At 32.0% G+C, this 144,179-nt stretch overlaps 2 protein-coding genes across 2 annotated transcripts; one reads left to right on the top strand and one right to left on the bottom strand.

Annotated features, from left to right (window-relative positions):
* The first annotated feature begins 64,029 nt into the window (after positions 1–64,029).
* LOC124543128 (gamma-aminobutyric acid receptor subunit beta) lies at positions 64,030–105,964 on the top strand. The gene is made up of 10 exons (XM_047121194.1): positions 64,030–64,161; positions 95,770–95,870; positions 98,167–98,234; positions 100,222–100,448; positions 101,294–101,376; positions 102,970–103,107; positions 103,467–103,751; positions 103,949–104,127; positions 105,048–105,179; positions 105,523–105,964. The coding sequence occupies exons 1-10, from the start codon at positions 64,082–64,084 to the stop codon at positions 105,685–105,687; spliced, it is 1,458 nt and encodes a 485-aa protein (XP_046977150.1). The 5' UTR covers positions 64,030–64,081; the 3' UTR covers positions 105,688–105,964.
* Positions 105,965–113,689: 7,725 nt separating this feature from the next.
* LOC124543340 (UDP-N-acetylglucosamine--peptide N-acetylglucosaminyltransferase 110 kDa subunit-like) lies at positions 113,690–128,763 on the bottom strand. Its single transcript, XM_047121539.1, has 8 exons — positions 128,274–128,763; positions 122,425–122,819; positions 119,939–121,176; positions 119,562–119,853; positions 119,300–119,480; positions 119,115–119,219; positions 114,636–114,815; positions 113,690–113,956 (listed from the first exon to the last, which is right to left on the bottom strand). Exons 1-7 carry the CDS (start codon positions 128,384–128,386, stop codon positions 114,662–114,664), a joined length of 2,478 nt encoding a protein of 825 aa, XP_046977495.1. The 5' UTR covers positions 128,387–128,763; the 3' UTR covers positions 113,690–113,956; positions 114,636–114,661.
* Positions 128,764–144,179: the final 15,416 nt, after the last annotated feature.

Raw genomic sequence — 144,179 nt, 5'->3', positions numbered from 1 at the left:
TGGTTAGAACGCGTGCATCTAAGTAGACGAATGCGAGTTCAAACCCAGGCAAGCACCACTATACATATGTGCTTTGTGTTTATAATTCATCTTGTGCTCAGCGGTGAAGGAAAACATCGTGAGGAGCACGTGTCTAATTTCATCAAAATTCTGCCACATGTGCATTCCACCAAGCCGTATTAGAACAGTGTGATGGGATATGGTCCAAAACCTCTCCTTAATGGAAGAGGAGGCTTTATCCTCGCAGTGGGAAATTTACGGGCTGTTACTTTACTTACTTTACTTTACGTATAAAAGCAACATATATAGTTATGCAATACTGGAGTCGTACACTAATGCCAATTTGAAATTACAATTTTGAAATGAGTGCTTTATATAGTAACATATTTTCATAAGTATTCATTATTCCTAAAAACATATTGTGATAGAGTATTTATCTCAAAGATGCATGTAGAAATGCACTCTTTTTGTTAAATAACAATAATTTTATTATTTAATATATATAACGGAGTAGGCATGTCCGAGCGCGTTTTTTAAAAAACATGACGCCAGCATAGCTGACGTCACGAGTGTCGGAGTTTCGATCTTTAACCATCTTCGGTGGTATGAAATAAAACTCAGGAAATAATCCTCTCTGATTTATTCCAATATGAGACTGTCCGATCGCTCCGACGGCTCGACCAAGTCTGTCGATACCGGCGGGCGCTTGATCTTTTATAATAAAAATAGGTGGGTAGACTTATTCACTCAAGTTAACAGTTGTTTACAAACATTAAAATATTTCAGAGTAATTTAACATTTCAAAATTCACTAAAAATTATTCATTTAACAATGAAACAGTTTTAAATTATTAAAATAATCATAAAATAATAATTTCTGGACACGTGATTTCTTAAATTCGTGGTTTCGCGCCGACACGGCCATTCTGACAGGCGGTGCGCGCTCTGCACCTGCCTAAGTTGTGCGATTGGAAATCTGTGAATCAAAAATATTTTTGAAGCAGGTATCTGTAAGCAACACATCATGTTGACCTTTGATAATTGTTTTGTAAAACAGTACACAAAGAAATCTCTCATGCACCTTTATTATAATAAATGTGGGCAGATTTTACGCACACTATGCTCATAACTGTGTCATAATAATTGTGAAAGGTTCTCGTAGATCTGTGGTGTATACATGTCTATACCACGGTCCACAAGGTCTCCCTACGGTATCTCATGGTTCTCTGTGGATACATCAAGGATCCGTGGGTAGCTCGAGGGTAACACGTGGTTAGCTCAGAGGTATCACTCTCCAGACTATGGTATATACATGGCTACTAAAGGTTCTCGTAGATCTGTGGTGTATACATGTCTAACCACGGTCCACAAGGTCTCCCTACGGTATCTCATGGTTCTCTGTGGATACATCAAGGATCCGCGGGTAGCTCAAGGGTAACACGTGGTTAGCTCAGAGGTATCACTCTCCAGATTACGGTATATAAATGGCTACCACGGCTCCACAACGCCTCCCAACGGTATCTCATGGTTCACTTTTGGATACATCAAGGATCCGTGAGTAATACGAGGGTAACACGTGGTTAGCTCAGAGGTATCACTCTCAAACGAGAGTGTACGTGTGTAGTTATGGTTGCATGAGGAATCTCAATGGTAATTAATATTCAAAATTTTTTTTTTTTTTTCTTTTTTGTTATTGCTCTTTTTTATTTCTTTAGATTTTAAGAGGTAAGATAAGTAAATTTTGCCTCACAGTTTTATGCGATGATTAGTTCTCGTCGATGCTGACCACTCGCACTGACTGACCAGCTCGTGATATGGATGGTAACTCCCACTGTCACGGCCATTCTGCGGGACGGTGCGCGCTCTGCACCAGTCGCATTTCTTGGTCGCCCGGCTGCGGTGCACGACGAAGCTGATCACGAGCGCCCTCTGCCGACCACCTTCTCCACTGTCGTTATTCTTATGAAACCTGCAAATCTCGAAAGACACAATTAATTAATCACATCAAGTAATGGTGGTTACGTGGACTCTTTATTAATGTCGATCAGGTTTAAGAGGTTCAGGTGGTATGCAATGTTTTCTTTGTGTAAAAAGTGGGTGGTGCAACTCCATATACTAGATGCACTGTTCGGTCTCGCAGTTCTTCATTTTTATTAACTCGTTTTTGAGGGTAGTAATAATTCTTTCCACTTGGCCATTTGCTCGGCTGGTTCCTGACGTGTTGTTTATCTTAGTGTGTCTCATTTCCCCGTGTTATCCATGATCTCCGTGATCCACATGATCACTTGTTGATTTTTCAATTAAGATGTTCCACACATATGAACAGCATGGCAAATGAGGATGCCCTTGAAGCGTATTGTTCTTAATTGTAGGAAGTAGCCGCCTCAAGTGTTGATGAAGTGGGTACTCCCGCACTAGTCGGCCTAGGAGCTGATGAATGATTTATTGGATTCGTGGTTTGCGGTCCTCCCACATAGATAGGCCCCATTACACCAGGCAGTAAGTTTAAGCACTGCGCTTAGAGATCTTCTTATCACTTCGCAATATGGTTCTGTCTTGTAGCGATCCTTATATGACAGGTGGAACCGAAGCTGATGAGGACGTGGCAGAGATCGGAGCTTGTTCCGATCCCGCTTCTGATAACGGAGTAGGCATGTCCGAGCGCGTTTTTTAAAAAACATGACGCCAGCATAGCTGACGTCACGAGTGTCGGAGTTTCGATCTTTAACCATCTTCGGTGGTATGAAATAAAACTCAGGAAATAATCCTCTCTGATTTATTCCAATATGAGACTGTCCGATCGCTCCGACGGCTCGACCAAGTCTGTCGATACCGGCGGGCGCTTGATCTTTTATAATAAAAATAGGTGGGTAGACTTATTCACTCAAGTTAACAGTTGTTTACAAACATTAAAATATTTCAGAGTAATTTAACATTTCAAAATTCACTAAAAATTATTCATTTAACAATGAAACAGTTTTAAATTATTAAAATAATCATAAAATAATAATTTCTGGACACGTGATTTCTTAAATTCGTGGTTTCGCGCCGACATATACATAATATATAAAGTATAACACCTCGCCTCATTGCTTCCACTGGTAACAGGAGGGCTGGTTCGTCTTTTGCCCAGAGGATCGGAATTGCGATTGAACGGGGAAACGCTGCTAGCATTCTTGCCACCATTCCACGCGGTCAAGATTTATACCGTAACTAGTTTTAGTTCATATTTGTATATATTTAAGCATTTAATGTTTTTAATTCTTATGTTAAGAAATTAATATACACATAATATAAATACAAATATATATCTCAAACTTGAATCCAGAGTCCGCGTAATCACAAACAAGGTAGAGAAATTGATATTACTTTTCAAACAAACAATGTTTTTTTCAAGGTGAAGGCTCATTATTTTAATAGACGAATGCTATGAAATTATTTTATGAAAAAAGCATAGCGCATGCAAAACGTGAACTGTCGTTATTGTTGATAATATAATTTATTTAGGTCAGAACTGCATGATGGAAAACAATATTTTTCGCACGCAACTCTACAGTTTAATATCGATCGTTCTATGACATAGTTTGCTTTGCATGTATTGGTATAGCTTTTGTTAATCCGGATTTAACTCTCTCTGTCTCTCTCTCTTTGTAACAAGCACGAGAGAGACAGATATGATTTGTTATCATAATTAAAAGTCTTTACTTATATGTTTGACGAAATGATGTGGAAATATAAAAATGTTAACAAACAGATCTCTTAAAGGCATATGGAATGAGAGATGTTTGTCAATACCAATTAGGGAGTAGGGGAAAGGCAAGGAAAATATGTTGAAATATGAAAATTGACTTCAAAAGGAACTGATTGGTACAAATATTAATTTTAAACAATTACTTATTACCTTTTTTAGACTTCAAACAAAATGCAAAATTTAGAATTCAATTCTTTATTATAAATGTATTCAATAATGAAACTTATTTTGAATGAAAATTCTTTAAATTCATTCCTCTAGTTACAAAAACATTAAAGACTACTTAATAAAACCTCTTTGTGTACACTTCAAAGCTGCAGAATTTTGTTTGTAAAAAATATATATCTAGGAATATTTGATCGCTTGGAAATATTTCCTGTTAAATGTTCTTGATAATTATAACGTTATATCCAACAAAACGAGCATATATGTAAGTTAAATATAAAAACAATAATTCCCAAGGTTGATTCAATAAATGTAAAAATGCATGTGTTTTACATGGTGGCAGTGCTTTGTGCAAGCCCGTCTGGTTAGGCACCACCCACTCATCAGATATTCTACGGCTAAACAACAATACGCAGTATTGTTGTGTTCTGGCTGCTGGTGAGTGAGCCAGTGTAACTACAGGCACAAGGGACATAGCTTCTTAGTTCCCGAGGTTAGTGGCGCATTGACGATGTTTTTTTTTTTTATGGTATATTTTGGCGCCAGCTAGCGGCCGCTAGTCACTGCGCCACTAACCTTGGGAACTAAGATGTTATGTCCCTTGTGCCTGTAGTTACACTGGCTCACTCACCCTTCAAACCGGAACACAACAATACTGTTGTTTAGCCGTAGAATATCTGATGAGTGGGTGGTACCTACCCAGACGGGCTCGCACAAAACCCTACCACCAAGTATTAGTATTGTAGGGAATAATTAATATTTCTTACAGCGTCATTGTCTATGGGTGATGACGACCACTTACCATCAGGTGGCGCATATGCTCGTCCGCCGACCTATTCCATAAAATAAAAAAATCAATAAATAATTGTATTTTTTATTCTAAATCATCAAATAATGATGCTGATGATAAGGAATATACAATATTCATACTTTTGATTAATTGTAGAACAACTCCTTTGCACTGAATTTTCAATAATGCGTTAAAACTAACTCAAGTTACGACTAAGTCTAAAAAACATTCGAATGGCGTGTGTTCAAGAAAAACTAACAAAATAAAGCCTTTTATCAAGCAATTAGTGTCGAATAAAAATATACAAAAAAATTCAAAAGCAAAAGTGTTCTATTAATTCCCGTAATCTAATAATCCGATGGAGTGGCAAATCCATGTTTGGAGTACTTTTCAAGTCACAGCAGTGTAAATTTTCATTAAATTTTCAGAATAAAGGCTATTACTCAGAAAATAAAATCCGACAAACTTTTTAATGGCCTGATCCGGATTTGATTCCTAAAGTGCAGCAGGAATGGGCAGCCTTATATGCTAACTGCTGTACCAACAAAGCAGACAAAGCAGAAATTCGTGATATTCGTAAATTATTTTTTTTTCTTTTATCAAATCAAATCTAAAATAAAAAAAAGAAAATACTATTATAAATGTAATCCTTCGTGAATTCGATTCTATACTAACTACCACTTAGAGCAAAGCCCTCTGACCTAATTCTTAGTTTTTATTGAGTAATTCTTTCTACTTTATACTTGCATGCTACGTGGCTAGCATGTTTGCCGCAAATAGCTAACATAAGAGATTTTTAATACCTAACCCTTTTCGTATGTTTTGTAAACGCAATTCACCGTAGGTCACCTTTATCGTGTCGGTGATCGTTAAACTATAAATGTAAATTTAAACACTTATTGCCTTACTTTCAATTCTATGAAACATAAAACCTTTTTTTTTATTACCTTTTTTTAGTTAAAAGTTGTGAAGCTCAATAATAAAATTACATTTTATTTATATGTACTTTTTAGTCAATTGTTTTTAGCAAATTTATATACTGGTTCTGTATAGCTGAAAAGGTGTAATCTTCTGTAGTTGGATTATGAGATAGTGTGTTCTATATAAGTATTTTACGTTATGAACAAATGTTGGCTGTCGGAGATCCAGATAAATAAATAAATAAAGCAAGCCGCCAGCACACAAAAGCGTGAACGTTGAGCAAGCGACCGCACGTAAAAGCTTGTAAAATTTACGTTTAGCTCATAGTGCTTTCGCCACTGCGAATCTCTAAATAAATTAATAATGGACTACGAAGGCAGATATTGTTTATTTTATTTTTTTTTACTATTTTTATAAAAGGATTTATCTTATAGGTGCATTCTGTACTAAAAGATAAATATAATTGAGTTAAGACAATCATAAAATCGATAGTCCAAATGGCCCAGTGATTAGAAATTGTGAATCTGAACCAACGATTGCGGGTTCAAACGGAGGCAAATATTTCTGATTTATATCTACTTATATTTGTATCTATAATTCATCATCGTATTCAATTACTATAATTATAAGATTAAAGTCGATAATATCGATACCATTATTTCATGTTTGGTCTAAAATCCTTGCAAATATATAAATGACATGTTTCAGAAAAGAAATTGTAAGTGTCGATACAATCTATTTTTATTTCTTTATCTTTCTTAATCTCGTTACATTGTGTGTACTTTCTACATAAGTATAAAACGCTCGTGACGAAGCAATACGCAGACGTCTGATAGCAATATTCCTGATTGAAATACACGGACGGCCGTTATTCATTATCATATAGGTATCAATACAACAGGCTCATATTGCCTCGTTATTGGATCTCCATGTAAATATTGTGATTACAGTTGAAATTAATTCTTATTTATGTACAGAACGAACAGGATTTCGTGAGGTAGAGTTTTAATGAATGGTTATATTATATCGAGAAATTTAAAACGAGCTGAGCCCGCGCGATATTTATGGAACTTTACCTATAGTACACCGTCCGATCCCCTCGAGGGGTGAATTGAGAGAAGGTCGCTTGTGCCTTTCCCCAGGTCTCAAAATAACAGAGATAATATTGCATTTATTATCGCATATATTTATTACCTACACAAGCAAAATATAATAAAATTAGAGTATTATTTGATCCGGCTAATCGCTGGAATGGTTAGACCGATTTTGGCGTGACTCCCACTGGCAGATAGCTGATGTAATTAAGACTATCTTAGGCTACTAGTTATACTGTATGTATAACTGAACAATATTTTTTTTGAAATTGTTTTTTTTTAACACAAGTAGCGTGGTATTCACGTACATTAAAGGAAGAATCACGAATAATGCGGAAATCATTTTATGGAAAAGTGAACATAACAAACATATTTCAGTGATATATAAATGAAAAATGTTTTGCAATATTCATAGTTTTCATAATTAGATTTCCAAAAGCATAAGAGGATTCTCTTTGGCCTAATGGCTAGCTTAGATAGACTCACATCCTGAGTTTAAGATCTCTGTGTCTTCCCCTTATTTCAAGGCTTAGCTGAGTTTGCCTTCGTATAGGATTATTAAGAGTGCACTTTGTATTTGCTCAAACAATAGTACTATATATAATACATAATACTCTTGAGAATGATATGTGACGCCATTGGTCAAGATGATCTCATATATTTATCATTAACGTGTTATGGATTACATTTTATTTTACTGGTATTGGTGAAGGTTTTCGTATTTTCATTCCATCCCCAACTAAACTTAGCCTAGGTATAATATTCGAACACACTTTAATTTAACCATTTACTAACTAAGAAAAGTATTCTGAAAATTCCTATACAAACCTCTAGATGACATTTACTTTTTAGACCAATATTACCTAAAAAGAAGTACCTCGAAAGTATTCTTCCTGCTATGATTGTATTGTATTTAATAATTGTGTATTGTTCATGTCATAAATTTAAATATAGGTTTTATGAAATTTTTATTTTAATTAATTTACGAAATTCAATACATAATTACTTTCGTTGCCATTTTAAACTTAATGTCCCTTTTTTTAATTTATTCCAATTTTGAAAACGAATAATTTGTCTTCATTAATGTATAATCCAAGGGAAAAATATCTTTTAGAAAAAACAATTAAAGTAACAATCAAAAGTTTTTAATACAACTGAGGTCGCGAAACCAACCATACAAGTTCTTTTCTTTGTGTTAAAAGCACGCCACGGAACTTGACAAATGAAACTTAATAGCGGTAGGCTTCTTGCCAACTACGCTATACCATTAGAAATAGTAGCATATGAGGTTAGGTTAGCTCTAGATTGTAAGCGGTACTATTCAGCAATAGTAATCTTGAATAATCTTTAAATTGCTAATTTTATTATTAAGAAATTTCCTAACATTATTGCAGAGACTCTTTTTCGAAGCCGATAATTGAATATCGAACCTATATTCTCAGGGATAGAGTTGACTTTACTATAAACACTATATCTCTGAATGTGAATAATTTTTCAAATGTTTTCTTTCTAATAACAGTTCAACTACGGTTTGACGATAATTGTAAAAAACGAAAAGAGGTTTGCAATTTTGTGCATTATTTTGTTATGAACATTCTTCGAATTCGAATTTCAAACGTTTGATTTTTGTTTTAAGGCGAGCCATTATGGTTACCTAACATAATTTCGAAGGGGACATATTGGCGATTGAAGGAATGATTAATATTTATTACCGTACCTATTTCGTCTGCCAGCGATATTTTGCCTGTCTTATGCAACTAAAAAGTTAAAAAACTAAATACTATTTATTTTTATTTTTAAATACTCCACAATGCTGTTGTTATCAAATAATAAATAATAAAACTAGATATTAGCGTGTTTTAGAATATAAACGAGGTATGAGTATTTAGTTAGTTGTTAATTAAACAGAAAACACTCTCAATGGTAAGTGGAAATACCACAAAACGATAAGCATACAACAGGCGGAATATACTCACTCAAACGATACACTGATACAAACAAACAATAATAATGCCATCACTTATTTATTTACGACGGTATCTTATAAATGAAGACGACGTCAAAATATAATGTGATCATGTTAATATACGTATGCATACGTCATATATCACGAAACCATATGAAACCAGCTTAATACGTCATATGTATCGTAAACAGGACACGTGCCAAGAATGGAATACCAGAAATTTGGCACTGAAACTGTAAACGTAATTTACGATACTTCACGAAAGTTGCTTTGCATTAATGCTTTATTATTGAATACATAACAACATTGACAGGAGTAAGACTTAACACAACGAATTGAGTAACATTATGATATATAAAAAAATTAGAAGTCAAAATTAATTTAAAAAAAAAAACTTATCTAATAACTATCTTGAAACAAATAAAATACAAACTCATGTTCTATAAATTCTGAAAATCTTTAAATTTCCCATTACTGGGCTAAGGCCTGTCCGTTTGAGCAGAAGGTATATGCTTCTTATATTCCACCACGCTGCTCCAATGGTTGTTGGTGGATTCACATGTAATTAATCCCTTTTAATTAGATAACCTTAACACAAAATCAAACACTAATCGCCTATACAAATAAAATTACTTTTATCAACCCAAGTTAAATTGAAATCATTCAGAAATCGCGTCGACAGCTACCGTTCCCTACCAAGCTAACAAGCAGAATGCACATTTGGCCGTACGCAGCTACATATACATTTTTTGTACTAATGTTTTCTTTGATACTATTATGTAATTTAAAATAGACTACACTGGCAAATGCGTAAGCTGATGCTACGTACTGACCGTATACGTTAGCACTTAAAATAACGTTAATCATCTTTTGCATTGTCAATGCACAAATTGGAAAAGAAATTGTTATGTCCCTGTAGCTGCACTGGATCACTCATAATACTTAATCAAGTATACCTCTTTGGTTCAGAATCTGATGAAGGAGTGATACATATTCATGCATTGCATCTTTTAAGTAGAAATTTATTTCAATTAATGAGAAAATATTTATATAATTTTTAAGTGACGTCGAAAAAAGAAAGTTATCAGTCCAGTTGCATTTGTTTTGTATGTTTGTTATCTCGTTTTTTATGAGAGGGTAATGTAAGGACTTTTTTTCTATATCTTAAACGAGCAAGGCTATGGTGCGGTTTAGATTAAAAAGGAGTAAATTTTACTTCCAATACAATTACCTAATGTTATTGAGACGAATTAATCTATAATTAGGTACATATTTTTCGAAAATATAAAATATTTATCAAAATCAAAAATGCCTTAAGTTCATTATCATGTGTAATAACTTTAAAAAAATTTATAATTAACAAATACGTAATTTGATAACAAAAAATTTGTTTCCAATTTTATTAATTTCAAAACTGCAACGAGGGACGAGACAAAAACCTCACATGCTTATGCGATCCAACAATTGCAAAATTTAGGTCGTAGTCTTACGGTTTTGCGCAAGTGTGTACTATGCTTAACTATATTAATGTATGAAATTGGTTCACGTGCCTACTAATTATATTAAACACAGATATTAATATATCGCAACCTATTAATCCACTAAGTACAAGACAATCAAGATGGCCCAGTGGTTAGAACATACATCTTAACTGATGAAAACAGGTTCAATTCCAGCCAAGCACTACTGAATTTTCATGTGCTTAATTTGTATTTATAATTCATTTTGAGTATTATATGTCTAATTTCAATGAAACCTGCCAAGTGGGAATCCACTAACCCTATGTATAGCATCGTGCTGGAATACCCTCCTAACCTTCTCCGCAAATGGAGAGGAGGCCTTTGCGGAGGAGTGGGCAATTTATAGGATGTTTTATTATTATTAAGTGAATGAGACTAATAACTGAGTAATTAATAATGAGGTACTTCACGTGTAGTATTTGTTTCAATATAAATATTAAGTATTCGTTTGTATAAAAAATATCCGCAGCTATTTTTAACTTTGGCGATCTACATTCCGAACCAATAACTTTCCTTTAATATTGTTCTGCAAAATGACGATTCAAATGTGCTTGTAAAAGTCCTCTTGAATAAAGAATATTTTGATTTCAATTTTGATTTATTCTGGTTGACTAATTTTTTGCCCTTCTTTACGTTGTATTCACAATTACAAATCATTCTTGTCGTAAAATTCTAATCAATGACATTTCTGTAACAGCCTACGATGTATTTTGTGATGGCAGATTATTAAAAGTGGCTATTCATTCAATCAACTAAGATAAAAATAATAAGAGTAAATAAAATGTTCAAGGTTTTTTTTAAGAATTCATTTTCCAATGAAATCCTTTCTTCGTACCCAACGAAGGTTTGTACATAAGTTGCCCTTTTTCAATGTATGAAATATGGAAATTGATACTTAGGTGTTTTTTTTTATGAGGAAGAGATAGTCGATACAGCGTTTTTAAAAAAATGTAATTATCTGATGAAATTAGGCATGAAATAGATTCGTGTTTGTCCTTCTGTTTATAAAATACCAAAAGAAAAGTAAAGTAAAATAACAGCCTGTAAATTTCCCACTGCTGGGCTAAGGCCTCCTCTCTCATTAAGGAGAGGATTTGGAACTTATTCCACCACACTGTTCTAATGCGGGTTGGTAGAATGATATGTGGCAGAATTTCGATGAAATTAGACACAAGCAGGCTTCCTCACGATGTTTTCCTTCACCGCCGAGCACGAGATACCATATAACTAAATAAATATAAAAAAACTAAATATATAAATATTCTCCAACTTTTGTAATAACTATTTTTTCAATAAATATCATAATTGAGAAGATATTTAGCAAAAACCATAAAAGTGCACCTTTTTTTCAAGATGGCGGCGATTCCGGCGCTTCAATTGTTCGGGACTTTTAACCCGTTCATTAATAAGCCAGAATGAACATTATAAACAAATTTCAAAACTTTCGTATTTATTATTTTTATTTTACCTTCGTTGCCTGGGCTAATCCTAACAGGTACAAGATTAGTACATAATGATATTCAATTGTTATACTCAATCTATCATTTAAAATCAAAGCAAATCAAAATAAACTTTATTAAAGTAGGCTTTTACGAGCACTTTTAAATAATCCTTTTATCAATTAAGTAAAGCTACCACCGGTTCGGAAAGTAGATTCTACCGACAAGAACCAGCAAGACTCCCAGTAGTTACTCTTTTTCAACATTAAAAAAATACAGTCATGCTAGTTATTACTACTACAATTATATATGTAACATATCCGGCGTGGAAGTAACCAGGTATTAAATCCACGTTTTTATCATATATAAAATTGTCGAATAATATGCCTTTTTTACCAATGTATTTTTACAAAGAATTTGAATTAACGAAAGGGCAAGGTAAAAATGTCTTTTATATCAAGCATAAATAATTCAATTCATTTTATAAAATATTATAGCAAAATTAATTAAATTCTCTAGTAGCAAATAATGTAAAAACTCTAGCAATTAAATAAGGCTTGTTCCTCCATTGTTAAATATTGTGCACTAAGTCAGATTATTGTCTGTTTACCTTATGTCGTAGCTCGGGATTTTCCGTCTGTCCTACTGTCAGCGGGCCACGAGAAACGAGATATTGGAAAATAGGCGCCGAGAGATTTGACGTTCTATCTTAGCTGATCGATATCTACGCTGTAATAATTATTTATTGTTATATACAAATTTTACTTAAAATAATAAATATGTCTTATACATAAATAAATATTAATGGTATGTTCGGTCATTAATATATTGTGAAAATATCCATAACACTATTTATAAAGCTGAATAAGTATCGAATTTATTGTCTATAATTGTTAATGCTGACGCACATCAACTTTCTTACTATTAAACTAATTCATATGATAATCAGTGAAAAGGCAGAAATGACCTCTTATAGTCTATTATATTTTATTTTTAAACTAAATTAAATTGAACAAAAAAATTATTGTTGTAATCAAAGTTCCTTCTTATTACATCAGCAATCTGCCAGTGAATCTCATCAAAATTGTATGAGTATGAGTCGTTTCAGAAATTAGCCAAAACAAACAGACAGACAGACAGACAAAAATTCTGAAAAAAAGTATATTTTGGTATGTGTACACAGATATGCATTTAGATAAAAGCGGTAACTTTAATGTTACGAACGGACACAGCCATTTTTATTTTATGTATTGGTATATTTTTTCATTATTTTTTTATAGAGCCTTTATTTCGCGTCGGGTAAAATAACGATCTGTTAGTTGAGAAACAACCAACTCGAATTAAACTTGATATTATATTTTTATCTGATTTCGTTCGAAATATAAATCAGAAATCGGATTCAGTAAATACAAATAATTTGAAGTCGTGTCTCATGACAAATAAGTCAAAGATAACTATTATATAGAAGGCACGTTCCGCCAACACGGAGTCGAGTCCGCTGATTCAATCAATTATTATAAGAGATTTGTAGTCGAACAGACCTTAAAGCCGTTGTAAAAATATCTTGATATTTCTTATTTAATTTTATTCTAGGAACTATCGGAGTTATTCTGGAAAGATACCTTCATCTTTAGACAATCGTTTTCGTCATATTCGGCATAAGAGCTGTGGGTTACCCTTAAACTGATCAAATAGTTTTCCAGCTGGATCTTTCTCTGGCTTTCTCCCGACAGTAATTTACCAACACATTGACTTTAAATAATTTGTCATAAAATTCCCAGCTAGCTCTCTAAGCTGGAACCAATGTACTTCTCCCATCGGTTTATAGAAAATAATATTACAAGAAAAATTGTACAACTAAAAAAACACAAATGCCAAACATTTGATCAAATGTCTTGTATCGCTTGCACCCTTGATTAAATTACTAGTAGCTCATCTCATCTCTCTCGTATGTTACCATGATACCCTGGCAGTTGGCCCACATTGCGGTCTCCAAGGTATTGAAGTTCCTGCTTCTTACACCAGGGGGAATAGATTTTGTTCAGTTTATCAGTGAAGGTGAAAAGTGGGGGTGAATCGCCTCTACTGTCGCCAGGTCTAATAATGGGAACTCTAGTTCCTCTTCCTGTTTACGCACCAGAATTCGATTGGTCCCCTGTCACACCACATCTCCCTAGATACTGGAAGGTCGCCGCTCGCTTTGGTTTCCACCTGGACCTGATTCATGTCCGCGGACACCTCCACTACGAGTTACCAGGGTGAAAAGTAACCGGGTGAGAAATATTCCTGTCGTTCATACCGTACGGTATTTTATAATTCGATAATATTATAAACTACAATACCATATGCTAAAATATCTTCTGGTATTACAAAAAAAGTATTTTTTCATTCAATATAAAATAAAAATAATACGTATAGTTCAAAAAGCAAGTAGATTCCAAGAAATGAATGACATTGTTTATACTTTCTCCTTTATTCCATTAATAGAATTCTATGAATTTTCCAATTCCATTCACTTTATACATTATTTTCAGGTCATAACCTCGATCATATTTTTTTCATACCTTTTGTTTTTATATTAAAACAGTAGAAAATGCATTAATAAACATGAAATCCAAGCTACGCTTTGCTTTACAGTAGAGTGCAGTGAGGACTAAGCTGCTTTAATCTCTGTACGTTTTACGACATTTCTAGCCATTTGTACATTTTTTTAAATAAATAACTTAACATATTACAAATTTACTTAGAATTTAGTTTTTTTTATTATAAATTGAATTATATCCATTGCGTTATAATATCAATATAAAAAGATACAAAGACTTTGATTATATCAGATTATTATTAAATGTACATTTATCACTACATAGTACAAAACAAAGTAGCTTTTTTGTCCCTATAGACCTATGTATGCTTAAATCTTTAAAACTACGCAATGGGTTTTGCTGCGGTATTTTTTAATAGATAGAGTGACTCGAGAGGAAGGTTTTACATATAATACATATAGAAGTTTGTAATGTGATGTCGTAAATAAACAAATTCTGTAGTATATTTAGTATCAGAATGGGAGCAGTGCGAAGCCGGGGAGGGTTGCTAGTTATAATACAATATAATTATAGCAGCCATTATCAAGCATGTCATGCGTGATTACACAATTAATGTGGACGCAAATATACAATATATAATCTTATAGTAAATTTCATAAAGCGACTCAAATAGAAATAATTTTGAAAATGGAAAATACTTAAAAATAATAACGTGTACAATATTGAAATTCCAAACTATTATAATGTTGCCTCGCTAGTGTTGATGGACGAAAACTGATCGCAGACGCTTCAATCTTTGTTTGAGGTATCGAACACCAAATAACGGTTGAAGCACGTTTGGTCAACAAATTGTTTATCAGCCATAATTTCTAGATAATCCGTATTATAATGATTATGTTACGTGCTTTAGCGAGTGACGCTATTTCTCTCTCTCTCTCTCTCTCTCTCTCTTTCTCTTTCACAGATTTTCTTTCCTTCAGTTTATTATTTTAATTCACGTCTTGAACTCTCTCTATAAGTAAGGGCTTCACATCAGAGCTTGAGTTCGTATCCTGGCTGAGCTTCTATGAAATTATCTTTAAAATTTTCTCAGATTTAACAGATTTCATTTAACGTTTTTATAAGTATCTAATTATTATTATCATTATTAACTATGTGGTAGAGATTTGCGCAAGCACGTTTTGGCAGGTACACACTCATCAGGTATTGTGCCACCAAAGAGCAATAGTTAGTATTGTTTTCCGGTAAAAATGGTGAGTGGGCCAGTGTACTTACAGGCATAAAGGAATAAAACTAGCTATAACAGATTTGAATCGTGTATATTAATTATTTTTAACATCCCGACGTTTCGAGCACTTTACAATCTACCCGTGACCACGAACGCTGTAAAGTGCTCGAAACGTCGGGATGTTAAAAATAATTAATATACACGATTCAAATCCGTTATAGCTAGTTTTATTTCAATGTGTAGTCGCGAAAATTTAAGACAACATTAGGCATAAGGGATATAATATATTAGTTGTCAAGGTTGGTGGTGCATTGGCGATGGTAAATATCGCACCAATATCTATTGGTGACCATGTAACATTAAGTGCGCATTTAGCAGTCCGCCAACTTAATACTAAAAAATAATATTTTGATGATTTCTGTGAAAAAAAACTTTTGAAAAAACTCTGAAGGCATTGTATCTGTATTAAATTTACCAACAAATAGGTTTTTAACAGTAAATAATATAATATCGTTAACAGTTTTTCATTCAAAATACTTAATACGAAACTCTACATTGCAATCGTGTCTGGTTTAAAAGCATAAACGTTCGTGGAACGTGCTTGTTGTGTCTGGATGTTGTTAATATTTTCTGAACGGTTTCTTGGAAACTCAAAGCTCGAGCTTCGTATTTTTGTCTTCGATTTCTCTTTACAGTCCAACCAGTTTCGCTGTTGCAGAAAATAAAAATGTTTTACTTCCACAATTCGCTTCGTTACAGTCGCGTTCCTTTTATTCAAATTTTACATTGCATATGTCGTGATATATATTTTGTGTTCTTTCGTATTTTATAGATATTAGCAGGGTTATTCTGTAAGTCACTCTATATTTCACTTTTCATCTAATCTTTACATTTACGTAATACTATATTTTTTTGATTTAAGACTTTTTAACTCTTTTGCTATCCGGTATACTACTGTTGTTTATTTGCACCCCATACTACTTCAAACTTAGATGCTCACTACAAAAGAACTACGAACCCGGCTAACTACTTTTCTTGGTATGTGTGACAGTTATGGTTGTAGTAAGTTGACTATAAAAACTAAAAATACAATGGTCGCTATAGAAAGAAAAAGCATACCTATATACGGCGTTAAATATGAGTATATATAGATTTGAATTAGAAAGGAAATGATGCAATGTCAATTAATAATAGGTATATTTTATGTTACATACTTCTACTATCATTAAGAGATCTTGAAACTAAATCTTAAATGTACTTACTAATAATATAATTTAGTTTTATATTTATAATTAGTATGGTTTTATTAACATCTAACTCTTGTTCTGTTCTGTAGAATGTGCATTAATTAGTGTTCAAATTTATAATAACAATTTTAATTTATACAATTGCCTGAATCATTTCCGTAAGATAAATAATCGGCTCAAGTTTTAAATATTATGTGATAATAATCATACAAAGATTTGTCTTTTTTCGTCAAATCAAATACTGTAATAAATCGTTTTGCTTAATACTTGTCATTAGTAAGGCGTTGTGTTATAATTTTAAGGAGTTATATGTGACACGTTTATGTGAAAAGCTAATTGATTATTATTTTTTATTAATTTCCAACTTTTTAAATTTTATTTTTTGGTATAAATAAGGTGGAAATTGACTACCATCGTACCAAGACATCTGCAACATTGAAGGGCTTGCAGATGCGTTACGAAAAAAATTGAGTATGCTCTGCTCTTTAAAGTTTACAAATCCTATCTGTTCGGTAAAAAATTTAATTTCACGTTAAAATTATGTATCAATCAAAATATATTGTTATGACAAGTTAAAAGATCTGCAGAACTAAATATAGTACGACACAAATTAGATGTAGTATCGGCAAAATTCGTAAAACTGATTACTGCCGATTTACACAACCAATAGAAATAGCTCCCTATCGCGCCATTCAACGCTGTTCGTCGCTATAGATTCTCGTGTCAGTTCAACCCGAGAAAGCATATCGACGACGTGTCAAATTGACGAATATATTAGGTCATATGATATTAAACGTTGGTACGTTTGTGTAAAGATCATATTCACATAAGAAATAGATATCGATAATTCGGAATGGCGTACTTAATTCGGATGTGATCGGTTTTACGAATTTTGCCGATGCTACATCTAAGTTGTGTCGTACTATACTATAGTTTTGCCAGCGTTCTCTTTCTGATATACTATCTCTTAGTTGCAATATATCTCAATAATATTGATAACATTAATATACTATTAAACCTAAATGGGTGACATTAAATTAATAAGATTAATAGTTTTTCGGTAAATCCAAAGTAACAGACGATCCACATATCTAGTTAATACTTTGAAACGGCGCGCTGTAAGTATCTCACTATTATATGAAATGCTTACGTAATTCCAAGTAAGTTGAGCTCCTCAAAACTCCTCATAACTTATAACTTCTACTAAAGCGAGAATTTTATAGCCAATCTAGCTAAATAACTTTTAACCTGAAGTGATGAAACGGTTTTCATTGCGGACACAAGAACTTAATCTTTATGAATAAAGCTAGTTCTTAAAGACAATTTTAAGATACGTAAATAGTACATGAGAGCTGTGATGGTCCAGTGGTTAGAACGCGTGCATCTTAACCGATGATTTCGGGTTCAAACCCAGGCAAGCACCACTATATATATGTGCTTAATTTGTCTTTATAATTCATCTCATGTTCGGCGGTGAAGGAAAACATCGTGAGGAAATTTTGCATGTGTCTGATTTCATCGAAATTCAGCCACATGTGCTTTCCACCAACCCCATTGGAACAGCGTGGTGGAATATGTTCCAAACCCTCTCCTTAATGGGAGAGGGTTTGGAACAGCTGGGCTCCTTAGCCCAGCAGTGGGAAATTTACCAGGCTGTTTCTAAATGGTATACGTATCAATCAAAGTCTTATCTATGTATATTATATGTCTGTATATCTATATATTCATATCTGTTGTATCACTTCTTATAAAATGTTTAAGTGTTTTTAGTGGGTTTCTTTATGATAGATTAAACAGAGGTGGGGAAGCACTAAGACCAGATTTTATTATGTTTAATACAATAGTTAACATTTTAATTCATTTCTTATTTCAGGGGCAAACAATTTCATATTAAGAGTATGGTGTGTTATTAAAAACTTTACATTTCTGCAATTGCTATCCGCCCCTTAATATTATATTCTCTTGAACACAAAGAAAACAGTGTAATTAAGATATTCTGTTTAATTTTCCACCTGTCATTTTATAAAAGAAGCAATAAAAATAATTGTAAGATACTTAATTACACACATGTGTCGATAAATAATTATCAACAAAAGTTTATGCACTAACTGTAGATTGTAATTATTATATTATACATACATATAAACACACACAGTCATATATGTTTGCATGTGTTGTTTTGAATTATATGTGTGAGTGCATCTCGAAATGTGCGTCCATAAAATGTAAACAAATTTTAATATTATACAAACGAGTATAAATTCAGAAAACACTGTTGGTAATGAAGGTTTAATTTAGTTACTTTTTTAAGTCGCATTGCGGTGTAAAATGTACCCGAGACGCATGCCAGGACTGAGCTCGTAAAAACCGCTTAACGTATAATCCAAGACTTTTAAATCCCGAGTAACTTTTTTAAACGAGACCTCGTGTACAAATACTTTATACCTATAAACTTACTCTACGAAATGCTTTCTAGAGGATTACAGCCTCTCTAGAGACAGATCGTATGGCTGTGTTTTGCACGATATCGCTTTCCTTACAGACATCACAGATGTTCAAACAAGATGTGGAGTTTATTATATTCAATTTATATGTGATAATGTAAAGTAACACCCTGTAAAGTACCCATTTATAAGATAATAGATTTCCTCTTTGAGGAGAAAATTGGGAACTCGTTCACCATGCGCTATTTATGCGGGTTGGTGCTCCTCTTGTTTGCATTTTTTCCGTACTTAAACCTGCAATCTTTGATTATGTATATATATACTTTGTAGTAACTGCTAGTACACACACACTAGCAAAGTAGTATGATGATACACGATATATAGCTTTCACACATACAAAAACAGTTATGCTGACTCGTTCAGTTCACTTGAGCGACAATTTATCAAGATCAAAATTCGAATCACAATATCTATAAATAGATCACAATACTTTATGTAACGTTATCGTTCTATATTTTAACAGTCATTTGTTATTCTTAATATTCCTTTCCTTTTTTCCTTAACATGAAACGCCTTTTTTCTGCCGTGGGATATGTACATGTTGGTAATGTGATTTTCTTGTATCTATATTGGTAGCACTGCAATACATTTGACGTGAAACGCCTTTCATTTCAAATGTAACGAATTGTATAGCAACATTGATACATTTAGAGCATACTCCGATATGTACAAGTCGCTTCTCTAAAGATGATAGGCTAATAGCAATGCCATAAGATAGCCTGGTTGATTGTCGAAGAGTATATCCGCCAGGAGCCAGCCTTATATTGTAGCTGTAGTTTAATTTTGTAGAAGCCCTTAGAACTGGTTATGAATACTAAACACCAGTCTTTACTGTAGATAACGTTTCACGGACTCAAATGTCCCTGTTGAAATCTATCCGATATATATAAGTTACAAAAGGTGAAATGATAACCCACAGTTTTAAGTGATGATTCACAAAGAGGTCAAATATTTAAAAAAAGACAAACTTTTTGACGTTGTTTGATTTGGTCCTCTAGTTATCTCGATCGATGATTCATCGCCGGAATTGACCATAGGAGCACCAACACACGCCAAAACTTCCAGAATATACCATGAATATTTAAAGAGCTGAGATGGCCCAGCGGTTAGAACACTCGCATCTTAACCGATGATTGCGGTTTTCAACCTAGGTTAGTACCAATATATATATATTCTTAAATTATTAATAATCTTTAATTTATAATAAAAATCAATCTACCACAAAAGAAAAACATTTAGTCTACAACACAAATAACCATCAATAATCACATTACACCGTAATAATTATAATTGCCATTCTCATTGTGTCAACTACAAATCTCCCGCTTTTTTTTTTTTAAATAGGGAAGTTGTGTGGCTTGACCCTGATGTTGCTTGTTTATTCCAACACGGCATCTCCTGACGGTGCGCCGTCCTCGGGCACCCACGCTGGCTCTAGATTGCTGATGAGTGCTGAGATTCGCAGAAGGTCCGACTATAAGCGTCATCTACGATGTTATCATCATGACACAAATTTGTCGAAAATAATTTATTAAAAATAAACGAAATAGAAAAATATTTGCCTAATCTTTATAATCTTTCTATTCATCACACTTATGCGGCCCTCATTCACTCAGCCATTTTCTATTTCGTCAATCACGCTCATTAAAGATGTGGTACAAACATAAAACTTATTGGATAGAGACGCATATCCTGGGCAGAGGCAGTATTACGCGATGCCCACTTTACTTTACCTTTGGGCAGAGGCAGTATTACGCAATGCCCATTTAACTTTACCTTTGGGCAGAGGCAGTATTACGCGATGCCCAATTAACTTTACCTGTGGGCAGAGGCAGTATTACGCGATGCCCAATTAACTTTACCTGTGGGCAGAGGCAGTATTACGCGATGCCCATTTAACTTAACCTGTGGGCAGAGGCAGTATTACGCGATACCCAATTAACTTTACCTTTGGACAGAGGCAGTATTACGCGATGCCCAATTAACTTTACCTATGGGCAGAGGCAGTATTACGCGATGCCCATTTAACTTTACCTGTGGGCAGAGGCAGTATTACGCGATGCCCATTTAACTTAACCTGTGGGCAGAGGCAGTATTACGCGATGCCCAATTAACTTTACCTATGGGCAGAGGCAATATTACGCGATGCCCATTTAACTTTATCTGTGGGCAGAGGCAGTATTACGCGATGCCCAATTAACTTTACCTGTGGGCAGAGGCAGTATTACGCGATGCCCATTTAACTTTATCTGTGGGCAGAGGCAGTATTACGCGATGCCCAATTATCTTTACCTGTGGGCAGAGGCAGTATTACGCAATACCCACGGTACAGATCCATCGAGCAGAGGCAGTTTACGCAGTACTCATAGTATGACATGATGAGATAACGTTTGGCATACTTTCAATCAGGTGGCTTACTAGAGACCTTCGCTTTATATTACTGCTTCACCTGTCAGACTTTCATGGAAAATAAAAACGATTGAACTCACCCTCGAATGATACGCAACTTTCAGGGCACCATTCACCCTTCCATGCATTGAGCTACCGCTTGAGTGGTCTTGCCACTTGCGCTATTTTAATTCATAGCGACCATCTGGAGAAACTTTCGTCGCCTGCTCGGCTCCTGCATATCTTACGCCAAGCTTCCCAAGAAGTGGAAGTGTTGTCTCGTCTCGAATCAAACTTATTATCACGTTGCTTATTGCGGGTAATCGAGAACAAGGCGTCAGCAAATGTATAAGCTGATGAACGTAATTCGCTATAATTCTGACATGTGTTGGCCACGATACGCGGAGGCGTTTGCATGATAATCGTTGTGCTTTCCTCAATCGCATTTAGCCTAGCTATGTTTTTACTTATCGCCTTTTTCACCAAACTATCACGATCACTACCGCGGGAGCGATGATAACAAGAACGAAAACGATATCGTATCAGACATAGCAAAATAGATTGTTGGTTATTTGTTACTATTGTAAGTGGACACAGGCGTATCCCACTTCTGATTTAAGAACCAGAAGTAGGAAGTAGGTTAACTTCTAAAACAATTATCTTTAATTTATAATAACAATCAATCTACCACAAAAGAAAAACATTTAGTCTACAACACAAATAACCATCAATAATCACATTACACCGTAATAATTATAATTGCCATTCTCAATGTGTCAACTACAAATCTCCCGCCTTTTTTTTTTTAAATAGGGAAGTTGTATGGCTTGACGATGATGTTGCTTGTTTATTCCAACAATATATATATATATATATATATTCGTGCTTAAAACAGTGGTTAGAACACTCGCATCTTAACCGATGATTGCGGTTTTTAACCCAGGTAAGCACCAATATATATATATATATATATATATATATATATATATATATATATATATATATATATATATATATATAAAATATATAAAATTAAACAGTAAATATAATATATATATATATATATATATATATATATATATATATATATATATATATATATATATATATATATATATATATATATATATATATATATATTATATTTACTGTTTAATTTTATATTTCAGTTTGTAATTCATCTTATGCTCGGCGGTGAAGGAAAACATCGTGAGGATACCTGCATGTGACAAATTTCATAGAAATTCTGCCACATGTGTATTCCACCAACCCGCACTGGAACAGCGTGGAAATGTATAGGCTGTTACTTTACTTTACTACTTTACTTTTTATTTAAAGAAGGTAATAGATACATATACATAATCAAAAACATTTAAAAATATGTATGAAATCACTGTGCAAATTCAGAACGCCAAAACAAAGAATTGAGAAACAATACTGACAGAAAGAGTGTAACAATAAAAGTATTAAAATTTCATAAATATTGGAAGCTCACCAAAGTTCAACGTAACCAAACCTCAGCGCAACCAACGAAACCAACGTGACCACGTGGCCAACGTGACAAACTTTATCAAATTTCAACGTGAAATGATAAAACTACCTTATTTTTTTCTAGATTCTGTGTGGCAATAATTAACCAACTGGATTTAAATTATGTGTTTGAATTTTTATTCATAAAATCAAATGGAGTTTTCTATTATTTTAAAAACCTCTTTACATGTAATTATTGCGCACTCAACTAACGGATCTTCTGCTTGTGTATATTATCTCTTAGTGAAGCTCATTGCATTTAAGAAAATAAGATACAATGTTTCTGCTCCTAATTCACTTTCCATTAGCTGAGCCTCTTGCTCGTTTGCCCCCTATAAAAAAAAAACTTCGTACGATGAACCAAACATGCTGTTATTTGAAATTTGTGAATTAAAATTTGAGTACCTAATAAAGTATTTTAGTTTTTATCGATAATGGTGCCATTTTTGATTTTATCAACATTATATCGAACGTAATAATTGGTCAAATTTATAAAATGTGAATACATTTTATTATGACGAATTGCTATAAAAAAAAAAACAAAAAAAAAACATTTTTTAATGTTTTCTTAAATTTAACATTAACATTTTTTAATTACATCGGATAAAAATCTAGAAACATTCTCGCTCCCTTAGGGATTATTTATATAAGTGGAATATTTTGTTGACGTTTTGCTAAAAGATTTTCAAAATAAATCGAATCTCTGGCATCTATGACAGCGGGTTGTATGAATCTTTAAGCCATTTTGGCTTCTGAAAAGGGTTCCATTAGTCCATTGGGGACATGCTAAAGCCTCCGCCTGAGAAATAACGATAGTGCTGTCATAATTAGAACAAAACATTCTATTATACAAATTAATAAATACTATAATAACATAATGATACTATAATGTCATTGGAGTAGCATTGATATCAGCGAGAACCCGAGAACGAATGTATGCGATATGTAAGCGAACCTGTTAGGTTCCTCGAAAAGATAGAGTGGATACCGCTGGATTATTAGTGGGCATTCCTTTGCCTTTGCGCTTCAGGCGCCTTATTCATCACGACCCCTAAGAACAAAAAGTGTAATAAGTAATTATTATAAATTTGCTAAGACTTGAGGCCAAAAATATCGATAAATAATATTGTTGAGCCCGAGTTTTTTGGCCTTTTTTTAGAAAATGATAAAAATAATTTTCAATATGACAATTTAGAATATTAAATATTCAAAAAATGTAATGAATTAGAAAAAAATAAACACGGCATGGGTTTACAGATCGTCAGTTGTTAAATTAATTCAATTATTTATTAAAGACACAAAACAAAACGGCAAAATAAAAAGGACACAAATATACATATATTGCGTTTAAAATAAGTATACTACTTGATAAATCGTGGAACTGACTCTTAACTATTCAGCGAATGGAGCATTATATCTGAAACGACATGAGTTTATTTCGTTCATTGTAAACCCACACAGAGTCATATTAAAAAGGCTTACGTATGTCTTTCAATAACTGCCATTTTATTTCAAGAAACGTTCATGTTCTTTTTAATACATTTCCAATGACAAAACACAATTGAAATTTATATAAAGATGTTTGTTACTATACAAAACTTGTCATCTGTCTTGTGTACTATTTTATAAATATGCATAAGTTTCATGTTTACAATTAAATTTTTATTTATTTAGGATAGGCTGGCAAAAGTTGGAGAGCTCCCAACCATAGTGGCTTATATGCATTGGCACTCTAAAAAATATTAACAAACCAATATCGCCAATGCTCGGCCAACCTTGGAAGCTAAAATTTTAACTCCTTATGCCTGTAATTACAAAAATATTTAAAAATCCAAAAAACGAACCAGCTTTCCTGTCACCAGTGGAGGCAATGAAGCGAGGTGTTATACTTGAGATAAAGCTTTTTGCACCACTACTCCAATGGCCAAGCGTTTCGACAGCAAATGGAACAAAACAGTAATTTGATATAAGATACAATTCTTGGTATCACTTATATGATTAAAACTGCCCGAGTTTCTTGCTTGCTCAAGTGTTTCATTAATATATAGGTATAACTTAACCCATAACTTTACTTGTAATTCGATAAACACTTTGAACTACAATAGGTAATGCGTATTAATTAATATCACCTCTGGCTCTAATTGCTGTTATTCATGGCAATACAATAGTCCTATTATTGAATAACGTGCAACTACTAATCATTGCTATTCATATCAATTAACTAATAAAGACCTTTGTCCGTTTGTGTTCGATTATTGATTCACTCTGCAATATCTGAAACGTTGCATTGAGATGCTAAGCTAAGGCCCGGCGGCGTTGTATTGGTTCTATACATTGTTTTGGAGTAATATCCTATATCCAGCTTACACGGACCTCACTGTACCCTGACGCTACTTTGCCAAAGCCATCATCAAATTGCCAGCTACTGTGCGAAAGTTCGTCGATTGCCCGTTCAATTCAGTTAATCGAATAGTGAATACATAAGCGTTGTAAACAAAGAGAGATTAACATTATTTTATATCATTTGTTTGGTTTATATACTTTAGCAAATGATCCAATTTATTAAAGGTGTTCACAGTAGAGTAAAAGAGCTGAGATGGTCCAGTGGTTAGAAAGCGAGCATCTTAACTAATAATTGCGGGTTCAAATCCAGGAAAGCACAATTGCTTGCTTAATTGTGATTATAATTCAGCTCGTGCTCGGCGGTAAAGAAAAATATCGTGAGGAAGGACCTGCATGTGGCTAATTTCATCGAAACTCTGCCACATGTACATTCCACAGCGTGGTGGAATATGTTCCAAACCCTCTCCTTAATGGAAGAGGAGACCTTATCCCAGCAGTGGAAAATTTACTTACTATAAACGTCGCTTCCGTAAGATATATTATATTCCTCATAACATCAATGCGCCACCGAACTTGACGCTAGATGCTATATCCGCTGTTTCTGTAGTTCAACCGCCTATCTCATTCTTCGAACTGGAAAACAAAAATGCTGTATAATAAATATATATTAACTCATTACATAAAACTCGCCATCTATCTTTTAATAATTCTTCTTTTATGTTATAGGTGACAAAAGGACAGGAGATTCACATGATAGAAAGTGACTACACTACAGACGTCTGCAATATCGGAAGCCTTGCAGGTGCTTTTCGGAAAAAACGTCGGCGAAAGCTGTTGGCACAGTGATTGGAATATATTGAATTGGAGCCGGGATCAATTCCTTAGACCATTGCAGAGTGATCCAACATCTCAACACATAGTCAAGGAGATCAAAACAATCAAGTAGATCAGAAAAGACTTGATTGTCTATAATTCGAGTCGCTCTGCATTAGATACAGTCAAAGGGAAGAGTCTGGTACTGGGGAGCACCCGAACAGACGTGAGAGCGTACCCTTTTAGGCAATGGACCGACGTGAACAATCGCTTTTTTCTAGCTGAACACACTGAGCATTTTGATGCGGATTTATGAATTGCCTTGATTCAATATTATCGACGAAAGGCATGATATCTCCGTAGTTCAATAAAGTACACTTGTAAAAATTACTAGAAATCTGTACCGCAACTGTTCATAAAGAATATATCCGCTGCAGAACTCGTTAAGGAAATGTCAGGAGTATAATTTAAATAATATTTTAAAAATATTCGCAACTGAAAATCATTTAATTGTAAGTGAGTTTTCAACATCATTTGAGACTCGAATGTCGATTGTGTTGTTAAAAAGTATCGCTTAAAGCGCTTTAAAATCAATACGTTATTAATAAAAATTGTCCGTTAATTTTTTTTCTGCTGAATTTTTTATACTATGTATTTAATACCTATGCGGTGAGTCCGTTTTTGGAATTAAGCCAATATAGCCCCGAACGGTTGAATGCAGGTGAGCTTTGAATAATTATTCTTACCTTTCATAGTTTTCGATAATATTTCGTCTACCGGCTTTAAATTTTTTATCGAAATACACCTTTTTGATATTGACTAAGTAAACAATGACCTGATTTTTATAAAGAACTCGATCGGTATATCTATCGTTTATGATATTGACCGCTATCTTTAGTCTATTTAAATCACTGATTCAAATAAAAACGTTCTAAAGTTATTTTCTTTCTATTTTTATTAGTTATACAGTTCATTTAAACTCAAATAGGTTTCTGATTGATTCTTATCTGTGAATACGGCTTTTACTTTTCATTTAAATATATGTTTATTATTGTGTCTTTTTCTTTTCTTTTATGGTATAATTTGGTGGACGAGCATATGGGCCACCTGATGGTAAGTGGTTACCATCAGCCATAGACAATGACGCTGTAAGAAATATTAACTATGTCCCTAGTGCATGTAGTTACACTGGCTCACTCATCCTTCAAACCGGAACACAACAATACTGAGTACTGTTATTTGGTGGTAGAATAACTGATGAGTGGGTGGTGCCTACCCAGACGGGTTGCACAAGGCCCTGCCACCAAGTTGCGTTCATACTTATTATTATTTTTACAAGAACGTGTCGATAGTTATAGATTTTTTTTTGGATTGGTGATTGAAGAAATATACATAAAAAATTACGAAAAAATAAGGCCAGTTTCAGAGAAAGACTTACATAATTAAATTGTTCAATATACACTTGCATTTTACATTTTACTCGATTCAAAGTTAAGAGTGACGAGTTTGAATTTTATAAATATTAAATCATAATTGGTTTAATGTCGAATGGGATGAAAGTAAATTAAATTTATTTAAATCGCGAATATATATTAATTTTAACAACAAATACTTTTCACTGTATTGTTATCTCTCGTCAGCTCCGATTACAAATTTTCATTTATTATTAAAGTTAATTACTAAAACCGTTAATTATTCCAATGAAATATCTAGTTTAAATTATATCACAATGTGATATCATTGTAAAATTTATACATTACAAAAGTGAATAATGTAATATATTAAAAAATGACAGCGATTTTTCACTATGTACGTTTTCCTCGACAAATCAGACCGTTCAAAGAATCATTTGAATATTAAAACAGTTCTAGATCGATTACTTCCAATTTTCCAATTACTATCACTTGTTTGAAATTTTTACGATTCATAGTTTCATAGGATGTGATTTTTTTATCGATAAAATTTATCGACACTAAAAGTAAGTAAACTAAAGTAACAGCCTGTACATTTCCCACTGCTGAGATAAGGCCTCCTCTTCCGTTAAGGAGAGGGTTTGGAACATATTCCACCACGTTGTTCCAATGCGGTTTGGTGGAATGCACATGTGGCAGAATTTCGATGTAATTAGACACATGCAGGTTTTCTCACAATGTTTTCCTTCACCGCCGAGAACGAGATGAATCATAAAAAATTAAGCACATAATTATATATAGTGGTGCTTGTCTAGGTTTGAACCCGCAATCATTGGTTAAGGTGCACGCGTTCTAACCACTGGGCCATCTCAGCTCACAATCGATAATATACTATTTCAATCGGTTATTACACTTTGAACATGCAAACACGAACTTTATGATAGAGATGCAAACCTCGACTTCGCACGGGTGCAATGCTGATACTCAATATACTACAGAATGTTTAAAACGTTTACAACTTTTTCGTCATAATCTGTAATATCTTTGAAAATATTCATTTAAATTCATATAGAGGGCTAAATTGATCGATATCTCTCAATATGTATCGTTATATTTTCATCAAATAACGTAAAATCATTATAACTTGCAGTCTATGTATTATTATAATTTATAATCTATATTACCGTTAAACTTCATGCATCAAGTAATTTTTTCCTGAAAAATTAACAAACATACATACATCCTCACAAACTTTAGCATTTATAATATTATTGTGATATTTATAAATCATACGCCGAGTTAAAGTGAAATTTATAACGATTCACGTATTTATCGTATGATGCGAGGTAAATTTAATCGAAAACTAAAACCAAACGATACCGGAGTACGCCCTGGGGTACGATATTCATTACAACAAAATACGCCGGTGAAAATTTATTAGTCTACCCAAATCGATAAGATAGAGCGTTCTATGTATTAAGGGCTTGGTTGACTGATTAAAATATAATATAATCCCATTTTTTGAATGAGAAACGATTATATCAACGCCGTTTTGTAATCGTTTATACACAACAAGTTTTTTATGTGATAGCTGCCAAACTAGCACGAGGCTCACCTGATGGAAAGTGACTTCCACCGCCCATGGATATCTGCAGCACCAGGCTAGCAGGTGCGTTGTCCTTGTGCGTTGCCTTTGAGGAAGCAGTACGCTCTTTTCTTGAAGGCTCCCATGTCGTCTCGGTTGGGAAAAAACTGCCGTTGAAAGCTAGTTCCATAAAGTGGTATTGTGCGAGGCAGAAATCATTCTGTAAAATCATCTCATATCTCACTTGTGAAATGTTTACAATAGCTAAGTAGCTCACAGTGATATGTCATTTTTGATTTCACTTTTGTTCTATAGTGAGGTTCGAGTTCACTCTCACGGAATAATCTCATTTGTATTTTAGTAAAAATGAAATGTTCAAGAATGCAGTAAGTCATTTTAGAATTAATAATTCAATATTTTTATGCTATTTGCTTTGCCCCATTTCTTTTTAATTTAAATTATGATATATAATTTATATTTATTATTTTAGATCATGTTATCATTTATCATGTGGTGAAGGTGGTAAATACACCCTCATGGTGGCATTCGAAAGCGATTTGGAGGCGCTCTCTGAAAATACGGAGAGGTAACGCTGGTTTCTTATTGAGTCCTGATTCCCATATATTCCCCTCCCTATCTTAACAGAAAAAATTACGGATGAACAAATGGACAGTAATGGTAAAATCTCTTGAGCCTGTTAATACCTTACCCTACAAATCGAAAAATAACAATATTAAGCAATATTGCTTGACGTTGAAATAGCGGAAGAGTCCCCAATTGGACTTGGAGCTATACTTACGAACTATTGTTATTATTATTTCTAAATACTGTGAATCTTTGTATTGAAAGATATCACCACGCTGTGATGTTATGTTAATTCTGCAACGTAACCCTTTACTGTAATAGTGATATGATTAATGTAATACTATAAATCAATTACTACTTACATCGTTGGTCAACCCGTGTAAAATTTAACATAAATGATATCCGGCTAAATGTAAAAACATTATTAATATTTACGACCTGAATACCTCTTGGATGCCGTCCAATACCGTGCAGAATAACCATATACCTTATACAGGTGGTACAATAAATAATAGCGCTTTGGAAATCCACGATATATGTTACCTGTAACCTATAATTCACTTCAGTGTAAAGGGCTAATTTGTGACTTAGAACCTTGTGCTAACCAACAAATGAATGGTTCGTTCAGGTTACGTAATTTTAGATGACGAACTCTTTGCTTAGACAATGTTATACTTTAATATATATTGTCAATTTCTGTCCCTGGATCGTCTGTTTTTAGGCCTTGGTCAAAGTCAGGTTTCCCTTGCATGGGTCAGCGTAATTACTGGCACAAAGGACAATCATATTTGTATTCAGTTGTGCTGAGTTAAAAATATCGTATCTTTACCATAATTGTCCTTATCACCACTACATAGTATATAGCAAAGTAGCTTACCGCTGAGTGTCCCTATGTATGCTTAGATCTTTTAAAGTGAACAACAGATTTGGATGCATTTTTTTATAAACAGATTGATTCAACACATGCTCGATATAGGAGAGAATAATGATAATTTGAGAGGTTTCTAATGTGATATAAATTTAAAAAAAATATGACAAAAAAAGTTGTAAACTTTGTAAGAGATTCTGTAGTATATTTAGCATTGCATCCGTTCGAAGCATGTCCATTAAGATGACACGGGAATTTATGAATTTCTATTAAAAAAAACTTGTGCTGAAATTTGCTCAGTATGTGCTATGTTGTGCCGCTTAAAAAAAATCCTCAAAAAAATCCTTCTTTTTGAGAAGGTCCTTTTTTCAAGTCCTGTTAGCACCGCTACTTTACTTTATCGAATTTATTAAAATTGTGCCGTAATGTGCTCGATATGTGCTGCCATGTGCAAATATTGAAAAGATAGGTATTTTTTACAATATCACAAAGAAAAAACAAAATTGAATTTTTTTGAGTAAATTTTTTTTCAAGCTGCACATTATAGCACATACTGGGCACATTTCAGCACACTTCTTTTTAATAGAAATTAAAAAAATAGGGTGTCATCGTAATGGACATGTGCGAAGCCGGGGCGGGCCGCTAGTCATATAATATATGTCCTAATTTTAAAAATATTGAAAAGATTTGTATAATATCCAGATTCAGAAAAATGAGCCGTTATTGAGCTGAATGGGATTACTGCGGTTCCGATTTTGCTCGTTAAGCTAAATCTAAAGTGACCGGCTAGAATTAAATTCTCAAATCAAGTTAATTCCTCGTGGTTTGAAAACTCATCTGATATTCTGGGTTTTTTGACTGAGCTATTTTATTATAGGACAATTAATTTGGTCACATTATGTGGTATTGTCAAGAATATTACTTAGGAGTCCAAGTCTGTATTGAGAGAATATTATTATCCTAATACTTATGATATATTAAGTAAAGTAACAGCCTGGTAAATTTCCTACTGCTGGGCTAAGGCCTCCTCTTCCATTAAGGAGAGGTTTTGGTACATATCCACCACGCTGTTCCAATGCATGTTGGTGGAATGAACATGTGGCTGAATTTCGATGAAATAAGACACATGCAGGTTTCTTTACGATGTTTTCCTTCACCGCCGAGCACGATATGAATTATAAACACAAATTAAGCACATATATACATAGTGGTGCTTGGGTTTGAACCCAAAATCATCGGTTAAGATGCCATCTCTCCTCAGTATTATGATGTGTTGCATGGGAAATTTTAAACGTTAATATGCGTTTAAAGTCTTTAACATTGTAAAAGTTTTAATTATCAATTCCAATAAAGTTATCAATATTTCGAAAGCACGTATGAGAGTATGTATTAAGTTTTGCTTCTGTTGCAAGTGCGCTATTCCTATTTCTTACTGATATTAAATATTGCTTATAGCATTAAGATCGTATTTGTTCATTCTTAGTTCTAATAAATAAGCGTGTAGATACACGTAAGTTAGATAACTTACAATCAAGACTTTTTCTTTTCACTAATGGAATAAAAAAAAATACGGAAGTCATTTGGAAGAATAAAACTTACATTCTATATAGGCACTTAGGCCAGGCGGTACAAAAACGAAACAAATGACTAATAGCCTAAACGAACAAGAGGCTCGAAAATATTTCAAGGGCACAAAGATACAAACGAAAGTAATTAAAATGAAATTCTAATCTAATTCATCTATGATATAAAATCACTTTTCTCAATTTAACTGCAGTATTCGCTTCAGTAGCCAGCCACCTAACTCTTCCCACCTCTGTCCCACGCCTCATCCAATCCGGTCCGCACCGTTAGATAAAAAGTCTCGCCTTGTCTTTTTGTCTCATTTTTAACTTTTCCTTATGTCCGTTGGACTTTTTACTCATTTCATTCCTATCTAAATTTGTATTCTATTCGATTTCAAAAAATCACAGTCACAGATAATTATGTCACTCAAATATTATATAAGCCGACACTGGCCGCCTAATGATTTAAAAAATCGCTAATTTAATCTTGACGACTTCGCTTTTATTTGTTCCTAAAACAACGTTTATGTTTTTTAGATTCTTATAAATACAATACATAACCATTTTTGTTTTTATTTTTGATGTGATTCGGAGTTCAGTGGTTCGTTTAGAAAGAGTTCATCAGTATATAGCAAAAAGAATAAAAAAGAAAAATGAAAGGTGGAGCAAATAATTTTCTATACAGCGCTTTAAAAGAAATTCTTGTTCAAAGTCGTACTGATGTTTATTGTCTTACTAAAAATGCATTGGGAATTTATTGTGAAGACAAAATTATAGGATTTGTGCATGACGTGTATGTGCCGATATAAATGTCAGTTTTAAAAGTCATTACTAATAATCGATATATCTGTGAAATAAAACAAGACTTTCCTGCCAAAAATCTGAAAATTAAGCCATCCTATCTTCATTCATTCACGCGTAAGCGTAAATTAAAAGTAACCAAGTAGTAGCCAATATCACTGAGACGATGAAAAGATTCGAATGATATATATTGTAGCATCAAATTCTGTTGAGGCATTTAAAAATCGAATAAATAAACTCATGTAGTACTTATAATGTGCTATACAATAATATGTAAATGATAAAAAGACGTGAAGATCGTATAAAGTTTAAAGTTTTACACGCGACATATTCCATGCGAGAAAAAGTTCTTACTAGTTTTTCTTGAATATATGACATATCTGCTTGAATAAAGAATATATTCGAAACTAAATTCTTAGTTTAATGCCTAGCTATCGTGAGCGTACAGTTTTCATTCCGCATTTGTGTTCTAACTATGGGTAACGACGATCTGTTAAAAAGTTTTAGATGAACAACCGAGAATTCTCGATTGAAAAACAGATTTTTTTGACGCGGCTCGATAACGAGAATTGTATTTGAATTCAGAACGACAACGGTTATCGAATTCCGAATTTTTTATCGATCTCAATACGCCTTTAACTAGAATCACGAATGCTTTTATTTAGTAGAACTGAACAGGCTAGCGTAAAATGTTTTCAGAGTTTCCGGCAATTTCGTGTACACTAAATTTTTTTTTTTTGTTATTGATGTGATGTTTTTTTTATTGTGGAATAACTATTGAATATAATTTAATATGCAATATAATGTAACATACTATGTATTTGGTACAAGGAAAAATCACGTAGAGCCCGGAAATCTTTAGCAGGGTTGTTTATATAGGCTACCTATTTTTTATGTTAAAAGTAAGGTAAGGTCAGCCATGATAACGTGACTTTTGAATGAAATATAGGAAATATTTCATGTCATCCCTCTGTTCTATTGAATATTGTACGTAATTACAAAAGTTGACATTTATGTCATAATTGGTTTTTAAACCAATAACATCCCTCTGATTCTTTAAATGTATTTTTTTTCTGAACTGGTGGCAGTTTTTCAATGCTTCATTGAATAAATTAATTCAAAAATATTATTTCCTATAGCAAAGTCTTTCTTCCTTCCTTTTTATTCGTCTTTTATATTTCTCAATAGTACATACAATAAAATATCGAAGAGGATGGAAAGGTCTTATCCCAAAATAGATTGATTTAATCCTGGTATACACTACCGAATTTTTACGTGTTTTATTTCTGTTCATGTTGGTCTGTTCAGGTAGTGACGTAAAAGTTTGACAGTATAACATAACGTAGTAAAACTTCGCTGAAAATATTCTTTTCGGAAAACAAAGCTTTTGTTCAGTCGAGGAATATTTATGGCTATGGCATGTACAGAAGAAAATTTGTTAAATTACTTTGTTGTATATGAGGATTCACTTGTATCAGAAAGATTCATTATATCTTATGCTCAACAACAACAATAACAACAGCCAGTAATTTTCCAGGAGAAGGTTTGGAACATATTCCACCGCGCTGTTCCAGTACGGTGAAAACACACGTTGCAGAATCTCAATGAAATTAGACACATGCAGGTTTCCTCGCGATGTTTCCACCACCGCCGAGCACGAAATGAATTATGAACACAAATTATTTTGATCAGTATAAAAAGCTTAAGGCGTGAATGCAATGTCATGTCATATCATCGTGTATCTAACCTAAATTAACCAAAAGTTTAAAAGAGGAGTTAGATTATTTACTTGCTTTTTTTCACGCTGCAGATTTTTATTGCGTCAGTTCTATTTTTAAAACGTCAACAAAGACTATTCTGGATAATTTAGGTCAGCTCGCAACATATACGCCACCTTTGTGTTTATCTAAGAATGGCAGTGCAGTGGCATTGTTGGACCATTGAAACATGGGAAAACATGAATTTTTATAATCAAAATGATACCATTCTCAAAATTCTCGCATTGGTGATAATAGGGAAATATATCTTAGTATGCTACTCGTACCGTATCAGCTATGCTATATGAATATAATAGTAAATCTTAACCTTATTAGCGTAAGCCCATTTTTGTCTCAGTGGTTGAAGGACGGTCGCTGCACATAGAATTTGGTTACATCTTAAAGAATTTTGGCATAGATGTGCAGAAGAAGAAAGAGGTCTCTTGATTGCTATTCACAAATTTATTGTGATTTAAAAAAGATTTAATATTAGATAGCAGAAAAAAGTTACTGGACGGTTAGAGATCGGTACTACGCCTGTATAAAAAAAAAGTAATAACAAAAAAAAAAAATTACATTGACTAACCCCAATTCCTTTGAATAAACGCGAAGTTTCGTTTGAAACCCACTTGTTAAAAATAAATACATATCTAAGCTTCTGGTGAATAATTTGCTTTCTTTGGAATTATTCGACTGAAAATTAAATTTATTTTATACCACACAGATAGAACAGCATAGATGGACGGAAGAAGGAACCATCGACCATAGACAATGCCCTACTTTTGACTAAGACGTTAACACACTCTTCAAACCGGAACACAACAATATTGCCATTTACTAGTATAACGTTATCGGTGATACTTTTCAACGCATATAATCACAAATATCACGAGTATTCAAAATATTCGAAAGGCGCAGTTAAATAAACACATTATAAAATCAACCAAATTTTCAATTCAGATGTACACGAATATTCATGCAACAATTCCTGTCGCTTGAAAACAATCAATGTTCGCGTAAAACGAAACCGTTTAAAATCGGAACGATCACAGTACTATTGAGGCTGATTCAACTTAATTAAAACTATTTAGATGTGCATAAAAAACAACAGTATATACCAATGTATAGTTATTTACTTGTTGTGGAACTATCTGGGTACCACCAAACCCCTTTTTCTCGCCAGAAAAACGCTTCCCCTCGTGATGGGGTCTGTATGTTACCCTCTCCGTCTTTTTGGTGGGCGCCAGGGGATCGCTTTCGTATGCTACCGTGACTACCACCCAAATCCCTAATGTAAACGCATTGACAACATAAAAGTTACTTAGAGTTGTTGCATTGACTATGCTTACGGCAAAACAATTGAAAACTATATAGTTGACTACGATAGCCTACCAGCGGATCTACCTTTCTAACGTGAATTATAAAAATTGATCCAGCTTTTCTTTCTGTTTAAACAATTATTTTATTATATTACACATATTATATTATTAATAATAAATTATATTAATCCAGAAACGCACATAAACTGAAATTGTAATACAGAAGTAATTAATAGTGTTATTATCAAATATATTAACACCATTATAATATCAGATTTATCAATAAAAGGACTCTGAAATACCTAATATGGACTCTAGTCACACAAATCTAGTTTAAACATCATTAGGACTAACAATTATTATGTATATTTCGTGTCACAATGTATTAGTCGAAACTTGTACCAATAGTTACGTTGAATTGATAAGGGTTCTGAATACAAATATCAAACGCTATAAAACAATTGAATCTCAATTATAATTATCTGATGTTCGCGCCTGCGATTTTTATTTGAATTATATCTATATTATATAAACATCTCAATTTATTTAATTTTAATTAACATTATTTTGCCACATATAAAACCTTTTGTTTACAATATTCAAAAGAAAAAAAGTAATGTGTAAAATCGAATGTTCTGTGATCTTCTTTTGTTTTTTTTTTATTCACTTACTAACTATAATTTCAAGGTTAAACTAGTTTTAAAGCAATTTTTTTGTTTAATTGAGTTTGGATAAGTTGAGTTTGAACACCAGTGTCTAAGTAATATACATCTGATATATTAATATCGTAAGCCGATTTTTTCTCCAGTGATTTTGGAACGACAATTAAAAAATTAGTTATGGTCTCATATTGAAAAGCTTCAGCCGTAGATGTGTAAAAAATTAAAAAAGTATTGTTGATTACAATTTACTAAATAGTTGTAATTTAGCAAATAATTAATTTTCGTCGTCGGTCGTCTAGACAGGAGTACTACAACTGTATTGAAAATAAAAATGATATCGACCAAATTCTATTCTACCTCACTTATGTATAATATTTATCTAAAATTTAAAATATTATCAAAAAGTTTTCATAATTTTGCCGCCAAATGTAGTAACTTCCAGTATACAATGAAATGAAATCAAACGAAAATATGTCATAGGTTCCGAAATCCCTAGAAAAAATATTTCGTATAAACCCGAAAATTCGCGAGCGGCCCACTAGTGTCTATAATAAGGGCAAAAGTTTGTTAAAAACACAAATAAAGTAATATACATGTCGAAGAATGAGCAACGCCATCGATACGATCGAGAACTATTCCTTGATGTTACTAGTTAATAAATTTTTGAAGTTGACACTGGTATGAAATCGATTTTGCAAAACGACAACACTGCATTCTGGGTAGCTGTCAAGCATTCGTTTGTTAATATCGATTTGTTCTGTAAAAATAAAATATTGTAAAATCCGTTAACGGTCTTATTTTTAAAAATTAAGTAATGGAAGAAGAGCGATCTGAGCCCGAACGTATGGAGGATGCGATATACAAATATATATCGGACGTAATTTTTAAATGTGAAAATGTTAATTATCATCAACTCGCTTCAACTGAGGAAAAATATTATAGCACCGGCGCTCACTTACCCTACAAACCAGAATCAGAAAGAATTATTGAGTGAATGGTCTCGCTCAACGTTATCTCTGTTTTGCGTTGATAGAATGAATAAAAGCTTTGCTATATCATATTCACGAAGATATAAAAGTCGCTACACACTGCAATTAGTTACATGCGCAACAGAAATGAGGTCAATGGTGTAACAATAAAATGCTGTTAAGTTAACGACTAACATAACAAAACTTAATTGAAAAAAATACCAAAATAATACCGTCGAAAGTCGGAACAAATTAATATCAGTGAATTTATTTATAATTAATTACCCGTATTCATAAAAAAGACAGAAAATTATAGATATATAAGGTAATTTCAGAATTTTTAATAAATACATGTGTTTTATGATACAGGTAGGTCAAAAGGCAAATAGACTACCTGATGGTAAATGATTACCACCGCCCATATACATCCGTTGCATACGAAATAAGGAAAAGAAAAGCTGTTTGGTGGCAGATAGCTTTTGAGCTGGCCACCAAGCCAGATAGATTTGCTAAGAGTAGTAATAGTAGTTCTTTCATAATATACGATTAGATATGAACAAGTATTAAAAATAATATCAGTCATATTTCTATATCCTCCTTACTGATTTCGGACACCATAAATTTTTCTAAGAGACGGAGACTTTGCACTATTAATTTGCACACTGAATATTATAGTATATAATTATGGTACTCATAATTAAACGTATTATGCGTGCCATTGTTACTTCCTTTTATACACACTGGACTGAGTCCAGTCCGATGCTATGGAAATTTGACAGATTTTTAATAACATTAGTTCTACCCGCGACTTTGTACCGTATTGAATTTAATAAAAAAAATATCTTTGTAGCCTAAGTTATTACATTAGCTAGCTGCCAGTGAAAGTGTCGTCCAAATCTCTCGAGCCATTCCAGAGATTAGATGGATCAAACAAAAAATGCATGCACCATGTACACATACACATTATAGTACAAGTAAAAAGTAGCTATAATATTATAGACTGTAGATTAAATATATAGTACCAAAATACGTGCCACTCACTCACAAAGGTATGTCGGCATAAAAGATCATTGCCATTTACTGACGCGTCATAAAAGTCAGGGTGCAACAACAAAAAAACACAATATGTTTTATATGCAACGAAATAATCGTATAAATTTACATTTACAAACAATAACTATAACTATGTTATATAATCGTAAATCGACTTTTAAGTAGTCTAATATTTTTCATTTAATTTTACCTGACTCTAAAAAATATGTTAAATATGCAATTATTTTTATTACTTTTTAGTGCATTTTTAGTTGTTTAAAAAAAATGATTTGTTTGAAGTCGGTTTTTCTTTTGGTTAAATTTTTTATTTGTTATTAATACTATTTTTATTTCATTCTCTTATTTAAGACGCTTATTTTCAGAAGCATCAAAAGATATCCTCAAAGATAACAAAAATCAGAATGGATCACCATTTCAATTCACGCGTATATTACACGCCCGTGAATAGATACTCCATTCGTGTACAAATTCATAGCATATTTAAATTAATTGTCATTGCGGTCTTGCGTGATAGTACACATGAATGTGCCATGACTAATTATTATTATCTTATTATAGTAAATTAGCTCAGGTATATGGAATATGAATTACGTTAAATATTTAATGCGGAATTTTATCAAACTATCCATTAATATTATCAGTTTTCAAAGTACTTCAAACTTCTCATATATCAATTTGCAATACCCAACTTTTTCCTTAATAGCTTTTTTTGTTTGGTTGTTTAATTTATAATTGTGATAAAAAATTAATATTCACTCATATTTTTATTAATTTGTAATTCTATCAGATAGGCAAAAAAAAAATATGATTCAGACTTTATTTAATATGTTTTAATTATGTATGTAGGTTGAAAAGAGTAACTACTGAGTTTCTTGCCGGTTCTTCTCGGTAGAATCTACTTTCCGAACCGGTGATAGCTTCACTTAATTGTTAATTGACGATTTAAAAGTGCTTGTTGCTTACTCGAATAAAGTTTATTTTTATTTTGATCATGGTGACGATAAAGATGCGAGTATTACCGGAATGAACAAATACGTAAGGTGTAATATAAAACCCAAGTGAATGCGAAAATATAGGTAAACTCTCTATTCACTTACTCTCATAATGGGACGGCAAATCAGACACGTCCGGAAAGAATTCAGACTCAAGATCAATTAATCGACGCTCTTCGAAGCACGCTACGGAATTATTTCCAATTTCATGTGAATTTTTTTCATCGAGAAAACCGACGGTATTCTATCAACCTGAACGTGGATTCGAAACTAGAATCTCAGGACCTTTGGCTTTATTATATATAATTAGAGTAACAAGAAAGTTTATTTTAGATTTACTGATTAAATAAAATATTGAGCTCAATTTCGATAGGTGACGGTTTTAGTAATAAATCGAAATTTGCCTTCAGAACTTTAGAATTTTGTTTCAAATTACATATACTAAACCGAACGGAATGAAATTTCGTAATCAAATATTAAAGAAAAGATAAAAGATTTATAATACATCTTCCATTAGAACTAATTGTCTGAGTAGCTCGATTTGAATAGCTGGAAGTTTTAAGTGTTATGTAAATAATATTCAAACAAGCTTAATTATTTAAAATAGGAAGGCGATCAAATAGGGGAAATTTGCCACGCGATGGTAAGTAGCATTGTATGAGCACAGATGACTCTGACATGATTATCGTGATAATTTATTTTCTTTTAACCAACATGTCACCGATGTTCGCCAGCATTTTAATTATGTCTTTCCTTTAATTTTAGTGTTTACTTAGTGGACGTTTTCATTTCCAATAATTAGGGATAGTTCCAATAATTATTTTAATGTCAACTGGGATTTTTATTCGTTTGGGGCTGTCTTTATTAACCTTCAAAATGTCATATGGAAATTAAAAATTATGTTTGGGCTTAAATTATATAAATAAATAAATATGAGACAACATCACATACATTACACTGATCCCAATGTAAGTAGCTAAATCTCTTGTGTTTTGGAAGATCAGAAGTAACGAAGGTACCACAAACACCCAGACCCAAGACAACATAGAAAACTAATGGTAATCTACATCGACTCGGCCGAGAATCGAACCCGGGACCTCGGAGTGGCGTACCCATGAAAACCGGTGGACACACGCCCACGGAGTATATATTATATGACTTCGTTGTATTTGGTATTTAAATGGTAATTTAAATTTCTATATTATCAAGTATCTCTAATATTCACATAAAATTTACTTTTAAATAAAATCGATACATATTAAATCTTATCAGACATGACTATTCCGTATAAAAAGGAAGAAATCCATTAAATTCAGTTGAAATGCGTCTGGGTCATTTTTCATACATTATTCATCATCACGATCCATTTTTCATCCGTATTCCGTCACGATAAAATATTCTCGGGTAATAAATATAAAAATCTTACCTTACCATCTTACTCTATCGGATATCAAATTTTATTTGATTGCATCCAGCGAAGAAACGGATGACTGCTAAATACTCGTCATGATAACGGTATAAATTTACCTCTTGTAAATTAATTTGATTCGACTACGAGTATAATGTGATTACGTTCGCAGTTTTAATCAATACAAATAGGATAAATGAAACAATGAAAAACGTGCCCACCATTCGTGTACCTTCAATGAATTCGATCTGCATTCAGCTTTTTAAATGTCGTTCTTTCATAATATACCCATTAATAAATATCTTGCCCGTGAATCAAAAACGTGAAATATTTAATTAGCGCCTTTCATTCAAATTTATTTATTCTATGTAAAAGCATTAAGCTTTGACAGTCAAAGTAAAAACTACCGATTGCTCGGGAAAGAAAATTCTCTGATTTGAAAAGAACTGTTGAAAGAAACTCAGCGATTTTTTTATTCTTCTCAATATTATCAATACTACTGAAAAAAAGAACTAGAAGAAGAGCATTGAAAGGAATTAGGAATTATTTTGTGATATATGTATGTAGGTGTACAAACAAAATAATTATGTTTCTTAAAAGCAGGCCACGCACCTGCAAGCCCCCTGGTGTGTATCGCTGGCAGTCACTTCCCATAAGATGAGATTTCACAAAAAATAACATGGGTCACAAAGCCCATAGACAATGGTAAGAAATATTAATCATTCCTTACATCACAACCTTAAGTAAGATGTTATGTTCCTTGTGCTCACCCTTTTAATCGAAACAAAACAATACTGGATACTGCTACCTATTCAGATGGGAAGCCCTACCGCCAGGTAAATGTAATAACCGTTAAGATACAAGTATTTATAGAATAGTTGTTGAAACTATGCAGAGATACTTATATTTAACAATTCATCATTTAGTATCTTTAAAATTCGTTGTCAAGAGTAAATAAAACGTAATACCAGCAACAGTGACACGAGCGAATATGCTGGCGAAAATTAATAATTCATTAATTTCTAGATATAATTTTATAGCATATTAAGCAACACTTAACAAAGAATCAATTACATTTTATTGTTTTCATTCTTCCTATACGGACTCGGAATAAATACACAGAGATTATTCAATATCTGAGCCTACTCGCTTTATTATCATACATTAAAACTGTACATATGCACAAGATTATACACGTGGCGCAACAATAAGTGAATCCACTATTTTTAAATTCACTGAGGGCTTTCCGTCCGGAAGATTTAGGGCAAACAAACAAGGCTATATAATGATGAGCTCTGTGGCGAATATACAAGTACAGAGCTTCAGTGAGGTTTAGTTATTCGAATGTCAGAAATGAACTCTTACATTAAGTATCAGTATCAAACTCAACCTAGAACGCAATCATGAAATGTCAGTGACATGCAACATTGATTACAACAATCATATCATATAATGGACATAGGAATCAAAATAGCATATCCATGTGAGGCGGTTTCAACATTTCACGAGTGAAATACGAAATGTTCTTACTGAATAGAACTGCAGATATGTTTTGTTGATTCATTAATTCGTCTATTTATAACATTATGCGTCATAACTAACAGATTCGTCACACGGCGATGACGTTATGGTCGTTGGTACTGTTCAGTATTGAATCAGATACTAATAAAAACTTAAGCATTTTAAGATTTTGAGTTTTAAAATAACTGGTCTAGTACTTTGCGTAATACTCGGATTTTAATTCTTGTTAAAATTTTACAGTTTTTAATATTAAAATATACTAATACACTGGCCCATTACTGGGCAAATAAATCTTCTCCTGCTTATTAACTCACACTTTCCAAACTTCTACACGGCAAAATTGTCCAAAATTCTTTCCACTAATCCACGAAATCTACCCACGTTAGCAATAATTTAACAAGCGGCTTGTGAAATTCTCTATGATTGAATTGAAAATTTTGATGCAAAGATGAAGAAACGTAAAGAAAAATTGTAAGAGATAGCGCGTCTGATGTTAGTTCCATCGTCGGTTACAGCCCAGCTTATTTTACGCTCAAATAATAATCCGCATTGCGATTCAACTGTGATACTGAAATCACAGTACTATTTCGTCCGCTTTACTTCTGATAATAAAAACGTAGAAAACGTTTTTTAAATATATTCCGTACGTATGTGATTCTGGAAATACCATGGAGACATCTTACTATGATATTTATAGAAAAAGAAATTTTTTATGATAGCGTGAAATTTGAGTGCAAAGTTTTACTTTTAATCACTTCATTTTTTTTGTATTAGAATCCTTTGATTTCCTCTACAGTTACAGGTTCCCTTGAGCCATCATAACTCTATTTTCTTGTATATATATGTGCTGTACGCCATCTACATAGTTATCATTTACGATTTTTATACGATCTATTGAAAATATATTGGACTTAATAATTGATTATAAAAGATTATTTAGCCATACATAGCTATGAGAGTACTTCTTATACCTTTGTCACAGTAAATATATTTGTTACATATAACGAATCTATAAGATTGAATATTGATAAGTTTTGAGCATTGCGGTGCATAACACGAGGTTTCACGTTCGGAGTTAACGTTGTGTACGTGAATATAAGACGTAACGACGAAGCTCGCGTGATGAAGAAAATTTTCAAAGACTTGTTTATTTTTGAAAGCAGAAAAGTTATAGAATGCATTTCGAATCGCAGCTAGTTTACAAATGTAAACACATTTTTATTTTTGGTCGTTTAATGAATACGAATTGAATTATTGTTTTGAAAATACAGGTGTGTAAATGGGTCTCTATTGTTATTATTATTTACGCATAACTCAGTGAGAGTTACACACGACAGTAACGAAACGAACGGATAAAGGAGATGAAAAACTTCATAATTATAATAACTAATATGTTGAACCAATGCATTATAGGACACAAATTAGATGTAGCATCGGAAAATGCAATGGAATGAAATTAAAACCGATTACTGCCGATTTACACAACCAATAGAAATAGCTCCCTATCGCGCCATTCGACGCTATTCGTCGCTATAGATTCACGCGTCAGAGAAAGCACGTGTATGTAAATCCATGCGTCAAATTGACGAATATATTAGGTCATATGATATTACAAATTATTACGTTTATCCAAAGATCATATTCGCATGAGAAATTAATACTGATAATTTGGTATAACGTACTCAATTCGGATGTGATTTCGTTCGAATTTTGCCGATGCGACATCTAAGTTGTGTCGTACTATAACTATCTGTGTGTTACCAAATGTTAAAACAACCACTACAAGATTAAAATAACCTTTTTTAACTTAATATGTATGTATTTACACATGATACATATGCTAAAATAACATTTTTACAATTTTTGTTTTCCTGTCTGCTGTTTGTGCCGGCTAATCGATTTAATTAATACCTATTATTAATATTATAAGGATAAATGGTTAACCTTAAAATAATAATAGTATGAGTTAAGACTTTGATTTTTCCGCTTTCTCCTGCTACTAATAAATACTAATAATAGTTCGTATAGATTAATAATAAACATAGTATATGTGAAAACTTCATATGTTGCATAGTTTTGAGACGTTAATATAAGAACGCGGTCGGGGAGAGAATTGTCTGTCCAGACGTTTTCAAATACAAATACAAAAACTTTTTACGAAACATATGTAGGTCATATGTATTGTTATATATTTTATACATAACAAACAATAGCAAGCCGAGATGGCTCAATTTTTAGAACGCGTGCATCTAAGATGATTTTGATTGAGAACCACTGAAGTGGTTATACTTGGTGGTCAAGAAATATGTCATGAGGAAATCTGCACGTCCAAGACGCATTTGAGCAGAACCACTGAAACTGCTCCTCAAAGGAAAGTAGGCCCATCAGTGGGACATTTACAATTACATTATATTATTAAAACGACGGGTAAATAAAATTACATCTATAGATCAGCTATTATGCTTACAATATTGCTATGAAAACTTTTTACAATAAATACTGTTTTTAATACTGCCTGTAATTTTGTAGATTTCACTTATAATTTTAAAAATATCGAGATGTATTTAAAATGAACGCGTTATAAAATACCCGTATTTTGTACAACGCATTAGTATGATATTGGGTAATAAATCGCTCGTCAAATGTTAATCTGATTGATTAAAAAGTAGCACGAATTAAAATCAACAGGCATTTAACGTTGTTAAATTATATTTTATATTTTGAACGATCAAATTTACGCAACATAATAAGGTATACTTAATAAATAAACCGATAAAAGTATTTTATATTTTCTACTTATTTTATTAAACTTAAAAAAGGAACAGGATAAGTTCTCAGGATAAGATAACGCCAAGTTTCCGACTCCGCAAAGTCAATGGATCCTTCTTGGGGCAAGGTATCCGTTTCTATAATAAAATTCCGCAGAAATTTTTAACTTTGCCGTTTAGTAAATTCAAATCGTTTGTTAAAAATACATTGGTAGAAAAAGCATACTATTCGATACAAGATTTTGTAGATGATAAAAAAGCGTGGAGTTAATACCTGTTGACTTCCAAGCAGGATACATTAATTGAAATAACTGTATTTAATTAACATGACGTTGTATTTTTTAAATGTTAAAAAAGAGTAACTACTGAGTTTCTTGCCGGTTCTTCTCGGTAGAATCTACTTTCCGAACCGTTGGTAGCTTCACTTAATTGTAAAATGACGAATCAAAAGTGCTTATAAAAGCCTACTTGAATAAAGTTTATTTTGATTTTGATTTTGATTTAGAGAACTATAAAATACTTATATATAAGTAATATCAATATATATAAGTATCTATTCTAGAGTTCCTAAATTTGTTTTACATACCTACCTGTGACAAAAGATTGCCTGGAAAAGATCACTGTTTTAGCGATAAGGCCGTCTGTTGCGTTCATGCAACTTTATAAACGTTAATCCTCAGATGTGATGTTGCATTAAGTGTTGGTGGAATATAGCCTAAATAAATAAATACCTAAGAAAATAAAATTCAAAAATTCCTTTAATTTATGAGAAAATTCGATGAGTTTTAGTGAAATGTTTCGTATGAAATATTTCATCGGCTTCGAGACTATAAAGTTATAACTAACATTCTATTTACACAGATAAATATATCCAACGGAAATAGAACCACGCCTCGGCAGTAAAGAGCTGACTACTGAGGGTCAGCGAGACTGGTTAAGAAGTGGTTTCTTTCACTTCCTGTATCTTGGTTGCGAGCAAACTGCCATAAAATACTATCCGCCTTTAATAGGGAGCTTAATGGGATCAAACCATTTGCAGAATTAACGACGACTTATAATTAATATAGCAGTTTTTATTAACTTTCGATATTTGTTAGATTGTTAAGGTAAGAATCATAACGGATTTTTATAATAAGTTTTTTTTTTATGGTATAGGTTGGCGAATGAGCATATGGGCCACCTGATGGTAAGTGGTCACCATCACCCATAGACAATGAAGCTGTAAGAAACATTAACTATTTCTTACATCGTCAATGTCCCACTAACCTTGGGAACTGAGATGTTATGTCCCTGGTGCCTGTAGTTACACTGGCTCACTCCCCGTTCAAACCGGAACACAAGAATACTGAGTACTGTTATTTGACAGTAGAATAAGTGATAGGTGGGAGGTACCTACCCAGACGGGCTTGCACAAAGCCCTACCACCAAGTAATGGAAAAAAATAATGACTTTATTTTATATGCAGGATCGAACACGAAATTTTGTATCATATTAAAAAAAAATGTTCTAAAGTTAGTTATTCTTTCATTACATTTTTTTTATTTATTAAAATTTACTACTATTTGTATAAACATAATTTCGGATAATTATACTTAGCTTAATGAAATTGAATTTTTATTTGATAGTATCTCACATTACTTACAGAATATATCATTACATAGTATAAAACAAAACAAAGTTGCTTACCGCTGTCTATTTGTACCTGTGTGTTTTACATCTTTAAAATTACACAACGGATTTTGATACAGGTTTTTTTAATGGACAGAATATTTAAACAGGATGTTATAAATGCGTAATACATTTGTGGTAATACAAACATCCTATTTTAGTGGTTTCTAATTTATATATATATTAATTAACTAATTTTCGCACTTACATTGCAAACGCTGGCTAAACCCTAAAAGATGGATCAAAGTTATGTACTGCGTTATAGTACCCTTTAAAAAATTAACAAAACAACAAATAATTTATACAGGTTAATTGGTAATTCGACGTATATCCGTTAGGAGATGATAGGGGTGACTACTTGCAACAATTTTAACCCCTATATGCATAATATAAATAATTGTTTGAAGTTTCATTTTGACAAATTTTGAAAAAAGTTAAAAGACGTGATAACTCAAAAATGGTCCACTTTTGGATGCATATAGGGGCTATCACCTCCTAGCGGATGTACGTCGAATTACCAATAACCCTGTATATCTTAGAGAAAGCCTACAATAGCCATTTCTTGTCCTTCGTTTTACGAGAAGTAATGGCTTATTTTGTAAGTAACTTGAAGCAATACAGCATTAATCCATATCCAATAAAAAATCCTTAAATACATTGTAATTTTCATATAGATCAATATGGTCCTGTATTTCATGTAATTTAAATAATTATTTTTGAAGATATTGCAGATTTAAAACAGGGACATAGATAGTGGTTTGTACGTTATATATTTAGTTTCAGTATTGCACTCGTGCGAAGCCAGAGCGGGACACTAGTTACTAAAATATTTGTAATCCCGTTGACCACAGTGAAATGTTACCAATGTAATAAAAATGTATGTACGGTGAGCAATCTACGATTCACTCCGATTGCTTAGATGGGTCTGTGGAAATTCATATGTGGAAAACGTTCGGGCTATAACATATCATGAAAATTCCTTGCTTCACAATTCCATAAAATTGATCTTATTTCATTTTCATGTTGAATTATAATATCACGGATTTGAATTTTACTTGCAAATTTTATGAAGTAATGATAGTACGCTACGTTAGATTAGGTCGTGATATGTATTGGACTAGTGATTGGTCCGAGCTGATATTGCCAAAATAGAGTTATAATATGATTATTATTATTGAAGTAATGAATAAAAAGTAAAAAGTAATGTAAATTTCCAACTGCCGGGCTAATGGCCTCCCCTCCCATTAAGGAGAGGGTTTGGAACATATTCCACCACGCTATTCCAATGCGGTTTGGTGAAATGCACATGTGGCAGAATTTCAATGAAATAAGACCCATGCAGGTTTCCTTCACCACCGAGCACGAGATGAATTATAAACACTAATTAACCACATATATATAGTGGTGCTTGCCTGGGTTTGAACCCGAAATCATCGGTTAAGATGCACATATTCTAACCACTGTATAGACAGGTGATAAATAGTGATGTTTCCCTTGTGAACGTAGTACACTAGACAAAGATAATCATCACCCTTATAAGAATACTCAGTGTTGCTGTTCGGCAGCAGAATATATGATGAGCGAATGCTACCTACACAGCTATATCTAAACCATTATTTTAATTGAGTTCCCTTTATAAATAAAAATCATAATTGTAATCTGGTATGTGTAAAATTAGTTCACTGCTGGATAAAGACCTAACGCAAGGCGCGCCACTGAACCCGATCTTCGGTCCTTCCACGTTCCGTACATTATACTCCATCTTACCGATTCACTGTCTAAATTCTAAAACCTTCTTTCCCAAACGGCTATCAGTTCTTCAAGAGATTAATTTTTTTAAAATACCGAAAGCATTGTGAATTTTCTATTTTGCGCAACATATTTAACTCCCATAAAATTAAGATTGTAAATGTTTTTGTTCAATCGTTTTGTAAAACGGAATATGACAATAGGGCACATTCAAATTACAAAAAGAGTTAAAGTTTTTAATTTATTTTACGGAACCATAAAACATTAATGCAAGCGACATTTAATTCGAATGAAATTTGCTTTCATTAAATAGAAACTTACATTGAAATGTGCACAGTCAAGGACGGTATTTAATTTGCGTGGTTGTTGGGAGTAATATGTCACGATGCTTAAAGTTTCAACCGCTTATTGTATTCAGTCTGGTTTCATTTTGAGTTTTATCTTCTCGTACATTATCATATGTCATGTTATAAGCGGTCATGATGAGTGATGCAGGTAGTGTGAAAAATCTTTGGTACCTACACAGATCATGCAGGCGGTAGTATATCCGATCTACCTAGAAGAGCTGCACATCACTTTTTGAAAGTTTATTCATTTAATATAAAAAATAACTTTGGACTGAGACTTATCAATAGTTTAAATAACATTATCGATAAAGCACATGATAGGGGGGATATGAGCGAACGCAGGTATATTCTGCATTCCTTCACCTCATAATTCAATGGGACGCCAAATCCGTTAACACATAGCACAGTTCAGGTGCAGAGCCAAAGACTGTACCTGCGTGCCGTTGCACAAGAGCGCACACACCTACAAATCCTAAACTACGGGCTTTTAAATACCTCAGTAACTTTTATCGGCTAGACCTAAGGTTCGAACCCAGGACCTCTGATATAAAGACCACTAGACAACCGGAAAAGTCAACTAAACTAACAAAGTCAAAAAGCTATAATACTATTTCAACGAAACTTTACTGCATTCAAAACAATTCGTAAGTAGTTTAGTTTGCTTTCAAATTAAAAATTTCATCGTAGAATATTTAATCAAACAATCGATGGAAAATACATTTGGGCTTATTTGGACCAACAGCCTACATGTATTCAAATAGATTGGACCAATCGAAACAACACTGTTAGTATACACATCCTTTGACAAACATAGCTAAGCCACACCAATCAAAATACTAATTTGCGAAACCACTCGCCAAGCTAATTGTACGCTTTGAGCGAAATCATAAATACTTGTTTTTTTTTTAATGAATTTGTAAATAGTATATTGTCTTCGTTGGAGGTGAGATGGAACAGTGGTTAGAACGCGTGTATCATAACCAATGATTTCGGATTCAAACCCAGGCAAGCACAACTATATATATGTGCTTAATTTGTGTTTATAATTTATATAGTGCTCGGCGTTGAAGGAAAACATCGCGAGGAAACCTCTGTGCTTCTAATTTCATTGAAATTCTGCCACATATGCATTCCAACAAGCCGCATTCGAACAGTGTGGTGGAATATGTTCTAAACCCTCTCCTTAATGGCAGAGGGGGCCTTAGCCCTGCAGTGAGAAAATTACAAGCTGTTTCCTTTACTTTATATTGTCTTTCTCTTTTATAGCCCGTGTTAATCAAATAGCACCATTTTAATATAAATATATATTTTTTATGTTGTAATTGAACAAATATTGAAGTAATTGGTTAGTTCGGTTTATTTGTTGATTTAAAACTTAAATAAAAGCTTTATGTAATTAACACCTTTGATGTATTGTAACACTGCTAAAATAAATGCAATTTGTATTGGAAAATTTAAATAAATAGTACCTATTTGTTTATTCAAGTATCAAACATATTTCAAGTAATTCAATACGATATTATAAGGAGTTAAAAAGTGTAAGAAATTCAGAACCAATCAAAAGCTATTAAATTATTTCGATAACTTAAACTAAAAATATAATATAACAGTTAGTAAATCCCCAAATTCCGATTTCATATTTTCTATTAAGATTTTGTTTTGGTCGAATAATATTATACACGAGGTAGGATGTGTACATTTTTGAACAAAAACAAAAACAGATTTGTAAAATTGGTATTTCTAAGTTTATATTTACTTCTCGTAATTATACTATAGTGACGTAATGAATCGATGTGATATACAAAAATGTAACTAAATACGTGGTAAACAACATACGAGAATACGTATAAATTTAAGTAACGCTAAAATATAATTTTGCACTTATCAAAATACGTGTTTTATAAATGGCGGACTACATTCTAAAAACTTTATTTGACATACAAGCTTATGAAAGCAGGAATGAACAGTTTTACTTGTGCTGTATAAAGAATTAATGATTTTAAAGAAATACTTCTGAAAATCATTGGTAGATAATAAATATATTTATTGATACATAGATGTGGTTAATAAATTCGATCTTAATATTACAGTTTGTATTAATGTTTTGAAATATAATAAAGATTTAGATGAATTGCATAAAATAACGTTGTATTATATAAAATTAAGTCCTACATTAAAACAGTTTCTTAGTTTCTTAACTTATCATTGAGTAGTACTAGTTTTCCTTATGAACTCAGTTAATTCGTTCCAAAGCTGAACTGCTGACAAAGCGACTGAGTCATATGAAAGTACCAGTAAAGTGGGATTTTGAATAGTTAATTACTAGATGAACAAAGCACTTTATCAAGCAAACAAAAGTATTAAACTACGGGTAGAAAACTAAGCAAAACTTTCTTATACTCCTGCACTTTCTAATAGATCTTTAAATTAAGTGGTACTAACAACGTTTCAACGAAATGCTAATTAGTTCGTGATAAGAAAATAATAAGTAAGGAAGACTGCCTCGAGGAACTCCTTCGACTATATTATATTCAAGGGAATTTTACTATTTAATGCAAAGGACCTTTCAGTGTCAGTAAATAAAATAACTCCTTGAAAGATGTAATGTTCAAAGTTATTTAGCAAACAATTAAATCATGAAGAATTTTATTAAAAGCGTCGCTGAGAACAAATAAGTCAAAAATATGTAACACATTTTTCAAAGCTTCAATAATCTCATTGATAGTTTTAAATTGTTTTTTTTTTAATTTATATTTTTTTTCCAATCAAAAAAATGTTTTACAAATTAACGAAAGTTGAACATGAACAGTACCGTAAAAGCCGAATATGGGTTTAGGACAGGCCATGACTATCAGGAAAACATAAATGACAAATTTGTTTTTAACGTAAGCGACAGAGACAGTAATCATATATTATAAGATAATGTAATCATTATCATATTTCCTTACGATAGCTTAACACATTTAATTAAAGATTACATATGAGACTATCTTGGTGGTTGTGGATGTCTAATTCAAAACGAACAATTCTGTATCTAGACTCCATTAGACTAGGTCAATATTTGACTAATTTAGAAACAATTCGAGATTTCAACGCCGTTTTAGGTCATTTTAAATGCAGACATGTATCCGAAATACGAAAATAGAAAAGCATATGCAGACGAACTTAAATATTTCTTCCAAATATATTCGCTATTTTTAAATTCCCTGTGTTAAAAGCCAACCAATTTAATATTGATTTGGTAGACCATGTAAACATATTTCATATTGATATTATCGGCTATTTATTATAATTAAAATAAGCGAATCTGAATATTAAATTGATGTAACATTTAAAATCGTCTGTTGCCTTTCTTATGGCGTAACTGACCGGTTGCTTTAATCAAGATTTAACAGTGATACAAACAATATAACGCCAGACAGTATCTATTCATAGTTCATTTCATTTTAAATCTTTTCATAAACACTAGACAGCTTTTAACTTGAATTGTGACAAATAACTTGTTATCTCAGCTAAAAGGCTTCACTTTATATTTTCGTTATTGATCTTTCGAGTAGACTGTGTGAATTTTGAGGTTTTGGATTTTAAGTGAATGTAGGGTTTCATACGTTTGATTAATTCATGCCAGACGGTTGAGGACAAAAACGTGTGGCACAGCTGTTTGTCTCGAAAACTAATCAGTCATTCTGATCAGAACGAAGTACGTGACAAAGTGAGTTTATGTACTTAAGTTTCAATTAATTTTCTATAGCACAATTATTATTTTAATTATATCTAAAGGAATCACGATAGACCAGTAACCAAGAAGATCTTAAGCGTAAAAATTTCGTACTTTATTTTAAGTTTTTATATTATTAACATAAGAATTAACAACATTAAATGCTTAAATATATATATATATATATATATATATATATATATATATATATATATATATATATATATATATATGAACTAAAACTAGTTACTGTATAAATCTTGACCGCGTGGAATGGTGGCAAGAATGTTAGCAGCATTTCCCCGTTGAATCGCAATTCCAATCCTCTGGGCAAAAAACGAACCAGCTCTCCTATCACCAGTGGAGGCAATGAGGCAAGGTGTTATACTTTTGATAAAGCTTTTTGCACCACTACTCCAAGGGCCAAGCGTTTCGACAGCAAATGGAACAAAAAAGTAATTAGATATAATACAAGAATATTTAGTTCTTTTTTTGGCTTCAGCTTTTTCCGCAGCGGCACCGGCTCTTAACATTGTTTCTCGAATATGAGATGGGGCCAACGTGTCAACATATGTAGTTTTTATATTATGCTTAATTTATATTAAGAATTGATATCCTGCTAAAAATAAGCATTATAAGTAAGCCTTATGTATCTATCGGATAAGACTCTGTTTGTCCGCTTTTGAGCAACGTATTGTTATAACATCCAAACCTTTTCCTCTATATCAGAGAAAGCTTCTGTTGAATAATGACAGACTTGCGGCTTATAATACAACAGTTAAACCTTTTTCGTTCGGTAGATTTCATTTCGGTCCGATACAAAAGAGCTTATATATTATTAGACATTTTATCGACTTAAAAATCAGAGTGTCTTTTAATTGACCATTTTTTTTCTTTTTGTTTGATTTTCGAAGAAGTACCTTCAAAATATTTCGGTTTGTGTCATTTAATTATCGAAGATTTTCTATACATATTTGCGAAATATCAATTAAAATGTTATTTAGTTTTTGTATAGACTATTTATTTAGTCTCGTAATAATCCAAATTCTATAAAGGTATACACATGTATTGTGTCTCTACGTAATGTTAATCTACCAAATACACTTAATAATAGGCTACAGTCAGTGTTCCTGAATTTCAATTTTAATCCATCTGGTCATTGGTTTTTTTTTATCATTTCTATGTTACCTATTATTATAAATTTGAAAGTAACTCTGTCGCTCGTTTATGACCAAACCGCTCAACCGAATTTGATAAAATTGGGTATGAAGCAAACTTGAACTTCAAGAACGAATATAGGCTACTTTTTTGCCTGACATATGAAAACCAACACCCTTAAACCTGAGCGAAGCCGCGGGCGACTACTAGTAAATTATAAGTGACCTACATCACGCATTTTATATAGAAATATTAATAAAAAAGATTAAATGATTAAAAAATACATTATGATATTTCAATAAGATTCAAACGGTGTTTTAATTAAATATAAAAGTGTAAACGATAAATAATTTATATTTAGAAGAAAGCCGTGCTGCAGCGGATTTTCTCCTGTAAGCCTTTTTTATCGTTATAATTTATTCAGCGTAAGCCGTCTTAGCGTCCTATTAACACCTTTTAACGATTTTATTACAATACATTACACTTTATCTAGTAGTTTTTTTTTTTTAATTTAAATATTATGCTTTTTAAATTAAATATAAATTTATGGTACGTGATCTCAGACTTTTCAAACTGTCCTTACAAGTCACAGAACCGTCAACCTTTGGAACTAAGACGGGTATGGGGCCCGTAGCTACACTGCTCACTCACTCAACTGAAAAACAACACTAAGTAGTGTGACTCGGCGCTAAAATCCATCATGTTTTTAGCAAAACAGAAAAACTCATTTTCAAAATTATATTTCATATTTTTAGTATACGATCGTGAACAGGTTGGATATGTAGTAGTTAATAATGTATCATCATCATCCTCCTACCCTTTTCCCAATTTACTTAGCCAGCACAGCATGTTCTTCTATGCTAAAAATTTATTTTTAATAAAAAATACTTAATTCATATTAAATACTTAATAAATCAAACAGTTTAACAATCAGTTAAAATAAAATATTAATACATAAGGAGTATGAATACCAATAAGCTTCACTAAACAAATTAAACTTTTGTATACTAGTTTGAGCCCGTATGTTCGCTCGGTTAATGGGTTGTCGGTATTAAGTATAAAAAGGAGCCTATGACTTTCCTTTCATCGTGCTTCAAAAAATCAAACGATTTTGTGGCTTACTTGTGAAATCATAACAAACAGAACTATTTTTAAATTTATATTATTTGTATAGAAACAATATCATTATTCTTTATTACCTTTTGTAATATTTTTTTTCACAGTACAATAAGAAATCATTTCACCATACACAGGTATCGTGTCGAAAAGGTATTTTTAATTTATATCACGAACACATACAAACACTTAGACCACCCAATAGTTACACAGCAATTATCACTATGGAAAATACAGGTCCAATATTGACATAATACCTTCAATTAAACTAGATCAATCATACGAGCACAAATATTAATACGTCGTTGCTGTATACCACTAAATAGTATCAATAATTTACACTGGCGTATTCCGATATGCAGTATTACGTAATATTGATATTTAGACGTTGATATTTAGTAATGATTTGATATACCTAATACCTGACGAATGACCATTGAGGCCTGCTCACACCTCAGTAATTAGTAAATATCAGTATAAAGATAAATAAACCTCAGTATGTTCCATTTTTACTAACAGTTCTTGATTAATATATTAATTTTGACTCCCTAAATTTTGATAACACCTTTGTCAGCGAAAGCCTTTCTTCGCGAATCTATTAATAATATATATGTATGATGATATTGTAGATGTAGTTAAATCAACTTTTGTCCTTTTGTAGTTTGAATAGACACGATTAAAATGCGGTTTTTTTTAAATATTGTTTTGCCACTGATCAGTTTTATCCTGCCACGGAAAGTCGTAATTCGAATTATTATATTATCAAATCCATCTCATTTATATTGTGACCTATTAACGACTTGTTCTAGATGTTCAATGACGTCACGCCTGATAAATTATTGCATGTTTAAATATAGCGTTATTACATGTTCCACTTTGTAACTATATTTTTCTTTTTAATGGCATTTATATCACGCTTTTGACCCAGTGGTTGGAACGCGTGTAGCGATGACTGCGGGTTCAAGCTCAGTCAAGCACCACTGAATTTTCATGTTCATAATTTTGTTTATAATTAATCTCATGCTCGGTGGTGAAGAAAATCATCATGAGGATCTGCATGCGACTGTGACTGCAATTTCAAAGAAATTCAACCACATGTGTATCCACCAATCCACATTGGAGTAACGTGGTGGAAAATGCTCCAAGCCTCAAGAAAGAAGAGGCCTTAGCCCAGCAGTGGAAAATTTACAGGTTGTTAATGTATGTAGTAGTCCCATTTCATATGGCATATAGTTTTTCATTTTCATTTTCATTTTCACAGCAGTTATCTCTTTTTCGAGTGAAGTCTCGTATTTGTTTTGTTCTGTGTGTGTATGTACGTTGTGTGTATGTACGTTGTGTAAGTGTATTTGTAAACAAGCAGACGTGTATTTGTAGATACAGCAATTTGGTTTGTCGCGTAAATTCCGAATACCTGATGTAACTCTCATTCAATTTTATTTAGTGTTTGTTTAAAGTCTGTAGAATTCATTAATAATGATATATATCCTCTTTGCTAGTAAAATAATTAATAAAATACGAAGCCAGTCTACCTTACCATACTTTTTACCGAAACACATTTTTTCTTTTTTAAAAATACCAATTTAAATAAACTATTGTTTATGTGTTATGTTATGTGAAATAAAAATGCTTCGAAATCATAAATACATTTACGATTTAGCACTTTTTAAGAACTTAATCAATAAATATATATTCCATTATGTGTGGTCAAAGCGATCTCCTCAAACGTACTGAACCAGTCATCCCTTAATCAAGGCCTGATTAACCTCTATAGCTATACATATATACTATATCTTAATGCATCATTGAATTAGTGGGCAGCCTATAATATCACCTGAATTCCTTCACTTGGAACATGTCAGGAATGTATGCATTTTATCTTTCGAGAAAAAACTAAACTGTCCCGAGTCTACCAGAATACCCATTCCACTGGAGAAGAATAGAAAAGATATAGAGAGTGTTTTGTTTCCGTACAAAATTGCGCAAATTATAACTAACGTAGATGAATAGTCTCCCTTTATAATTAGCGTGGTTAAAATTGGGTCATTCGCCTGACCAGTGCTAACGACCAAAAATTTAATTCTATCAATAATTTCATTCCATTATATGCATTTAGAACTAAACCATACATTGTTATTGATTTGATAATAAGTTGTAGATATTTGTGATTTTGAAAACAATTATTATGTAATATGTGGAAATATTATTTCGTCAAATGTTCTCTTCGCTTATGGAGAACCGCATAAGGCAGATTTGTGTATACTTTTCGTGGCAAAATTTAGCAAAATTATAAATAACCATTCCTATAATATAATCTATCTTTAAAATCTACCCCTAAAAATACGTTATATATAAAGCTATAAGGGTTAAATACCTATACAATAGTTGGGTGACAAAGGAATCCCTTGATAATATCACTGAGGGCTTGCTGTTCAAAATATGTATGGTAAACATTTATTGTGAACGTCTATTGAAATAATTCAAATGCAAATATATATGTTTGATTTAATAAAGTTTGTTTTATTTTAATACATATGACTAACAATAAATGGGCTATTTTATATTTGTAGAAGTTTTAAAACAAAGTAAACACCACGGTGCGTCAAATGTGGCTTAATATGGCTAAATTTCATCCAATACTGGTTTTTCATGATTTTCTCCTTCCTTCCTCAAAACCAAGTGTAAAACTTTATACACAAATAATGAATATTATAATTATTAAACAACACAATTATGATCGAATTGATACCAACAAAGAAATAATAATAATATGAGACAACATCACATACATTACTCTGATCCCAATGTAAGTAGCTGAAGCACTTGTGTTATGGAAATCAGAAGTAACGACGGTACCACAAACACCCAGACCCAAGACAACATAGAAAACTAATGGTAATCTACATCGACTCGGCCGGGAATCGAACCCGGGACCTCAGAGTGGCGTACCCATGAAAACCGGTGTACACCACTCGACCATGGAGGTCGTCAATATTGCCAGATTTGAACTCTAATAATTTTGAGTTGGAAAGAAAATACAGAAAGTTGGAAATATTCGGCTCATATTCAGGTCTTTTAACAATTGGTCGTTCTCGCAGTATGCAAATGCATGCTATAGAACAATAATGCAAATTTTTCACGTTAAATTTTTTGACTTTTTATGATTGCATTTTATATTTCAATTTTATGCATTGTTTTGAAACAACGACATTTTTATTTCGCATTCCATTCCTTATTCGATTATTTTATTATATAAAGTACATTGAATTGAAGCGTGAAAAATACTTAGGACTTAAAACAGGAGACCATTGTCTGTATGGTCAACGCTGAATGTGATGAAAATGAAAACAAATTGAATGATAAATAAAATTTTAACAAAAAGAAAAACCGACTTCAAACAAAACACTATTTTAAAACAAATGAATATGCACGAAAAAGTAAAAAAAATAATTGCGTATTCAACATATTTTTTAGAATCTTCCTAAGTTAAATGAAATGAAAAATATTAGACTACTTAAAAGTCGATTAACGATTATATCATGTAGTTATAGTTATTGGTATATTTGGAGCCGGTGTCAGCCACGGTGCCCTTGCCCCAACAAACAAAAGAAAGAAGCGATACGAGCCCCTTGATTGATCCAGTATATTATTGTGTAAAAGGTAATTTGTAAAAAACATATTTGTTAAAGTATTCTCGTATTGTTTTTTGATAGATATACTGTAGGGTTTTATTGGCTGACACCGACTCCAAATATAACAATAATTATAACTACATGATATAATCATAAAAAAAAATTATTTTTTGATTTTAAGTGAAGCTGATGTTGACTAACTATTTTTTTTAATATGGATAGATTAAGCGTTCCGTTTATATGAGTCAGAAACTACTTCGAGGACAATTTCAAAGGAAACTTACGAATAAAGCAAAAATAGACTTTCGAAAATGCGGATTTAATACGTCACGCGGCGTAAACTACAAGGATCCCTCGAAAGAGCTGTAATCGAACTCAGCAAAAAAACTTTGAAAAAGACCAACTATATTTCTTCATCATATGACATCACATCACATACACAAAATTTGATTAAAGATAGTAAGAAATTCTGCCCCATATCGCACCCTAACTGCGAGCCGTATAGGAGTTCCATCACTACATAGTATAAAACAAAGTCGCTTTCTCTGTCCCTATATCTTTAAATCTACGCAACGGATTTTGATGCGGTTTTTTTTAAAAGATAGTATGATTCAAGGGGAAGGTTTGTGTATATAATACATGAACAATATAGTAAAGAAACACTGATAATTTTAGAAGTTTGCGATTTGATGTCGTATATAAACAAATTCTGTAGTATATTTAGTATCAGTATTACACCCGTGCGAAGCCGGGGTGGGTAGCTAGTTGATTATAATATTCGACTATGATAATTACATAAACATAACCACATTACGAAAGGTGACTCAAATATCCAAATAACCTATAAATAAAAGATTCGACCGAGTATCGCTAACGTGCTCCTCAGAATTGTTCCGTTCCCTACCGATCCGTTACTTTGTCATGGATCCTGTACTCAGAACCTTACCAAACTTTCACCAAATTACCCTTGAAGTATATATTTTATAATAAAAAAAGAATTATCAAAATTGGTTAACGTGATTTTCAGTTATTCACCTATTTGTCGCGCATATACATAATGCAAATTTAAGACTTATGTCGTTTTCACATGGATACCATCATCGGAAAAAAAAATTAAAAAAATGGAACCCCACGGAAAGCACTACCTTTCAAACAAAAAAAAAATTAACAAAATCGGTCCACCCAGTAAAAAGTTATGAGGTAACAAACATAAAAAAAAAAAAAAAAAAAAAAATAAAAAAAAAAAAAAAATACAGACGAATTGATAACCTCCTCCTTTTGGAAGTCGGTTGAAAAGGAACTTGGTTATAAAGTTGATGACGAAAGATGTAGTTTCAATTTTATGTTACAATCAGCTTAAAATTCTATGATTTGTTGATTTCATTCACTTCAGTAATTACTTAGAAATTTATTTATTCAGTACAAAAATACAACAATGTAGTGTTATAATAATTGTAGAAGTACCATGTGACTTAAAATAAATCGAGTTTCGGGAACCCATAGAAGTTTCGTTTGAATGAAAGTTACGGGAGCACTGTAAAAACGATTTTATTATTTTAGAAGAAAAAAAGCATCTAATAAAAAAAACATTTACAAATACATTTTATATGAAACCTCTCTATTTGTTATTAGATCTACATTACAAATGTATGTTCAGATTACTTCGATTTATTGACCATTAGAACGCATTTCTTATATCGTAGTAAGCTGTTTAAACGCGCTTTCAAGTACAGTGCTACTTTATCGAAGTAAATTGGGCGTGGCTAAAATATTGAAACTCCGAAAATCATTATATGCTGTTACTTTCCAAATTCGGAAACTAAATTTTACTTCTAAAAAAGCTATAGTGGTTTTATGCACAAGTGCATTATTATTTAAGAGATAGTTTCCATATACAGTGGTAGTGTTAATTTTTATAATCAATAAATAAGACGTGTAATGCTTGTATATTGAATAAAGGAATTTGATTTGCTTAGATACATTAAGACGAAAAACTGGATGTACATATGAATAGTTGTATGCTCGATACATTTAATATTGCTTAGAATTTTCTCATAATCGATTACATTATTTACAAGTATAATACTATAAGAAAAATTCATTCAAATTCTTTCTAGAAATTTGTACTAATCAAGATATTAAATATTAAATTTCAAGTTCCACGAATAAATTATTGTATAGGTTATGTGATTTCTGAGATAAAATATTAATAAGTTTCTCTTTAATTACTGTTTACTATAGTTGTTGATATTTTGTGTAATTTTGTTAATATCTTCAATAATATTTTTATATTTTTTGGAATCACTAAATAACATGTTGTTTTAATCAACTTGACAGCTAAACAAGTTGAGGAAATTGCAATAACTCGTGTACGTGTAGGGAATTAAGGAGGAACCGATATCTTACCGCACAGCTAGAGGAAAAATGCCTAATCTTTCTAATACTGGAAAAAAGAGTTATTTTGCAAAAAAATATACTAATTTACAAATCAGCTACAAGTGGTGTACTATATGTATAGTATATCAACATCCTCAACGCTTGATTAGACCTTTAGAAGACTTAATTGATCTTTCAACAGAAAAATTAATGTCGCTTGCCCATACGCAAATCTTCGCTCAATATCCACGTGTTTTATCTACTCAAGAGTATGACAAATAATAACTTTAATGACAACTATGAGAATACGTCAAAACGTTAAAATATAAAAGTTGTTTGTATGGTTGCCATGGTAACGAATTACTTAAGCTTGAAATTATCCAGTTAATTGTGTAACAAAAACAAAAATTTAAAATTATCGGCAATGTATTACCAAGATTAAAAATGATACAAACGATTTGAGAGTTCAAAGTATAAAACGGCTTATCATTTATCCTGTAAAGTGGCGCTTTTATCGTTTTAAAGTTAAATGCTGGTCCATTAGCGTATGTCGGATACATGGTTGGATTAAAGCATTCAATACACCTGTGTGACTAAGCGAAGCGGATGAAATCACAACCGTATCGTCTGTGAAGTAAATCTGATGTTTAAAATGTATATTATCACTTTGTAAATGTATTCCAACTGCTTTAACAATGTAATTTCTATCTATAATAACATCGATCATTATTAGTCACGCTGAACTAATCATAATTTGATAAATTAGCAATCATAGCAGATGTCAATCTCTGTTATTATAACAGTCACGAACACACCAATTCCACAAACGGGCTGATGTTTTTAGTATGTTACTTTTATATTCATCATACGTAAATTAATATGATGAATTTAAGCTCAACAAACTCTATTAGAAATATATTTTGGTTGTAAAAATATCAAATGAAAAAATTAAAGGTTGGACTGTACTTATAAATGGTGAATCAATGGTGATTTTATTGGCCGTACTGTTGATACCCTATATTTTTTTTTTCTTCATCGCCTCTCAATATATACTGTGTACGGAAAAAAATTAACAATTTAGTGAGAAAGTGTGGTACTCCTAAAATTGGTACAAGGAAAAGCACAAAGTTATTATTCGACTTCGACATTGAGTCACTTATTCTTTTGTGAGACTTTTATATGGTTAGGATCCCAGATAGCGATCAAAACGCCTCTGTTGCCAAATTAAAAAAAAAACAAAGAACGCCTGTGTGCAAAAGGTTATTATACAAATAGCTCATGGCAAATATTAAAATATAGTTCATGGCTGCGTCTTCTGGAATTCTTTGTGATGTTGAATATGTGTAAACATTCATTAATTGACGTTTATTTTCAGGTCATGGTGTAGTGTCAAGTTTAAAAATTTAAGAAGTAAGTGTATTGAATTATAAAATTTAATTTGATTTTATTGAATAATGGTCACCCATTCAAGCGACTTTCGTGTAGACGTAAGTTACGGCAAATTACATGTGTTTTGGTGATTCCTTTTGAAAAGCGAGTGAGCCAGTATTACTACTCTATCAATAGTTAAGATTTTACGACCCTGAGTGGCGCTTTGGGGTTGCAAGGTATGATAAAAATGTCTTAATGCACCAATATATATGCGTAGCGGTCACTTACCACCAGGTAGATCGTTTAAAAATTTTAAGAAACAAAAAAACTTATGTATATTTATAACAGAAATATAATTTAACGAAAGGAATTTTTTAGAGCGATTAGATTTTGGTCTCGATTAAAATCTCTACACGTTTTGGCTCGGTCGCTTAGGTGTGTCCAATCTTTAAGCCCGCATTGAAAAGTTTATCTTTGGTAAATAATATTCAAAAAGCAACGAATGAGATTGAGTTGAAAAATTATATCATCACGTATAACTTTTTCGTGTTGTAAAATTTAATCCGAATGATTTTTTAAGGAAGAAAGAAATAAATATTAAGGATTATAAGGATTTGTTAGTAATTTCCGCCGTTAATGTGGAACAACGCTTTAAAAATTTCTAAAATTAAAAATAAAATTTATGCAAACAAAGTATAAATATTAGTATAGTATGGATTAAGTAATTTTTATTTGACGATAGAATAATAGTTGATCGAACCCGTACTCAGCTCTACTTAGAGTAAAAATTTGCAGCATTTATTGTGCGATATAATTATGTACCACTACACACACACCGACACGATAATATTTTTTTTTCTAGTCAATTTTATTCATAAATAAAATAAAAAATAATTAATATTTTGTAAAAGTTATAATTTACTTGACAGCATCGTTTTCTTCGATATTTATCAAATAGTTGCCGGTAGGTGGCATACCATTGCAATTTTACTAAAGTTCTTCCCAATAAAGTAAACATTAACAATTATTCACTTATTCTCACGAGCGAGTGTGCCATAAAAAAATAAACAACAGAAAAAGTTTACGATAGCAGTACTTTATAATAGTTTTATCAAATTAGATTTACTTGTAATTACTTAGACAATATTATACAAACAGCCGCTTTTCCATGAAAGGGGTAGGCGTGACATTAAAAAATCGCCGATTGGAAGATATATTTGGGCGCGCACGTGAAGTTTTAATGCGACCGCCCCGTGTCGTAATTAGGAGTGTAGTATATTCGGGCGTGTGGTGGCGCTACGGTCGATAGCGGGGCAAGCAGTGTCCGGGTCACAGGGATCGATACCAGAGTACGGCGCGCGTCGAGCGAGCAGTCCGTCGACTGACGCGGCGGCGGTGTCACGCGTCCTATCTCATACTTCATGCGACCGGTGATCCCGCTATGAGCGGCCGCTTCCGCAGCGCGCCGCTGCTTCTTATAGCGCTCGTGGCAGCTTTCCTCCCACAAGCTGATTATGTCGCGTAAGTATATGAATTACTAGAGCGATTACAACTGGCAAAACTTTTTTCGAACTCTGCAAATGAGAAGTTTCAGCCACGCAACAAAGAGATTTTACGGAGTTACTTTAATAAAATCATGAATTAAAATTAACTTTTTTTTAGTTTAATTTGTATTAAAACGATAGTTTAATAAATGTTCTATCGATCTGTGATGCATAAATTGTGCTTTAAGTAGTTTAAGATGGTCAATAAATCATCGAAAAAAGTTTTGCCGTTCGAAAGTTTGCAGCGAACTATTGCACCGTGCGTCGAGTGCAATCGTATTTAAGGACGGAAATTTAAATTTTAACGACTTTTTGTGATTGAATAAAGTGACGTAATGTCTGTATTTTAATATTTGGCTGCGGTTCGGGTTTACGCTTACGTAGTTTAGAAGGTCACATGCGCAAAGACGAAATATTACAGTTTCGTAATTAAATATATCGAAATAAAAAATATACGCATTTGAAATTTAAAGTATAGTGACGATTATATTAAGTTTTTTGTTTTTGTTTTTTTTGTGTTGACGATTAAACTGTTTTAAGAAAAAGCGTAGCAGTTGCGTTGATGTGGGACTGAATTTATCGATTCGTCTAAGATTTTGGCATAAGCGTTCATTGTTTCATTGTTTCATCTCGGCGTTTCTGTGAATTCTAAAGGTATTTTTTGCCGTAACCACTGTTTCAAATTAATTATAAAATTGGGAGTGTATTGAACTTTATTATTTTTTGTGTTTTTGTTTTTATCGAACACTTTTAATATCAAAATAAAGACAAATTCTCAAATCGTAGTCTTATTTAATTATTCATCAGATATTTCAAGAATAACTAAAGATTATGCTTTTTCAGACATTCTTAGTATTGTGCTGTTTATATATTATAAATAAAATGTAATTGTCTATAAAAATACGCCAATCATTATATTTTGTAAAGATAATTTGTTCTTTTTGAAATAAAAGCTCAAGAACATACTTCAGTTTGCTAATTAATTAATTGAAATTAGCTTTTATTATTTTACATAAAAATTCATGAAATTATAAAATATAACAAAAAAACAACATCTTCAACTTTAATAATTTTGATTTTAACTCGTAGCTTAATGCTATTTTTATATTAATAATTATTATTTAATTTAAGCTATTATTAATTTAATTGTTTTATCAATCATTCAGTAGTTTAATAAATCGTTATAATTTTCTAAACAGTTTTCTATGTATTTTTATTTAATTGACGTCATATGAAAATTTAAGATTTATTTCGCAACCGATAAAGCGCGAATGTAATGAATAAAAAAATATTTAAATCAATATTTCCAAAAATATTCGAATTTGGAATTAAATTAATTTAATTTTTTAATATTTTTATGAATCTTTTCATATAAACCGTTAAGAGTTTCCGTTGTTTTTTTTTAAACTGACACTGAAAAGCGACTTCCAAGTTTGACTAAATTCAAATTGGCTATTTTGAAAATCGAACAAGTATTTGCACAAAGTAAAATTCCCTTTTGTAGGTATTCTCTTATTGGATAAATCTTTGAACTATATTGGTGCGTTCGTTTTTCATTACAAACGTAGTACAATTGCAGACATTATCTAAGCAAATTCTATACATATTTGTTTTATACTAATAAATATAATAGATAGAAAGTGTGTATTTGTTTGGATACGCTAATCGGGATCTATCATTCCAATTTTGAAAATTTGTTTTTACGTTAGATAGCCCATTCATTGACAAAGCTTATAGCCCAGATAACACCCTGCCTATAACCTACTAAGGCGCAGCAGTAACATTTTAACGAAAATAGTAAACTATGACTAAATATTGGCGACACTGTTATATGAAAAGACAAAAAAAAATTCAGGTAACGTTTTCGAATTAATTAGCTCAGTAATTAATTTGAAACTTTATTTCGAAGAAGAATTAATTAAAAAAAAAACGCTTGTAACTTGACCTACTTGTGTAGCAATCAGCTGGTTTTAATGTTTAATGGTATTTCGTGCACTCAATAATTAAGCCGATACATAATGGATTAAGACACACAAAGCTCGCCATGAAACGGTTTAAATTACGACTACGTTGTTAAGTTTCAGTTCACGTGGTTAATCTTCATGCTGTACATGTTAAACTTGAGGTAACAGCTTAATTGTAAGTAGGAAAATAAATCAAGCGATTAATATTTTGTATTTATGATTGATAATCATTTAAATGTAATAATAACATCGAATTGATATAGGTAATTATTTTTATAGTACACACTAGAACCAAGAAATTTTTGTTCTGCATTGTCATTCATTAATTCAGGTTCATTTTCAGAATCATGTTGATCCGGTGATCTCGGTACACACACATACACACACAAAGAGAGACAAAAATAGAGAGAGAGATGAAACCGCTGTATGAAATACTTTTATATTTATGTGTTATTTAAAACAGATAACAACTATCATTGGTGATCTGTGTGTCCACTTTTAATAAATAAAAATGATATATTTTGTTAAATCAAATATTTTATTACAATAAAACTACTACCATTTCGAAACGTTAACACGTAACCACTTTACGTTAGCAAAGGCGTCACTCCAAAATAATACATGTATATTGGGAAAGAGAAATGAGCATGGTATGTTCGAAATAATTATTAATGTTCTGATTTTATCATCGATATCACGAGATCAATTCACCGACAACGAAGCTACGCTTCCGCACAGCGTCGATTTTAACTGTAGTCTACCGAAATATGTCGAGCATTTCTCAATAGCTTAAGTGAAACCTGAATTTTTAATATTAATATCAACACTCTATGCTCATTCATAAATGCCGCTTCAGATGTTCAAATCGTATTTACTAGTCAATTTTAACTCTGCTTATATTTAGAATACAAACGTATGTGTGAATTACTTTGTGCGGCTTTATACGTCATCGCTGTTGTTTTTTTCGAACAATAAGTATTCTAGTGATTCTCGTCAGTATGCTACTTACAAGGGATCCCATCACTGGGATTTGTGGGGTGGTTTCGGTGGTACCACAACACCAAGCATTATTGCTTTCAGGCAGAATATCTGATGAGTGGATGAAACCTACTCAGACGAACATACACGAAGGCTATCTACTAATTTGTGAGCAATCCAAGAAAAAGAAAAAAAAAACAATTCCGTAATTGTTCCGTAATTATTCCGTATATCCGTATATAAATATAGAAATAAGTTCGTCGCCATTTATTCAATAAAAAAAATCTGTCACATTAAATATTATTATTGAAAACATTTTATGCTTACGATACGAATACTATAGATTTCAAAGTTTGAGTAATGGTGTACGTTTCATGCAACCTAAATACCAGTTTTAGTCGTTTATATTCCGTTTTGACAACTTAATGACGATGAAACGAAGAAAAGGGTGCATTTTCTTTTCGAAACGTAGAAATGTTTACTGGACTTGATGAGACTTGCGATTAAAATGTATTACTACTAGTAACTGTTTATTATTTTCTATTTAATACGATAAGCTATGAAATAATTCTTTAAAGCTATGAAAAAAATCACTAAAGATATTCCTGAGGAGAGAATACCTGCGATCATGGGTACAGTTCCAGCAAATAATAAATTTAATGTCTTCACGTGCTCGTTGGTAAACGGTTTTATTTTTCAGTATAGCCTAATGTGTCATTAGAAAATTTTGCCAAAATATTATTGGTTGAAAACAACATCCATAAAATTATAATTTAATAAAAAAGTATGATATAAAAACACATTTTTTTAATGGATTCTTAATTATTGTTCTAAATATAACACTTTTTGATCTACACAAAAATTATCCTCTTGAACTTAATACTGTTAAATTTAAAGCTGTTTGATTTTGTATATTATGAATAAACTATCAAAGACTCTTATTACGAGGATGAATGCTTTGAGGTTCAAGAAATACCCGTAATATTAAAATCCCTTTAAAAATATTTCATTAGAGAGATGGCTTTATGAGATCTGTATCTTCATAGATACCGAAGATTTCTTGGATAAATTACGTAGAAAAGTGTACATTTCAAAGAGCGTGCAATGAATACTTTTTGTGTCATTTATGTTACCATTCCATTAGAAAGATCTAATCAACTTTAAACGAACTGTGTTGGCCTTGGCACGAAACATGGGCTTGGAGCGGAAACTAACTGTTAATTAACGGTGTATAATTTTAAGGTTACGATTTTTTTATAACGTTTACCAGAAACGTTTGTAGGTAATTTATTTATAATACTTCTTATGTGACTATGACATGGTAAATTTGTGGCTTACAAATTGGTGACTTACTAATATTATTAATGAGTAACTAAATTAGCTGAGTGGAGTCACTGGTTTTAAGAAGATTTAAGGATTATTTTACGTCGCTTTTCTAATGTGAAAGAGTGAATACACGTAACATACAAAATAAATAAGTAAAATTTAAAATAAACTTCTGAAATAATTCTTACCAAGTTTACTTTTATTGCAATACTATTCTTTTGCTCTGACACACTTGCTAAGCTACATGGAGTATACCTAATTACGTAGTAGTCTTGTTTGTATGTTTTTGAATCAACTGCAATAACAACAACAGCCTGTAAATTTCCCACTGCTCTGTTAAGGCCTCCTCTCCCTTTGTGGAAATGGTTCGGAACATATTCCACCACGCTGTTCCAAAGCAAGTTGGTGGAATACACATGATTTATTTCTGGATTTCTTAGAAATTAAACACATGCAGGTTTCCTTTACCGCCGAGCACGAGATGAATTATAAACACAAATTAAGCACATAAATATACAGTGGTGCCCGCCTGGGTTTGAACGCGCGATCGTCGGTTAAGATGCACGGGTTCTTACCACTGGGCCATCTTGGCTCTTGTTGTTGAATGCGCTTATCTGACGTTTCAAAGTTTAAAATGAAAAAACAATTGCAATAAATAAATAGTTGATTAACAAAATTGTTGATAAAATACTATTACGCTACGAACTACAGGGCCGATCAAAAACGTTAAACGATGTTGAAGCCACACCAGACAGCTCGTCATAAATGTATGAATTAAATAACGTCAAATTAAACAGAAATTTGATTTAACATGTGTTATATGAACGTATATTACGGCATCCAGTCATTCATTGAAAATAACAGATTTATTGCCGTTCTGTCTATGTAATTTAAAAACGTTTATGTAACACAAGATTATAGACAGTTTTATTGTTGGTTACGAAGGTAAAATTATTTTATAGTCAGCGTCATTATATCGTCAGAGAAATTATATGCAATAGACAATGTAGATTATGAATCGGCAATAAAATTTTATGAAGGACATAACTTTTATCAATATTGCATACTTAATAGGATGAACTTATATTTTATTATGGAGATGTACGTTGGATAAATGTTGACTAACAAATTGTTTTCAGAATAGATGCTCTAAGATAATATTATTGTATCCATAATATTTTAACACAAAACTACGAATTAATATCAACCTCTAGAATCTCCGTATCACGTAGAGCCCTGAGGAGATTTCAAATTCAAAGCTATCGGAAATATATATTTTTCACTAACATGTTAAAACAATTATTAGTTTATAAATTATATTTAATAATGAACACTTTCCTTAAGTAAGTTAATATAATATCAGAAATTCTAATATATTTAAAAGACTAAGTATCTGATATTTCGTAGCAACTCGTAGCGTTCCGTAGCACTCAGCGTAGCATATAAGCGCAAATCGCTTCGCGTGCGACTTGACACGATTATTTACGTTGATGTAAAATTTTAAGTAAAAGTAAAGTAAAGTAAAGTAACAGCCTGTAAATTTCCCACTGCTGAGATAAGGCCTCCTCTTCCATTAAGGAGAGAGATTGGAACATATTCCACCACGCTGTTCCAATGCGGGTTGGTGGAATGCACATGTGACAGAATTTCGATGAAATTAGACACATGCAGGTTTCCTCACGATGTTTTCCTTCACCGCCGAGCACGAGATGAATTATAAACACAATTAAGCACATATATATAGTGGTGCTTGCCTGGGTTTGAACCCGCAATCATCGGTTAAGATGCACGCGTTCTAACCACTGGGCCATCTCAGCTCCATTAATTTTAAGTATCACATCGATACTTCTTTTTAGCTATAATAAAAAAAGGCTTCAGATATTTACTGCACAATAAATATTTTAGTTCGTATAATTGTTGCTAGGAATTGCATTTCTAATAATATAATTCAGAATTTCTACTACGGAGGCCAACCTCGAATATTAGCCTGTCGACGAGATATTATCGTGCACATTTCTCTATGAAAATACACGTGAATTATATTTGCTTTCGCTCTTATATCCATTCCGGTCACGGTCAACGATATATAAAGGGATATCTTAAAACGTTTGTGCGTTTTAAGTAAGCTATGACTAATCTCTCAAAACGTAAATATAGACAACTGCTAATATTTAGTAAGTTATATTTAGAAGGTGCATTGACCCCTGTTAACAATAAAAAAAGGTACACATACTTATTGAAGCACGTTAGAAGATTTACTTAATGGGTATTATTAAAATAGAAACGATAATCAATAGACTAATAAGAAAAAGATAGTTATTACAGGATTAAGAAACTTCGTCATAAATTTAAATATAGACAATTGAAACTATTAATTAAGTAAACATTTAAAAATAAGGTAAGATTTCAAGTTGCCTAATTCGAGCAACGTTTTTATTCATCATCATTTTTAGTTTTCATATCACCCTGTGCTCGCACATAATGAACATTCATTTTCATATTTTTCTTTTCGTTTTTTCGTAACGCGCCTAAAATGTTACTTAACTTAGTAAAACATATTTTAAGACCACGATATATTCCACGCATCACCTGTATTAAAAAATACGAACGAATGGTATACAAAAATGGAAGTATCATTATTAAAAGTAACACACTACAATGAACTACAAGCAATTTCAAAATGTATATATAATTTGAGGAAATAAAAATATCGATATAACTTATAATTGGTTCTCGATACGAGTATATAATATCAATATTGCTTTAAAGTACGTTCTGATAATGAGAAATACATATTTGTGTTTTTCATTAACGTATAGAGCTTCGTGATTTGAATTATTACGAGAGAAAGAATATGAAACCAGTAGCATGTAAGTTTCCATGGATGAAATAGAAAACTTCTTTTAAGAACAAGGTTTTGGAAGCTTGAGCTGATTCCCTATCGCTGGTAATGTGTCAGGTAGGTACGATACGATTCGAGGGAAATGTAACTATAAAAAAATTATACATTCTATAGAAAATATTTCCGCCATATTGAATTTCGCAACTGATTGAATTTAGATATTTTGAACAGAGATAAATGGAAGACTATATTAAATATAATTTTGTACTAATGTGGTTTTAACGGAGAGAAAACTGGAATAATCCTAGACTAAGGATTTTATTTTATAAACTTTGATTTATAATTTTAATACAATTTTCAATTAACAGGTAAATTTTGTAATAGTTTTCTTATATCTTTTCATTTCATTTATGTAAATATTTGCATTGTTTGAAAAATATTAATTACATTAAAATGTTTAAAGTTATTTTTAAAACAAATTTGTTCATTTGAGACTGAATGTAAAATAACATATAATACCGTGAAGCACAAGCTCCTTTCTTAAGGAGTTGTGAAATTTATTCCACCGCGTGGCTTAAATGGACTTTGTAAGTAAATATCGCTGAAGTCTTTACGACATTTTTCTTTTAATTTAAGAGAGGAAACATACTTTATCTTTCAGTTTACAGTTTTTCTTTTTTCCAGAATATAATTTCTTTACAATTGATATAAAAATGTTTATAATATACCGTTTCAATCTATAATAGTTAGAGAGGGCTGGTTCTTTTTTTACCCAGAGGATCGGAATTGCGATTCAACGGGGAAATGCTGCTAGCATTCTTGCCACCATTCCACGCGGTCAAGATTTATACAGTAACTAGTTTTAGTTCATATTTTTATATATTTAAGCATTTAATGTTATTAATTCTTATGTTAATATATGTATTATAATAAAGCCAATATAAAAAAATCTAGAATATAAATTGTAAAATATCTGTAAAAGAATGAAAAAAAAGTTAAAGAAAAATGATTATATACGTTCATAAGAGCCACTTAAGCGGTTAATATCGTACTGAAAATTTTCTTATTATCGTGTAGGAAATATTACGCTCCGTTACGCGAGATACTAGAATATGATAATACTTTAATAACTTCACACGTGTAAAAATAGATTCTACTGAGAACGCTCACTACATACTTATCACGTTATTTATTCTCTTTAAAGGAAAATTTTATCTGTAAAATAAATTGTTACGAGCGACACACTCACACATACATGCACACTAAATATATTTCTTTCCTTTAAGTTGGTATGTTGGAGACGTATTGTTTGGAGAGCACCTCGAACTATATATGTTTCTGACTGGGATGAGATTTGTAGTGTGGGTGGGTTTTGTGGAGATAGTAAACTGAACTTTTCGCGTCTTCAAATACACACATACGTTCGTGTATATTGTATTACACGAACACATTTTATTTCATTTTCAGAGACAAGAAAAATAAAACGATAATTAAAATTTACTCCGACTTCCTATACCAAAATTGTTTTCTTGCTTATATTTAAAAGTTCAAAAGCAAAATTTCGTAGCTCAGAGCGCTGTAACCGTTTCCTAAGAACCGTTTGAATTAATCAGCTTTGTATTTCAAAGGTAAATTGGAAAGTTAAGGGCCCTTTAATATCTAGTACTTTCACATCGTTAAATTCGTAAGCTCTGTATAGCGTTAGATCACCCTTGGGGGACGATTTAATTGGTCGAGATTAAATTTTTGATTGCTTAAACTAACTGGTTAAACATTTTAAAAAGGTATGTATTTTGTTCTTAAGCGCGAGTTCTTTGGTTTCTTTTAAAAATGTGAGTATTATACATTTATATTAAAATCGTGTAGATATGTTTGTAATATTACAATATTTGGTGAATATTGTATGAATACAAGGCATGGATTGACTTTCATGATTGGATTAAACAGACATTATAAATAATATTACCAATATTTAAAACGTGATATTTGAATTCTCATTTATTACTATTTAGCAAATACAAGAAAAAAAACCAAACACAGCATATATTAAAAGGCTTCGATGGAATTTAAGAGCCAAACATTCATTTAATCTATCAAACAGAAATACTTTTGCTTATAACATATTATTACTTAACATAGTACACTCAGCGGTTTAAGAAATAATTCATAATTCAACATATTATTATTTTTAAAGTTTATAAAAAAATTTTAATTCAATTCAATTTAGTGTCAACAGTGGCATAATAGTGATCCGTAATAACCAATTTAGTAGATTTAACACAGCTCGTCAAGCATACTCGACTGAATTATTCTTTAACTTTAAAATGAAAATCGAACGAACACAGCTGTTATTTTGGTTTTCCTAACTGGTGGTAAGTCAAACTGTTAAATGACATCATCTATTCTTTCAGTTAGAAACTAGCTCCACTTCGCTGTTTAAATTCGAGTATACACATATGCTAAATTGCATCCGAGAAATCAGGCTTTCACGTGTTATTTTCTTTCTCTGTTGCTCAATGTGCATTTATATTAGAACATCTTAGGAGAAGCACACTAAATATTATTTACTTTACTTACATAATATTTAACTGTGCTTATATTTCAATGGTTAAAACTGAGAAACGTTTTGATATTATTAATAACTTACTCCGTATACTTTTTTAAAGTTTTCGTAAAATAATCACAGTGTAAATTGTTTCTGTATAAAATTTAAGTTTATTTAATATTTTCGGTTACATTGCAATCAACGCGTCCTTGGCATGGAAAAGCAAATAGACTCAGGCGCGAAGTATCAAACCGTGTGAAATATACACATGTCATTAAGCGAAAATGAATAATTAAACAGTTTGCAATAATAAAGGCTCAAATTATATCGATATAATTACGGGAAAAATTTCTCAGTATTCTATATTCGAATGTTATATATTTTGAAACATACTTAACTAGTATGATGTAGTCGAAGAGGATATATACTTCAAGGTTCAAAACGCTTTTATTACTCACTAGCGTTACTTTGATAACCTAAGACCTAGGGTAGAAAATCATTGAGCCTAAACAGTGGCGAAGAAAAGTTGCAAATATACTTTTTGCCATGAACTAATGATATTACTTTTCTGTTCCCTTTACATTAAATATATATTTATATTTGGCTTGATTGTACATTCGTATCATAGTCCGGTATCTGTGAACAGCTGGTGTCTGAGTTTAGCATAAGAGTGGCCCGTATTACTAGGTGCCCATTCCACGGTAAAAAGTATCTTTTGTTTGACATGATGATGATAGATATTATAGATACTAGAGTTTTGGAAGATATTCGATAAAAAATGGTTAATAATTTAAACAATATTTTAAAACAAAAACTGTACGTTTATGTAACTTAAATCATAGAAATATCGATCAATTTGATCTACTCATCCTCATTAAAAATAAATATACATAATTTTCTTAGGTACAAGAGTAAGAATACAACGGGTCAATGAACTCGAAATTATATTTTATATTAATAATTTAAGGTGTTCACTATAAAAAGCGACATTATCGGATAGACTATCAACAGAAAGCGTAATAAATTTGTAGTAAATTTTGTTGACACGGAATATTTTTTCAAGGGATCGGTCGTTATGATATTCGTTAATAGAGGTCAAAGAAACAGTTTATTTCCACAAATGTTATCTCTATTACTATCATATATATTTTTTTATGATTTAAATTGAGCATGATATTTAACTCAAAATACAGCAGGACCACACCCTTAAATGTATACGTCAGCGCCGTATTTGCGGAGTTTTTCAGTTGCTGACGACGACTTTACATCTCCTCAATCTTCAAATCTCCTTACAGTGTTGATTTAAATTTTCATTAATTTTAAATGTACTATATTCTATTTTAGAAAATGAAGCGATTATAATTCTTGATAAAATTTGTGGACGAAATTGATTCCATAGTTTTCATTGTTCTAAATTTGTAAATTCTTTCATACATTAAAAGGTTAATAATCTGTAAATAGTATAAATGTTCTCATTATATACATAAGTGCCTCTTTTTGTTCTAAAGACAAAGCGTTAGTCTGAATCGATTTGAAAGATGTTTTTATTTTTATCGCTAACCATAATTTTCTTATGGTTTTACTTCTCTGAATAAAAATAACGTTCTATTATGAATGTCTTGGGAACGATATAAATAAATAAAATTGATTAATTAAAAACATTCACCAAAAATAAGACGCCTTTTATTTGAATAGTAATTCAATTGCTGTTAATACAGAGATTTATTAAGGATTGATTAAGGAGGAGTATTTATTTATATACCTATTCTGGTACAAAGTCGAGTTACGAAATGAAAACGGATTATATCTAACAGGTTCGTTGCTTTTTCAAAGGTCATTGGCCTCGCGGCTTTCGTCGCCCGTGGATGACGCGCAAACGGCAGGAATTATATTAACTTACAATCATATTTTAATACATTATAAAATAATTTGTTTTTTATATAATTTCTAGTAATTCAATACGTTTGCTTTAGATATGTACAAGGAATCATTATTTATTTTCATAAGAAACATCAAAATCAACATCTTAATTGTAAACAAATAAGTACAGAAAATAGTTTCTTTGCAAACCAAGAATATTGGGCAGAATGCTAGCAGCATTTCATCGTTGAAACAAACCAGCTCTCCTGTCACTGGTGGAGACTATGAGGCGAGATGCTTTACATTTAATGAAGATTTTTATGCATTGCTTACTAGAATGAAAATATTAATGATGTATCTACAAAGCAGTCTTTACAAATTCATTACAATATATATTAGTAGTCTTAGAATATATAGATTTCGTGTATCATATTCAACAGTTTCGAACTCTATGGCTTAAATACGTGATAGTTAATCTACCAAGTCTATTAAATCCGTTGTACGATGGTTTAACAGATTACAAGTTTCGGAAACACCAAAGCTAGTTTCCATTACTAGGTAGAATTCAAACAAGATTACATACGAAAATGTAATTCTCTGTTACCTCTGTGAAGCACACCAAGACCATAATAGTATTATAGACGCCAGGAGAATTTATATACAACACTAAAACCATTCGACAAAGATATATATTCCCCACATTCGCAGTAATAAGTATTGTATGTTTTAGCGGAATGCACTTAAATTCAGCGAATTTAATGCAGGATAAATATTTAGTTGTATTTAATTTACATATGTAATTTAATTAACAATATAATTTTATTCTGTTTCATGACAATTCCAAAATTTTCATAAGAATTAAGTTTGAATAAGGAATATATTGATTTGAATTTTATTTTAAGAATTATTTTATCTATATTTAAAGAAATTTAAAATTCCAATATTTCTATGTATTAGTAGCACACATTGCAAAATTAAACAAAAATTTGCGAACACGTCAATAAAATTACATGCAGTCTAAGTGTTTGTGAAATTCACTGTCTAGCATTAATCGGTATCAGCAAAGATATTGCTAGTGGAACATTTAGTGGAAACAATATATACTAGTATACAGTTGTTGACTACTTTTCAAGAGCTTAAATTACGGAAAGATATTCAGTCGCTGTACGGGTTTGAAAATTGGAATTCATAATCCAATGGCACGGCTTTACTAGGTACTAGTACTATTTCATATACCGAATTCTTAATGGGCGGTGGACTAAACATCGCTTGACCCACCAAGCCACGTATCATAAAAATGACTACTATCAGAACATGTGAATCGTAATCGAAGTTCGCATGTTCGAATCCAAAAGAACACTACCGAATCTTTAAATGTTTAACATACATATATATGATACTGATATCACTAATGCTTATTAAATGTAATTTGTAATTTTTTTAGATGTAACTGATTGAATTACTCTTAAACAGTTGTACCTTGTATCGATATCGATAAATTGTTTTGTGTTTATTTCTGTGGTATCTGTATGGTTTAGATCAGTAGTTCTCAAACTTATTTTTCTCGTGGACCACTTTTAAAAATTTTATTTGTATCGGTGGACCCCCTGGTTCTACATTTCTACCACATTCCTAAAGTCGCCAAAAAAATAAAAAAAATGTGTCGCTTCTGAGTCCTGTCCCTATATTCCGATAGATAAAATAAAAACGAGACATAGTACATTTTCTAACACTTTACTTATTAAAAGAATAGAATTACAAGAAAAAATTAATAAGTTTAACTAACTATGCTTACATTGTTGCTCTTTATATTCAAAAGCAAATAAATTTTCGTGAACCCCCATTAACATCTAATGGACCTCCATTTTTATTCACGCCTACGTAGACAGCCATCACGTCTCCCGTGGACCCCTGGGGTCCACCTGGACCACTTTGGGAATCACTGGTTTAGACTGATCGATCTGGAATTAAAGACAATAGGCATCCAGCGTCACATCATATTGTAATTATTGTCATTGTATAATTAGAAGTAGAGGGTTTTGATAGTAATAGGATGTGCAATTTTTAAAATATAAAATATTTTAAATAATTGTAATAAAATATTCGATCGTTTCATTAAAGCAAGGTTTACCCGAGATAGTATTAAGGTATTTTTTACAACGCCGCTGTCTTCATAAAATAGCTAATTATTCTGTAAAGTGATTTAATTAAACCTACGTAAACGTTAACCGCAAGTATTTAATTTCATAACGAAAGCATATTGTTATACATTAACTAACAATGTTGAAATATTTTATAATAAAACATAAATTAGAATAAGTATATAAAACTAATTAATAAGTAAGTTCTCGGAATTTGTAGAACAGCGATGCTAATGCTCCCACTATTTTAATACCCTTATAGTTTTCACATTTATTATTCCTTGTTATAAATAATAACTATTATACTGATTTGAAATGAACAATAATAAAGGTACTCTTCATTTAGTCGTATTACCTTCATGCGGTATTTCATTTGAATTCTACGATTCGAACGTGATAGTGTGATAACCTAAATGATATTAATAAGATTAGTGATTAGCTTTTGCAAGCGTTCCATCTCTGGAATTAATATTTGGTCAATCGGAATAGTTTAATATATCCTATCATATTCAACTCGCGTCGATGTGTGTATCCGTGTAGCGTTGTGTATGTAGTGTGTGTATAAGTATTCGATTACGTTTGTGTGATTCCAATACTATAATTATTATTAGACAAATAATTAAAGATCATTTTACAATAATTATTTGACAAAAAATGAAGATCATTTTATTCAATTCTTCAAGCTTTTCAAGGTCAGACCTAACAAGCTGAATTAATACCAACTCCTCTAATTCTAAAGGGGGTTTTTAGATGTTGATTCAGTACCAATGACAATACGTTTTTATGGCAAGCAAAACAATTCTACTATATGAAATGGGGTTGCATGTAATTCGCCGGTACCAAAGTAGTAAAGTCTGGTACACTGGAATAATTTAAAAAACAGTTGTAGCCTCTCCGTATCTTTACAGAGGTCACGGAATCTTACGGAATTGCTTTGACATGCTACCGCGACAATATTAAACAACATATACTTCAAAACTCGAGTTTGGTTCCAGCAAAGGGACTCCTAAACAATCGACAAAACAGCTACGAAATAAAGACAGTTTAAAAAAATACTTTCGATTTAATTAAATTGATTACACAAGTAATACTAGCACAGTATAAAACATAACTATAATATTATAATACTGTCCATTGCGTACGACAAGAAATAAAATTATTATAAAAGCAGAATAAAAGCCACTTACAATTTACAATTTGCAAACTAGCGTAATTTCTAGTACAACCTTTGACACGGTAATATTTATACTATCAAATGAATACTCAGACTATCTTAATAAATTCCAGGAAATGGATCGTAACAGAAATAAACTTCATTCGTGCGGAAATGAAAGGGAAAGTTAAAATTTATAGTAACGTTTATAAATAAACTTTCGCGTGGATATAATACTATAGAAAACAGTGTTTGTTTTGTTTGTGAAATATATTTTTGATGTTCAATTCATTTTGGTTATTAACGTATATGAAATATGTGTTCGCTGAGTGGATAATTTATATCAATATGGAACAACTTCTATGATGAAAATTCAATGATACATATTGGCTATCGCCTGCGTGTTTGCTTGCGTTTTATGGGTTCGTCATCAAGTGTTATAAAAAGTATGTCAATCTCGAGGTTTACTTCATACAAAGTTTCAGAAATTCGGTGAATGATGTATACAATTTATTAACATAAGAATAAATAACATTAAATGCTTAAATAAATACAAATATGAACTAAAACTAGTTACTGTATAAATCTTGACCGCGTGAAATGGTGGCAAGAATGCTACCAGCATTTCCCCGTTGAATCGCAATTCCGATCCTCTAAAAAAACCTGTTCTCCTGTCGCCAGTGGAGGCAATGAGGCGAGGTGTTATACTTTTGTTAAAGCTTTTTGCACCACTACTCCAAAGGCCAAGCGTTTCGATAGCTAATTATTGGACAGAATTATTGGTATATATGACAATAATATTGTTTCGAAAAATATGTCGCCCATAATCTCCCCTTGTAATAAAACCCAGCAAGTTATGACTCATGCGAATCTATTGCCATAAAATCTATTCTCGGTAACCGCGATGCTATTATTATCGTTGATAAAGAATATTTTGGTACGTCTGTTTGCAATCAATAGAGTCTACAGTTGGATCGATCAAACGTGGTTTTGATAACGTATTACTTCAAGGAGAAAAATTAATCGATCTCTAGGGCGGCAGATCTACTTCCTTGCCATTCAAACGATCGCTATTTACGTAGCGAAAACACCTGCTCAGATTCAGCTTTGTCGGTCGTATAGTTTCAAGGCTGACGTCATACTCTCGGTTCCTCTCGGTTTATTATTGCGAGTTTATTTCCGTAAAAACTGTGCTTATAAATACTTAAAGATACAAGAGGTAGTAGTTTAGGAAAGTTAGTGAAACCAAACAACCTGGCCTGAGTACTTGTCTGTTTTGGCCAGGGAGTTGTTTGTATATCATCTGTATAATTATTTTTAGACACTTGATTACATATAAGTTATGAACATAATTTGTTTTAGTGATAGAATCTGTAGCAGTACATATCAAAATGAACCAAATAATAAAAATAAAATAAATAAAAACGACAAAATTTAAATTTTAGAAACATTAAATTACACTTAATATTTTTTATCTGGGTTTGAACTTAAGACTATAAGATCTGTAGTCACATAGTCTACATACTTACTGTAAGTAGACAGTAAACCTCCGATATATCTTCTTAATAAAACCTATTACTAAAATTAAATATAAATACAGTTAACTAAACCGAAATAATTGAATGCAATGAAAATAAAACACAAATCTTTGATACTTAATCTGATTAAATAATCTTTATATACCTTTAATAAACAAACCGACCACATATGTTTTTAATTTACATTTATCAATATAAAAATAGAGGTAGTCTACATTGAGCTAACACAGTCTCGTTTCCTGTATTACTTTATTTACATTCATCGAAGCTCCAATTACTATATTGTAAAATAAACCTAACCACCTGAGCGCAAACTATTGCGTGTAAAACTAACGGGCAAAAATATAAACTATTTTCCATGTATGCTATTCGAAAGTCTGAATAGAGAGATTGGTATTTTTTACATTACTGAAGGTTCTAACGCAGTCCGGGTTAATTTACATAAGCGATATATCTCAATGTTGGAGGCCAAAAGCCCACGCGATTCCATACTTAACATATCACTGGAAGAATGTATTTAATAGCAAATGTTAGACTTTTTAATATGAACGCTTTGCATACTCTGATTTGATAATTAAATTGCTCATAATATAAATGTATATATATTTTTTATATTTTTCGTTATTTTTAACGCCGTCAGAAAATCAAATTAATGTATTTTTAAAAAACTTTTTATCGAAACAAATTCCCAGCGAAATGGAAAATTAGCTAGTCTAATCAAATTTAAAATTACTTAACTCCATTAGGCTCATAGAAACACATTTGAATCGTCGTGATTGTTGTATTTAAACTAAACTACCACTGTTTCAGTAAATCGATTCTACCGAGAAGTAGAGAAACTCATTATTTATTCTTATCCAGTACTTTAATTACGTAGTTTATCAATACGCTACAATTAAATTTATATATCCTGCGTAGCAATAAACAAATTAACTCATCACTTCTATCATTAATTTAACCTTCTATTCTTATAGTTTTCATCCGTCTTAACGACTTTACTTAATGCATTTAAAGAAAATATCGCATTTTGTTGTTTTAGTCTTTGGAAACAGAGATAATATTTTTTTATTCTGAGTAAGAAATTTCTTGTGAGATCGCTATTTATCATGAGAATTCGGACTTTGAACGCAGGCGAGATCTGCAGTTAACGACCCAGTGAATTTTGAATATAAATTGATATTCACTCCGATCGACATACATAAAACTACTAGATAGTATGAAGAATACATAAATTCAAACACCGACGAATCGCCACCGACCACATCTTAGATATTACATCGTTTGAGAATATCATTAAATTAGCTTACACACCATTTGAGTAAAAACATTAAAATGCAAACATTATTGCTTGAAATTTAATCCATAAAAATAAGGTATCCCGTATTAGTTAGGCTATTTAAAATAAATATAAATTCACTAAGTATCGCTTAATATAAACATAAATAATACATTTTACCTTAGATAAACTAATGCTTCAAAGTACGTTGATAAGTTCATTCAACTCGTTTAAATGTACATAAAAAGAGCTGATAGTTATTTTATTTAACATTATTAAACACGTAATATGGTTCTGTAAGCTATTATATACGTAATACTAAACTGTGGTGTTGCTTGGTGGTAGGGCTTTGTGAAAGCCCTAGGCCCCTATGTCCATTATTCGAGCAATTAAACTGGTTCACTCACCATTCAAACTATTGCTGCAAGTTATTCGTAACATATTGAAGAATATGTACGTATACGGATAATAAAAAAAATATACGAATAACTTGTAGCAATAGTTTAAATCGTGAGTGAGCCAGTTTAATTGCTCGAATAATGGAAATAGGGACCTAGTTACCAAGATTATTGGATATATCCTACCACCACGCAGCAATGATTTGAATGGTGAGTGAGCCAATTGCTCTAATACTGGTCATAGTGATTGATTTACCAAGATAAGCGGTACATTTAAGAATAAATTTATAGCGCCAATGTTTATGCGAAATTATAACCACTTACCATTAGATCCATTTGCACCTCCGCCTAACTAGTTCATAAAAAAATATTATTTGTTTTCCATACAGGATATTACCTTAATCATATATGATTTATACGAGTTACTTTATATGATTCATCGAAAACATTACTCTTACTATCACTTAAAATTCCTTGTGACGTCAAATGCGACAAGACCGGAAAAAGTTTCTCAGGTAAAACAAACGGCTTCACATAACTTCACTTCCTACTTCCAGTGTTTTCCAGGCTTTTACTGAGAATTTCTCGACGGAAAAATACAATAACTTTTTATCAGACTAAGATAGTTTTGATTTTTATATTTAGAAGAGCTATAAGAGAAAAAAACTATTAATACATACACAGGAAATACTGTTCACGTATTATTTAAATTCAAACACGTTATATGTTAATAAAGTTAACGTTTTCTAAACGTATACATAACGAGCCGAGATGGCCCTGTGGTTAGAACGCGTGCATCTTAACCGATGATTTCGGATTCAAACCTAGGCAAGCAACAAAATATATCTGCTTCATTTGTGTTGATAATTCATCTCGTTCTCGGCGGTGAAGGAAAACATCGTGAGAAAACCTGCATGTGTTTAATTTCATTGAAATTCTGCCACATATGCATTCAAAGAACCCGCATAGAAACAGCGTGGTGGTATATGTTCCAAGCCCTCTCTTTTATGGGAGAGGAGGCCATTAGCCCAGCAGTGGGAAATTTACAGGCTGTTACTTTACATAACGTCACACCACTTAGGACCTTTTTCATTCTATATTACTACGTTCTACAAATCCTTCAGTTGCTCATTTTATGCGCTACAATAAAGCTTGTTTAATATTTCCTCGAGTCTTAGTTTTAATACTTGAAAGTACACAGCTGTACAAGTCAACTTAATATCTTAAAGATCCGTTATACTAAGCTATAACAGGAAAAAAAAACAGGTTTTATACAGCTAAGCTCGATGTTATGACTGAACAAAGACATTGCGTCGTTTGTTTTGTTGATGTTGATATCTAGATCTAGTACTGGGCTTAATTCAAAATAAAAAGTTATCTTCATTTGGAATTAGTAGATTGCACCAGATATCTCGACATGAATATATCTATCTCTCTCTTACAGACGTAACGGTCTATAAGAGAGAAGGAAGACAATATTACTGCAGTTGACCATTCTTTGGTATATGCTGCTGTAGATACAACCACTATTATAATTACGTTGCAGTAAACAGCCATTTATATTCGAAAGCACTTCGCATTCGAATTGTAATTTATGTGATTATGCAAGTGATAAATCTATTCAGATCCTTATGAACAAAAACACATCTAGTTTATCATTCAGTCTTGAATTATTTCTTACAATGGTAACATAATGAGTGATTTCTTAAATTGATTGTTTTCACTTCTATCGATGATAGAGAACTTCTGAAATATTAAAGTGGACACACTTTGTTACAATAATGATTTTGTAGATATTTATGAGTCTGAGAACTGATAAATATTATGTAAAAGAAAAAACTCAGTTTAGTGAAACTTGATATAGACAAAAATACAAATGAAAAATCCATGGATATATCACATGTCACATGTATAATTAAAATAGTTATATTTATTTCATGTTTTATATTTTTGATTGTTAGAGCTCGAACTTCTAATGCCATCAACGCCCGAAAACTGATCTCGTGAACAAGACATGTCGAAATATTGAGCTCCGTTAAAATAAAAATAAAAACATGGTAAATATCCCGTTTTAAATACTCATAGTTAACATATTTCAAAATACATTCAAACACTGAAACTAATATACGAAACTAGTTAATGTTAATTTCGAAATTTATAAACTTCTAGAGAAACTAAATAAAATATATAATGTATTTGTTTATTAAAACTAAATCAGCCATGATGAATTCACCGCAGACTAAGAACTTCGGCTTTAGTAACAAGCTTTCAAACAAAATACATCAGGCAGACGAAAGTTCATTACACGTCGACGAGTTGAATTAAAGCCTAGTCAGATGCACTAATACTAAGTAGAATTTATAGAACTACTTACGCTGAAATGTTTTGATTTCAATGAATATTAATGTTATGAAATTATATTCAATTTAGTCAAATGTTAATTATTTATGATTTCGTACTTCTAGTCTTATAGTCCAAGGGTCAGTAGTCAGCAGACGTACGTTATCGGCTCTCTACAGAAGGGGATGTCATAGATGACGTTTATATTTAAAATTTAACTTACGATTTATTTTGTTTGTTGGTAAAACTTCGTACAAGCCTCTATAGTTTGATATTGACCATTCATCCGATATTCTAAGCCCAAACAACGATATTAAGTACTGTGGTCCTATTTGAAGAAGTAAGGTGAGAACAAAGCTTCGTAAATAAATATTAAAACCTGCATTTTACTATCATACCTCAACATATCAAATCGAAAATAAATAGAATAAGAACATACAAATGACGATCAGTATATCAACACTAAAAGGTTTATTGGTAATTGTTATTAAATTAAAAATGAAATTGAACATACCCTTGAATTATCTGAAAACATATATCAATTCGTTCAAAATGCTATCACGTTAAATATTCATTGAGATTCCATGTAAAATACTGTAACGTAACTAATATTAGTATTACGCTAAAATGGTCGAGCAAATATTGTACATGAATGTAAATTTAAATATAATTACTCGACAAATCAAAAGCGCGTTAAGTGTCAAGAACGCTAACATCATTTTATCGTTGCATTGCATTTACAATTTCTACAAAAATAAACAAGCGCTCTTCTCTGAAGTATATTACTGTTTAGTTTATTAAAACGCTTAGCGGTTTTAATTCTAAAATGAGCATTTGATTGTTGGCTTAGATATCTAAAATAGTGTTATTATATTTGTACTTATATTATTTCTTTATTTTACTGTAATTTAAGAGGAAGTGCAATTGGGCCTTTTGATGATACCTGGTCATCGACATCCATAGAAATAGAGTTTTAATAATAATAAACCGTTCCTTACATCGCCAATGTTCCAACAGCCTAAGAGCTAAGATGATATATTCCTTGTGCCCATTAAACTGGCTCACTCACCTTTCAAACTGAAAAGCAACGATTAAGCGATGAGTAGGCGATACGTATCTAGGCAGAATTGCACTACACCAATCTTAGTAGAATTTTCAATCTTCAATCTGGAACACAACATTAAGTACTGTTATTTGGCGGTAGAATACGTGAAGTAAGTTTTGCTAGTCAGACGGACTGGCGAAAATTTTTACAATGCATTTTTTTTAGGTTTGAAATTTTTCGTGAAACATATTATAGATATCATCATCAGCCCACTGCTGTCCACTGCTGAACATAGGTTTTCCCCAGAGCGCGCCACATTGCTTGGTCCTCTGAAATTAAAGATATATTGAATATCAAGCTATTCGCGATGTGCTGAAATAGATATAAGTCAATGCAGCATAATTTCAATAAGTTGTGCTTTTAATTTATCACGAGCTCGACATGGAGAAATCAACGTCAATCTTCGGAGGTCTTTTCTAATAAAATGTATTGCAACGATGGATTAAATTTAAGGAAATATATCTTGTTCCTCTTCGCCGTCATAGTAGAATAATGATTATTAATCTGCCAGTACAAACGAGCGAATGTTTTATCTGAATCTCCATACAAGAACAAAAGCGATTCATCCCACTATTCATAAAACGTAATACTGAAATGTCGATTCCCACTGGAAAAAATGCAATATTTTATATGAGTTTGTTCAACGCTGGGGGATTGCTGAGCAAATACAAAGCGATGTTTCAGACTTCGTTAAATGTAAGGTTGACTTTACATCACACTATCCAATTTATACACATCTCGTTTTTACACATTGGCATGGTATATATTTATCTCATTCTTACACTTCGCGTTCCTTCATTGCGGTACAACCGTACGAGTGAGATGGTACATACCTTAGATTGAGTTAGAATGAGACAGCATATATGAGGCAGATCAGTTAAGCGTTATGTGTTACGTGACTTGTATTTCTAAATGGTCTTAACAACTGATATAACTTGATAATTTCATTTGATCACGATAAAAAAGTTAGGATAGATACTCTACTCTACTACTATATTAGTATCCTAATAATCGAGAATAATCTATATAAAAAATTAACTCCATGTATAGCTGTCATTTACATACACTCTGTGACAGAGGAACATATTATTATTTAAAACCAGGACAGTCGCGTCAGAAGCAGACCGACTGATCATGTTAGCATTCAGAGCAAAGTATTTGTATACATATTATATTTGTATACGTAGGCATTCAGTTGATCTCAATATGTTATATATATCAGCATACGTTGGGGACTAAAGGAAATTAAGGTCAGATCATTCTTTTTTATTCATGTGCTAGTTAGCGTGATGAGCATAACTTTGTAATTTATATTTTCAGTTTATTCAAACTCATATTTTATCGAAGGAAGTATTCACGTTTCTACTGAAATTTAAGTTTAAATTTTAAAATCAATAGTAATAAAAAATACAATATAAAATAGATATGACGCTTCTGCACCAAAACCTTACCCACCTAACATAGAATGTTGCAATTTAATTAAACCTTAAAACGTTTCGCTCAGCGATCTACTTTATTTTAAAATTGAGTTTTATTAGAGAAACTCATATACCTCACAACTTTTAATAACCTTTACAGATACGTGATAAAAATTTTATAAAACGAAGACATTTTTCACTTTTTTTCAGTGAACAATTTCGTAGGAAACGTGAAAATATGCATCAGATAAAGCGAATCAAAAAGAGCTCTACATTTAAGTTCCGTAATCAATTTTAACAAACTTCGACAAAATCCCTTTGGCAAAATTCCAGCACCTCTACGTATATAAAATGGAGGAAAATGATAACGCTCGTTACCAGATTTGTAATTAGATGGATAAGATATTGCAGCAAACTCAAATAATATTTCACTTATTTACACTCCTTTATAGTTTTGGTAATTTTTTTGTTTTCCTATGACGTCTGTCAACTGACTAACTGACGCAAATACAATCGATCTACTCCCCCATGAATCATAAAGGGTACATATATAGTATAAACATAAAGTACGAATCGGTATGATGCTACGAAGAATCGAAGCAGAATGGACTGAAAATATCTTTTTTAATTATTTTTTTTATTACTTTTTTATTTCACGTTCAGCGAAGCGAACTGGTTACGTATATTAAAAGCTCGTTTACTTTTATTTACAAATTGATCTTGATATTCCTGATAGTGTTTTGTTTATTAGTGACTAAATTAAGTGGTCGTTCTATCAAAGCTGGAATAAAAATGTTTTAACTGTTCTGCTATGTTATGCTTTTTCATTTTATTCGTTAAAACGTTCAATTTAAAAATAAATGTTGGATACGATAAATTTTACTATTTCTTTTTATTTTATAAATACCTCATGTAAGACTTCGTAAATTTATTTCTGGTATTATAATGCTTCTTCTTGTTAGCAAAAAACTCTGCTTGTCAATGAGACTAGCAATGGAACTGAAAATGTGGTTTGAGTAATGTCTAATATAATAGTATTCAGCCCTCCAATGAAGCATAACTTATGCTAGTAGGATAACTTGGATAGAAGTTAATAGTAACGTAGCTATGGGATAGACATCCCATACACTTCTAGCACCTCACTAACTAGAGTTCGGAATAGAACGTGCGACTTTATAAGTTACTTTACGGCTTATAAACCTTAAACTCATGAGCTATTTACAGTATTTTGTCTATATTATTGCCATTTTTTGCAGGATTTTTTAGTATTCTGACAATTTTTTTAAGCTCTATTGGAAAGAAAACGTCGCTATATTTGGTGAAGTGTAACGTATGTTTAGCTCATTAATCTTTAACGTGTATCTTCTAGTCCAGTGAATAAAGACATTGCACTTCGGAAAAATTAGAGGTTAGAGATTTTTGGATGGACTTGAACTTTTTTGGTACCAAACAAAATCTCTAAAATTTCCTTTTGATCCATGTGCCACTATGAAAGTTATTCAGAGTTTTTCACCATTATCTTGTAAACGGTAATAATTAATTATTATACTAGCATGTTCCACGCAGCAAATGATCAGTAGCCGTAACGTTGTGTCCCGATATATACAAAATCTAATACAAAATAGGCTATTTAAAAAAGTAACTGTATTAATGGTATTTTTTTTTGTTATTATTATATAAATTAAACGTGAAGTAACATCAACATGGAAATGTTTCAGAATCTACGAAATCTATATTGAATAAAAAACCCTTTCAAGCATCCATGAGAACGTTCACGTAGAACCTACAAGCAAGCCCAACGCCCAAATCTGTAGAAAGATTTCATTTTTCCGGATAGTATTTCCTTGGCCATTCTTATAAATGCTATAGAAACATATCAGAAGATGCGTAATGTGATGGCCATTCTAACACGTTTACTTCCAAAGGTATATTCCAAGATTTCACTTCGATTATTCGCAATAATATAAGAATTTAATAAGAATTAACCTTGATTTCTTAAATATCACTTATATCTCACGTTTTAATGAAACAATTCATTAAATAAGTGTTTATATTTATAATCCAGTCACTTCGTTACATGTCGCTCTACACATTGCATCTTACAAAATTTTCTATATTTGAGATAAAAAAAAATTGTGTGCTAAATTTTTGACCTTTCGATCGATATCTCGATAACGATGCATGATACGCAAAATGTCTTTAATACTTAATTGTAGCGCACAAAAAAAGCTACGAAAAGATCCTCGTAAAATTTTTCGAATTTCATCGGATAGCCGGGTTATAGCCGGGAACAAATTTGACCCCTTTTTTCAAGATAGCGACCTTAGCGTCCCGGAAATATTGATCGAAAAACTCAAATTCAGATTAAGATCTTCATTTTTTAATGTATATAATGATTGGACTATTACAAAAAGTCATGATTTATAATCAGTGCTAAAAATAAATTGAATCTGAACTCCCAAGTATATGTATCAGGCCAAGCTAAGAGAAGATGACGGAACAGTAACGCGAAGCCTAATTTTTATAAAAGTGATTCCAGTTTCAATTTTCTTTTGCAAAATCGAATGCAAATATTCCATTTTCTAATTATTCTTACAATCTTTATTTATTCTTAAAATAATTTATATTTCTCGTTTAAGATTGTAATATAAAATCCGTCTTTAAACATCGCTTGAAAAACTATTATCTGTCCATATGCCAAGAATTTATGTAGGTATGAAAATATATGTAAGTTTATAATTATGTGCATATTTTGGTATATAATATATATATTTGACGACGACCTGCGTGGTCGAGTGTTGTGTACACCAGTTTTCATGGGTATGCCACTCCGAGGTCCTGGGTTCGATTCCCGGCTGTCAATGTAGATTATCATTAGTTTTCTTCGTTGTCTTTCGTCTGGGTGTTCGTGGTGCCGTCGTTACTTCTGATTGTCCATAACACAAGTGCTTTACCTACTTACATTGGGATCAGAGTAATGCATGTGATGTTGTCTTATATCATCATCTCATATGTTGTCTCATTTATTTATTTATTTATTTATTTTATATTATTGTATGTATATTATTTGGATATAATTGTGTGTAGTTTATTGTTATACTGTAATATTAGTACTTAAATTATAGTTACTATCTCCTCTTTATATCTGCACTTACCTGTTCTCGTCTTAAGCTCTTATCACCAAAGGTTGTCTGTGAGTGATCGTTATAAGCGATAAGACCGCTTTTGCGCACGGTTTGTTTTTTTGTTTCTTTATTACCCATAAACTGTCGTGTAATGTGTTTTGAAACAAAGTATTTTAAATAAAAAAATAAAATAAATAAACTCTTTATGTACTATCATCCCATTATCACTGGGGCAAAAATCGTCTCACGGTATTCAATAAATTTCATCCCTATACAAGCAAATTAAATAATTTGTTACACTTAAATGAAAAGCAAATACGGTAGAATAAAACCAATTGTTAATCCGTATTTTCGCTCGATTATTTCAGCATCGGATTCTAAAGGGAATTCCATCGAACTATTTAACAGCACACTATTGGTAAAATTTGACCGCAATTTCAAAGTCCATTTAAGACAATTTAACGTTTATTCAACGTTAATTGACGTAAACCGTAAATAAGTGTTAATATTTTAAATCGTTCCATTGAAAATATATCGGATTTATATTATTTTTTTGTTCATTAACATTTTCACCTATAAAGTTTTGCTCTGAGACAAAAATACGATACCGTTAGAACATAAAAAAAATACAGACGAATTGATAGGAGGTTATCAGATCCTTTTTGAAGTCGGTTGAAAATTGGAGTGTCTGTTTGTAATATTCAAATATCCCTTTTGCCAATGTATATGTATGCATACACGGTACATAAGATAAAAGATAAATATACTTTATTGTACACCGAAACAAAAAAATACAAGAAGTAACACAACAAAATAGAAAACACGGTACAAAAGGCGGTCTTATCGCTAAAAGAGCGATCTCTTCCAGACAACCTTTGGATAGAGGACATTGAATACTCTAAGAAAGGGGTTCGGAGATGTACACCTTTTAGGTAAATCATATATACACAAACATAACATATACGAAAATAACACTTTTTAAAATTTTTGTCTGTAACGGCTGGACCAATTTTGACAGGACTTTCACTGGCAGATAACTGATGTAATAAGGAGTAACTTAGGCCACATTTTTTTGTTAAATTTAAACGCGTACAAGGTCCCGTGCACAGCTAGTTAATACATATAATACGATTTGGGCACAACATTGCATTACTGCCTCACTGATTGGCACGCATTCGCCTGTCATGTAACAATGAATGATTAACAATGAAAATAACTGATTATTATGATATCGGATGAAGCGGTTATATTGAGCGAATTCATATTTTATCGATACATTAATTTATTCATTAGTTTTAGTTACATATTATCATGATCATGTTATTTTAATTAATATTAGTTGCAGTTGTAGTTTATCGCATGCGTTTTAGGGGTTATATATCATGTGTAAGAAAAAAAGTAGGGTATGTCATTTCTTGGAGCTCAAGTTTGCTTCATACCAAATTTCATCAAATTCCCTTCATTGGTTTGGTCGTGAAAGAGCGGCAGATAGTCAGACAAATTTACTTTCATATTTATAAATTAGTATAAATTACAATACCTCATAATCTATGAGCTATCTTAACCTACGCTTTTGGTTGCCTGGAAGAGATCGCTATGTAGCGACAAGGTTGCAAAAATTGTACGCCTCTTCTATTTATTCTGGATCCATGTTGTTTTTATTTATTTTATCTATGTGGCCAACAATAAAGTATATAGTAATATTGAAGTGGCTATCCGTGGCTTTTGCAAAGTTATACGTTACAATTTTCATTTCTTCTGACTCGTAACACTCTGAACCTGAACTGCTAAGTGCGAGTAAGGAAATCCCAAATCAATTCTCCCTGGTTTGGGAAGAAATTCTCTTTCCTAGAAAACTAATAAAACTTCTTTAACTAAAATAAATATCAATCTCGTCTGAGATATAATGACAAATTTATTATTTTCGTAGCTCATGTCAAATTTTGTCAGCTATCAGTTAGGTCTAAGTGTATGCAAAGAGATTTATCAAATATTAAAATAAACAGCGAACTAACTTCCAACTTCACGAAGCAACTGACTCAGATTGCCTTTGAATAATAAATTATGTTAAAGTGAGTATCACTATTAATAATATTATAGCTATTCTGAAATACATGCATTGTATCACAGGTCTAAAAAGTGATATGTAATTTATTATTCCAAATAATTTATAACAATTTGAAACTATCAGAATTTAATATAAAATTGAGAAGTGTAATAACAGTAGATATATTAACAATATATATATTTTGAATTTAAGTATAATTTATTCTCTCTCTCTTCTTGGCGATGGTGACCACTTACCATCAGGTGGCCCATATGCTCGTCCGCCAACCTATACCATAAAAAAAAAAAAAAAAATACATGACTGTATATGTTGTATGTTGTTTTTACAATTATTAAAAAAAAAAAAACCTAAATTCTTGGTTTATTTTAAGGTTAAATAAATACAAGTTCATCTCAAGAAACAATGATTAAGATTAAATAAAACAATGGACGGAAGCAATGCAATTTTTAAATGTAGCTAATAAATTGTGTCAAAGATAAATTCATTGTCTATGCTCAAAAATCATATTATTTTCTTTGGTCAGAATATCAAAACGTCTAATTGCTAGCTGCCACTGTTGCAAAGTCGCCGAATATTTCCGATCGTTTCGTATTTCGCGTTCCATCGTATAATAAGAGCGAGAGAGAGAATGCACTTAAACCCGCCTTAACTGTTATTGCTTTGACGCCATATAGTCTACAACCATTTTCAAAAGTATCTGACGGAAAAAAAATGTATCAACTAGAACTATTAGGAACTTTGGTATTTCTAAAGTCATCTTTTAGTAAAAATAATGCTAACAAGACAAACTTTAATGTTTGTGATATAAACTATACATATAATAAAATCGGAGTGTCTGTTTGTAATATTAAAATAGCCCTTAATTACTCAATACATATGTATTTATACACGGTGCATATACCAAAATAAAATTTTTACTCTCGTATGTCTCTCTGTCTGTCTGTTTGTTCCGACTAATCTCTGGAACGGCTGGACCGATTTTGACGGAACTTTCACTGGCAGATAATTGATATAATTGGGAGTAACTTAGGCTACAATAATATTTCTTTTTTGTTAAATGTCACAGCAAATCAATAAATCAAATATTTCTTAAGTCCGAATCGGTAAGGTTAAAAGATCTTCTTTACAAGTTGAGGCGTAAGTCTTGTGTACCTTATAAAGTCTCAAAGGAATACAATCATACATACGTTAAATCAAATATTAAATGCCAAAAGCACCTGTAATTTGACTTCATAATAGGCAAATTGTAGGAAGATGAAAATTGGATCTCAAAGCGCATTGTTGTTGAAGTTTGTCAGAGTTGTTACCAAACTCAACAGACGCTTAAGCAATCGAGCGACACAGAATTACATCGGCATTCAAAGCAAAATCTATTAAACGTTCCTTATTCAATTGAGAATTATTTTAACTATGCCGTTGCATAAATTGAAATCCTTTGTAAAAAATACATTGCTAAAGAAGGCATATTATTCAATGCAAGACTTTACAGACGATAAAAAAGCGTGGAGTTAATACTTGCTGACTTCCAGGCATGATATACATATATAATTGTATTTAACTAATATGACTGTATTTTTTAAATATTGAAAAAGAGTAATTACTGCGTTTCTTGCCAGTTCTTCTCAGTAGAATCTAAAGTAGCTTCACTTTATTGTTAAATGACGATTGAAGAGTGCTTGTAAAAGAATATTTGAATTAAGTTTATTTTGATTTTGAATTTAACTAAAATGACTTTGTTGTTTTTGAAATCTTGAAAAATTGTAACTACTGTGTTTTTTGTCGGTTGTTTTCTTTAGAACCTACATTCCGAACCGGTGGTAGCTTCACTTAATATAGTCGTTAAATGACGATTCAAAAGTGCTTGTAAAAGTCCACTCGTATAATATAATACGTCTAAACAACAAACTTGACGTTAAATGCATTTTGGAAACTAGACGAAATATCTAAAGTTTCGACGTATTAATTTATTATAACGCTCGGTAACGTACAATGTTTCACGCTATGTGAAATGGAAAATGATTTAATTCACATAACAGAACAATTGCTTGATTCCTCACGATAATAATTTTAGATATTTTTGTGAATAAGTGTGCTTCCAAGACGATGATTGAGGATTTTGTTACTTTAATGTGTCTGTATGTATTTATTTCCAACAGTGCAATCTTCTAGAATTAACATTGAGTCTCACACGTGAAATGTTGAAAATAATACGGTGATATGCCATTTGAAATATATCTATATATATAATATAATTGGCTTTTTTTCGCAACATAAATAATATTTTTTATAATTATGTCTGTAGGCCTGGTTGTTCTTTGGAACGGCTGGACCAGACTTGTACTGGCAGATAGCAGATATAATGAGTAACTTAGGCTATACATATATATAATAAAATAATTACGCTGCAATCCCGAATGAATTAAATTAAAACGTGCAATGTCGTGAGCACAGCCAGTAATACATTTTATAATTCTTATAGTCAATGTGTCATATAATATTATCTTCAGACTCTTCTTAAGAATATACTGACAGGATTATATTTTATATTCAAGCATTATTGATCACAATTATCCGAATACAATTGATAATTACGAAGACTTCTTCATTTGCTCATCGTTCCTGTAAAATATAAGATATTTGACTGACATCTTCATGATCTGATTGGTAGGTTTTAGTTAGAATATATCAGGGATGATTTTATATTAACGATGTAATTGGAGTGCTTTATTAATGGAACATTTCAAACGGTTGATAGAGCGATTTAGTTTTGGTTATATAGTCCTAATTATGTTATTAAAGTATCTAGGTCGCACTCTTTTTCCTCAATTACATACACATATAATTGTAGTTAACTAGCACGACTACATGTTTGAATGTTGAAAAAGAGTAACTAGTTCTTCTCGGTAGATCTAATTTCCGAACCGGTGTTAGCTTTACTTAAAAGTTTGCTATTGGTGCCCCTATCAATGGTATCCCCAACGCATATTGTGTAACCAGTCATTGCCACTGCAAGTTATACCCATGCTCAATATTACTAACATTCCTATTCCCTAAGCTAAAATATTGTGCTTAATTTGACTTTATAATTCTTCTCCTGCTCAGCGGTGAAGGAAAACATCGTAATTAAACCTGCATGTGACAAATTTCATAGAAATTCCGCCACATGTGTATTCCACCAACCCGCATTGGAACAGCTTGGTGGAATATGTTCCAAATCTTCTCCTCAAAGGGAGAGGAGGCCTTTAGCCCAGCAGTGGGAATTTACAGACTGTTGTTGTTGTTGTTTGTAAAATATTGTGCTAGAAAGTGGGCGTACCCACAACCTAAAGGCTCAGGATCAAAGCTGCTACTTTTTTATCGTTAGGAGTTGTGTAAAATCTCGCATACACACTCCTCATCAAATAATAATATTAATAATATCAGTAAAAACTCTACGGAATTTTTTATAATAAACGTAAATAATACGTTTTATAATTACCAAGTTACTCATTAATTTTAATTATTCCAGGGCCGCTGGAGGGGGTGGAATGTTTGGCGATGTCAACATATCCGCTATTTTGGACTCGTTCAGTATCAGTTACGACAAAAGAGTAAGGCCAAACTATGGAGGTGAGTGAACAAGGATCAATATAAACATTATAAGCCTATTAAATAATATTTTATAACTTATCATGAATAAGCGAATAAGTAAGCAGACAATTTTCTTATTAAAATACTCTCGTGCTTTAGGCGAACACGAAATAACTTAAAATAGTATTGTATTAACAAAATAATTATAATTCAATGAATATAATTGATGACATCGATATATAAGAAATAGTAACGATGTTTATAAATATGTCACAATATGTATGATACGAATAAAGATAAATGTGTGTATATTTTTTATAGCGATGAGGGTTTATTTCCCTTGCGTCGGTAATCTACTTCGACCCTTTTAATATTTAATACAATACGTAGCGATACGATTCATTTAAAATATAATGAGGTTGAGACCGAATGTATAAAATAACAATAAGTTGGTACGGAGTCCGTCATCAGAATGACATTCATTTAAATAAACTATTTCGTCACGTCACATAAATAGTTAAATTTATATATAACAGCAGTTATTGCCTCTTCAATGTGCCATTTCTTATTTAGTTTTTAATTACATTCTATTTTCAAATTTTTTAAAAGAAAACATTGTAGATATTGATAAATGTCGAATTATTATTTTCTACTATGTATTTGAAATGTATGTTTGAAGTGATCACACGGATTTCGAAGGTATGTATTATTCAATCATTTAGGTTCAAAACATTGCCATATACAAATATTATTATTTAAAAAAAAAAGATTTTTAACATAATTTATTTGGAATGTTATCTAAACTTAAACTTCTTCTCTAGGCCGTTCATGCTTTTTCCTATCCGAGATTAATTTACGCCAGTTACGTAATTTCCATAATTGGTGGTAAACGGTGCTAGAATCAATAATTAATATATTGTAATCAACAATCGTATTAACGTTGTATTCAGAATCGATAATTTAATCTATTAACACGATTCAACTTATATCATCTAGATTCTAAGTTTATATACATAATGGAGATTAAATGTCTTCGTGTTTCAAATTTAAAATAAGAAAACATCGTAATAATGTTTTTTTTATCAAGCTTGAATTTACTCCGAATTATTAAAATCGAATAAATGTTTAAATTTAGCATCCTCTCACAAAAAAAAAACATTATATAAACCAAAACCCAACGATAAGTCATAACCTTCCAGGAATATATAACTCCTCAGTATAATATACGATATATTTAATTTGATAACTGTTGATTATATTCTTAAACGTAATTAAAATCACTTTAATTCTATTTTCTCTCGGAGTTTCATTTGGATCGGAACAAAAACGCCCACGCTTGCAATTAAGACTCCGATTAATCTCATAAATTATTTTCAACATAGAAACGACACAGTCCTAGTTACTTACTGTAAAAAAAATATGAGCACTGACTAAAATATGTATCATTAAGTAGTTAGTTTATCTTTATTTTCCTATATTAAATAATATGAGAGATTTTTAATTGCGGTAGACAAATTTGATTGTCGTTTAATGTTTTGCCGTATCTATTTTTTAATACTACCTTCTTTCAATTACATTAATTACATTTTCTTCTAACACAACAATATAATATTATGCTTTAAGCGATTCTATATCTATTATTCAGATCATATTATTTTGGTGTAAATTGTAAAGCAGCTTAAAAAGTAATTAGCAATCTCGGTTATAGCTTCAGTGCTGCCTAAAATGTACAAAATGTGACGTTTTCTTTTGAACGACGTTAGTGTTGGCTATTGTAAAAAATAATTTACTATTCACATTTATATAATAGACTCATAAATAGTAATAGATATAAAAGTCAGTCAAGAACTTTTTATAAAACGTAATAAGAGAAAATCTGAATTCATTTCAATTTATATTCATAGTTTGGAACTGACATCGTTTTAATAATCAAATAAACAAATTTGAAATTCGAAATTCATTTCATTTTCACAATTTTCATGTAGTGAATTCTGTCCAATTATCTTCAGTCTAGTCTTTGTTTTAAGCGATGTGGACAAAGGTTTTCGTATTCATAAATCATCTAGTAATGTACTACAATGACTAAAATCATCTGTAATTATTATTGCATCAATGATAAGTTAACTTTAATATGCCGTGTGCGAACTACTTTTATAAAATAAGATCAGTTTTCAAACTTCTTCCTTCACTTATTTTACATCACTAATTTTAGAATTCATCCGAACCTACACAAAAAAAATACAATAACATCTAGTTTATTCGTCATAGTCACGGAAGTTATAGCGACGTCCACGCGACAGAACCACTTGTCATGTGTGTATTGTGTCGTTTTCAGGACCACCCGTGGAAGTGGGGGTTACCATGTACGTGCTCTCCATCAGCTCTCTCTCTGAAGTGAAAATGGTATCTCATACTCAAAGCAATATTAAAGACACAGCGCATACATAGCAAAATTTGTCCTTTAGTATAATCACCAGCATTACCGTTCATCGTAGCACCCGTGTCCACGGTTCGATCGCTATAGGCGCGGCACGATGCGATCACGACCAGGTTGCGATCGCATCGACGCGACATCGACGCGTTCTTTTCCGCACGCACCCCGCGCCTCTCGCCCCGCTCCGGCAATGGGGCACGTCATTGTCCTCTGGTTTGGTTTTCACGGCGCGAGGCGCGCGCGCGACTCACAATTGGGCTTGATTGCAGGTCCGCCAGTGGAGGTGGGCGTCACCATGTATGTGCTCTCTATCAGCTCCGTCTCCGAAGTGCTCATGGTACTCGCCACTGTCAGCTCACGCTTGACTCGGTCTCTCCGGCCACGGCCGCTGCGACCGAGCAGCCCCAGATACGAGGCTGCGAGCATGTCCGCGTTTCGTGGAGCAAACGCCCTTTGTCAGCCAACCTGCTTTCTTATTATGTGTCCCCAGACCCTATAACTTGTGTTAAGCAAAAATTGCTTTATGACGTCATAATAAGAACAGCAATCCGTTTTAACCTTACAAGTTATCAGGTTGTGTGTCCAGCAGTATTCGTAATTCCAAAGACAAAATAATCTATTTAACGCGAAGTGGTGATGGTGGTCCTCAGATTATATTTTAAGCTAAAGGTTATAGCGTTAAGAATCCAGCTTAAAGTACTCTATTGAGCTAGATTCTTATACAGTCTTTAGGTACGGAACGCTTAAGGTAACGATTTTGTCATTCTATCACGCGTAAAAGTAAATTTAAAGTTTTCATTCTAAAGTAACATCAACACTTCGTTCGTAAATAGTTTTTTGTATCTACTACAGTGCACCAATAACTTTAATACAAAACCGGTGCAAACGAAAGATACTCTATGGATTTGCGACGACTGTTTAATTCTTCGTAACTCATTTCGTAGTTTGATGTGTATGTACGTATGTGTGTATCTACTGAAATTGCCTAAATATTCGTTACCTTTCACGCTCTCAAGTAATTTGGAACACCGGTTGATATAGTTCTAATTTTTCTATTCGCTTAAATTAATTTTAATATTTTATATATTAGTTTAATGTAGATACTAACAATAATACTCGTAAACCCACTTTACCCGGTCTTCCAAAATATGGAATTATACGAGCTGCTAGGCGTTTGGGTAAAGACCCCGAAGTGGAAACCAAATCAAAGCTCAGAAGGTCACAGTAAGACGTGACCCATGGCCATGGAGAGGTTGTCTATTTGTAACATAAATCTCAATAAGCCGAAATCACCAATTAATGATATTTTATTCTTCAAACATTATCCAATTATTTACACGTGGCAATTTGTGTATTTGTCGGCTTGTTAGCTTCGATTAAGAGATAGCCTTTATCGAGCCGTGGGTGCCTGCGCCACCGCCCACTCACCTCGCCCTATCCCACCACCAAGCACCCATTTCATTATTAGACCACACCAATTTTAATTAGGCTTCGTGTCACACACAACACTGCACTTTTTTATCGTTTCAAGCTTCGCTCAATTTGTCCATTCAATGTAGTGAAACTATACGAGGTGCGTGTTTTTGTATTAATTGTAAAATATCTACTGAAGTTCCAACACTAGCATCGGAATTGTTTTTAGATTTGACGGTATTAGCAACCCACAAACGCTCTTTACTGGTTCACGTAGGGTATCAGCTACCAAATCAAAGCATGCAAGTGTTAGATGTTTTTATATTATATATTAATTTTGTATTATTCAACCCATTATAACTGTTGCTAATAAATTCATAGTTCTCACATCAGATACTTTAATTATTCCTATCATTGATATATCATGTTCAATCGAATACATCAATCAGTGAGATCTATGTTTTGATCGCTATGTATTAATAACATTTTCATAATATATTTATTTTAAACGATTTATATTACGATTATGTATTTTTCCTTCAGGATTTCACGCTGGATTTTTACTTCAGACAATTTTGGACTGACCCTAGATTGGCATACAAAAAGAGACCCGGTGTTGAGACGTTGTCGGTTGGCTCTGAATTTATAAAGAACATATGGGTACCAGATACATTCTTCGTAAATGAAAAGCAATCGTATTTCCACATTGCGACAACCAGCAACGAATTTATTCGTATTCATTATTCAGGGTCTATCACTAGAAGTATCAGGTAATATCGAACTTGATTATTATAAACATTGCATAAAAAATACGAAAATCGAATTACATACGTTTGAAATGGTGGCAAGAATACTTACAGTATCGAATGAAACTCACTAAAAATAAGAATAAATAATACGTAATAAATGTTAACTAAGCATTAATATATACGCAGATACGTTTAATTACATTAAATATTCTCATAATAATACGTAATACAATAAATATGGAGTGCTGTTAAACCATGTAGCGGTTTGTCTCATTTTGTATTCGATAATAAATTAAATACACTTGACTACAAAAAAAGCGTGTAAATACGTCAGGTCGGACAATAATTCGCTATGTGCAAAACAGATTAATGGATTTATTTAAGTATTTTAATATAACCTCTCATACTACAATAAATAAGGACTATATTTAATCAAACCGTGGCTTGAAAATACGCTGTTTAAATAAAAACAATTTAAATAAAACAACGACAAAACCGTGCGTATTCCTCGGACCGATTCGTCAGTGCTTCAGTAACAATGTACCAATTATACGGTATGCCAACTCATCTACGAAACCAGTTCGGTCGTATGTTTTCGTAGAATCTTCAAAATAAATTGTATTCGAACAAATAAAAATTGTTGTAGTTATATTTGTTTAATATATTAAAATTTTATATCGTGATTTTTTGATGCTGTTATTCTTTTTTGTGTTGAATACTCGAGCGGTCTTTTCCCCGTATCACAGTTTTTTTTTTTTATTTGACAAAAGTGTAAAACGGCATTTGATGTATTGGAAAGTGAAGACTTCTATGGTCAAAAGTTAGTTAAATGTTTTTTACATGATTCGATTTGATTTCTTTTTCAGATTAACTATTACCGCATCCTGCCCTATGAATCTTCAATATTTCCCAATGGATCGGCAGCTTTGCCATATCGAAATCGAGAGTTGTAAGTATCTGGACAATAGTTTGATTCTGATATTGTGTATAATATGCAACGAAACCATGTTAATTATATAAATAACACAATATTTATTAAATTTAATATATACTGTGATGTTTTAATGTTTGTTATCGTATTTTTATATATGCTGTTCAATAAAAGCGATTAAATAACACGCTTAATATAATATGTATCGTGCAAATTTCTAATATTAAATAATGTAAGGCTGTGGAGTCACCGTCGCGTGTAAATTAAATGAGTATATTTTAACAATATTCGAAAACTCGTTCGAAATGCGAGGCCAAAGAGAATTTATGATGATAGAAAAATAATAATTAATTCTATTTAAGAGATGCGTGTGTGTTCACCTAAAGCAATCATTGATTTGATTCTTACCACAATGCAAATTATCACTAGGCTTACCGATATTGTGTTGTGACCACTTTCTTGTATCACAGATGCTACTCAGGGATACCCTGTGAGCACAAGCGTACAACCTAATCGTCGACACGTGCTGTGATTACCCTCGTGTTCTCATAAATTGGAATGTCTCCTTCTCGCATACAGCACCCGCAGAAGGCAGACTCGTAAAATAGTAAGCCTTTGTCCTCACGTGCATTAAGCGAAAGAACTGATATCAAGACATCGACGCTGCGATAGCTGAGCGGGCCGAAGGAGGCGGGGTACGGCGACCGCGGGGTCTGCTCAACCACCGAGAGCCGTGCCGCAGACGCGGAACGCACGCGACCGACCCCACATTACCCGCGCACCCGCGCACCCCCGCACTCCTCACCATCCGCACCGCCAGAGACTCCTTCCACGCAATACGCGACACGCACCGCAAAACATCGCTATACGCACGCTTCTTATCACAGTACACCGATATTCCTTGCATGCCTCTCACACCTGACTGCTTTCTTTTCTCGATATTATATGTTTATTAAAATTAACACCTATTTTTAATATTAGTATTTTTCTTTTGTGTTATGACACCTATAGATAGAACTAGTAGATTTATATTTTTCTATCATCCATACCGAGCCGATTCGAGTTTGGAAGCTATATTCTAAATCCAACTCGGTTCAGCTCAATAAGTCTCGCCCTATGATCCCGCGAGTCCCACCGACACCAGCCGCGTGAGGGTACGCGATGCTTCTCAGCGTAAGTGATAGCGTTTTGTGTGTTTGGCATGTCTCCGGAGTCGGATACACAATGAGAGACATTCGGTATCACTGGAAGGACGGGCTATTGAGTGTCGGCATGAGCAATGAGGTGCAACTACCCCAATTTCGAGTGCTGGGACACCGCCAGAGCGCAACCGTTGTAACTCTCACTACAGGTAAATAATTTGCAATGCCTGCTGTCCAAGCATTGTCCATCCACGCTCTGCATCCGACCCCGTCTCCCTCAGCCCGTGTGCAGACGTTCGACCCGCGACACTAGCACACACGCTAAATACGACATGACAACCGCACGACAAGACGCGCGACGCCGAGCTCGCGACTCCCCGCTCTTACCCCGACCGAATAACGACTCGAGTTACAAAACCCATTGCGATGGGCCTGGGGTTTTTTTCATTTATGTATCCGCTGCGCACAGTCGGCTACACCATGCGGGACATCCGATACAAATGGAACGAGGGGCCCAATTCTGTTGGTGTATCGAGCGAGGTGTCGCTACCACAGTTCAAGGTGCTCGGCCATCGTCAGCGAGCCATGGAGATCTCACTCACAACAGGTACTATAAACGGGGAAGTCAAAAAGTAGGCGACTGAAAAACTTAATACAAATTTACAAAACGTGAAACACTGAACATAAACAGCCACGATTCTTTTCACGTCCTGCTTTTGTATTTTTGCACTAACAACACAGAGTTGTTTGTTTTAGTAATGTCAATTTATTATAAGTGATTCCCTATTAATAATTAATTAACACTGAATAAAAATCCTATCACAAGTAAAATTAAAATTTGTTGTCCTACACGTAATTGAGTTGTTTAGAAGTTCTAGTTGAAACGATTCACTGATAAATATACAAAATATTATTATATAAGCTTTTTTTGCCAGTAACTTAAAGGAAAATGAATAATTTTTACAGGAAATTACTCGAGACTGGCATGTGAAATACAATTTGTTCGTTCTATGGGATACTATCTGATCCAAATATATATACCATCTGGTTTAATTGTCATTATATCCTGGGTATCTTTCTGGTTGAACCGGAATGCGACTCCCGCTCGAGTTGCCTTGGGTGTGACAACTGTGTTGACGATGACTACGCTTATGTCGTCAACTAACGCTGCGTTACCTAAAATATCTTACGTAAAATCGATCGACGTTTACCTTGGCACTTGCTTCGTGATGGTCTTCGCTAGTTTACTGGGTAATTATTTCACTGAATACTTTTGCTAAGCGAACGTTTACGTATACATTTGATTCCTATTTAATTATAACAATGTGCCAATATGAACATGTGCGTTATTTCATAGCGGCAAAGCGAATGATGAGTATAATTTAAGGCGAATTAAAGTTATATGTAATGGAACTCTTTAATATGAACGGAGTTCTACATTTTTACAGAATACGCAACGGTTGGATATATGGCAAAGAGGATTCAGATGAGGAAACAGAGATTTGTAGCAATTCAGAAAATCGCTTCGGAGAACAAAAAGATGCCCGTGGATTGTCCGTCAGTAGGAGATTCTCATACACTATCTAAGATGGGAACTTTAGGAAGGTGTCCTCCACCAAGACCATCAGTAAGTCGAAGAAGGAATAATTCTCATTTTTGTCAATGCTAGCCCTCCTCTGGATGCTAAACAGCAATCCAATTGTATTGATGTGTTCTAGTTAGTAGAGAGGAGTGGGTGAGAAGTAGGTGAGTCGGCGTAACAACGAACCCAAAACTTCATAGTTTTAAAATTTGTTAGGTCGTTCGAATTATAAAAAAAATATATAATCTCTTTAAATCTCTATAGGTATCCGTGACCACTTTCCTCCAGGTAGCTTGTTGCCAGCCTACTTATAGAATCTAGAAATAGTATTAGACAAAGTCGCTATCTACATAGGTTTAGGTTTAAAGAATTTATTATCAACAAAGACATACATTGTCACTTATGTGATAACAATAAATTAAAGTAATACATATGTCTGTATCTCTTAATCACTTAGGATTTTGAAAATATTTTTAAATTCATCGACCTTACTACTTAATGAGGTATTTTGTATGTATTCTAATTTGTAAATCTGTTGTATGAAATGGCTAACGTATTAAGATCGTTGTTGTATCCAAGAATCAGATCAATAAGATACATCAAACAATTTTCTAAAACAGACCTACAAAAAAGTTTGGCAGTAGCTTGTCTGTATTATATAGTAGAAAAATCACATTCATAATTTATTTTATACATTAGTAATAACTGTTATTTGTGAAATATTGGTCTCTTGATCAATTAAGAATGGACCTTTACGCTATAAATGAATACTTTAGAACATACCACTGATACGAAATTAGATTCTACCAAAAATCATCGTTGACTGTAACATTTTGTTCTTAACATTTATCCATTTCTCATTATATTTATTAATAATTGTACGCGTGTAAATCTGGTGCGGGTCTCTGGTAAAAGCAAAAACAAAGTAATATATTTTGATTTGACACAACCTTTTAACTTTACAGGAAGTCCGATTCAAAGTTCACGACCCTAAAGCCCACTCAAAGGGAGGGACTCTGGAAAATACCATTAACGGCGGCAGAGGCGCGGAGGAAGATAACCCTGGACCCCCTTCTCATCTTATCCACCCCGGAAAGGTAAAAATCGCTAATCGTAACCAAGGTTTTATTACTACAATAAACAATTTGCTCTGTGATCATTTATGCTTGCGTTTGTGTAATGCTCTGCGAATTAACGATTGCGTGTTGCTTTCGATAAAATAACATATTTACAACGCATAATATATTCACGCGAAAGAGTCTCGAATGACTTGAGTACTATTTAAGGCCTGACTTGTTACTGTAATGAAGGTTACTTCCATAATTGGTATCGTGTTAAAACTAACCGATGTTATCGAATGATTTATAAACGCGAATGTATTTATTTATGGCAACTGTGATATTATATCATATGATTTAATGGTTACGTGCTTAATTTCAGGACATAAGCAAGCTGTTGGGTATGACGCCATCCGATATCGACAAATACTCGCGCATAGTATTCCCCGTCTGCTTCGTCTGCTTTAATCTTATGTACTGGATCATATACCTTCATGTATCCGACGTCGTGGCTGATGATCTGGTTCTTCTGGAAGAGGATAAATAGAGGGGGCTTAAAAACCCACTTGTTTGGCCGCAGATTAAAAATAGTATAATATATTTGAAACTATACCAATGTTTTATAATGATTGTTATATGCAAACTAATTTCGAGATAAAAGTTATAAGATGCTATTATTCTGTGAAGAGTCGTTTTACAATACAATTACAAGACAAAATATGTGACGTCAAAAAATATAAAAAACGTAATTATTTTCGTTAAGAATAACATAAACATTTTATTAATATCAGTTGAGGAACTCTCAAATTTTCTTGGAGATTTTTACATATAATACGTATACAGCATATTTCAGTGCTAAAGGTGACAATGTGCATTTGATGTAATTCTAAAATTAGACATTCATGTAATACCCACTTTTTTAAATACCAATTATACTATCAATATACAGCTATGAATATCACTTGGTAGTAGGGCTTTGTGCAAGCCCGTCTGGGTAAGTACCTACTCTTTAGGTATTCTACCACCAAACATAATTACTTAGTATTGTTGTGTCTTGTTTGAAGGTGAGCTAATGTACAAGAGTTAATAAGGAACACCTTAGTACCCAACGACTCTGTTACTTTAATACCCTCTGCTTAATGGGAGAGGAGGCCTTAGCCCTGCTGTGGGAAATTTACTGGCTGTTACTAGTACCCAAGCTTAACGACGATATAAGCCTAGGATACAACAATCATCAAAGATTGAATATAAGACTTTCACAGATGATATAATGTTTACAAAACGTTATCATTACAAGTTTCAAATATATCATACAAGCGGTTAGACAAGTGGTGTTCAAATCACGTTAATTATTAAGTCTGATGCTCAACCTTTTTGCTTAAACTATTATTATTAATAATTAGTAGAAATGTATGTACTTTTGTTAAATAATTAGCGACTTGTTTATTGTTTTGCAAATTCTATACTATTGTTATTATGTCACTAGGTATTATTATTTTATAATTTTCGTCGCAAATCATTTCAGATACATTTATATTTAATAATTTCTTATCGTAGCTTCATTACGAATATGTTATTTGTATGTTATAAATTTTAATGTCTTGATTAAGCGATCGTGGCTGCTTCTCATTGAAAATATGCATGATGTTTTCATACTATAATATTTCAACTATCTGGGTTTGCTCTCGTCCTATTCTAGGTCAATGCATTTGAAATAAATTCTTTACTCAGTTTATTTTTTCAATGAAGATGAACAATACCATTGCATATCAATTAAAATAAATATAACTCGTCTGTTTAAGAATAGGATTTTTGCAAGCCTTAACCAAGTGAGAAACATTTATAGATGTAGCGATGATTGCGTCTATATTGTCATATGCATTTAATAAGTTAATGTTAATGTATATACATATAACGAACTACGAACACGATGACGAAACTACGAAATGCATACATTAAGTATAAATACGATCTTCATTTCATACTTTAGCTTGCATGGGCTATAAACGATTGCAAAGCCTCTAGCATGTACGATCTGTTTTTATTACACGTAATAAAAAAAACACTCTGTATAATCAATGTACATATATACGAGAACGACTATAGAAAACACATTCTTCTGCAAATATCCGATCTTTAACGAATCGACGACGTAGTATCTTCTCTACATAAAATAAATAAAACGAAAAAAAAAGTAAAAAAAAATAGCATTTTAAATCATCCCAACTAACATCCACTCATTGTAAAATTATTTTTAATTTTCGATTCTATTAGTTTCATTTTTCCTTGCTTGTTCTAGTCAAAATATTATTTTGCAAATATATTAAAAAATATTTAGTAATTTTAATATTAATATTAGATATAAAGTTATTCGTAAATATTTACCTATAAATAATGCAATTGTGCAGTAGATGATATTATCAGACTATGTACTGTTTAAGAAGTTAATTGTTTGAATAGAATAGTACTGCACAGTTACGTAGATCATGCAAGGCTTCTCAAATTAGAAAATTAAGCTTATTTTGTTGGCCCTACCTAAAAATGCTCTAGTAGTTACTCCGCAATTTGAGCATTAGATCCTTAGTTGTTAATATGGGGAGCAAATTACATAAGGTTGTTATCACACGACAGCAGCGATCGCAGCATTTTGATCTATTGCGATTTAAAACCGCAATGAGACTAGCTGTATAAACTACGTACCTTGTGTTTAATGATCACATAATATCAATCATAATAATCTTTAATCGACGTTTTCCGATGATAGCAACTAAATTCTTTTATTTTGAATAATTCAAAATAAAAGAATCATGTATAACACTCCCTATTTTGACAACTGCTCTTGTCCCTCGATTATCTGAGATGCAGAACTCCTGTCTTCAGCTACGACAGTCTCAACATAACATTCAATGATATATTGAATAAATGGGTTCCTTAAGGAGTAGAAAAGTAGATACAAATACGAATGCATTAAAGAATATTATTCATAAACAATGATACGATATTAAAAAAAAGGTTCATTAGAGAAGCGATATTATTTATTATGTAATGTATTGAAATGTTTATTAATGTTAAGCATGTCTGTAACCTTACGGAACCCGCGGTGAGGTTCACGGTCATTTTAAAAATTTAATAAATTTATAGCAATTTATACATTTGTTTAACGATTCGTTGTTTATCAAAACGTATAGATGTTTATAACACAATTTTATAGACGTTAATTTTATAAATGACTGAAATATGAGTTTATTTCTATAAGTGCAGGAGAAATTTTTAAATATATTAGAAAAATTAGTGCAATTAAAAATATATCTAAACTTAACTTGCGTAAAAACGTTGCGATTCAGCGCAGTGTCGTGTGGAATGGCTTAATATGATCTGCATTTATAGAAACGGACTAATTACATAGCATATATATATTATATTTTTTGAAAATGTTTATCAGTTTTTCCTCAAAATTGATGTCCAATTAATAAGTTTGTTAAAATACAATCACATTCCATGTAATACTCCTAGAATAACTCAATTCGTATTATGACTGTTTTGTCGTTATAATATACTAAGTGCACTCGGTAATTAATGTGAATCAATTTATGTCCGGTTATTATATACAAGAAAATATTAGTTTAGCTCACGGATGAAAACGTCACTCGTAACTCATAGCGGCTGGTATCTTACGCTATTGTAACGATTCTTTGATTATAGAAACCGGACATTAGATGACAGTCGCTTATATGAATATATTATATCGATAGTGTACTAAGTGATAGGTTTAATAATATTATCTGAAACGAAATTCTAAAATACATGTTTAGTGATTAGTATTTAAGTGATCGGTAGATACGACTTTTAATATATAGACCATAATTATGTAAAATTCTTCAGCGAAATAAAAACTTTTCATTGTAATTAATTCATTATTGATTCATGATAACAAAATGGTCTTTATACATTATATTAATAAAGCTGATATTTATTATACATTGTACGAAGTTGAATTAGAATCGATGTGAATTTATTCTTGAATAGGGTAGGTATAAGAAAATCGGTGTACATACATTGAAATTATAACGAAATTAATTGAAGTTAAATAAGACTATAGGTCGGTTCGAAGTTCTAAAATTCATTGATCATCATCAAGTGACTTATTGAAGAACCTCTAGTATTCTAGTATTACTTGGCATACTAGTGATAACTCCCAAGGTCACTCAAGTAACACATAATTAATATAACGAATACAACAGTGGTTTTTAATTACGTTGCTTGACTCTGAACTATGAACTATTATGTATATTCAAATTAGATAAACGAAACTTGAATAAGGAAAATTTAAATTAATATATAGATACTATCAGTTCTAGTAAACATTTTTAGTGTTTTTTTTTTTTGGTTAAATAATGACGTTTCTAACTTTCATCATTGTTTGCTGTCAGGAAGATGAAGACATTTATTTATAACACACCACATTCTAAATATGAATCAAATGATAACGACGTCAGTCTTTTATATAACTTATTTATTTCTTACGAATACCTCACTTAAAATTTTACATTAAATAAAAGCACAAATATTTATTACCATGTAGTACGATTACAGCTATTATAGGATAGGCATATAAAACATAAAAATCAACCAAAAGCTACCTGTACTCGCGTATAAGTATCTAAAGTTCAATTCGTTAGGATCATTTCATTGTAAAACGAGATACTTAATAGTCTACTTTTTTAAGACTTAAAATCGTTTAACGCTATATTAATAACATAACCTACATAAGTCCTTAAAGCAATTAAGTTGCAACACGATATGCTAGGTAAATATAATAAAGAAATACATAAATAAGTGTAGTTGCACTCTTTAGGTTCCTGATCAGATATATAGGAGAGCCTCGCGTCTTCGGTTGATTTCACTTGATTTATAAGTGCGCTAGGGTGTGCTCGTCAAAAACGTACGGAAAATAGTAATATACGCCACAATAATAAACCGTTTCACTATACTTTCCTGGACTGGAAATAATATTAATAATCAGACTTGTAGGAATGTTTGCGATATTAAATTATTTGCCGAGAAATCGGACACGAATTGATAGATTAAATGTCATGTTGTGTTAATAATTTGTTGATGTTAGGGTGCGAATAATGAACTGTGTATAAAGTAATCATCTTTATCCGAACGTGCTTCGAATTAATAATTTATATCGTGACGGAAATTAATTATAAATAGTAATTACTTATAGGTGAATATGATATAAGAAATAAATATGCCGAGTAACGCACAAATAACAAAGTAGATAGATATTGTAACGCATATGCGACAATATCTATTAGAAATTATATAAGAATGATAAAATATTTAAAAAAAAAATCGACAAAAAGAAAAAAAATCGTACAAAAAAATACTAGATTCTTTTCTCGTATAGTATCGTTAGAAACTAAATAATCCAAATGAAATATAATTAAAAATGAGATGTCTTCTCTTTATATAAAAACTATAAAGGGAAGATATCTCGGAATTCGGAACGCTATATGATTATATATTAGTATAGATCAAAGGCAACGTTTTCAGTCGAATGAAATAATGCCAAGACTAAATAACATGATATTCAAAACTTAGACCAAAGAGATAGAAAATAATTCTATTATTAGAGAACGAAACATTTAAAGAAAATATTTAATTAATAAAAGCACTGATTTTGTAAAATTAATAGTACTATTATTTGAATAGTTTAGTTTAAATAAAATCGGTTAAGTAGAATAATCAATGCTCATTGCCAATTTACAATATAACACACAAAAAACAACAAAAAGAAATGTCATCCTTACTATTAATTTACATGTAAAACAAATATGTACATTTATAATGATTGTATTATGCTCAATACAAATAATAATTATCGAAATATATAAATTCAATCATTACAAATGTAAATAATTTACTCATTCATTTATAAATATTCACAATCATAATTCGTACACTAGCATCAAATTATTTATTAATTACAGACACTACTAAGCTTCTCTATCCATTTACCTAAATCATCAAAACCTAATTATCTCATTAATTATATATACCTGAACATAACTTTATAAATGTATATAATGTATCATTAATCTTTGTCCCTATATAATCTAAGACTAATTTATCTATTTCATAATATATCACGTCTAACTCAACCTTTTATTATTAAGTACTAATTAAAGTATAATTTATATCTAATTCTTTTTTAGATCCAAAAACATCGCTATTTCCATCAGTATTTTCCTAATAGTTTTTTCACTTTACTCCATAATTATCAAATCATTTGTTTTCAATATTTGTTAGTTATATTTAATTTTAAAGTATAGTTACACACCAAACAATTTCCCTACGTACGCTTCAAGTAAAACTTAACAATTAATGAGCAATGAAACATGCAAAAAGGTTAAAAAACTGTTTCAAAGCAAAAAGAAGTGATATCCAAAATCACAACCGACCTAATTTTAGAAGTCGGTTGAAAAGGCACAAATTAAAGTTTCTCTTAACAAATTCGTTGTCAATATAATTTTATTTAGATAATTATATAATCATTTCAATATAAACGGATTATAGCACATATAACTGCATTTAATATTTGTAGGTTGATAGAATTTACTCATATATTATAATTATACTCAATATTAAATTTTTACTAGTCATAGAATGTAGGAAACATTATTATGGGAATATGTTTGCGGTCGAGTGAGGAGTAACAGGTGACAGTAAGATGTAAGAAACACTAAGGTTACTGAGTTGGAAGAAAAATCGGGCGTGTAGAAAATATTGCTGAAATATGTGAATTCGTTTAGATGTGAAAATTTAGAGCATTTTTCTAAATTGAAAACATCCGTTCAAGTTGAAAGTTATTTAACGGGCGATATTGATATGAAAAATAAGATTCGTCTAATTATCCACCTTATGGAACACCGCGTTAATAGTGCTTTGAATTATTTCAGCAATAAAAAGCCTAATTAAGCGCTTTAATTGTGAACACTTCAACATTTTGTACGCTTTACGATATTTATGACGTACTTCTTTACTTTGTCTAAGCATATTTAAGCTATTCAATGTTTTTATCCAATATTTTCTGATGTTTATGTAATAGAAATTTTATGCAATTTTATTTATATACATAATATTTCTTGTATGATTTTTTTTTGTGTAATTAGCAACTTACCGTTTGAGTAATAAAGGAATTTTAAATGTGTAAAAAAATGTAATTCGTCTTTCATTTTATACCCTTTTAATATTAGGTTGAAATTGTCTGGTACTTTGTCTGTCTGGTTATATACTGTCTGATTTTATATTGATTGTTCTTATAATGATATAGTAGCAATGTAAACAACTCATTTTCATTCACTCACTTCATTATCGAACACAAATATTTATATACCAACCAAGTCTATGAATAATCATAAAAGTAGATTTTGATATAACAAGTATCATTATCTTTTAAGCAAAGATAGATAAATCAACTATATATAACTATTTTGACAATTGAAAACGGCGTATTGACTTGATCTTACAAGAAAGCGTTATGACATATTTCCTATACTTCCAATTTTATCAGGTGATATACTACAAAAATCGAGCCACTGCGCTTTAGGAATCTTAAGTTCTGAAGCAGTGACATCTATCTCTACCGTTTGCTGTACAGACAATTAAACGACCGTTTATTACGGTTCCGTACATAAAGAGTAGAAACGCGTCCCTATTACTATGACTTGCAATCTGTTCGTCCGTCGATCTGTCATCAAGCTGTACCTGGAGAATTGCGGTAGCTAGACAGTTGAAATATTCACAAATTATGTATTTCTGTTGCCACTTCAACAACAAATTCAAAACAAATGGATTTTTTTACTCGATATCAATAATGGCCACAGGTAGCCACTTGAATTATTCGTAAATCTTAGTTGTATATTTACTTTAATAATAAAAAAAAAATGTTTAATTGGCTCCCAACAAAAATTTCCAATTTTTGCCTATTTTTGCTCGATATCCAATAAATAGAATAAATAGTTAAAAATATGAATAATTAGAAATTGTTGATAAAATATAAAGATGAGCAATGGCTATAGAAGGCACAGCATAAACAAAACATAACATTGAAAAAATTTACTAATGAATGAAAAAAAAGTTTATATGGGACTTTCTTACCTGAGGTTTTTAGAACATCTTTTAAATAGCAGATAAATGTTTGAATTGAAATGTGTTTTCAATCAATCAAAATAAACTTTGTTAAAGTAGGCTTTTACAAGCACTTATGGATCGTCATTTTACAATTAAGTGAAGCTACCACCGGTTCGGAAAGTAGATTCTACCGAGAATAACCGGCAAGAATATCAATAGTTACTCTTTTTCAACATTTAAAAAATGCAAAGTCAAGTTAGTTAGATACAATTATTTAAATGAATATATCCTGCTTGGAAGTCATCAGGTATTAACTCCACACTTTTTTATCATCTATAAAATCTTGTGATTTATCTAATTATAAATTTGGTACAATTTAATGAGAATAAAGAATCTGTTTCATAAATATTCATTTATTAGTTATCTTACGACTTACATGCTATAAATGTTCATAATTACATAAAAGATTTTTTTGAATTTTAAAATTAAGTAAGTCGAATCGAAAATACTTCAACATTTTTTTTAATTTCATTACATTACAACATACAACATTTTCAAACACAAACATTACAACTTTGTCTTTAAAAGTCGATTAATCATTTACACCTCTTCACCATAGTACCGGACGGAGAATATCTTTTAAAATCCTTCTGTATACAAAACGGACGTTTGTTTATCTGAAAGAAGAAAGTGAAATGAAAAGTATATAACAATAACTAGTGGAACTAAAAGACAGGAACACACATAACATAGTTCCGATGTTTGAGGGGTTTTGATGTAAGGAATGGTAAAATGTTGTCGGTGCCAATTTTCATGGTGTCTATCATCAGGTTAATCTCCTTGTCCAATAATGAACTCATACTAAAATGCATTTTTTTAACTCATGCCCACAATTTATCAATAAGCTCATATCTACTTAAGAGAAGACTATGGAACATTTAAATATGTAAAGGCTGTGTATCTTTGTATACTTGTATAATTCTATAGCGATATATATAATATTTGTTTTGCTAGTGTTAAGAGTATATAATTTTACTGATAGGGTTAAGAGACTTGTCAGATATTTAACCGCCAGACAGTCGTACTCAGTAGAGTGTTAGACGAAGAGAAAAGTGAGTTAGCCAGTGAAATGACAGGCATTAGAGACAAAACGTCTTAGTTCATAAGTTGGTGGCGCATGACAATGTAAGGAATGGTAAATATTTCTTACAGTGCCATTGTTCACCTACCATCAGAGTCCAATTGGCTTATCCATGTGCGGTAAATATATTAATAAAAAAGTAGTAAAGTTATATAGTAGAATATACACGACTCAAGAACCTTGATACCAGTGTATATTTTTATAACATAGCTTACCTTAAAACGATATATCATCAAAACGATTAATATGCTTTTATATGATCCGGAGGCATCCCAGCTTGGTAACGATCCCACATTTTAGCATATAGATTCTCCAAAGCGTTCGTGTAGTGATTGCAGTCAAATAATGTGCTACTCAAACGTGCCTTCGAGACTTTAGCTCGAATGTATTTACGGCTGGAAGATTAAACACATTGTATTAATTTCAAAAGTCTCAGAAACATGTCATGTGTCGATATTTTTAAAAGTGTATGCTTAGGAAAGAACTTTTTTAGATAGAAAAACATTCTTACTAAAAATAAGTACAAATTTATATATTCTACTAGTTGTCATCTACGGTTTTGTCTACATTTTAATGTTTCATCACCATATTATGGCACACAAAATATGTCATTCCTTGCTGTTCAAGCTTGCTTTGCCTGAATATCATAAAATTTGGGTCATTGGTTTGTCCACGATAGAGCAAGAAATATTCAGACAGAGTTACTTTAACATTTGTAATAATATCGCGTTTAATATAAATGGCGGAGTTACTGGAAATTACAATAGATGGCGCTGAACGGTACAAGGAAATATCGTTTATTTTTTATACTTAAATATAAAATTTTTGCTTTCTAATGTTCTAATATATCCAATCAGTTAGATAATGTGTAGCTGATTTAACGTTTTAAGTATTTTATAGTAAGTAATAAGTATATATTATTTTAAAATATGTGAGTTGGTTATGATAGAAAACGAAATAGATCAGATTGATTTAAACTACACGAAAATATAAATATACATAACATAAGGAAGTATTAATTATAAGGTAAATTATTAAACAATTGTTCGAAAATTATTTGAATTTAGATAAACGGAGCTGGCGCAAAACGGACTAATGCAATAATGCGCGCCAAACTCCAATGAAATTTAATTAATGAGTTTTATTTGGTTTCGTCTATTGGTCCCCAAGAGAAATTCTCCATTTTTATTGTATATTTTATTAAATTTAGTTGATTATTTTTATTAAACTTACGTTTTCGTATTAAGTAATAGATAATAGAACTCGACAACCACGAAAACTAGCAACCAGTTCCGGCTTTACTCGGGTGCAAAACTGATAATAAGCATTATACGCAATTTTTTTATTTACGACATCACATTAGAAACATCTAGACTGAACTGTGTCTCTTAACTATATTGTCCATGCATATACAAAAACTAGCCTCTCGGTCCACTCTATCTATAAAATAAACTGCATCAAAATCCGTTGCGTAATTTTAAAGATCTAAGCATACAGACAGACATGATGACGATGATGACGATTAGTGGACTTTACGAAACATAAGCGACGCTGAATGCTGATCAAAATTTTATGAAAACACAACGAGTTAGACATGGAAAGAAGGTCTGTTGAACAAAAGTCATGGCACTGATTATGATTCATCAAACATAAATCAGGTTCATCTTTTCGAGGATAAAATTAACGTAAGAACAGAAAGAGACCCTGATCTAAATAGACCTTCTAAGTCACGCCAAATATACACCTTCCGAAAGCATGTCTTGTTATTTCCGTTTTTATTCTCGTGCTTAGTCTACTGTAGAAAAACAGAAACGAAACGTGACAAATATAAATAAAAATTTAACAAAAAGAAAAACCTACTTCAAACATAACACTATTTTAAAACAAATAAATATGTACTAAATAAAAATAATTGCAAATTCAACATATTTTTAGAGTCCTCCTATGTAAAATGAAATGAAAAATATTAGACTACTTAAAAGTCGATTTACGATTATATAATGTAGTTATAGTTATTGTTATATTTAAAAGTTACAGTTAAAAGTTATGAGGTAACAAATGTAAAAATACAGACGAATTTATAATCTCATCCTTATTGAAGTCGGTTGAAAAGAAATATGACTGTTGTTATTATGCGGCGAAAATTATATTTTTAATACTAATTTAGATTTATTTGTTTAGTTAGGTATTGTATTTGTTAAGATGTTGTTTTGATTGATTGTTTAATTTATTTCTTGTTCATAATGACATAAATGTGACTTATATTCTTATTTTAAGGCGACTAGCTAGAAGTGAAGTACTTGTACGTAATCGCTTTTTATTCAATGATTCAAATAGATTAACCTGGAGTGGTCACTAGAAATCTAAAGGATTAATCCCTTTGATGAACCAATAAAAAGATTATAATAATTCTATATTAAAAAGAATTGTTTTTATCTGGTTGAATCCCACAATAATAACGTCATTTCAAAGTACGTTAGACGCACAAGGACAAATTAAGTCACAAGAAATAAAGTTTATTTGGTACATAATAAATCTCTGTCCGACTATGAATTGGAGGTTGGGGAACATTCTCATCCTTTTGTTTGTCAAACCACAGTCTAAACACAATAAAGTTCTCGAACGTAGGATATTTGTTTGTTTATGACAAGTATTTCTCGATACAGAAATCTGTTTGGAAATCTTAAGACTTAAATGATAATGATCGAAGATGTTATTTGGGTCATTTTATTGTTGTACGCGAATAAGGCTCATCATTATTCACAGATGAGCTCCAAATCTATGTAAGCTTAGTATTCAATATTGAAATTTCGCACAATAGCTGTATGGATGTTCTAATCTAATTACTCATTACTGGATCAGCATTTCTTAAAAGCAAATTCTGAAATTTCAAAATTTACTAAAATAATTTCAGTTTAAACAATAGATGTGACAGAACCGAGAGTATCCAGTGGTTTGAACGCGTGCATCTTAACCTTGCGGGTTCAAACCCAGGCAAGCAAAACTAAATGTTAATGTGCTTAATTTGTGTTTCTTATTCACCACGTGCTTGGCGGTGAAGGAAAACATCGTGTGGAAACCTGCATGTGTCTAGTTTCATCGAAAATTTCCCACATGTGTATTCCACCAACCCGCATAGGAGCAGCGTGGTGGAATATGCTCCAGACTTTCTCCTCAAAAGGAGAGGAGGCCTTAGCCCAGCAGTGGGAAATTTACGGGCTGTTGTTGTTGTTGTATGTGTATACACCTTGAGTCGATATAAAGTTTTCAGATACTTTCAGTCACACTAAAAATCCAATTTAGATTTTATAACATTTTGCACACAATACTCTCCCTATCACCAAAGAATAGAATAGGTCTTAAAACAATTTATCGTCCAATCAAATATCTGTTTAGAAGCTCTGAATTATTAGTAATTCTTGTACATAACCTTTAAAATTGCTACAAAATCAAATATTGATATGTTATCAGCGTAGTATTTAACCTTTAAGTCGAATGAATACTTTAATAGTTACACGAAGCTCTGTTTCGATTTAATATCGTCGGATGAGGTTCAGTACAATTTGCCAGTTTCAATTTGAAGCCAAATGATACTATAAATAGTAATTAGGACGGCTTCTTTATAAGCTTTAATAAAAATACAGCGACACTTATGATGGCAATAAAAACAAATGTTTGTTTTTTTTTTGTAAAATTAAGCCTTTTTTATGTTATAGGTTGGCGGGCGAGCATATGGGCCACCTGATGGTAAGTGGTCACCATCACCCATAGACAATGACGCTGTAAGAAATATTAACTATTCCTTACATCGTCACTGTGCCACCAACCTTGGGAACTAAGATGTTATGTCCCTTGTGCCTGTAGTTACACTGGCTCACTCACCCTTCAAACCGTTACACAGCAATACTGAGTACTGCTATTTGGGGGTAGAATAACTGATGAGTGGATGGTATCTACCCAGACGGGCTTGCACAAAGCCCTACCACCAAGTAAACTACTTAAATCCTCCACTCCTCCACTATTTTTAAAATTACATACATTAAAAGAAGTGTACAGAATTATCCATACATCTATTATAAATGCGAAAGTAACTCTGTCTGTCTGTTTCGCTTAGACAGTCAAGCCACTGAATTGATTTTTTTGAAATTTAGCATGAAGCAAGCGTAAAAATCTAAGAAAAAACATAGGCCGCTTTTTTATATTTTAGACCTTTGAAAAGCGAAGTCGCGTTCGACAGCTAGTATATTATAATTAACATTACCTTGTAATAAAATTACGTGTAATGACAGATCTTATTTAAGTACTGTTTGAAGTTAAATGCGTACGTCTCATTAAATGTAAACATGTCAAGCGGAAGTTGAAAACAATAAAACAACGCTTCTGTTGAACAAATAACATTGGATAAAATGTCCAAGTGACTTAATTGAACAGTTGTTACAATTCAATTAATTTGAGTGTAAAATGCATCAATGAATTCAGAAAGCGATCTCTGTTGTTTTGAATATTTAAATGGCTAATATTTATTTTCAATTTACAAATTAAAATCATTTTTCAGACTCGGGATCGTAATGTTACTTGCAATATTGAGTTTCTATACGAAAAATCAATTTATATTACAGCTAACAAAATTCGCCTTAGTTTAATAGTTCTGAATAAAAATAAATATATTAAAAATCGATAAAAAATCGCCTTACTATTCATTATTCGTCCCTAATTTCACAGCTATCTGTTCGTAGTGTTTCATACTTTTTGCAATAAGTTCCGAACAATCCAATGCTTTGAGCTGCGATGCTGCGACTCTAAAAAAATAATACACAAGATTTTATATAATTACAAAAAACAGTAAATCTTATTCATAGAATAGTGAGGCTAATGATACCTTGAAGCTAATGTTTCTCCAGGTAGCGTAATTACGGGCGTACCAGCCCACAAAACGTCCATTGTTGTCGTGTGACCATTGCAGAGTGATGTATCTAAGCATATATCAGCCAATTGTCCTCGACGTACATGTTCCTCTTTGCAAGCTATTTTAGAAAAAATAATACGTTCAGGCGATATACCTGCAATGAGCATTAATAATGAATTAAAAAACAATCTGTTGGACTATCATATTGTAATGTCTAATTTAATACAATATGTACCTAATCCTTGAACGTATTTCAACATATTTGGTTCCCCTGCTACCGGAAAACTTAATAGCCAAAGAACACTGTTTGGTACTTTTTTTAATATGTTAACCCAACTTTTAACAATGTTAGGATCCGTTTTATATAATTGATTAAAATTACAGAATACAACAGCATCGTCCGGAAGTCCATATTGTCTTCTCGACGTAAATATAATATTGTCGTATCTTTTTTCCCCCGATGCAATTTTCTTATCCAAAAAGTTTATAGAAACACCATTATCTATTGGTATTTTGTTAATATACATCTGTAAGTTAAGTTTCATTAATAAGATTACAGAAATATACATATATCAATAAGTCAAAAATGCCCTTAAATAACTGATTAATTACCTGTTCCTGCTTCGAGCTTATTGTCGATTCAAGTACCCACCTAGGAATGTCTACTTCTCTTACAATTACATTTATTGGTTCCAAATTATCAAACGTTAATGTTTCTTCATAACATTTAACATTGATATATTGATTAACATTAATTTCTTCAGCTGCATTTAAAACTGCTATATTATCACCGTCACACTCTTCACCTTCTATTTTAACATTATATCGAGTTTTTAAATGGGAAAAAATTTGCTGATGATCACCAACAAAGTACGTGTGTGGCATAAAGGCAAACTTTTCACTGAAATCCACACTTGTTGATATCGGACTCGATACTTCATCCGTGATGAAATAATCTATATATTCCGCACCACTTGTTCCCGGATAACCAAGCCACATTACTTGAATCGGTGCCGGTTTTAAAGCAAATATGTCGTTTCTAGCACCTTTCGTATAACCATTCATATTTATTAATATATTTATATTATCACTATTTATTCTTCTAGCAGCTTCAACATTACAAGTTATAAAAGATAAATCGACAAAATGTTCTGATTCTTCAACTATTTTACTACGGAATGTTGTTCCATCGTCTCGATTCAGAGCATAGCAAAAAATTTCTACATTTGAACGATTATGTAATCCTGGTATCGACTGCATTAAATGGGATGTAGGATGATTACCAAAGTCACTACTAACGTAACCGATTCGCAATCGTCCTTCGTATGTTTTTTTATGTTTGAATGTAATCGGAGTGAGCATATTCACTTTTTCTAAATACAAATTTGCATGTCTTGCAGCTATTTCTTTCCTTGCTCTGTTCGATAATGGATATAAGATGGAATGATGTGGGTGTATTGAGGTTAATTTATCACTATTATACAATTGATCTTCGACGATCGCAACGATTATTCGCATTCGATCTTCATAGTTGTCCCAACTACATATAATTTGTAAACAGTGAGCTAAGTTACAATAAGCATCAGGGAAATTCGGTTTTATTTTCAATGCGACTTTGTACGATGCAATCGCTTCAGTGATATTACCCATGTCCTTGTAAATACTGGCCAAATTACAATGGGCATCTGCAAATTGAGGATTTATTTCTATTGCTTTTTTAAAACACATTAACGCTCCCTTGCTGTCTTGTATTTCCCGTAAAGTATTTCCCATGTTACTATAGGCATCAGCAAATTTCGGTTGAATATTTATCGCCTGTCTATAATGAAACAGTGCTTCCCGAAATTTACCTGCAATGTTATAAGAGCGTTATAATATAAATTAAATTAAAAAAACAGTCAGTATTACTTGTGAGTCGCTCGAGGCATTACATTGATTTAATACTTTAATTTGATAATTTAATTATAACTAATGTATTTATCTTCTATCAATCGGTTTAATATGTATCTAGTTTCGGGAAATGTTTTACGCAAAATTCACATTAACAAAAGCTGATACAATTTCGACAGAATTGTATTAATTTAAGTATTAATCATTCATTAAACGTAGAAAGTTCTCCAAACATATGGTAATACTAGATAAAATTAGTTTTAGTGTAACTCAATTTGCATTGCTCATTTCAAATACAGTTTAAATATTATATGGTATATAAATTATTAAATTTGTAATCCGTATGTCGAATTATCATGAGCCGGATTATTGATTAACTCGATGTTTTTTAATAATAAAATTTCCGTCGCAAATACGTTTGTCTAATAGCACGTGGTTTTCGAACAATAGTTTAATCCGAATAAATGTTGATTTTCCGCCTATTGCATCATTCGAAGGCATCAACCAATAACGTGCATATTTAAGTGAAATTAGTTAAAATGACCTTAATCAAAGAGAGTCATAATGTGGGGAATATACTGTGCTCTATAAGAGATTGTTTGACGGATTCTATACAACACATTTAAAGGTACTTGACAGGTAAACCATCAATCCACAACTCTCTCAAACTTGTCAAACATATAGTTTGTATACCGAAAGTGTCAGAACAAACCTATAGTACGACACAACTTAGATGTAGCATCGGCAAATTCAATAAAACCGATTACTGCCAATTTATACAAACAAAAGAAATAGCTCCCTTCATCGCTATAGATTCTCGTGACAGTTCAAGCCGAGAAAACAAGTGCATGTTAATCGACGTTTCAAATTGACGAATGTATCAGGTCATATGATATTACAAGTTATTAAATTTGGGTAAAGATCATATTCATATAAGAAATAGATATTGATAATTTGGCATAGCGTATTTAATTCGGATGTGATCGGTTTTACGAATTAAGCCGATGCTACTTCTAAGTTGTGTCGTACTATACGTACCATAACGTAACACGTGTTTGACAAATTTTGAATTTGATTGTTACCCGTGCTTTATGTTCAACACGATGCAAAGTCATGATATTTTAATTAATATAACAAAAGTTTCTCCACGTTACACGATGCGAATACGATTTACAGAAGAACAATACAAAGCGACATATATTAAATACCTTGTTGCTGTAAAAGGGATGCCAAATTGCTATGAGTCGCTGCAAAATTAGGAAATACTTCCAACGCTCTCAGGTACAATTTTGTTGCTTCTTTAATCTTTCCCTGTTCACGTTTAACATTACCAAGATTGTTGAGCGTATCGACGTGTGTAGGACAAAGATATAAGGCTTTATTGTAACATTCTTCTGCTTCGTGAACGAGACCTTTCTCTTTGAGCGCATTAGCGAGATTGCAATACGCATCTGGGAAATTTGGTTGCAGCTCTATGGCTTCTCTGTACGTATCGATGGCGAGATCTATTAAGCCTTGCTTGTAATATAGACAGGCCAAGTTTCCATGTATAATTCCGTTGTTGGGCGTTAGCTTCAATGATTGAAGATATACTGCAACCGCTCTGAAATAATAAACAATCTTTAATACTTATACCTCGATGATTGAACGTCTTTGTTATATGTTAATATTGCATAAACACTGTTTGAAGTAACTGAGTAAGTTTTATATTGAAACTAGTAGCAGCCCGCGGATTTGCTCGCATTTTAGAGGTTAGATGTTAGTGTTAGGCAAAAAAGTAGTCTATGTCCTTTCTTCGAGTTCAAGTTTGCTTCCTACCAAATTTCATCAGATTCGAGAGAAGATAGGGTCATTTTAAATATAAATGATTTTACAAATACTATTTAAAAACATTTTTTTTTTATAATTAATTGCGAAGTAATAGACATCTTATAATAAAACAAGATGCTTATTGAAAGTTTTATTATATACTTCACGAACGTGAAGATAAACACCAAGATGACAGAGCACGGAAATTGCTACGAGACGGAACTATGCTTAACGCTTCTGCTAATTTTATGCAAGAAAGTACCTTCAATATATATTCCTCTAAACGCTAAATGAAATTACCAAGTCACGTTCGTTTTCGTTTGGCTTTGAATGGGTTTTTTTCGGTCTTGTCAATACAAAATCGAAAATCACAACCGCCCGTAAGCCTCTTGAATTAATAAATTAAATGTAGTCGTACAAAATGAAATAATCTCTACGTTAATTGAACAGAATTCGTTTAATATTTGAACAGTGCTTGTGAAAAATATTGCACGAGTAGATTTATTTCAATTCTTTATAAGTTGCATTATTCATTATTTTGTTATAATGGAAACACGACAGATATGAATATGAATATTGTATATGCAAAATACAGGGAATTAACAGATCTTATATGATTCTATAAAGTATTATAAAAAACACACATATTTATGGTGTTAATGCGGACGCCAAAATTTGGCTAAGTTTATGGTACCCAAACCAATTGACGTTGGAAACAATGATAATCATTTGTTTACATCGTCACTAATCTTGGGAACTAAGACTGGCTTACTCTACAATCCGTAACATAACTAAGTAATGCCGTTTTGGTGGTAGAACATCTGATAATAGGGTGACAGGAGGTGGTACCATCGCAGATGCCCTCGCACTACACTAAATATACGACTTATTTCAGTTTGCACTGAGCACCTTTACGATAAAATGATAACTGTGTTCAACTTTGAAACTTGTTCCGTGAACAGTAAAACAACCTCTAAGATTGTAAATAATATTCAAAACAGAATAGAATTCGTGATACCTTTGTCGTCGTCGTATTAATTTCTTGAAAATTTCGTAGAATACGACGAAGAGGTATTATTAAAAACAAATACTCTCAGTTTGATTAAATATAAAATTAATTAAAACGTACTGAATGATGCCCGCTACTTTATTGTAATGAAATATTTTTTTGTTTTCTTAAAAATTATTCAGTGGAAGTAGACATTGTTTGGAGACTAACCTCAACCAAGATTGTAAAAATATAGTATTCTTTATAATGACAATAGTCTGGCAATAAAATATATTGCTTCCGGTAACACTCTCGCCGGTCTAGTAAATAAGCACTGACGGTGAGTGGTCATTACCGTCTATAAATATTGGCGGAAGACCATTTAATCATTCCTTTCCTAGCTCCGCAAACATTGAGAGCTGATGCTACTATGTCCCTTGCGTCTTTAATAACAAGGTATCACTCGTCCTTCGAAGAAGAACACAATATTACTAAGTATTACAGTATGGTGCCGCAAAATTATTTGCTCATAACCAAATGGACTTATAACCAAAACTAATCAATGTGATAGAATGAAATTAAAATATTTTGGAGTTGAGCGATATGAATCAAATGTCAAATGAGCTGTAATATTTTGCCCCCTTTGTCCATCTTTTTTGAATAGGATGCAACGCTTCTTATTTAAAACATTGGCCCAGCTGTGGTAAAGATACATATGTAACTTTTTTGTTAATTCTTAGTGACAAATATTCCGAAAAGCCTGCAGTACCAATTTTAATAACTCTAATGATCCTGTAAATGTATAATTTACTTTTTTCAAAGCGAAGCAGTGGATGACTTTATTTGTCTCGTTGAAAATACAGCGCGAGATCGTTATCTTAATACTAATGATCCTAATTGTAAGCCTTGTTATTGTAGAATTCAATGTGTTTTACGAAAAATGTTCTAGATAAAATCGAAGCTGAGACAAAATTCGGACAATTTATTACAAGTACCTTAAATATATAAAAGCGAAGTACTACTCACTGATTACTCACGAAACCTTAGTAACTATAAGACCTACTATATATACATACTTCAAATTTGGCAGGATGGTTCCTTATAGGGTGTAGACATCTTCTAAGAATTTTACGAATTTTACGAAAGTTTACCCACGCCTAATAGGGTAAAAAGGAGGTCGGAAGTTTATGTTGAGATGTTTTTTATATAAAGTATTAAATTGTGAGCTATACATACACTATAGTATAGCTCACAATTTAATACTTTAAAGCAAGACACTAGATAAGCTTTTTTGCTGGTTTGTATCAATCAGTTTAGTGTATAGTATATATATTGTGTATTATGAAGCTTCTGAATTCCATTTCGAGTCAATAATAGCCTTATGTAAAAGCCTTGTGGACTAGATTTCATAGATTCGACGGAGACGTTGCTTCGTAATAAAACATAGCATTAATTGCGGAATAAGAATTATAAGAAAAGAAAGACAGTACATCGGTTTGATTTTCAATTAAGTATGAAGTATGGAAGGAGACTACATGGTGTGCCGACCCCAAATAATTAGGATAAGGGCAGGAGGATGATGATGATATATTTTTCAATTAATTAGTAATTATGTAATAAACAAGATTATAATGTCGTTTCGTGTGTGAAAAAGTCTTTACTTTTTGTTGTTACTTTTAACAGCCTTTAAATTTCCCACTGCTGGGCTAATGACCTCCTTTCCTATTAAGAACATATTCCCCCACGCTGTTCCAATGCGGGTTGGTGGAATGCACATGTGACCGACTTTCAATGAAATTAGACACATGCAGGTTTCCTCACGATGTTTTAAACACGGGAGCACGGGATAAATTATAAACACAAATTAACCACCTATATATAGAGGTGCTTACCTGGGTTTAAACCCGAAACCATCGGTTAAGATGCACGCGTTCTAACTACTGCGCCATCTCGGCTCGAGGTTTCGTGTGTATAGGTTAGGTAAGATTATCATTTCTGTTATATATAACAGGTTGTTATTAACAACGTGATAAGTTATTGTTTGAGGCCATTTCAGTTACCACCTACTCATCATATATTCTACTGCAAGACAACAATATTTAATATTGTTCTGTTCTAGTTTGAAGGGCGAGTGAGCCAGTCTAACTAAAGGCACGAGGGACATGATATCTTAGTTCCCAAGGTTAGTGGCGCATTGTTGATATATGGTTAAATATACATTATTTCTTCCACCGCCAATTTTCAGTGGTCCACTTATAATCAGGTAGCCTATTTATCAATTTGCCAACCTATATAAAAACTAGCAACCCGCCCCGGCTTCGCTCGAGTTCGAGGATACTAAATGTACTACAGAATTTGTTTATTAACTACATCACATTAGAAACTTCTAAAATTATCAGTGTTTCATTATTATATTGTCCATTTATAATATATACCTTATAAAAACCTTCCTCTCGAATCACTCTATCTATTAAAAAAAACGTATCAGAATCCGTTTTTCTAGTTTTAAACATTTAAGAATACCTATAGAGACAGAGAAAGCAATTTTTGTAGTATGTATTTATAATACGGAGTGATTAACGAATAATAATGGCTTGCAATACAGAACTAGCAGAAATCGTAAGTGAAATTTTTCAAGTGACATTTTTCTTCAGGACATACATTATTTAAGGACCTTTGAATGAATGATACTTCTTGAATACTAATAAGAAACACAGCTAAGGAGAAAGAAATAACATTAACGTTCCATTTTCAAACCACGTTCTCAATTTTTTATCTTAATAAAAAAAGGTCTTATAAGACTGTTAAGCAATACGATTATCTAAATATTTTATAAAACTTTTGGGTAATCTGTTTTAAAACATTAATTTAATAACGAACGAGTTAAGAGTAGATGAGAGGCACGGCGAGTTGTTCGAACAATAAATTAATTATTAAAATTTTAATTTACGTAAAGAATATAATTTTCGCTACGTTCACTTTGATGTGATTAGGTTTTAAGTTGTAACAGATAATCAAAACATTTTATATTATGCCGTCGGGGCAAAGGTCGGACTTTATACGGCTTTATCTCGACATTATTTCGTGGTTCAATACGTATTAAAAACAAGAAAAAATCGACATTCATTTTCCTAAGGCTCTTTTATAACTAACCTAAATTTTCTATTAACAAACTCTAATTGATGATAAAAATACAATGTATGAGTTTGTTTTCCTGAAACTAAACATAATATTTTATATTCGATGTTTTCTTTCACATAAACTCGCTTGATGCAAATTTTCACTTCATTATTTTTCAATAGATCGGCCAATGCGATAATGAATAAAACAATTAAGAGTATTAATTGAGAAGCCGTCTCAGATATTACTTCACTGTGCAAATGATTTAAGGACTTACGAACTCTATACTATTTTAGATGAAATTTAATTAATATCAAATATGTACCGTATATGCAAATTCTATGTTAATAAACATACGTCGCGCTTAGCAAAATTGATTTAAGTTTTACTCAAACAGAAACTTAGGTATAATGACACATTAAATTATACACCACAATATTGGACCTTTTCTGTCACCGCTTTTTAAAAATGGAACCGTTTTGACATAGCTGTCACATTTGAATTTATTCTTTTTTTTTCTTATACAATCTTATTTTAGTTGTAACTGTTAATTATATTATCATTCATTGAATTATAGCAGTTAATTGAACGCGGAGGAAGCCACACAAGTGATCCATCCATTAAATAATATTATAATCATTCTAAATTCAAATATTTGTTTTTAAAAATATAACTAATTTTTCAATTTCGTTCTTGAAAGGAATGTTATAAATAATATTAAATTTCTGTAGACAGAAATAATTATAGTAGACTATCTTAGCGGCAGCTGTAGCAAGCAAAGTATGAAGGGTATCCATTTAATTTTAATTCTAATGAAAGGAAAGTTTCGAATTCTTTCGCTTGATATGATGATGATGATTAATTGAGATTGATTGCTTGAGCACATAGTTCTACAACTAAGGGTTTATCTATGACAGAACTTATCTAGTATATTCTTAACTATGCTTGGTACTTTAAAGTAGCATTTAAAAATTTATCTTATAAATAAAAATCTTTTATTTTTGCATCGGTTTGTCATTTGACAATTATAAAACAAGGAAACTTATATTTCTTATTAAATAACAAGCATTAAAAATATTTCACTTAACATATAATTATTTTTGCATTCGCCAGCACACAAATAAAAAAAAAAATACTTGCCGTTTGATTTTATTTTTGATCCAATCAACACAGCCGTTCGGTATATCGGTTTGAGTTAGGCGAGGCGGTGCGATGTTGATGACCGTGTAGACGACCACGCATTGGTAATCCATGTCGCGGACATGTCCCGACGGGCCCGCGTCGCTACTGACGGGACGGTCGGGACGCGCCCGCGCCGCTGCCAACGGCTACGCAAGCCGTGACCTTCGCACGTTTATCGCACGGCGGGAATATTTCACGCAATCTATTCACGACATGCGGCGACATTTACTCATGTACATGTACATTTGAAAAAATTAAATTCAAATAAATAATTTATTAACAAAATTGAATTCGCTTGAGCCGTCTTCGTGTATTACAAATAGTGTATGATGAGAGCAATAAAAGTTTTAAACAGTCGTAAAATGTTTACGTGTTGCAATAAAGTGTGCATTGACGGCGCGTTGCGATAGTATCGATTCGTGAAAGAGACGCGAGGTAGTGACGCGGCGAGCGGTACGCGACTGCGGCCGGTCGGTGGGCTTTCCCGCGTGAAGCTCGCGTACAGTCGAGCCAGAAAACAACTTCACTTCTCGATCCCTGTAATCACCCCGCAGTGGCTTTCGTTTGACCGTGCTCGAATTTTAAAACGTTCAACCCGGACGTCTTTTAAATATTAGCTGGGTTGACTGTACTTCTAGTACGGAGATTGGAACTTTTTGACACTTCTCGCTCTAAAAATTAAGTAGAACGCAAAGATGCAACCTTTGCATTTTTAACAGCTGCATAATTTTTTATTTAACTAATTTTACAAGACGATTTAATATCAGGTAATATGTTGGAGCAGTGATATTTCATCATTATATTCGCTTATTATACGATAATTGTCTATAATATTTTCACGAGAAAATTAAATGTCAATACACTACGCATAAAAAAAAACGTTTCGATTGTAAAAAGTTTTTTATGTATATAGTTTTTTTTTTCTGAAAATACGTTTCTTTTATGCTTTTACTTTTAAAAAAAAATTCAAGCCAGTTTTATTAATTTATAGACGCACGTCAAGGTTAGTCTAGAAGCCATGTAATTATACTTTTAATTAAACGTTATAATACATTTATTAAAATGTTTATATTTTACTAAAAAATACTAAAAAGCGATTTCTTTGACTGTAATTAGGTTAATTTATAAATAACATAACGAATTATAGTGTTTATTTGAAGTCGAAAACGAAGGGCGGGTATCTTGTAACTAAACGAAACTACGTCTGAATGATGATATAATATTGATGAGGATGTCCACCTGACCGATTTCGGTTACAGCGTCCAATTGCCCGCGATGTATTATAATGAGAAAAATACGTAGACAGGTATACTCTCTATTCTTTCAGACGTATAATAAAATCGGACACCATATCCTAAAAGACCGGATCCCTTTGGCACAGTACACAAGGTCTTTCGTGCTTTCTGAGGATAGTGTCAACATATTGACAGTTTGCAACTTCGGACTGCTACTGACAATTTATCGAGGAAATCTTTTAATGTCTAAATCGAGTTTAAATCCATGACCTTCAATAACTAGGCCAAACGTGAGTATGCAATTTGTAAGATCGAGGGTTTCACATATTATCGAAATTACTGGCAATTACTTAATACTAGCAGTTGCCCGCGATATTGCTCGCGTTTTTGCGTTTTGGTTGTTATGTGTTTGGCAAAAAACACTATGTCCTTTCTTGGAGGTCAAGTTTGCTTCATACCAAATTTCATCAAATTCGGTTCAGCGGTTTGGCCGTGACAGAGCGACAGACAGACAGTTACTTGAACATTTATGATATTAATAGTATTAATATTGATTAAGGTCTTTACTATACAAACATTAAAATGAGTTTGATAATCATGACCAGAGAACCAAAGTCATCGACATAGTCCACCGGATTAGTAAGCTGAGGTGGCAGTGGGCCGGTCATATTTGTCGCAGAACCGATAACCGTTGGGGGAAACGTGTTCTAGAGTGGAGACCGCGTCTCGGCAAACGTAGCGTTGGACGTCCTCGGGCACGGTGGTGTGACGACTTACGCAAGATGGCTGGCAGGAGCTGGATGCGAGTAGCCCAAGAACGATCTCAGTGGCGTGCAATTGAAGAGGCCTATGTCCAGCAGTGGACGGAAATGGGCTGATGGATTGGATTGGAATCATGACCATGGGGAATGGTGACAAGAATAATAGCAGCATTTAACGTTGATCGCAATTCAAATTCTCTAGATAAAAAAATAAGCAGTAAACAATAATACGTAATATTATACTTACATATAATCGATGAGTTTGCACTCACTACTAATACAAGTGTTAATAACCATAAGAAATAAATACCTCAATTTTGAAAATTCTTGTGTTCCGATTAGAAGGGTGAGTGAGCCAGTGTAACTACAGGCACAGGGGACATAACATCTTAGTTCCCAAGGTTGGTGGCACATAGACGATGTAAGGAATAGTTAATATTTCTTACAGCTTCATTGTCTATGGTTATGGTGACCACTTACCATAAGATGGCCCATATGTTCGTCGGCCAACATATACCATAAAAAAGATATGGAATATTAAAGTACTGGCTTTTTAAAAATAATCTATAAATGCAAAAAGTAATTCTGTATTTGGTTATGCTTTCATGACTAAAACAATAAACGGTATCCCGCGTGAGAACAAAATAATAAATTATATATATTATTCAATAAATTATTTTATTTTAAGTAGTAAATATTTTTATTTTATTTGTAACTTTGATTATTGTAAACTGTTGAATATTGTTTTGAGGTATTACTAAATAAATAACGCATTATTTAAATATAACAGAGCACAAATTCTGAATACATTCGAATAAATTATTTCGTATAATAAATGCATTGAATTTTATTCATAATATTAAAGTAATTTAAATGAACTTTTTAATATTATGATTCTGAAAATTTTGTCTCGTCATTCATTTTTTTACCGATACATATACTGTACTACATAATATAATTTAAGGTGATATAATTCTGATATATTTTGGCCACAGCAACCAGCATTATACGACAAGACACCCAAAATATTTGGTAAAAATAAAAAAAGTGTTCTAAATTCCAATTAATTTGCCAACTTTGAATTTAAAAAAATAGAATGTTCCTGAATTATCCTTTCAACTACAATATCAATACACGAACGAATTATAAATTCGACACATAAAAATTCGGTGACGTCACTAGTATCATCAATACGAATACACTGAACGGTCCTCGACAAAATTAAATAAAGCAACTATTACGGAAATAGCAGACAACCTTACAATATACGTTAGCAACAGTTATTTATATGTTATTTGTATCGGATACACGAATACAGACATGTAATTTTGTCTCTCGGATTGGATAGGAAATGGTCTTCACTGCCAAGACATTGACATCAGTAGACTGACATTGTCGATGTACTTCCAACCGTGAGAGCGAAAACATTACGTGTGATTCTAATTATATAATACTGGCTCACTCGCGTCTCGTGCAATACAACAATACAAATTGTTGTTGTACTTTTAGTAAACATTGTTGTATATTTAGTGAGGTACTAGAATCGTTTATTTTTTATTTAAACAACGAGATTGACACGAACGTTTAAACTGAGTAATTATTATTATTATTTTTTTATTTACCTACGGCCAAGGTCTTTTGTTTTAAATATATAATAAAGCGAGTTCGCTTTATGATATTTTTATCAAATATCAATTTTCACTATGTTCAATAATATTGAATATAATTAATTATATTTTAAGCTATCTGTTTCGACGATTTTGAATTTCATGGAAATAATGTTATTGCCGAAAAATTAAATCATTTTAGTCTTAGTTAGAATAGACTGATCAAACAGACAGACAAACATTTTAATATTGCTTTTTTTCCATAACATTAATTTTTTTTACATAGACTCTTTAAAACTGTTTAGTTTTACATACTGTATTTCATTTAACGTTCCCTTTTAATTTAAATTATTCTCTTTGATCGATCCCATAACGATTGTAAACGTTCATTATTTTAATGAAACCTTTTGCGCACTATTTCTTTTATATAAATACCTATTATGTCAAAAAAATATTCCATAAATAATATTAAGAGCAAAAGTTACCGAAAATGTTATAGAAAAACGGGCTCGACAAAAACGAGGAAAATGAACACACCTTCCTTCGGGCTATTAAAACGAAATGCGAACGAAAATTTCGAACGTCATAACTATATATTCCATTGACATATATAAATGTACACTTTATGAGAGTAATCGTGCTTGTTTCATGATTCGGTTTTTGACTTAAATTATTCTAATAACAAGACTATACTAGTCGTGAACCTTTGCAATTAATTTCTAGTTTTTATTTATTGATATTGGGCCCACCACCGACCAAAGACAATCGCGCTGTAGGAAAAATTAACCGCTCTTTTCATCGCCGATGCGCCACCAAACTTGGAAACTAAGATATATGTTCCTTGTGCCTGTAGTTATACAGGCTCAATCACCCTTCAAACCGAGACACAACAAGTACCTACTGATGTTTGACGGTAGAATATCTAATGTGTGAGTGGTACCTACCCAAGCGGTCTTGCTACCAATTAAATTAAGTTAAGTAAGTAGTTAGCGAAAACTAATCATTATTCCAGTAAAGCGACAAAGTGCTGTGAATAATCTAACACATCTTCACAATACAGCAACGGAACAGTTCTTAAATTAAATAATAATGAGATTCCTGTCGCGAATTTCAAATGAAAATTTAATTATAAAAATGTACGAAAGAGAGGCTAAACTAGAACCTTAAATTGGCAATCTATAATATAAATGATTTATATAAGCCTAGGAATATAACATTCTACGAAGACCGATGTGACCTCTTTTTAATTATGGAAGCCAATTAAAATTGTATATCTGCGTAAAAAAATTATTTGAAAAATAAACTCAATCGAAATAATTGACAAATACAGCATTACAAATGTTTGCTTATAGAAAAAAAAAGTATTATACATACATATATATATATGTATGTGTGTGCTTGTGTATGTATGTATGTATGTATACATACATCATTGAATACAATACAATTTGCTATTTTTTTCTGTTGCCTTTAAACTAAGATATATTGTAAACACATCCATAACTACATATAAATACACACCAATAATTTATCGTGGAGGGGCGCGTCGTCGTGACTGAAAAGATCTATACCAAGTTATAAGTTGTCGGTACTGATAAATAGTATAATTTAAATTAGAAGAAAATTCCGAAGATTAACTAATATGAAACGAAGCCATTTTCTGTCCTAGTTTCGCTCAAACAATCGTATGATGCTATCTCTTTCTAAATTTCCTGAGAGAGATTATATCAAAACACTTAATATGTATCTTATTAGTTTCGAGTATCAGGTTCAAGGCCAAAGTGTAATTTTAGTATTAAGTATAATAGGTAATTATTATAATATACACATGAAGGCTTATAGTATGCAAAATTATGATCTAGATACGAATATATATATATAAGTATAGATACCTATCTAAGCCTAAAGAAAATGTTTTATTTCGTTCAAGCCTAATATATATAATATTTAAGTTAGAAATACTAAGCTGACTATTATAAGATTTTGCATAAGCATTGTCAATACGGTAACATAATTTATGTATTTTTCTGAAAAAAAAGCAGCAAAATATTGATGAAGTATTTTTCTACATATAAAAAAATTAAGCTTAAAAATATGTTATTTAAAGTAATTTTATTTTCGAATCACTTATTTTACAAATAAATTGACGTAAAACTAAATTCCATTCAATAGTTTTCCAGTTAAGCTGACTGGAAAATTGTTAAATAACCACCTGATAGCAATTTCGATCACGCGCAGGCGAGTCCACGGGCTCAAGCTACTTACAATATATTTTAATATAAAAAGTATGCCATACCGTTCAGAGAATGCCCTGAAGATATCAATTTAAAATATTACATAATTTAATTATTCCATGAAATAAGTTCCAAGATACACGAGAACATTTTTATTATAAGTAATAAGAAAACAATTTAATCTCACTCACTGATTTTTCGTTTCTTTTCGGCTTATAATTAATATATAAAGATATATATGAATATCTAGTCCAATATTAAAACCTCGTTTTGATAGCTAATACCGTCAACAGCTATAAAGTATGACTGTCCCTGAAAACTTGTACGCAAAATCGGTTAACAGATACTGAAAGCGGAATGAACGAAGTCGCTTTCGAATTTACTATATTAGGATTATAAATAAGATATTTAAAGTATGTATACGCTTAGATTTCTAATAATTTACTTACAAAATGTTAGCTTTGCTTATTCCGTTGAAAGATATACAAAAATTATACGCACACATTAAAACGCAACCCACACAATTTTATTGTAATCCTATCAAACCTCACGTTTGTGATATAGGTCAAAGTAACACCTACGCGACACCTACACGAACACTCGAGTGAAAACAGCCACAAGACATTCACTTGTTATGAGTGAAAAGAAATTTCTTATCATAAACTCCGAAAATGCCAATCTCTCTAAATACGCGAGGGCCTTTTGTCGAGCGTGTAATTAATATCCCTGAGGTTAAAACTTTTCGAATCACTTTGAAAGTCGAGTTTTTTAATCGAATGATGTAACTTTTCGAATACGAAATAACGACGATATCTCGATTTTAAAAATGGAACCGTACTTATTCGTAATTTATCGTTTTATTTTCAAAGGAGGAAACCAAAAAAGTGCATTTGAGGAAATGTAGAGGGTTTATATTTGAACAATTCTGGAAGCTTTATTCTTTGTAACGTTTGGCGTCTTAGAATCTTTATTAATATCATAGTTCAAAAGGCTCACTTACTTAAAGAACGAAGTCACTTAAAAGAAAAAAAAAATATCCTATTTCGAAACAACGTAATTTCTTTTGTGTTAATTTTCTTCAATGAACATTTAGTACCTTTTATGACCGTTTTATTTATTTTATCTTTTATCATTATACGCTTAATTAAGTCCATTAGACATCTTAATTATTACGTTCTAATTGTATATTCTTCGTACGTTTTAATAAAGTTCCATTTAATTTTTATATTGAATCACAAATTGATATTACAAATATATTTATATAAATAATATGGTTAGTATTTGTACTTTATGTTAAATTTAATACTTTTGAATGAGATTTATATTTACGTTAATTTATTGATATGAAAATGAAAAAGAAAATAAAACGAGAATTCCTTCATATAATATATTGAATTGCTTAATTTTTATCATATTTAGTATCATTAACAGCGCAAATTTTTTCATCAGTATAAAGAATATTAATAATTCCTTAATGCACCTCAACTACTAAGATGTTATATCCATTATGCCAGTAATTAAACTGGATCATCCTTCAGACCGGAATATAACGCTACTTAACGATAGTATATCTGATGAGTTCATGACACCTAGTCAAACAGCCGGGCCGTCCACTCGCCAAGTCACTTAGGCAACATATTGTTTATTGGATATTTATTAGTAGGAATAAAGTGTGGTATTACTTTAGCGACGCGTTCTGATTTCAAACGGGTGCGGTTTATTAATAAATAATATGATACAAATAAAATAGATACCTATAAATCTTAGGAATAATCATTACAAATTAAACAAGCCGACAAAAACTCTTGGTGGTAGGGCTTTGTGCAAGCCCGTCTGGGTAGGTATCCCCCACTCATCAGTTATTCTACCGCCAAAGAACAATACTCAGTATTGTTGTGTTCCGGTTTGAAGTGTGAGTGAGCCAGTGTAATTACAGGCATAAGGGACATAACATCTTAGTTCCCAAGGTTGGTGGCACGTTGACGATGTAAGGAATAGTTAATATTTCTTACAGCTTCATTGTCTATGGGTGACGGTGATTACTTACCATTAGGTGGCCCATATGCTCATCCGCCAACCTATACCAAAAAAAAGCTTAGTAGCTTTTTTTTGGTTCTGCTGTCATGTGTCATGTAATTTAAATTAATATCTTTAAATATATTACAGATTTAAAAAGTAGCGAAATAGGAGTTTGCATTGTCTAATTCAGAAAGCTATGAATTTCATGTATTCAGTGATATTCTGTATACGTAGAACCAGTATTGCATCCGTGCGAAGCCGGAGCGGGTTGCTTGTATCATATATTGTACAAATAAGTAAAGGTTGAGGAGATAAATATCTACAAACAAACGAAACATTTTCTTTTATAATATTAGTAAAAAGGTGTTCGTGTGTACCTTGCTTAAAAGATATTTCGTTAATTTGTTAAAAGCAATTATTTTGTAACAAAGGTCCTTTTACCGTTTATATTGCAACAATTGTCTTTGTAAACGACGTTTATTATTTATGACAACTCACAAACGTTCGGCATATTTGCGTCCAACTGACCTATTTGTGAACATTTATTAAGTTTGACTTACTATGTAAGTACGTTTTATTGATTAGAAACTTTGTACAAGCAACGTCCCCGTTCTATATGAATATTTTGATGTCATACCGTATAATCCTTTTTGATTTTAAACAATGCTTGCAAATTTATTTAAATCAATTTTAGTAAAAAGAAAACAATGCCATTATTATAATGATTTCTTTCGAGACTTTGAAGAAAAAAATGTTCGTCTCTAAACCAAAAAAGGTCAAATTACGAAGTGCATTTAGCTATAAAATCATTAAATAGTTTAAGACAAAGTCGCATACCGCTGTCTATCCCTATGTATGCTTAGATCTTTAAAATTACGCAACGGAATTTTATGTGGGTTTTTTGTAATAGATAGAGTGATTAGAGATGAAGGTTTTTGTATATAATATACTGACAATATAGTAAAGAAACACTGATACATTTAGAAGTTTCTAATGTGATGTCGTAAATAAACAAATTCTGTAGTATATTTAGTATCAGATTTGCATCGGGGCGAGTCGCTAGTAAAATGATATACGAAAACCATCGCTGAAACGCGTTCCATTTTCTATGACGTAATGTTTGGTATATGTGTATTGGTTAAATATTATTTCATTTAGATATTACAAAAAAATGTTTCCTTGTACATTAGTATGGATTGTATATGTATATATATGTTACTATAATATGACCTTGTATATAAAACGCGTTCATTCGCCATCAGAGGGGGCGCTCTCAGAAAGTTCATGACCCCGTCTGGTGATCTACTGTTGAAACCTCGGGCTCAATCATAAAAAGGTATACTCGCGCCTAAAGCTAGAATATAATCTAGAAAATGTGTTCTCACATAAATGTGTAATAGATAAATTCGTACTCAAATCCTTGCTTTCATTCGTTTGAATTTATTTTAATCAATGATACTATAGCAGCTTGTAATTAAAATATATATACTAAAAGTCGTAATTATAGTATACAGTACTTTTTATATGTATTAATAATTTCGTGTAGATCTACGATAGACGAGATTGAAATCTATCCACAATTATAGTTCATTAAAAAACAGTATTTTTTAGTCGACAACATATATCCGCAACATTCGTATAATCGAGATATTTCGATGTTAAATCCATACAATTCAATGACATGACAGTTCAACCGGCGGCCATGTTTGACGTTTACAGGTGCGTTCAGACTATGTGTTCCGAATAATAATTTCGTGTATCGGTAGTTAGTATGTTTATACTTGTTTCGTCATGTTTATCATACTCAAGCGAACCCTGTTTTTCATCTAGTTTCTATTATTCTAATTTTAACAAATACATTCTCAGTATCTCATTAACTTTAATTTAATTAAGTAATCTATCTTTTTTGTAGAACAGTCATACTTACATTATCATCTAAGTAATTACTTTGTAGATAAATACGCAAAATGTGTAACGTTACATAATATGAAAGTTATTCTACTTTGTAGCTAAAAACCTTATATAATCACTTTGGCCTGTATTTCACATCAATCTAACACTCCGATAGAACAGATATACATTATGTATAAAACACCTGATTTAAATTACGAACCTCACTTCACTTGTTTTTCCATTTCGTATATTTCATTAAGGCGTTTCATTATTCATCTGCTTATGCTAAGCTAATACTAACATATTAAAAGTAGTACTAAGACTAGTTCTATTTTTTGTGTATTATCCTAGACAAAGGTATATGTAGAGAGATATTACATTGAAAGTCACTCGAATTTTCGTTACAAAAGCGGAAGCTCTCAATGAAAAATGGTCAAACTTCAATATGATTTGAAAAGATTTTTCACGAAAGGAACGTTTTTTTCCCTTAAAATGTTACCCAAGTTTTTTATCAAACATATATTTTTTAATATTAATAAGTTTGTGTTTACGAACCTATCTGTATAACACCATAAAATAATAAAGGTTATTAATAATATATGATGACGTGATAAGTTTCATTTCAACCGTTATGAGCGTTAATTGCGTACAAATTAAAGTCAAAACACGAACGAGGTCATCTCATCATAAACGCATTTAAGTAGGTCATGCTGTTCTGAGCTTTTTTAAATCGTTTTAAGTAGTTTCAGTATTACATAGGAAGTATAATGACTGCCGTTTGACGGTTACAAATTTACTCACAAATAAAGGACACATTTAGAATTAAACTAAGATTTCTAGTCTCAAATGTTAAAATGAATTTTAAAAATGGAAGCGGCTTTATGTAATTCCTTATTTCTGCTGCGAAAGAATGTACTAATGTACCTGTGAATTTATTTGCGAGATTTATAATTAATTAATAATCATATTTTATAGCGTTAAAACGTTATCGTCAGGAAATTGGCCAATTTTTATGCATATTAAATATTAAAAGCAATAGCACTGCAGGAAAACCAAATGTCGAGCTCGTAGACAACGCCCCTTGTGCACGCTCGAAAATTATTTACAGAAAAATGTGCTAAGCTCTTAGTGGTTTTGTAATCTTTGCTTACGTGAAGACTAAAGTTTGCATTTGCTGGCATAAAATAAAAAAAATATATCTACCTTCTTTATTCACAATGAATAAAAAAAAATTACTGAATGCAATAATCGCGGGTCGACTCGCTTTGAAACTACCTATTCCACTATTAGTAGTTATATATTTCGATCTGTGGTTTAGTCTTGTGGGACTTCTCGACGTCAGACGAGCGAATATACTTCTCGATAATTCTAGATAGTTAATTGTATTTTAGTTTACTTTGCTGTATTACAAAATAGGTTTTATTGTAATAAATAGGTCAATTATATAGACGACGAGCAAATGTACCAATCAGGCAACTAAGATGTTATGGATACTATATGCTTGGAAATACATTGACTCACTAATTTACGTTAAAATAACTGAGTTATGAATGTAATATGTTCTGTAACTTTGTCAAACATACACACGCTATACATAAAATGGTCTGCTCGTTCCTAAGCTGGATCAGACCACACAGATCAGTTTCCCGACTCATGCCGTCCTCTTTATATTCGTATAAAAGAAAGGGAGAATGATTTCGCGTCTGACACAACAAAAAACCCCTTCAGAGTTTTTGGCGAGCGGGCCGGACCTTTCATGCTTCATCATTTCCTGACAGTGGAGGAAGATACGATCCTATACTCTGATTAATTATCTGTTAAGTATTACTGACTTGCTACTTTAGTATTGGCCTTTGTTATGGAATGGGTTCTGCTTATTACCACGTGAGGTCTTAGTCTCTCTTGCAGCTGTGCAGTATCGCAGTCGACATTACAATAATACAGGCACAAACTAATGGCTTTGTGTCAAGCACTTAATATAGTTAAAGTCATCTGATGTACAATTCGTTTTCACTAAACTAATGTAGAAAAAAAAACTCGAGTATTTAATTTGCATTACCGCAATTTTACGAGTAATATAATATGTTTCGAAAGCAAATGAAAATAAGAAAAATCGCAAACAAAATAGATTGAATGGTGTTGGAAATAAGAGTATAAAAGAATTTCGTTGAACGGAAATGAAATGATTCATCATAATTGTAAACAAAACACACTTTCTGAACGCAATATTTCAGAATTTCGACAGCTGACGGGGAATTATATCGAATTTCCGTTGAATTATATTTATTATATTACGACGAGAGCCAATATAAAACGTCAATCGGCAGCAATAAAATTTAAATTGGACTTCAATTAATTAATGAGAGATATGATTGTCATAATATGTCGGATTTTTAATGAAATACTCATTACGAATAATAAAGAGATTCCAAGTGCTATTCTATGTTAATGGTTTCGTATATTTTTATATAATCTGTAACTAGTATAGAACAATGTCAGTGTTCGCTTTGGTTCTTATATTTATTACAAAAACAACTGCCTGTAAATTTCCCACTATTGAGCTAGGGCCTACTCTCCTTTAGAGGAGAAGGTTTGGAACGCTGTTCCAATACGGGTTGGTGGAATACACTTGTGGTCGAATGTCGTTGAATCTCGATGACAATTCCACACGATGTTTTCCTTGACTGCCGAGTATATAAGTATTATAAACACAAATTAAGCACATGAAAATTCAGTGAAGCACCACTAAGCTTGGGTTTGAATCCGCAATCGTCGGTTAAGATGCACGCGTTCTAACCACTGAGCCATCTCGGCTCCGAATATAACTATTAGCCGGTAATATGCTTAAAATGTACATAGGGTTTCAGTTAACGTTAACAAGCGAGAAACTTTTTAGAACAATACCGTCAGAAATGCCTGCTGCAAACAAAAAATTAAAAGAAGATTTGCATACCGTTCGAACGTGATGGATTTGATAGGAAATCGGACAACGTTCGAATATACCATACAATAATACTTTTTATTCAATTTTAAAGGAGCACGTGTAGAGTTGCTTCTATTTTATAATCGTTAGTTTAATTCGCTTCGTAAAATATGTTAACAATGAATTGTTACAACATCTGTTGTTAATTATGTCAATGTGTGATATTAAAATCGTTTGCTTGCCTAAAAATCTTGTAATATTTTAACCTATTTTCGTACTGGATGCTAGCCAAAGTTGTGTCTTTGTTCGTAACACTACCTTACCTGGATACGACGGCATTGAATCACGGGAATGGGCATCTCTACAAATATTTTATCATTGCGACATTGTATGTTTTGTATTTGTCATTATATCACATTCAAAATGTGTTTGGGATACCTATTTGAAACGAAGCTTTCTCTGTATATCATGAACAATGAAACGATAATGACAATATCGTTATTAAAAATTTCATATGAATTAAATTTAGAACATGTTCTAACTTTAAATAATTTTATATAAATATACAATAGAAAGAGATGGAGAGGACAAGAAAGAAAGGGAAGATCGATTGAACTGGTATGACACTCTTCCCTTACGAGACGATATGCGACGGTTCGGCTTTACTGTGAGAGAGGGACCATGTCAAAGTAAGTAAAATGTATGAAATATGTTTCTGTCTTTTATGTCGGATTGCATTGTAAGCTGTCGGACGATATTATTAGGAAGTGTACTACATAATAGTACTTTAAGACACGTAAATATTTCATTGCAAAACAATGTACACATAATTATACCACCGTCAAATTGTCTATTAAAATTCACATTGAAAACATTGTGTGAAATAGCACTTAGTATCAATACATTGTTGCTTGACTACAGCATTTACGGTTTTACACATGTATTTCAGTTCTTATTTACTTGAGGTCGGCGCAGCATGTCTTTTTCCATACTTCCCCATCTGACATCATCAAGTAACAATATTTCCAGCCATATCATCTTTCACCCAATCCATCCATCGTTTCATTGATTTCATTGAATGTAACCGCCTATGTATGCCTAGGTAGTCGTGGTACCTACCCAGACGGGCTTGCACAGAACCCTACAAAAATGTACCTAAGTATGTGTGTGTGCATAATTATAGTTAGGTAATTAAAGTGATAACATAATAAATTTAGATGGATTGTAAACTAGATTTATTTTAAGCTAATAGTCCTTATCGTCCTAAGATCGAAAAAAGGTCAAGATAATATAATTTCGTTCAACAGTACCAAAATGAAAATCACCCTTTGTATTAACTATAAATTATAAATACAATTTTTGGAGTAATTATATTTGAGTCTTTTTTAAAAAAAAAAGTAGTAGTTAAGGTTTAGTATTAAACAAAACATATGTTATACAGATAAGTGATTTTACAAGATGCATAATTTACATAATTTAAGCGACAAAATAGAATATCTGCTGAAGTTGTTGGAAATTCTCATAGAACTAACTTAAGAAACATCACTAACTTAAACAAGCTCGTGGAGCTTGTGAAGTGTAAATTCTAAAACACAACTGTCACATATCTGAATCAATAAAAAAAGTGAAAATTAAAAGGTGACTGAAATTAAAATCATCTAAGTACAATTTTAAAGGCAAAAAAAAAAATATTAACAAACTCCAGGGATAACATAAAGTAACCATTTTGCTAAAAAAAACCAAACGCATTCCACAAAACTAAGGCTGGGCTGAGGCTTCATCTCCTTTTGAGGAGAAGATGCGACACATGTAGGTTTCCTCACGATGTTTTCCTTTACCGCCGAGCTTGAGATGAATTATAAACACTAATTAAGCACGTGAAAGAACAGGGGTGCTTTCCTGGATTTGAACTCGCAATCGTCGGTTAATATGTACGCGCTGTAAACACTGGGCCCTCCGGGTCAAAACGTAAAGACGAGATAAAAGCTTTTATAAAAAATACATTACAAACGTTTAACTTCAAGATAGAAACTATTCTTTTCATGTAATTTAATATTACAGAACAGCTAAAAGATATCACATAAAATTCGAAACTCACTGCGAACTAGAATGTAAAACGTATGAAAGTGACATGCGATATTGAGTAATATTATTGTTTTTATTTGTCAAAAATATGATATATTTAATATGTGTTCCTCTGAACTAGGAGATCTCATTTTTTAGAACAAAACAATAGCCATGTGGCTATTGTCTATCCCACTGCTATATTTCCCACTGGTTTCCACTGCACCGGTTAAAGACCTTTGAGGAGAAGCTTTGGAACATATTCCAGGTGAGATTGAGGAGAAGGTTTGGAACATTAACCATGGTTTCATCACGATGGTTTCCTTCGCCGCCGAGGACAAGATAATTTATAAACACAAATCAAGCACATGAATTTTCAGTAGTGCTTGCCTCGGTTTCAACCCACAATCATCGGTTATGATGCACGCGTTCTAACCACTGAGCCATCTCGCCTCATATATATTAATATTTTAATAGCAGTCGCCTAAACTCAATGCTTCCATTTATTAAATTCATTATTAGGTTTAAATAAAATAAGAGTTAAAATGAATGCGAAGGTATACCGAATAAGCTAACTATGGTATAATGAATAAAGCATAATAAAAATTGCATATTACTGTAAGTCCATTTTCATTATTCCACAAATTCAATACGGCCTGAAATCTTACTGATAAGCATGGATCCAATTTATGAAATACTTTTTTTATATTCTTATTCCTAACAGTTATTATTCTTGAAGGAACATTTATTAAGAAACGGTCAATAGCGACTGTTAATTGAATTTGTTGCAAATCTTTTATGTCTTAGTCAAATCACGCAAGATTTGACTATTAATCGAAAGTGTACAACATTAAAATTCAATTTAATATACGAGTACGTTTAGGTTATCGAGTGATTTTTTCGTTTATCGATTATATGTATATAGTAAATTAAAGTAACAGCCTGTAAATTTCCAACTGCTGGCCTTTTCTCCCAGTACGGAGTGGTTTTGGAACATATTCCAAACTGTTCCAATGCGGGTGGAAAGCACATGTGGTCGAATTTCAATGAAATTAGACACAGGTATCGAAGTTTCCTCACTATGTTTTCTTTAAACGCATCACACGAGATGAATTATAAACACAATTG

The sequence above is a fragment of the Vanessa cardui genome, chromosome Z, assembly GCF_905220365.1.
Source record: "Vanessa cardui chromosome Z, ilVanCard2.1, whole genome shotgun sequence".
Taxonomy (NCBI): domain Eukaryota; kingdom Metazoa; phylum Arthropoda; class Insecta; order Lepidoptera; family Nymphalidae; genus Vanessa; species Vanessa cardui.
Note: the sequence above shows the minus strand (reverse complement) of the source record. Positions and strands in the feature narration are given on the sequence as shown.

Excerpts from the sequence above, each read along its gene's own strand:
- LOC124543128 (XM_047121194.1), top strand. The coding sequence starts at position 64,082 with ATGAGCGGCCGCTTCCGCAGCGCGCCGCTGCTTCTTATAGCGCTCGTG. Across the intron at positions 95,871-98,166 it reads AGTAAGGCCAAACTATGGAG|GACCACCCGTGGAAGTGGGG; the intron begins GTGAGTGAACAA and ends TGTCGTTTTCAG. Across the intron at positions 103,108-103,466 it reads GGAGATCTCACTCACAACAG|GAAATTACTCGAGACTGGCA; the intron begins GTACTATAAACG and ends TAATTTTTACAG.
- LOC124543340 (XM_047121539.1), bottom strand. The coding sequence starts at position 128,386 with ATGGATTACCAATGCGTGGTCGTCTACACGGTCATCAACATCGCACCG. Across the intron at positions 119,854-119,938 it reads TAAGCTCGAAGCAGGAACAG|ATGTATATTAACAAAATACC; the intron begins GTAATTAATCAG and ends CTTAACTTACAG. Across the intron at positions 119,481-119,561 it reads GAAATACGTTCAAGGATTAG|GTATATCGCCTGAACGTATT; the intron begins GTACATATTGTA and ends TGCTCATTGCAG.